Below are 144,179 nucleotides of genomic sequence, written 5' to 3'. Positions count from 1 at the left end.
GATTGGCCAAGAAGGACTTGGTAACCGGAACTTCAAGAGATGCTCACGGAGGATCCGTGGCCTCTACCTCTAAGAAGGGACCTGCTCCAACAAGGACCCTGTCTGTTCCAAGACTTACCGCGGCTGCGTTTGACGGCATGGCGGTTGAACGCCGGATCCTGAAGGAAAAAAGGCATTCCGGATGAAGTCATCCCTATCCTGATCAAAGCCAGGAAGGATGTAACCGCAAAACATTATCACCGCATTTGGCGAAAATATGTTGCGTGGTGCGAGGCCAGTAAGGCCCGACGGAGGAAATTCAACTGGGTCGATTCCTACATTTCCTGCAAACAGGAGTGTCTATGGGCCTGAAATTGGGGTCCATTAAGGTTCAAATTTCGGCCCTGTCAATTTTCTTCCAAAAAGAACTAGCTTCAGTCCCTGAAGTTCAGACGTTTGTAAAAGGGGTACTGCATATACAGCCTCCTTTTGTGCCTCCAGTGGCACTTTGGGATCTCAATGTAGTTTTTTGGGTTCCAAAAGTCACATTGGTTTGAACCACTTAAATCTGTGGAGTTAAAATATCTCACATGGAAAGTGGTCATGCTGTTGGCCCTGGCCTGGGCCAGGCGCGTGTCAGAATTGGCGGCTTTATCCTGTAAAAGCCCTTACCTAATTTTCCATTCGGACAGGGCGGAATTGAGGACTCGTCCTCAGTTTCTCCTTAAGGTGGTTTCAGCGTTTCACCTGAACCAACCTATTGTGGTGCCTGCGGCTACTAGGGACTTGGAGGACTCCAAGTTGCTAGACGTTGTCAGGGCCCTGAAAATATATGTTTCCAGGACGGCTGGAGTCAGAAAATCTGACTCGCTGTTTTTCCTGTATGCACCCAACAAGCTGGGTGCTCCTGCTTCTAAGCAGACTATTGCTCGTTGGATTTGTAGTACAATTCAGCTTGCACATTCTGTGGCAGGCCTGCCACAGCCAAAAATCTGTAAATGCCCACTCCACAAGGAGGGTGGGCTCATCTTGGGCGGCTGCCCGAGGGGTCTCGGCTTTACAACTTTGCCGAGCAGCTACTTGGTCAGGAGCAAATACGTTTGTAAAATTCTACAAAATTGATACCCTGGCTGAGGAGGACCTGGAGTTCTCTCAATTGGTGCTGCAGAGTCATCCGCACTCTCCCGCCCGTTTGGGAGCTTTGGTATAATCCCCATGGTCCTTACGGAGTCCCCAGCATCCACTTAGGACGTTAGAGAAAATAAGAATTTACTTACCGATAATTCTATTTCTCGTAGTCCGTAGTGGATGCTGGGCGCCCATCCCAAGTGCGGATTGTCTGCAATACTGGTACATAGTTATTGTTACCAAAAAATCGGGTTATTGCTGTAGTGAGCCATCTTTTCTAGAGGCTCCTCTGTTATCATGCTGTTAACTGGGTTCAGATCACAAGTTGTACAGTGTGATTGGTGTGGCTGGTATGAGTCTTACCCGGGATTCAAAATCCTTCATTATTGTGTACGCTCGTCCGGGCCCAGTATCCTAACTGAGGTCTGGAGGAGGGTCATATGGGGAGGAGCCAGTGCACACCAGATAGTCCTAAAGCTTTCTTTAGATGTGCCCAGTCTCCTGCGGAGCCGCTATCCCCCATGGTCCTTACGGAGTCCCCAGCATCCACTACGGACTACGAGAAATAGAATTATCGGTAAGTAAATTCTTATTATTACATATTGTTTTCAGAAGTATTACTGTGTGTCATTACCAGAGTTGCTACTACTACTAGATGTTGTTCAAGGAGATAATTCTGCTACTACTACTACTACTACTACTACTACTACCATCACTACATATTATTCCAGGAGATCCTACTACTACTAGTGCTGCTGATGATATTACTACTACTGCTGCTTCTGCTACTACCACTGCTGCTGCTGCTGCTTCTGCTACTACTACTACTACTACTACTACTGCTGCTACTACTACTACTACTTTTTTTTTTTTTTTTTGAAGCCCGAGGTGCGTGACTTCATCACCCAGTGTCTGTGACCAAACGTGCTGGGGGCATAGGTTCTTGGACCCTCTCCAAAAGGAGAAGGGCCCCGTTACTCACCTAACCCTCAGAGCCCGAAGGCCTACTGAGGGAAAAAAAGGGACTGTGGGTCCTCCTTTGCCGAAGCGCGGAGGGACCCTCGTGTGTCCCCAGGGTTGGCCGAAGCTTCCCCCTGGGGACCGAAATCAGCCTCTAGCCCTCCCCAAAAGGAGAGGGCCTCAGCAACTTTAGGAGAGAGGGTGGCCCATAAGGGTCTCACCTAAACCCCAAACGAAACCGTGACGTGACACACTACAAAAAACATAGTGGTAGTAGTAGTAGTAGTGGTAGTAGTAGTAGAAACTCCTGGAACAATATGTAACAGTAGTAGTAGTAACTCTGCGAACTATACACAGTTGTAGTTATGGGAACTATATATACTGTAGTAGTAGTAGTAGTAGAACCTCCTGGAACAATATGTAGCAGTAGTAGTAACTCATGGACTGATACACAGCAGTAATCCTAAGAACAGTATGTCGTAGTAACTCCAGGGGACAAAAAAAGCCACATATTCATCACTAGTCTTATCTCAGTCTGGAATAGGTAGTAATAAATCTAAATCTAAGTATTTTTGCTCATTTTCGGATCTAAGAAATCGATAGCCAAACACGCCCATAGCCTCTTTACAAATGTTTTGTATTCTTTGAACAGTTTCAAACTCCAGAGAGTTCCGCCATGCTTTGGAGACATTTTCTGCATCCCTGGAGGATATGATAAAATTAGCTCCATGACCTTTCCCATGAGTTAAATTGTGGATCCACTTCTTAAGTTCAGGGGTAAATGTAAGCTTGCCAAATCTATACATATGGCTAGCCTTTTCAATAGGCTGTCTGACGATGTCTTCATAACGCACCATCATGTAACGGTCAAGCAGTCTGCTGAAACTGCCATTGGTGGCAATTTGATACATCTGTACTTGACTTTCGCAAATCTTTTTTATTAATTCATAAGGTCCATCCTGTTTCTGGTTATTATAAAGACCTATAAGGATGTTATTGTCTTGCGTCAGCTGCCTAGATGTCTTACTCCGGGACTGAAACACAGCACGTGGATCCCGCACCAAATGGACGATTTTGAGATTTAGAGACGGATCTTGGAGCAGAGGATAGAGCACTTTCAAATCAAAGAATCTCACTTCTTTCTGCACAATGTGACTGTACGTTTTGCATGCCTTTTCAACAGAGTCGAATGCGTTTTCCTTACAAAACTTCTTGCAGGTCAGTTGTGGTATTATATCACTCCGGTTAAAGGCATTACAGGCAGGAGGGGAACATAAGGCCCGACTAGTCTCCCATTGAAACAAAGTTGATACTAGACGGTTTTGTGGCATATATGCATCAAATACTGACATGTCACATAAAAAGACACAACGAACCAGATCCCGCACTGTCATGTGCAAGACTTTAGCACTGTTCTCCTTCATTGTCCTCCACACATGCCAGGCTGGCTCCATCAAGTAGAAGACATTGGGGTGCTGGCTAAAGAATTGTCCTGTGAAGGAAGACCCTGATCTCCAGGTAGAAAGAATGAGTATGTGTGTCCGATTAGGTGTATTTGCAGGAAGGGGAGGCTTATGATGCCATTGCATTATTAAGCATATAAACCATATAGTCTGTGCTGTTACCAGGAATAATGCAGTAAACTTGACTTTACCAATCTTTAACATACTCTTTGGAAAACCTGGGAAAACCATAAAATAAAATATTAAATTACATATTAAAGTGTTTGGTCTCTTGTCATAAGTAAAATGTTCAAAGAGAGCAACAGCAACACTGACATCTTCTGGTTGAAAGAAGTAAATTACTATATACAGTATATAAGTAGAAGCTACAGAAAACACTGTGGATTCAAAGATGTTGTGTGCTGCAATAATAATAAAGAAAGCAGCCTATCAATACATTAGAAGACCTCATAGAAGGAGTTCCTAAAACTGTCTATTGCTTGTGCGCATGAAGACACAATAAGCTATTGTTGGAAATTATGTGTGTCCATGTGTCGATATTGCGGAGTTATGTAGGCACATATAGGGACAGAATGGGGATACACAAAAAGAAAACCAATAATAGCAGCGCTGAATTCAATTAATACTAAAAATTTAAAAATGAGATGGATTGAATGAAAACAGATAAAAAAATTTATTAATAACTCTGATTAATAACCAATTAAAAGTCAATGTGACCACCGGCAGAATAAGTGAACCAGAGATGTCCGTTCCTTTTAAATAACTGGACACCAGTTTAGGCAGAATATACAGGCTTAGGAGCTGATTGTACAGTCCCGAAAAGGGTTATTACCGCTTCTTAGGCCGCTGGAGGGAGAAATATCCCATAGATGATCCTTCAATTGGGAGTTGGTAGCATATTCTCAATCCTCACCAGTATGCGGAGCTTGACTTGCGGGATGGTCCTAAGTACGCCTGTTAAAATCTTTGAAAAAGCTGCAGGACCTGCAGCGAAACGCGTCAGATGCCACCCTGATCACCGTTGCTTTGTTGCTGAACCAGTGCCCGGACCATACTGGATGCCCAGAGTTTGCTATTTGGTGGATTTTAACAGGCGTACTTAGGACCATCCCGCAAGTCAAGCTCCGCATACTGGTGAGGATTGAGAATATGCTATCAACTCCCAATTGAAGGATCATCTATGGGATACTTCTCCCTCCAGCGGCCTAAGAAGCGGTAATAACCCTTTTCGGGACTGTACAATCAGCTCCTAAGCCTGTATATTCTGCCTAAACTGGTGTCCAGTTATTTAAAAGGAACGGACATTTCTGGTTCACTTATTCTGCCGGTGGTCACATTGACTTTTAATTGGTTATTAATCAGAGTTATTAATACATTTTTTAATCTGTTTTCATTCAATCCATCTCATTTTTTAATTTTTAGTATTAATTGAATTCAGCGCTGCTATTATTGGTTTTCTTTTTGTGTATGCTTAGGTATCAGGATTGACTAATCCTGTTATATAGCAGCAGCATTAGAACAACAGCCCATATTGCGCCCGAGCACCGTTCTTGGTATTTTCCAACAGAATGGGGATAGAATTCGACCCTGACATTCTCATGTGCGCACTCGGGCGGGCACGTGCACGACGGAGGGGCACACAGGCACGGCGCATGGGGGCGTGCCACGAGTCAGGGGGTGTGTACTGGCGGCATGCCCCCATTTTTGTTGAACTGCACAGTATGGAGAGGGGGCGGGGGCACGCGGACACGGCACACGGGGTGTTCTATGTCCATGCGTTACAAACAGGTACTTCAGGTAGCGGGGGACTGAAATAGGGAGCTGTGCTGTGACCGGACCGGCCCACCTGCCCATCGGCCCTTCTGGCATTTGCCTGAAGAGTCAGATGGGCAGTCCTGCCCTGGGCACAGACCAGCAGATGACTCAAACTATAAAGATTCCATTTACTTATCTAGTGGTAGTGGTTTATTGATAACAGCTACAGGCGTACTCACTGTCACATGTACACTGGTGATGGACTGGAGCTTGAGCGGAGGGGGGTATCATACAGCTCACCAACTGATGAGTGTATACTGCAAACAGGTAGCAGAGCACAGATGCTGGAACAGCTTTATATGCAGATATTAACCAGGTCCCTTATAGTAGCTAAGTGGGAGACTTCTGTCTCCAACCATGTCACTCTACACAGTAAAGACCAGATGACCCCTGCACATGCTCAGTAGAGATCTCGGTGGCCATCTTGGGACAGGGCATGAAGTTTCCCTGGAACACAGGAAGACTGGAGTTGGTACAGTAGTGCACTCCGCTTTCAACAGCTATCCAACATTAGAAGTTGGCAACCATACACGAAATGAGGTTTACCAAATGGGCAATGTTGGTTGGTTTAAGGACTTATTAGGACGTGAAGGTCACTTTTCTGTTGTGACAACAGGCATGTGATGTTATTGAGGCTGATGAATCATGCACAATAACTAGATAAACGCTATAAGCTGTCTCTAAACTGAGTGTTATTGTGCATGACACATGAGCCACAATATCAGTGCTGTTGTGCATGTGTCATGCACAATAACACTCAGTTAAGAGACAGCTTGATGAGTTTAACCATATAACTACATGTCAGCAGTAACAAGGTGTGTGACCTTGGCAAAGCCAAGAGGGTGGTACCAATGCTGCTTCGGTGGCACTTGTCTCCAGCTTCTGGGGTACCCGGAGAGGTGACCGATGTGTCATTAGGAATCTTGAGAAAGTGTATGAAGCTGCCTTTAGCTAGTACTTATGTACCTCTTGAATAGTGAAGATGATTTATTGGCGATTACTTTTTTGAGTGCACCTGTGTAATGCCAAACACCTGTGAGCATCCAGGAAGGGGTGCCGAGAGGGGGGTTGGTAGGCTTGTGATTACATGGGCCCAGGGTCACCTGGGATTCTGAAGCAGGCCCAGGCCAGGCATGGAGATGGTGGAATGCCCCCTTCTAGGCTCATGCCTCCGTGAAGCATAGTATTTTAAGTCAAAGTTTTAATGAGTGGGTGTAGCCACACCTCTGTGGTTGGCCTCCTCTAGCACCTGGGCCCACCGTATGTCTCGGTAGCCCTGCATACAGGTTGAAACAATGATGAGATGTAAAGCACATAATATTTTGTATTATGTGGCATTAATATTAGTAATACAGTATATGAGATACTGTAGTGTTATGGCATCTGTTACACTACGTGGGGTATTCCTGTTAGCATTAGCGCTTCCCATTTGTTTACTTTTGTCAAGAGGATAAATCTATGTATGTTCCAGACAAGTGGAAACCATACATAAATAATTAGATTTTCAGGTCAGGTAGACCTGACTATTGTTCTTGTGCAACAGAGCAGATCTTTTTTTACTTCCTATTGTCTAACAGTGAGTTATGCCAGACAGCCAGACATCAGACCCAGCAGGGTGTCATCTGAGAGATGACACTTGGGGGAGGTAGTGGGGACTGCATATTGCAAAGAGCCCACCAATCTGAACCTTTAGTAACTCCCCTGGGAAGGACGTTCCCACAGGGGGATTAGAAGTGTGATAATGGTGGGCTACTGTGAGTGCCGGAGAAATGAGTTGACCCTAGGCTAAAAGGTGTTGCTCTGCCAGGGATTCTTTGTGGGAACTGTCATGTGGAATTGTAATAATGAAGTGTGCGGTGCTTTTGTCATATCCCCTATACCTTCCCATTGGGTGGCAAGTAGGGGGATCACTCAAGTTACAAGCAAAGAAGTGAAAAAGGAAAGCAAGGATTACAGCAGAATAGAGATAGCAGCACAAACAGAATGCCCGCTGAAGGGGTTCTGAAAAGGCACAAGCAAGGTGCCGTGTTATTGACTGGAGCAGAGGTCACCTGCAAACGCAGCAGTACCAGGAGAAGTCTGGGAGCCACGTTGCCAGGGGTCAGCCTGTGAAACAAGCAGATTGCTGGTGCGTATTAGGCCCACGGCAAAGATGGCACCATGTAAGCGGAGAGGGCACCACAAACACCCTACGAAAATGGAGATAGTGGATGGAGGAACCCCAGTATGCCTCCAGCATGCTGAATGGGTCTAGGTGTATGAGGTGGAGTTGATCCCATACCCTTGGGAGTTTGTTGAGTCTGCTTGGAAAGATAAATTGAATAGAGGGCAGATAAGCAGGCGCAGATGATATAGCTAACGGACGCCTTCCTCGAATGTCTAAGGAAGGCTAGAGCTCAAGGTGTGGACCAATGACCAGCCTGGAAGTCAGTAGAAAGCTGCTACACTGAGAGATATTGCGATTGTACCAAGATGTCAATGAACAGATGGTCGTAGGCAAAGCAGCGATTGCAGAGATCATCCATCCATTAAGCCAGCCGGGGCCTGTGTATCTTTTTCCCTTTACTGATCTTCCAGACATGGAATTGGGTAGTTACTGCCAGTATGCAGAGGAGGACTCTGCCCACCAGGTGGATGCAAGGATGCACTGCCTGCAATCCCTTCTCTCATCCTTGGGGGAAGATGACATTGCAGACTTTTCTGGTCTGCCTGAACTGTGCTGCCATTGGCTATTTGCTGGCTTAGAGGATGAGGACGCACTGCTTTGAGCACCAGCAGTGACTTTCAGCAGAGTGAAATCTGGACTGTGGGGGTAATTCAGATCTGATCGCTGTGCTGCTAACTTTGCTGTCCCACGATCAGATAGTCGTAGCCTCCATGGGGAGTGTAAATTTGCTGTGCAAGTGTGCGATCGCATGTGTATGCCAAGCTGCGAAAATACAGTGTGTACAGTCTGTGTGCAGCCCAGGACTTACTCATCCAGTGCGATCTGAAGAGGCTGCTCGGGGCCGGAGCTGACGTCAAACACCCTCCCTGAAAACGCTTGGATACGCCTGCGTTTTTCCAGATATTCCCTATAAATGCTCAGTTACCACCCACAAATGGGCACTTTCTGTCAATCACCTTGAGAATGCCCGTGCGAACTGATTTTTCGCACCATCACGTCGCTGATCGGCGATGCCCGTTGTAGTTGCCTGATGCACGTGCGCATTGCGGTGCATGCGTAGTTAGTACCTGATCACCCCCTGTGTCCACTCGATGACTGGTCAGGTTTGACCTTTTAAACGGATTATAGGTCCCTGGACTGTTTCATAGCCATTTAGGCATAGCACATTTGTGCAAGACATGTATATCAATATTTGAAGATTAGAATTGCATTTTGAATGTTTTATATGTTGGTATAATGTACTGTGATATTTTAATTACCAGGCACCTGGCATTATTATCTATTATCTATTGATTTTATGCCGTAAAATAAATTGTGTTTAATACTTTTTGAAACTATGGATTATGTTGTGGGTATTGTCATGACATCCTTTTCTCACCATCACCTTTTCCTTCCGGGTCTGGGTTGTTGGGTCGACCACACTTAGGTCGACAGTCATTAGGTCGACCACTATTGGTCGACATGCAGTAGGTCTACAGGGTTGCTAGGTCGACATGAAAAAAGGTCGACATGAGCTCTTCACATGAGGTTCCTAGAGTTCAGTAGCCTCTAGAGCCTACACGAGAAACATGAAGAAGAAGGGAGAAGGGGGTTCATTAGAAACCATATCACAACTAGCACTCAGGAGCACACACAGTGATACTGACCCACGTAACTATCTAAGGCAGGGGATGAGAACTCCTCATCCCAGGATCCCAGAAAAGCATAAGTTGACTCCCACAATTTACACCAGATACGATCATACTTGGATTTTGCCTTCCTAGCTAAGTATACTTATTTCTCGTGTCTACTAGTAGTGTTAACCAAAAATATCCATTCATTGAAGCACAGGCTTTTAGGAACCAGACAGGATTGGGCAATGCATACTTTAGCCAATGTACAAACATTGAGAACATATTGCCTAGTATATTTGTCAAGAAGGCCCCCAGCCATGGTCCCCAGAGAACAAACTGTAGGAGTTAGTAGTAACAGAGGCAGAGACTCCTATTGATGAGATTGCTCAAGTTACCCTGTTCCAGAAAGCGGTAACACCAGGGCAGTCCCAAAATAAATGCTAGGATGTGCTCTGTGAGTCCCCACGCTTTGGCTCTCAGGTGTGGGACTGCCACTAAATCTGCATAGGCGTACTGGTGTTAAGTGACTTCTGTGCAGATAAACAATGCAATTTGCTGAAAGCATATTGAAGTTAATGAAACCTGGAGGCTTCCCAGAGCCATACTCCAGAGCTCATCTCCTATGGGGCAGGGAATCTCAAATCCTTCCCGGTCTTAGTCAAGACTATTATAAGGGTTTCAGACTGTAGCAAGAGTGTCCCCTCATTCAAACTGTTATATAACTCAAGGAGTTAAGGCACATAGAACAAGGTATTTTTCTTATACATTTCCATGGGTATGCCATCAAGGCGCCTTGCCCCCTGAGAAGGATCGAATGGTTATAGCGATCTCTTCCAACATCAAATCGGATCTGCCAATACCCTTTTGTGAAATATACTTAGCTAAACCTGACCAATCAAGGAGTGTCATGGACAAGGAATGTGCATGAAACTTTGAGACTGCTTTCAACTTTCTAAAATCCATGTAGCAACGATTACTCCAATCAGGCCTAGGGTCCAACACAATCGTTCTACACCATTTACTGTATGGTTTTTCTTTTTCCCTTCATTTTAACATTTCTTTTACTTCTTTAATGACTTGTTCGCTTGGCCAACCGGAACCCTATAAGGTCCTTGGGAAACAATCACCCCAAGAGGGGTCACAATGTTGTATTGTATCAAATTTGTTCTCCCCAGAGTATCCAGAAATATATTCAGAGAGTTCTAAAGTTAATGAAGAATCACCCATGTTCCAAATCATTCCTGGATACTTGAGGACTGAGATCACATCCATCAGCAACAGGATGAGCGAACAGTATGTCCTCTTTCCAAGCTTTAAATACATTCACATGATAAACCTCTTTAGCCTTTCAAGGATCTGTTTGGGCAATTTCAGAATTTATGTCTCTTACTCTACGTTTTACATTTTATTACCTGGAGTGGTCAATAGTAATAGTGCCTTCTCTCCTGGTGCAAAAACTTGGACCTTTGTACTACGATTATTAGAGATGAGCATTTCGGATTACCGTTGTACTATGATTATTAGAGATGAGCGGTTCGGATTACTTGGAAGCCCTGATAGAAAGATCCTGTATATGGACTATAAATGGGTACTTGGAATACCTATTGGGCATACACTATGAAGCAATTGCAGGCAAGAAGAGTTTAATGTGCACAGGGGCGAATTAGCATGGAAAAGCAGACTGGGAAATTGCTGGAAGCAGCAATAAAGAGGGAGGGTCTGTGGAGTGGGTGTGACACTCTGTCCTCCAAGGGCCTGATTCTGAGTCAGACGCAGTTGCGGCCTTCCTTGTATCTTTTGCAGAGGTTGCGTCTATGACTTTATGCTAATGCTGCAACAAAGCCATTCCCTGGTATACGTCCATGCATCTGAATGTGCAGGGACTGAGACACCCACTGTCAGAATCTGAAAAGGTATCAGCAAAAAATCTAAAAACACATTAGCCTGTATCCACAATAAGAAAAATAAGTTAAATTGAAATGGATATAGAAATAAAGAACCGTAATATCTGAAGAATGGGAAAAAGAGGGAGGGAGGAGAAAGGGAAATAAGAGTAGATAGAATATAGTGGGAGAGAAAGTGAGAGCCATAGAAGAGAGGGGAGGGTCAATCCGAGTGGTATGTCATGTTTTAGTGTCAACCAGAAGTGGGATCAGTATTACAGTAGTAGGGGTACCACCGGAGGTGTAACTAGGGTTTTTGAAGCCAAGGTCAAGATTAAGATTGGGTCCTTCCCCCTCCCTCCAAAAAAGAGAAGACTTACAAAGTAGATTGTGTGCACGTCTGAAAACGGGTGTGGCCACACACCAGAAGGAGCGTGGTCACACAACAGGGGGTGTGTGGCCACTGATGATTGGGCATGCCAACATGACACACCACCTGTTTCACGTCACACTGGGAACTTTCTTTTCAATTCAACATGCACCTTACCGGTATGATGGTTTCTCACAATGTGGAACCTCTGAAGAAATGTATCCTCTAAGGCAGACGGCGTCTTCAGTCGGTATTCACTATTCATGTAGGTGATCACATCATCCAGAAGAAGCCTGTTTGTGTAGGAATATTAACAAGGTCAGCATCATACAACATCAGTTCAACCAGACTCATATCCTGCCCCCTGTGTCACATCCTGCCCCTACATCTCTCAGCCACACCATCTTTCCCAAGCATCTCTAAGCCACACCATCTCTCCCCGTGTCTCTCAGCCACATCATCATCTCCCCCTCGTGTCTTCTCTCAATCACACCACCATATACCTGCTGCGACGTCCCTCAGCACACCATCCCCTTACCCCACCATCGTCTCTCGGCACACCATCACCTCCCCATGCAATGTTTCTCTGCACACCATCACCTACTCCCTGTGTCGTCTCTCAGCACACCATCACCTACCCCCTGGGTCGGCTCTCAGCACACCATCACCTACACTGTGTCGTCTCTCAGCACACCATCACCTACCCCTTGTGTTGTCACTCAGCACACCATCACCTACCCCGTGTCGTCTCTCAGCACACCATCACCTACCCCGTGTCATCACTCAGCACACCATCACCTATCCTCTGTCATCACTCAGCACACCATCACTTACCCTGTGTCGTCTCTCAGCACATCATCACATTCTTTGTCTCTCAGTGTGTGTGTCCCCCCTTCATTCTATGTATCTCAATTTCTCTCCACTCCTTTCTATTCCATTCAGTGTTTCTCTCTTCTTTCTATGTCTCTGAGTGTCTCCCACCCATACCCCTTCTATGTCTCCCAGAATCTCTCTCTTCCCCCTTCTTTTTTTGTATAATCTGTTTTTTATTGAAAAGAATACAGACTTGTACCAGCATGTAAACACGTATGAACATCAGTCAACGGCATAATAAAGCGTCGTGTTTAAACATAAACAAAATAGTAGCCGAGTGTTCAATATATCCAAAGTCTGCACTAAAATTTTTGAGATAAGAAACATTAAAGAACACAGATACAGAACGAGAAAAAGAAAATAACAGAGAAGAAAGGTGACCGAGCCGAGAATGCAGAGAAGAGGAGGGAAGAATATGTGAAATGAACGGATAGATTCAAACATGTTGGCCCGGGACATATGCCAAATAGCAAACAACAAATAGGCTCCCACCTCCCATCTCATTTCATAGAAGAAATATAAGTCTTGTACGACTCAGAGGTCTTATATTCTATCCAAGGCAACCACGTAGCAATAAACTCAGAGCGTCTATCCCCAGCACTCAATAATATATCTTCCATATTCATGTAATAGTCTAGTCTGGAGAACCAGGTATACCGTGTAGGAGGACTAGAGTGGGAATTACTGCCCGTGCGGCATTGCCAACGTGTCGTAGTAGAGATGACTTATAGGTAGAGAGTGGGGTAGTGGAATGGTTCAATAACCAAAAAGCCGGGTCAGATGGGACAGGAGCATGTAGGATATCACCGGAAATGGAAATGACATCATCCCAGAAAGTTTTAATAAGGGGACAGGTCCACCAGATGTGCAACAAAGAGCCTAGGTCCTTATGGCACCTCCAGCAGGCAGGAGAGATAGATGGGGAAATGGCGTGGAGGAGGGTAGGGTGCCTGTACCATCTCATCAGGATCTTATATTGTGTTTCTCTGACCTGTATGCATATGGAACTCTTATGGGCTTTAAGAAAAATAGAGTCCCAATCCCTGTCTGAGAGTGAGATGTTCAGATCTCTTTCCCATTTCTGGGTGAAAAGAGGAGGGGTCGAGGAGTCAGACGCACACAGGAGCTTATACAGGGTGGACACAGTATGTAGGGGGTTTAGGGGCGCAACACACATTTTTTCAAATGCGGTCAGCTCCCGGGACGCCCGACGGTACATATTATCCGTGTATAGAAAGTGTCGAACCTGCAAGAACTTCCAGAAGTCTGCCTGCGGGATCTCCCATTTCGCTCGAATCTCTGAGAATTGCTTAATCCCGGACGGGTGAACTAGCTGACCTACCCTAAAAAGTCCCTCCAACGCCCAGTTTTGGTAATACCCCAGAGAGAGGCCAGGTGGGAAAGTCGGGTTGCTCAAAAAGGAGGTAAGGGGGCCAAAGACAGAGGAGATGTACGATCGTCGTCGTATCCCTTTCCAAAAGGAGAGCGTAGGAGAAACAGTTGGGTGAGGGTGCGGGAGTTTGGGTAAGGTCGGGAGCCAAGGGAAAATTTCAGGGTACAGCTGAACACATAGGCCCTCCAAGACCACCCATTGTTTGACCTCCCGACTCCTGGTCCAATCCAAGACCCTGTTTAAGAGGATTGCATGGTAATAGGTTTTAATATCTGGGAGTTGGAACCCACCTTTTTTAGGCGGGCGAGTCAGAACGGATCTACCAATTCTGGGCCTCTTACGGCGCCAAATAAATTGTTGGATCAAGGATCTTACAGTCTGGAACCAGGAGTCCGGGATTCGAATCGGTAAGGTCTGGAGGAGATAGAGCAATTTGGGTAATGTGTTCATCTTTACAACATTAATTCTGCCTAGCCACGAAAGATTATGGTGTTGCCATCTGCAATAATCATTTCTAATGGCCTGGAGAATAGGGTGGAAATTCAGGGACAACAGACGTGATGAATCGCTGGAAAGCTGGACTCCCAGGTATGTAATGTGGGAGTCTCTCCATATAAATGGGAAAGTGGATTTCAAGCCAGTTAAGATCGTTTGGGGGGTTGAGATATGAAGGGCATAGGATTTAGATGTGTTGACTTTAAAACCTGAGAGTGAACTGAAGGTGTCCAATTCACCTATTAGGTAAGGAAGTGAGTGGGCAGGTTGTGTGACAGCCGTCAGCAGGTCATCTGCAAATAGAGCAAGTTTATATTCTATGTTACCTACTTGGAGCCCCTTAATATCGTCATTCGCTCTAATAGCCCTGGCCAAGGCTTCAATACAAAGAACGAAAATCAGGGGGGGACAAGGGGCAGCCCTGTCTCGTTCCATTACTTATAAAGAAGTTGTCAGAAAGGGTCCCATTAACCCGCACTTTAGCCGATGGCTGTGTATAGAGTGATAATATTCTATGGAGGGCCCGTGGGCCCAACCCAATGTGCTCCAGCACCGCCCTCATGAAGTCCCAATTTACTCTGTCGAAGGCCTTTTCGGCGTCAGTAGACAGCAACACAGTAGATGTCCTGCTGCTAGAGGCCAGATGTATAAGGTTGAGGATTTTTGTCGTATTATCTTTTGCTTCACGGCCAGGGACAAAGCCTACCTGGTCACTGTGAATGAGTGATGGGAGAAACTCGTTCAATCTAAGAGCCATCAATTTCGCAAAAAGTTTGAGATCCAAATTGAGCAGAGAAATGGGCCTGTAGCTGGAGCACACTGAGGGGTCCTTCCCCTGTTTAGGGATCACAGTAATGTGGGCCTCCAGTGACTGACGTGAGAAGTGTGTTTCAGCGGAGATGGAGTTGAAGGCCTGTAATAATCTGGGGGCGAGAGTCTCCTTAAATGTCTTATAATAGGTGGCGGTAAAACCGTCCGGGCCCGGGCTTTTACGTAGGGGTGCGGTGGAAATAACGTGTTCCACCTCAGTTAAGGTGAAAGGTGCTTCCAGGGAGTCACGATCGGAGATTGACAACTGAGGGAGCGCCACTTCAGCTAAGTATTTCCTGGATCTCAACATATTAGAAAGGGGATCATGGGCCGGAGAAGGGTCACCTAGGTTGTATAAAGTATTATAATAATTTTTAAAGCACGCTGCAATCTCCGGAGTCTTAAAGCATATGGAGCCCGCGCTATTTTTCATTGAGGGAATAAAAGAGGCCATTCTCTGGGATCTAAGAGCCTGTGCCAGCAGGCGTCCCGGCTTATTTCCCCACTTATAGTATTTGCTGTTACATTTTTGCAAAGAGGCTTGGGTTTTATTATTGAGGGTTGTCCGGAGGTGCGTCCGGGCTTCGGACAGCTCCACCAAATCGGAGGGGGACAGGGAGGATTTGTGGCGGGTCTCTAAGGAATGAATTTTATGCAGTAGTGCGGTGATTAAGGCCAGTCTATTTTTCTTCACAAAGGAGCCTAATTGAATCAATTTACCCCGTATAACACATTTGTGGGCCTCCCAGATCGTGATTATGGATAAATCCCCTGTATCGTTAATGTCAAAATAATCAGATAGCGCCTTATCTAGTTCTGATTTGCAACACTCATCATATAGGAGGGATTCATTAAAGCGCCAGGTCCAAGGACCAGGGGTTCGGGAGGAGGCTGAGAGAGACAAGAATACCGGGGCGTGGTCTGACCAAGTAATGGACCAATAGAGGCATCCATTATTAAGGGGAGGTGTTTATGGCTCAAAAACAAATAGTCTAGGCGTGAGTAAACCTGATGTGGGTGTGAGAAGAATGAGAAGTCTCTGTCAGCGGGATGTGTGACCCGCCAAGAGTCAGCTAGTTGGAATTCGTGGAAGACCTTCCTAACTTGTCTATGTTTTTGTTCAGAGAACTTAGGGGCTGGCGGGGAGGTATCAATGGAGGGGTCCATGGACCAGTTTAAGTCACCTCCCAAAACTACAATACCCGTCATGAGGGCTTCAAGTCGGGGAAGTTGGGACCGAAAAAAGGACAGTTGGCCCTGGTTTGGAGCATAGAGGGCTATGAGAGTGTACGCCTGAGAAAATATATTGCATTGGACCACCAGCAATCTCCCTGGAACTAGTTTATGGACAGAGACATTGGTTACTTGGAGGGCTTTAGAGAAAAGTATAGCGACTCCTTTAGATTTACTTTCAGGATTGTTGGAGTAGAAAGCAAGGGGGAATCTTTGATTTACTAAAGAGGGCCTGCGAGCAGAGATCTTAAAGTGTGTCTCCTGAATCAGAGCCACATCTACTCCGTCTGATCGCAGCGTCCGAAATAATTGGGACCGTTTCTCGGGGATGTTAAGCCCTTTGGCATTAATCGAGGTGAATTTAAGTATACCCGGGGCAGACATCAAATCTTATCATAACACAGGATAGCAGAACACTCGGACAGTTCACCAAAGAAAATAAAAAAACAGTAAGGGAGAGAAAGAGAAAAGAAAGCAAGTCACAGAAAATAGAAACATCATGAACAAAGAAACACCCGCAATGGGAGAGCAGGTAAGTATATATACCAGCATCCCCATAGGGCACAGCGGCCGTGTGCGGGACCGGGGCAAGGGAGTCACCCCTACAGGCACTACATCTGTCATAAACATTGTAAGGGAAAGATAAAAAACTAAAAGAAAAATCATAGTAAACATTAGTATTAACCGGCAGCAACAACTAACTATCTCCCAGTAAAGTCATAGTGCTAAACTCCAGGTCTGTAGAAGAAACCGGGGCGGATACAGTGAAACGAAGCAGTAGTGGCACGAGGCCACATAGGACGTGTCTCACCCGGCATGTCACAGTTGGAGTGTTCATCCCTCCTGAAGAAAATAAAAAGGATCAGTTGGCAGAGCAGTGATGAGCAGTATCTTCAGGTAGGGGAGGAATCCTGGCATGCGGGAAGGAGTTTTGAAGATTTCTTCTGAAAACCACCTACTACTTGCCATGGCGCTCCACTCCCCGCAGGTTGGGGAGGGTGCAGATCCGGGAGGATGAAGTCCTAGTCCGGGATCTTCAAGAGTGGGAGACCGAGACCGGAGCAGAAAGTGGGGAGGTCAGATGGGGTATGGAGGGTGTGTAACTTTCCCGAAGCTGATACCTGTAGGCTGAAAGGGAAACCCCATCGGTACTTCAGTTGTCGCTTGCGGAGTTCCTCCGTAAGGGGGCGGAGGATCTTGCTTTGTTGAAGCGTATACCAGGAGAGATCCTGAAAGATGGAAATTGGGTCTCCATCGAAGACCAAGTCATCCAGGCGACGCACTTTACTCATAATTTCCTCCTTCTGAGAGTAGTAATGCAATCGACATATGACGTCTCGGGGTCGGTCGGAAGGAAACCCTTTCGGTTTGAGGGCACGGTGGGCTCTGTCGAAGGTTATGACGTTAGCCGGGTCCTTACCCAGAATTGCGTTGAATATTTTCGTCAAGGCATCTACTATCTACTAGGCCTGTCTGGGGGACATCCTCAGGAATACCTCTCACCCGGACATTGTTCCTTCTACCTCTGTTGTCCAAATCCAACACACGGGTCTGCAGCGATCGGATTTCATCCGACTGAGCTTTAATAACATCCGTTAAGGACCCCATAAAGGCATCGGCAGAGTCACGATGGTCTTCCAGTGTGGTCACCCTATCTGAAAGCTGCGAGATATCATGTTTGATAGATGCCAGCTCTCTTCGCATGGTGTCTTGGAGGTCCTGCTTAGTTGGGAGCGTTTTCATAAACTGCAGGATGTCTTGAAGAGCGGTATCGCTGTGGGCCTGTAAGGCAGGTTGCTCCATCGCTGATGGGGAGGCAGAGGAGGCGGAATGACAGGAAGAGGGGCTTGAGGGGGAGAGGTCTCCAGAAAGCTTTGCGGGAGTAGGTTGTAGGAACGATCTCATTTCCGGTTGGGTCGCGGTCTCCTTAGATTGTGTAGTATTACATTTCTTTTTCCCGGATCTGACCATGCTTAGAAGAGGATAGGTGGGTAAATGATAGCAAGAGATGGCGTGACCATAAGCCCGGTGCTGCTCAGTACGCTGCGAAGTGCCTACAGCATGGTGACTCCCAGTGGAATGGCACTAACACGCCATTAATCAATTTCCGCCATTAAGATAACGAGCACACAGTAGGCATTGGATCCCGCCTCCCCAAGAGTGTGGGGGCAGGTGCTGGACATCCGTGTCACCGACTCCCAAAAGGCGGCCCAAGGTACTTTGCAAATTCTGTCAGACAGGTATAAGGGCACTCAGAGGCGTCACCAGGTGTGGTGACACCCGGTGCGCACCCCTGATGTACTGCCGCGATCGCGGCAAAAAAGGGGGCGTGGTCTTACAGCTAGGGGGCGTGGCTTCACGGGGAAACTGCTATCGTCACTCTGGGGGCGTGCCCAGCATCTCCGGAGATGCTGGGCTTCCCCCAGAGACGGTCTCAGTGTGCTGTCGGCTCCTCTGCTATGACAGGAGCCGGGTGCTGTAGCGGAATTTCGCACTGCAGCACCTGGCTCCTGTCACTGCGGAGGAGCTGACATTTGGTGTCACCCCCTCCAGGTGTCACACCCGGGTGCGGGCCGCACCCCCTGCACCCATCTTGTGACGCCACTGAGGGCACTAGAGTCACAGATATAGGACCATGTATATGGGTGAGCCACTAGGGAGAGCTCCAACCCTAGATATATACCTCATAAGGCACATCCACTGTAAAATGGGAGATGGACCAGCAGTAAATATTAAATGTAAAGAACCAGAACCAGAGTCAGTGATGTAGAATATTAGAAAGGTAAAGAGCCCTCCAATGGCCCCTCCACAAGCTGTGGGGCACAATGGTGTAGATGGGGCAATTCGTTTCAAGAGTGCACCTACACCAGTGAGCTATATAGGGTGTTTGATCATCGAGAAATAGCTGTAGAAAATACTCCCATCAGCCGATGGTATAATGAGAGGGCCCGCTGTTTTTCAGGCCTGCAGCAGCTGGGGGGCTCATATATGTGAGGCAGACATCTGCAAGTGTGTGTTCGGGGCCCGCCGTGTCCGTGTTCCGGTCCCGGAACTCACGGCCGGATCCCCACTCAACTTTAGCCCCCGGTCTCAGCGCAGGGCGAGCGGAGGCCGCAGCCGCCAATGCCGCACAGAAAGCGGCCGTGGATGTACTTCAGCGCGGGCAGAGGTGTCGTGTGCACCGCAGAGCCGCCGGGCGGCGAGGGTCAAGCAGGCGGGGGGAACTCACCAGCCGCCACCTCTGCCAGGCTCGCAGGCTCGCCTCCGCCGTCAGGTCCCAAGTGAGAAGACCGGAGGGTCTGCCCCAGCTCCCGTCTCGTGTATAGACGTCCCCGCTCCTGGCCTCTGCCGCTCGTCGCGGGCGTAGGTGCCCCCACGCCCGAGCTCCAGTGAAGGGATGCGACACTCAGCCGAGCGCCGAGTACGGGGGGAGACCCCTACTACAGTCCCCGGCTCCACAGGGAGGGGTAGGCCACAACCCGCAAGGACCCTTAAAAGGGTCCCACGGCTCCGCAGCCACAACCCCTCGAGCAGACAGGCTGAAAATCAATACCAGGAGACAGTGGGGTCAGTGGGAGCCCCCAGTTATATGCAATTTCTAATAATTTGTGGAAGGCTGGCAGGAGCTCCTGGAAAGCACGTCCACTCAGCTTGCTGGCCAGACCACGCCCCCTCCTCTTCCCCCTTCTAATTTTACCAAGGTCTCACCTCTCTCACCCCCTTCCCTTTACGTACTGGGAACCGGGTGCCGGCGGGTTGAGTTGACAAGCAGTAAGCTGATCAGATAGGAAGAGTGACACATCACGGTCACGCTCCCAGCGGCAGGAAAAGCTGGTGGAGGATGGTCAGAGGAGCCGGCGGCGGCATGACTGTGGAAGGTACGGAGGAATGGCAGAGCTCTGGCGGCGGGCGTATGGGGCGAGCGGGCCATGCAGGTGCCCCCAGGCAGCTGGGGCTGCCACGGCACCCAGGACACATGCCCTGCTCGCACCCCTCTAGTTACGCCTCTGGGTATCACATGCAATATATAACCAGGAGCCACATCACCTGCTAGTCAGAGCAAGCCTAATGAACCGGCAGTGGGTATGTTGGAAGAAAGGATATCCTTAAAAGTTGAAGAACCTAGTCTATTCATCAGAACCCGGTATCTTTAAAGGACATTGAAGTATCAGGCATTGCCACCAGATATGAAGTGGGTCCCTAGGCCGTTAGAACAACGGCAGCAAATATTAGGTACGCTAATCCCCATCTTAGAAAGGGTATCTGGGCGTCTATACTAACAGGATAGCAGCTTATATTGGGTCTCTACAGCACAAACACTAGGGGAACAGGCATCCCACGGTCTCAAACTTTAGTAAAAGGGAGAGTTAAGCTAGTGCCCACCAACAGAAAGTTGTAAATCAAAGAAATAGCATGTGATGGAGTGACTTAAACAGCACATAATCGTTCAAAAGGTTTAGGAGCCAAAAACTGTGTCCTCAAAGGGCCGTGAGAGTGACGGAAGCGACAGACCTGTAAATATCACCAATATTCTTCCTGCGGTAAGTTCCATTATAACGTAGATCAATGAAGGAGATAATCTTACCCCCACTCATCAGCTGTTCCACTCAAAAAAGTCCCACATCATACCATGATTGAAAACCCTTGACATCAGTACGGGGAAGAAATTGGTTATTAAATAGAAATGACATATAAGAGGAAGCTAATGAGGAAATAGAGGGGAACTTCCTGACAGCTTTCCAGCAAAATAGGGTGGGTTCTATAGTAGGGTGGGAGGTGACGGAGAGGGTGGGAAGCCATAGGGCAATAGCAATGGGGACCGACAATGCCTGATTCTCAATTTACACCCACTGCACCTAAAACATTTGTAAATTATTTCTTTGTGTGTGCATCTGAATCTGTACTGCACCTCTGAACGAACTGTTAGACGCGGAGCGCGCTACTGTGCAGTCCCTAACATGGCTCCTCAGGGCATAATGCATCATTTCTTTACCAAGATGCCCGCCAGTATTCTTACTGAACATATGCAGTGCCATCTTGTAACTGTGTATGAGTAATACAGTGAGAGACAGACATCTCCACCTTAGCTCCAGAGACCTGCAACTACTTACCTGCATTGACTGTTCCAGTGCTACTGCATATCTGAGTCACTGGATTTGTGCCTGGGATCAATTACAGCTCTGCTGTTGTGTACATAACTCTGTTAAACCACCAAACTGTACATACATTTTCAACAGGTTAAGGACCCAGGCACACTAGAGGGAGAAAGTACACAAAGCACACTGGAGTAAAATGCCCAGGCACCCTAATACACAAGTTGAAGACAGGGCAGCCAGAACGCTTTATGACAGAGAGGCACCCTAATACACAAGTGGTAGAAAACGCACCTAAAGCACACACAGTGTATAAAGAACTGTACCAAGTACATTGTGAAGTTTGTTACAAATGCCAGACCACTGATGAGGTGCCATCTTGGCCACATGTAAAAATACAGAAAACTGCAGCAGCACAGAGTGAAATAAACACTGCGTTTTAAGCTAAAGATTGGCACAGCAAACACATTTTACAGTACAAGAGCTGAAGAATAATGTCTGTAAGGAGCACACATACAGGAATAACACCTATAATGGGGTTTATTAAGCCTAAAGGTACTGAAACAACGCAATTTGATTGATTCAGAGCTGATCGTAGATGTACTAAAATTAACACACATACGTTCAGAATCTCTGACATGCGGGGGGACGCCCAGCACAGGGCTAGTCCACCCCGCATGTCAAGTCTTACCGCCCCCCTCCCCCCACACTGCTTTTGCATCTCACTGTGTGCGCACGTGCAGTGCGCCTTGCTGTGCGAGCACACTACACAAAGGGCTTCAGGCTGGGGTCTGAATTAAGCCCCAAAGCTGGATAGACTGAAAAGTAACAGTAGATCCTGGTGACAGTCCAAGCCCAGTTGAAGTAGAGAGAGCCATGGGAACCTTAGGCTTCAGTGTGGAGCAACATGTATACTCCATAATCAATGGAAAATGTCAGCTAGGCACTTGTGGACTGCATTGCAAGAGGCATATCAGGATGGAGGTCTCATGAGGATAATACATTTAGGACTTGCATTGTATAATAAAAATGTACATGAATGCAGAAGTAGTAATGATTACATAGACAGGATGATATTTGTATCTCAGCAGTTAACATCTGTTGGTGTACAAATTGATGATGAAAAATAGAACAGCCATGCATCTAAATGTAATACTAGAGTTTGACTACTTTGGTGTAGTGTTAGAGGCAAACACTGCAAGGTTAAAGGCATACACAGTAAGAGGAAAGCGATCACAGTTTCAGGACTGTGTACCCTATGAAACTAATGCTGAAACAACTGCATTGCAAGCAAAAAGTGAGAAGTTCAGAAAATTAAAATTCAAGTGTTGTAAATGTCACAAGGCAATCAACTACTGTATAAGTAGAGAAAAGTGAAACCTAGCCACAGAAGGGATTGTTGTTATATCGATTCATGTACAACAAGACATTTCAGCTGAAATAAGGAATGGATCACCAAGATAAGTGAGTGTGACCCTATCACAATCAAGGGAATTGGCAATCAAGCGTTGACAAAGGTTGGGACAATTAAAGAATGAGAATTGGATCAAGAACACAAGTCACAGTAATGCAGAATGTACTATTTTGTGCACCAGAGGAAGGGAACAAATGTTATTGCCATCAGTGTCCTAGAAATAAGAGGCCACAGAGTTTAGTTCCCGAAAGGAAAGCGCATTGTGAGAAACAGAAGTGGGAAAATGTATCAGTTCAGGCACAAGACCTCAACAATTGTATGTTCTTGATACACAGCACTAGTACGCAATGATAACAAGTAAGCCATTAAACTCTGGCACAGAAGCTATAAGGGTCTATTTACTAAGTCTTGGATAAAGATAAAGTAGACAGAGATAAAGTACCAGCCAACCAGCTCCTAACTGTCATTTTTCAAACATATATAGACTGTGACATGATAATTAAGAGCTGTTTGGCTGGTACTTTATCTCCATCCAAGGCTTAGTAAATAGACCCCCTTGGTCCGTTTGGATATGAGAGCATATAAAAAAAAAAGAAAAAAGAACAGGATGGTCAAAGCAATGTCAGTGACAAATACAGGGAAATTCATTCGAGAACATCATATTTTGAAAACAGTCATCAGTTGTTTCCAAAGTCAACAAGTAGAGATTCAGCACCACTTTAAATATTACATTTAAACGTGTGTGCACCAATGAAAGTGAAGCCTGTTAGTGTATACTGATACTTTGTGACATTTATAGATGACCTCACAAGAATGACACGTGTACTTCATACAGTAAAAATCTGATGTAGCAAAGAAAATTGTGGATTACAAAAGACTTGTAGAAACCAAATAGGTCTGAGATCTTATAATGGTGGAGAATATCTCGACAGAGAGATTAAACAATTCTGGAAAATATATGGAATAGAGCATCAGTTAACCATTGCTTATAGTCCTGAGCAAAATGGTGACCCAATACGCCCCTAAATGTGTATATACTGGTTTCAAGGAACAGGTGTAAATGGTGTTTAAACATGAGTGTCACTTTAGGTGATTCAGTACAGACTGTATTCATCAGGAACCTTACACTAACGCTGAGGGTGTGGCATTTATTTAGCTGTTCTTAGCTGCCATATGGTCTTTTATGGCTGAGCTAACAGAACACTGTCCGTATGATATATGGTAAATTGACTTGAATCCAGGCACAATAGATGAACAATAACTGGAACTTTGGGGGAAATGTATCAAACTTTCCAAAGAGTGAAGAAGTAGACAAGTATAAAAGTTACACATAGAAACCAAGTTACACATAGAAAAAATGGTAAGTAGAAGCTGTCCACTTCTTCACTCATCCGTAAGTTTGATACATCTCCCCCTTGGTTATGGTCCCTTGACCAGGCGTTTGGAATAATGGCTACTAAAGGATAATATCAAGTTGCAATATATCTTATACCCCTTTTCCACTTCCACTAAAACCCAGGTTATTGCCGTGAGGACCCAGGTCGCCTACCAGTGGAAAAGGGCCCTCAAAAAAAGAAAACCCCGGGTCCAGTGACCCGCCAATCTTTTCCTGGGTAACTACCAGTGTTGGTCCCGGGAAGGACCCAGGTAAGGCTCAGTGTAAACGGGTAACCCAGGTCATACAGCATGGGGAGAGATGGATTTCCTGGTGCTTGGAGATGATGTCATCTCCAAGCGCCAACAGAAGAGAATTACTGCACCCATGTGCAGTGTGAATGGGAACGGGATCTGTCCCACGTGTGACCCAGGGACGTGCAGTGAGGTAAATGGTTCAGGTGGCACTGGCTAGTTCCAGAGCAATATTTACACACAATTTATGAGCCAAAGGGTGCATGTGGGGACTATACACAGGTGCAGCAGTATATACTGCTGGACATTTGGCGAGTTTTGATCAGAGATGTGAGGAAAAGATAAGATGATAAGGCACTGCCTCACCTGCCATAGACTTTTTACTCCAGAGATTTGACTATAAAAATCAATACAATAATAAAAAAATATATATTTATAATATAGTCTTTGTATTTGTCATATACTTTATATAGTCAAACCTCTGGTTTAAACGTTAGTATGACAGGAAAGGCTCTGCCTCACCCCACCACACGCCACTGGACTGTGACCGTGTTCCAAATCTCAGGTCAGACCTGGGATTTTGGTGTAAAAGGGGTATTATATGCATGGCTTCGTCTTGGTTAGGCATCTTGTTCTTGACGATCTCATCCCAGGTTTTTACAGGCAGGATTGGCTGGACATGTCATAGATAGGGTCTTGTGTTGTTGGGGGAATATAGGTGATCATTCCGAGTTGTTCGCTAGCTGTATTCGGTCGCTGTGCAGCGATGATTCAAAAAAGCGTCACTTTTGCGCATGCATGTGCGGCGCAATGCGCACACACGACGTACTATTGCAACGAACTATGGCCCTCATTCCGAGTTGTTCGCTCGGTAAAAATCTTCGCATCGCATCGATTTTCCGCTTAATGCGCATGCGCAATGTCCGCACTGCGACTGCGCCAAGTAAATTTGCTATGCACTTAGTAATTTTACTCACGGCTTTTTCATCGGTCTGGCGATCGTAATGTGATTGACAGGAAATGGGTGTTACTGGGCGGAAATAGGCCGTTTTATGGGTGTGTGGGAAAAAACGCTACCGTTTCCGGAAAAAACGCAGGAGTGGCCGGAGAAACGGAGGAGTGTCTGGGCGAACGCTGGGAGTGTTTGTGACGTCAAACCAGGAACGACAAGCACTGAACTGATCGCAGATGCCGAGTAAGTCTGAAGCTACTCAGAAACTGCTACGAGGTGTGTAATCGCAATATTGCGAATACTTCGTTCGCAATTTTAAGATGCTAAGATTCACTCCCAGTAGGCGGCGGCTTAGCGTGAGCAACTCTGCTAAAATCGCCTTGCGAGCGAACAACTCGGAATGACCTCCTATGTAGTTTCACACAGGGTCTAGCAAAGCTTTTCAGTCGCACTGCTGACCGCAGAGTGATTGACATGAAGTGGGCGTTTCTGGGTGTCAACTGACCGTTTTCAGGGAGTGTTCGAAAAAACGCAGGCGTGCCAGGAAAAATGCAGGCGTGGCTGGGAGAACGCAGGGCGTGTTTGTGACGTCAAAACAGGAACTGAACAGTCTGAAGTGATCGCAAGCGCTGAGTAGGTTTTGAGCTACTCTAAAACTGCACAAAAAAACTTTCTAGCCGCTCTGCGATCCTTTCATTCGCACTTCTGCTAAGCTAAAATATAACTCCCAGTGGGAGGCGGCATAGCGTTTGCACGGCTGCAAAAAACTGCTAGCGAGCGAACAACTTGGAATGACCACCATAATGTGTTACATAGCCTCTTCATTGTTGATTTAGAAGGAGGGGCTTCCATGGTACATATAGGGGCTTTTGCACTTTACGTGAGTAGGTATAATTCACAGTAGTATGCAAATCCATTACCGCTCTATTTGTGACATAATTAGGAAAGTTGCGCACACAGGTAAATTACTAAATACATCTCTTTTCAGACATATTTTGTGCCCCAAGGATAGAGCTGGTGCAAGTGCACAATGATGATAAAAGCTATGAATCCATAGCGTACCCTTATGTCACTTATATATTATATTAGTAATCATGCTCTATGTGCACAGATTCATCTGCTTACATCTTTAAGAAATACCTACTATTAAGGCGTATTGATGCAGTAACATTATTATATCCTTATGTTTATGTATAGATCCAAAAATGTGTCAAAAAGAAACTTTACGATTATCTTTAGTCATGGGAACAAGAGAGTTCCTCTATTTATAATTCATATGACAAACTCTTCCACTAACCCGTACAAAGTGGGATAGACTTCTAGGGAATACACTTGTGTCATTCAACATTTTTAAAACTTCAAATATTGGGCTCAACGGACGGATGATCACAATTATTGTACGTTTTTGGTATTGGACAGCAGAAAAATGAAACAAAGAATTTCATCATCATAATCCCAATATTTGCTTCAGAGGGAGTCGGAATAGAGGGATCATTTATGGTGGTCTTGGCCCAACATTCAAACAATATGTAATAGGGCTACAACCTTGATTTACTAAATTTTGGAAGAATTTCAACCAATGCTTGAATTAGCAGAGAGAGCGTATGTACGTGGAGGCTTTAGTCCAGAAAACCTAAAAACAGTTAAATAAATTACCATTGAAATTTCTTACTATAATTATAATATATATGGCCATTAAACTCACAATTAAACTAAGCCTGGTACCCACAGATAGCGATTAACCAAAGTCTTTCTAAAAATATTCACACAAATTTATCAACCCCAAAAAAATAATTGTTAGAACTACGAATCAGCTCTGAATTGTTTAAGTGTAATTCTAATTATTTGCATTTTTAACAATTACACTCTATCTATCTATCTATCTATCTATCTATCTATCTATCTATCTATCTATCTATCTATCTATCTATCTATCTGTCCTACTGAATATTATCAACACTTGTAAAATAATATTTCATATGCTCTGTAAATAAATTAAAAACTACACATGATTATGTCACATCTTTTTTTAATCTACTTAGTACAGATAAAATGTACATTTTCCCAGCCAAAACACAACAATTGGTAATCAAAGCCTAAACGTACCAAATATTATGATCAAAGAAAAACCTATTGGGATCCCTTCCAAATAGGTTTCCCTATTACTGTATATCATTTCAATATACAAAGTCACATTTCTCTACTAATGCGGACAGTATTTACATTTACATGCTTAGCCATTTCATTACACCATCGGGGCTATAATAGTGTAAAAAGTAAAAGTACTTTTAAATGGCTGTTGTGTTTTTTTTATTTTTGTTTTTAAAAAAAACCAACACAGTGAATACAGATAAGTTTTGAAAAGTTTTGGAAGTCTTTCTAAACAGCCATTTGGTTGTGACAGTTTTATGTGAGTTTAGTGAAAGCTGTTCACTACTGCAATATGAAAATAAACTACCCCAACATGAAAATAAAGGTTAATATTAATATAGTCTTATAGTAGCGGATAGTGTAGTCTTACCTTTTAACAGTCAAAATCTTCTAGGACAAGGTCTTCAAATTCTTAAATGAATTATCTTTTCCTGTTTTTGTCTGTCTTCTGTTGTAACCTCTGTCTGCACCTTAATCTCTGTCTTCTGATAACGTTAGTAGCTGTACTTGTCTCACAGGTTCCGCCTTCTTATTGTACTTGTCATTTTATGGCTGGTATAATTTAGGAATCGAGCCTGTCCCTTCCTCTATTTCTGTAAAGAATCACAGGTAGCCGGTAACCTCAATTTATTCTCTGCAGCCCAGAAAGGTGGATATTGTTTTAAACTATGAACGAATTAAGGAATACATTCAGGATGGGTATCTGATATATATAACACCTGCAGTGTCGGACTGGGGCGAGTAGGGCCCACCGGGGGAATGAAGTGGTGGGGGCCCATGTTAGGGGTGTGGCCAGTCTGAAGAGGGGGTGTGGCCTGCCACCGCATTGGTTTGACTAACCATTAGAGAGTGCAATGTCTGGGCCACCTCAAAAATATATACAGTAAATGAAGCTGCTGCATGCATGATAATGGACCAGATTAATAACAGCAATGCACTGTAGAAAATACACCATAAGGTAACATATGTATAATGTATAATACAAGTGCACAGTCTGGAACCTGATCCTTAGAGCAGGAGGTGGGCCCAGAGGCAGTGGGGCCCACCGGTGGTTTCCTCTGTTCCCCTGTGGGCCAGTCCAAGCCTGAACACCTGTAATAAAGAACTACATATAGCTTGCTAAACAACAGTAGTGGTACATACAAAATATCTAACTGATAATTACAGGCAAAGTGAGACTGTGTACTTGAGCACGTATATTGAATAGCAGAATGAAAACAATATCCAACAAACAGCCAGATTTGTGCAGGGAAATGGTATTCAGCAATCAAGAAGTTTAATGGCCTAGTTATCAAACACTTATTCCCCGATATTCATGTGGAAAGGTTGTTTTTGTATGAATATCTCACATTTAAGTGACTTATTTAACACAGGGAATATTAGCGATAACTCCTGTGTTAAAGCCATGTGGCACTGAATACCGCTTATATTTATGTATGAGAACAGCAGTCTTCTCCGATTTAACGAGCTTCAAAACACTCTGCTTGTGTGAAAAAAGCTGGTGGGCAGTTGGGCATTTACAAGAGAAGCTGGTGGGCAGGGAGGGATGTGTGAAAAAGCTAGTGGGTAGGGAGGCATATATGAGAAAAGCTGACAGGCATAGGACAATTGTAAGAAAAGCTGGTGGGCAGAAGAACATGTGTGAGAGAAGCTTGTGGGCAGGGGGGCATGTGTGAGAAAATCTGGTGGACTTGAGGACATGTGGGAAAAGCTTGTGGGCAGGAAGGCATGTGTGAGAAAGCTGGTGGGCAGGGAGGCATGTGAGAAAAAAGATGGTGGGTAGAGGGACATGTGTGAGAAAAGCTAGTTGGCAAGGAGACATGTGAGAGAAAAGCTGAGGTTCAGGGGGAAGCTGGTGGACAGGGAGGCATGTAAAAAAAAAGCTGATGGGTAGGGGGCATAGATGAGAAAAGCTGATGGGTTGGGAGGCATGTGAGGAAAAATCTGATGGGCAGAAGGGCATGTGTGAGAAAAGATTGTTGGCAGAGGGGCATATGTGAGAAAAGCTGGTGGTCATGAGGCATGCAAAAGAAAATCTGGTGGGCAGAAGCACATATATGAGAAAAGCTTGTGGCAGGGAGGCATATGTGAGAAAATCTGGTGGGCAAGAGGACATGTGTGAGAAAGCTGGTGGGCAGGAGGCATTGTGTGAGAAGAATTGGTGGGCAGGGAGACGTGAGAGAATATCTGTTGAGCAAGGAGGCATGTGAGAAAAAGGATGGTGGGTAGAGGACAGGGCCAGCCTGATGCATATGCGGGCTATGCAGCCGCATTGAGCACCAGGCAGTAGAGGGCGCTCTACAGCAGCGGTGGCCAGCAAGCATCTCGATCCGCTTTCGGCCACTGCTGCCCGGCGCGCACAGATCTTAAATTCGGCGCCAGTGTGAGAAGATCTGGTGTACAGGGAGGACCGCTATTGTTTTAGGACTGCTATTGTTCAATATTTTCATTAACGACCTAACAGAAGGTCTAGAGAGCATGGTGTCAATTTTTGCAGATGATACCAAATTGTGTAAGGCTATAAATACAGAGGAGGATGCCGAGTCTCTTCAGAACGACTTAGTTAAATTAGAAGCATGGGCAGCCAAATGGAGAATGCGCTTCAACACAGACAAGTGTAAGGTAATGCACTGTGGTAACAAGAACAAAAATTACACCTACCTACTAAATGGGGTAAAATTAGGGGATTCTGTACTGGAAAAGGACTTAGGTGTCCTCATAGATAGCAAGCTAAGAAGTAGTATCCAAAGTAGGACTGCAGCAAAGAAGGCTAATAAGATATTAGCATGCATAAAACGGGGTATTGATGCTAGGGACGAGAGTATTATACTCCCGTTATATAAATCACTAGTGAGGCCACACCTTGAATACTGTGTACAGTTCTGGGCACCGTACTACAAAAAGGATATCCTGGAGCTTGAAAAGGTACAGAGGAGGGCGACCAAACTAATTAAGGGCATGGAGACGATGGAATACAAGGAAAGGCTTGAAAGACTAGGCATGTTTACATTGGAAAAGCGGAGACTAAGAGGGGATATGATCAACATCTACAAATATATAAGGGGACAATACACAGAGCTTGCGCGGGACCTGTTTTTGGTTAGATCAACACAGAGGACTCGTGGACACTCGCTCAGGTTAGAGGAGAGGAGATTCCACACAATACGGCGTAAAGGCTTTTTCACGGTAAGGACAATACGTGTTTGGAATTCCCTGCCCGAGGGAGTTGTAATGGCGGAATCTGTCAACACCTTTAAGAATGGGTTAGATAAATTCCTATTGGAAAAGGATATCCAGGGGTATGGTGCATAGTCATGCATTATAGTTACTAAAAATAGGGATAAAATGCAATGGCTGACAGCAGCATCAGTCAGAAATTTTAGTCAAATCATCATGCATAGGACACCACAAATAGGTTGAACTCGATGGACAATTGTCTTTTTTCAACCTCAGATACTATGTTACTATGTTACTATGTGAGAAAAAAGATGGTGGGCAAGGAGACATGTGAGAGAAAAGCTGGGGTTCAGGGGGAAGCTGGTGGGCAGGGAGGAACGTGAGAAAAAAGCTGATGGGTAGGGGGCATAGATGAGAAAAGCTGATAGGTAGGGAGGCATGTGAGAAAAGCTGGTGGTCATGAGCATGTGTAAGAAATTCGGGTGGGCAGAAGCACATGTGTGAGCAAAGCTTGTGGACAAGGAGGCATATGTGAGAAAATCTGGTGGTCAAGAGGACATATGTGAGAAAAGCCTGTGGGCTGGTAGGCATGTGTGAAAATGCTGGTGGGCAGGAGGCATTGTATGAGAAGATCTGGTGGGCAGGGAGGCCTGTGAGAGAATATTTGTTGAGCTGGGAGGCATGGGAGAAAAAAGATGGTAGGCAGAGGGACATGTGTGAGAAAAACTAGTGGACAAGGAGACATGTGAGAGAAAAGGTGGAGTTCAGAAGGGAAGCTGGTGGGCAGAGAGTCATGTGAGAAAAAACCTGGTGGGCGGGGAGGCATGTCAGTGAAAAGCTGGCGGGCAGGGGGCATGTGTGAGAAAAGCTGGTGGGCAGGGGAGCATTGTGAGAAAAGCTGGTGGGTAGGGGGCATTGTGAGAAAAGCTGGTGGACAGGGAGGCATTGTGAGAAAATCTGATGATTGTTGTAGATTTAGTAAATTATATAGCCATGAGATTATGGATAAGGTAGCTATACGGTAAGTGTTTATTTTTATATTGCTACTGATTGCTTCACCCTCTACTCTTGTGCATTCCATGCATTACAGCACTGTGGTATGTGGCAAAATGGAGGAGCTGAAAATCTCTTTGTTTACATCTGAATAAGACGTTATGTTTGTACCTTGGCCACCTCCCACGCCATGCACACCTCACTTTTTGGGACAGATAAGTTAATTCTCAAGTCCACACAAACTATGTTTATAAGGGATATAAAGTTGATGTTATAATGCTGAGATACATTATTAGTGATGGCCACCTCCAGACCTTCTAAATTTGGGGATAACCTTTAAAATGAAGACCTGCAAGAGGTGCGAAAAAGAGAGGACATGCAAATCAGGGTGTACAAGGGTACCTTTCTTATGGGGGCCCCTACCAATAGAATTGTCAATACGATATGCTGACAATGGGTTTTAAAAATATAATGTGTAATTTCTCCCAGCACTACAAATGTGTTAAGCACACTGTAGTGCCCCAAGTTCACATTATACCACACAGAAACCCAAGTTTACATATACTAAAGTCCACCCCACGCTGGTGGTGTATTTATGTGTGGGGTCCTTGGGTGACTGTCCTAGCTGCCCTGGTTGTTTATATCTGGGCGGTCAACCGCCCTAGCTGCCCTGTTGTTAATCTGACTCTGTCTCCAGTGCTTCAAGAAAGACATCTCCCCACAGTTGCTGTTCACTTAATGCCTCATAGTGCCCAGCTCACTTTATGCCACACTGTGCCCTAGTTCATATAATGCTACATTGTATTGCCTCCAATTCCTATTATACCACATTGTAGCACCCATATTGTCCCATTCCACATTATCCTACACGCTGCCCGCTCAGATTATGCAACATAATACCCCTACTTCCCATTATGCCACATAGTACCCCAGTTCACATTATTCTACATAGTGCCCCCAGCTCACATTATGCAACACAGTGCCCCCGGTTCCTAATATGCCATATAGTAGTGCCCCAATCCACATTGTTCCACCTTGTAGTGCCACATTGCTGTTCATATTATGCCACATTATTCCTGGGGGTATGCCATAAGTACCCCCGGGCCTCCCACTCTCAGGGCCCCCCCTCCAGCCGTTGCTTCTGTACAGTGACGATTCTCCCCGTCTCCAGGCTCCATGGCCAGCAGCAGCTGGGAGAGCTGCTGCTGCTGCTGCTGACGGTGACGCCTGAAGAGAAATAGAATCGTCCCTGAGGCCAGACCTGTATCTACTAGTGCTGCTTGCTTCCATCCTCTGGTGACAGTGGCGAATCTAGGGGGTAACACACAGCCCCAGCCTGCTTACCTACTGATCCAGTGGTCAGCTGTGCATCTCTGACCCTCGGGACACAGCAGTGGCTCGGGTGAGCTGCGGACATGCAGACACCGCATCACCAGTGATCGGGGCTTCGGCTCCTCTAACAGAAGGACTGGAAGGAGGCAGGAGATCCTCACCAGACAACTATGGGGAAAGAGCGGGCTCAGTGTCTCAGAGCTTAGTGAGGTGAGGGGGATACAGGGGGATATGTATAATGTTAAATAATTAGTGATAGATAGATAGATAGATAGATAGATAGATAGATAGATAGATAGATAGAACTGTGCAAATACTGCAAGTTAAGAATGCTTTAAAAAAAAAATAGAAGTGTTAATAGTTTATTTTTAGCAATTAACAAAATGTGAAGTGAATGAACAGAAGAAAAATTAAATCAAATCAATATTTGGTGTGACCACCCTTTGCCTTCAAAACAGCATCAATTCTTCTAGGTACACTTGCACAGTTTTCAAAGGCACTCAGCAGGGATGTTGTTCCAAACGGGATGTAGTTATGTGGTCACATTACCGACACCTACATCCCGCACTTCCCTAATCCCGACAGTCGGCATGCCGACTAACAGGGACTACACTGGTGGGCATCGGGATGCTGAACGCCGGGTTCCAGGCCGTAGGTAACCAATACCCAACCCAACAGCTTGGAGAACTAACTTCAGATCTGTGGATATAGACTTTCTCAAATCCTTCTGTCTCTCTATGTAATCCCAGACAGACTCGAAGTTGTTGAGATCAGGGCTCTGTGGGGGCCATATCATCACTTCCAGGACTCCTTGTTCTTCTTTACACTGAAGATAGTTCTTAATTATATTTGTTGCATGTGTGGGGTCTTTGTCCTGCTGCAGAATAAAAAATGTGGAGCCAATCAGACGCCTCCCTGATCCCTGATGGTATTGCATGGTGGATAAGTACCTGCCTGTATTTCTCAGCATTGAAGCACAAAGAAACTGGCAACGTTGAGGATCATAAAAGCAGTGGTCTGCCAAGGAAACTTAGTGCATCTGCTGAAAGACACATCATGCTAACTTCCCTTTGAAATCGGAAGCTGTCCAGCAGTGCCATCAGCTCAGAACTGGCAGAAACCAGTGGGATTCAGGTACACACATCTACTGTTTGGAGAGGTCTGTCCAGAAGTGGTCTCCATGGAAGAATTGCAGCCAAAAAGCCATACATATGAAGTGGAAACACGTCCAAGCACTCAACTATGCACGAAAACTTAGGACCTGGGGTTCAGAAAAATGGCAGCAGGTGCTCTGGACTGATGAGTCAAAATGTGAAATATTTGGCTGTAACAGAAGGCAGTTTGCTTGCCGAAGTGCTGGAGAGTGGTACAATAATGAGCATCTACAGGCAACAGCATGGTGGAGGTTCCTTGCAAGTTTGGGACTGCATTTCAGCAAATGGAGTTGGGGATTTGATGTGCTCAATTCTGAGAAATACAGGTAGGTACTTATCCATCATTCAATTATCGCAATGCAATTTTGGTCATATTTATCATGACCCTCTGCATCTGAGATGCAGATTGTGATAAATATGCCCCTAAGTACCATCATAGTGTGAGTGTTTTTTCACCCAACATAGCAACAAAAAAGAACAAAACAACAAGGACAAAAGAAGGGTGCCTAGTGGAAGGGATGAGGGTCGGGAAAAACATGTAAATGAATATAGAGCATTGCCTCACAGATTGCAGTACCATGGTGTAGGACAAATGCAACGTGTCTTCACTACCCCGATCTATCTTAGAGAATCTCTATCTTCTAAGCACAATGACAACAAAGTCACACCACCATGGGAAACCAGATTTAAAAGAATCAGCTAAGCCCCAGTTATCTGAAAAGCATTCCTGCCCTACATTCTTCTTTGAACAAGTTACCTAGGAGTTACTGCTCTTTTCAGCTTAGTCTAAGATCTTGCTCCAGGATTGGATTAGCTAAGCCTGAAGAGCATTGGGATTGGTTCTTGCCTTGTTAGTGGGGCTAAACTTTCAACCGCCCCAACTTTGGCAGGATATCACATTTGCAGGCCACAGTTTCCCACAGAGGGAATGGTTGGGAGGTTTCTCTCACACCCGCTGCTCCGCATAGCTTACATGATGAGAAATTGGGGCATGATGAGAAATGGGGGAATGAATTATGGCCACTCCCACATAATACAAGACCACACCCCATGCCATGAGACCAATCCTCCTTTTTCATTAAGTATCCCACTGTGGTAAGCTCTTTATGTGGTGATACCCTGTCTACTAGTCCTAGAACTCCTATACCTGTATGATTTGTACATATAGATCATATTTTCTATTTTTCCAGTTGCCTCTGCCTGTGTGAGACCAAATTTGCAGTGGCACTCATAGGCAAATGCAGGGGAGGTTTCCGGTTGCAAGGAAACCCCCCTCCTCTTGGCCAGCGGCACAATTTATGACAATAGCAATAGAATTTAATATGCGTACTATAGCTGCCACCACAAAAATGCAGTTTAAGGGATGGAGCTGCTGCACATGGCCCAGTGGTAGCAGATTCTGCCAAGTTTGTTGTGATTGTGGATCAGAGCATTCAATCAGTGCACTGGACCAGAGAGTAGCTACCAGGAAGAAGAGAGAGAAAGTGCATTTCTGTCTCCTACTGGTTCTTTTATGTTTGTGTATTTATCTATTATGGGATGTTTAACCTTTTCCTGACCATTTATGTTATATAAATTAGAGATGAGCGCCTGAAATTTTTCGGGTTTTGTGTTTTGGTTTTGGGTTCGGTTCCGCGGCCGTGTTTTGGGTTCGAACGCGTTTTGGCAAAACCTCACCGAATTTTTTTTGTCGGATTCGGGTGTGTTTTGGATTCGGGTGTTTTTTTCAAAAAACACTAAAAAACAGCTTAAATCATAGAATTTGGGGGTCATTTTGATCCCAAAGTATTATTAACCTCAAAAACCATAATTTACACTCATTTTCAGTCTATTCTGAATACCTCACACCTCACAATATTATTTTTAGTCCTAAAATTTGCACCGAGGTCGCTGTGTGAGTAAGATAAGCGACCCTAGTGGCCGACACAAACACCGGGCCCATCTAGGAGTGGCACTGCAGTGTCACGCAGGATGTCCCTTCCAAAAAACCCTCCCCAAACAGCACATGACGCAAAGAAAAAAAGAGGCGCAATGAGGTAGCTGTGTGAGTAAGATTAGCGACCCTAGTGGCCGACACAAACACCGGGCCCATCTAGGAGTGGCACTGCAGTGTCACGCAGGATGTCCCTTCCAAAAAACCCTCCCCAAACAGCACATGACGCAAAGAAAAAAAGAGGCGCAATGAGGTAGCTGACTGTGTGAGTAAGATTAGCGACCCTAGTGGCCGACACAAACACCGGGCCCATCTAGGAGTGGCACTGCAGTGTCACGCAGGATGTCCCTTCCAAAAAACCCTCCCCAATCAGCACATGATGCAAAGAAAAAGAAAAGAAAAAAGAGGTGCAAGATGGAATTGTCCTTGGGCCCTCCCACCCACCCTTATGTTGTATAAACAAAACAGGACATGCACACTTTAACCAACCCATCATTTCAGTGACAGGGTCTGCCACACGACTGTGACTGATATGACGGGTTGGTTTGGACCCCCCCCAAAAAAGAAGCAATTAATCTCTCCTTGCACAAACTGGCTCTACAGAGGCAAGATGTCCACCTCATCTTCACCCTCCGATATATCACCGTGTACATCCCCCTCCTCACAGATTATCAATTCGTCCCCACTGGAATCCACCATCTCAGCTCCCTGTGTACTTTGTGGAGGCAATTGCTGCTGGTCAATGTCTCCGCGGAGGAATTGATTATAATTCATTTTAATGAACATCATCTTCTCCTCCACATTTTCTGGATGTAACCTCGTACGCCGATTGCTGACAAGGTGAGCGGCGGCACTAAACACTCTTTCGGAGTACACACTTGTGGGAGGGCAACTTAGGTAGAATAAAGCCAGTTTGTGCAAGGGCCTCCAAATTGCCTCTTTTTCCTGCCAGTATAAGTACGGACTGTGTGACGTGCCTACTTGGATGCGGTCACTCATATAATCCTCCACCATTCTATCAATGTTGAGAGAATCATATGCAGTGACAGTAGACGACATGTCCGTAATCGTTGTCAGGTCCTTCAGTCCGGACCAGATGTCAGCATCAGCAGTCGCTCCAGACTGCCCTGCATCACCGCCAGCGGGTGGGCTCGGAATTCTGAGCCTTTTCCTCGCACCCCCAGTTGCGGGAGAATGTGAAGGAGGAGATGTTGACAGGTCGCGTTCCGCTTGACTTGACAATTTTGTCACCAGCAGGTCTTTCAACCCCAGCAGACCTGTGTCTGCCGGAAAGAGAGATCCAAGGTAGGCTTTAAATCTAGGATCGAGCACGGTGGCCAAAATGTAGTGCTCTGATTTCAACAGATTGACCACCCGTGAATCCTTGTTAAGCGAATTAAGGGCTGCATCCACAAGTCCCACATGCCTAGCGGAATCGCTCCCTTTTAGCTCCTTCTTCAATGCCTCCAGCTTCTTCTGCAAAAGCCTGATGAGGGGAATGACCTGACTCAGGCTGGCAGTGTCTGAACTGACTTCACGTGTGGCAAGTTCAAAGGGCATCAGAACCTTGCACAACGTTGAAATCATTCTCCACTGCACTTGAGACAGGTGCGTTCCACCTACTATATCGTGCTCAATTGTATAGGCTTGAATGGCCTTTTGCTGCTCCTCCAACCTCTGAAGCATATAGAGGGTTGAATTCCACCTCGTTACCACTTCTTGCTTCAGATGATGGCAGGGCAGGTTCAGTAGTTTTTGGTGGTGCTCCAGTCTTCTGTACGTGGTGCCTGTACGCCGAAAGTGTCCCGCAATTTTTCTGGCCACCGACAGCATCTCTTGCACGCCCCTGTCGTTTTTAAAAAAATTCTGCACCACCAAATTCAAGGTATGTGCAAAACATGGGACGTGCTGGAATTTGCCCATATTTAATGCACACACAATATTGCTGGCGTTGTCCGATGCCACAAATCCACAGGAGAGTCCAATTGGGGTAAGCCATTCCGCGATGATCTTCCTCAGTTGCCGTAAGAGGTTTTCAGCTGTGTGCGTATTCTGGAAAGCGGTGATACAAAGCGTAGCCTGCCTAGGAAAGAGTTGGCGTTTGCGAGATGCTGCTACTGGTGCCGCCGCTGCTGTTCTTGCGGCGGGAGTCCATACATCTACCCAGTGGGCTGTCACAGTCATATAGTCCTGACCCTGCCCTGCTCCACTTGTCCACATGTCCGTGGTTAAGTGGACATTGGGTACAACTGCATTTTTTAGGACACTGGTGAGTCTTTTTCTGACGTCCGTGTACATTCTCGGTATCGCCTGCCTAGAGAAGTGGAACCTAGATGGTATTTGGTAACGGGGGCACACTGCCTCAATAAATTGTCTAGTTCCCTGTGAACTAACGGCGGATACCGGACGCACGTCTAACACCAACATAGTTGTCAAGGACTCAGTTATCCGCTTTGCAGTAGGATGACTGCTGTGATATTTCATCTTCCTCGCAAAGGACTGTTGAACAGTCAATTGCTTACTGGAAGTAGTACAAGTGGGCTTACGACTTCCCCTCTGGGATGACCATCGACTCCCAGCGGCAACAACAGCAGCGCCAGCAGCAGTAGGCGTTACACGCAAGGATGCATCGGAGGAATCCCAGGCAGGAGAGGACTCGTCAGAATTGCCAGTGACATGGCCTGCAGGACTATTGGCATTCCTGGGGAAGGAGGAAATTGACACTGAGGGAGTTGGTGGGGTGGTTTGCGTGAGCTTGGTTACAAGAGGAAGGGATTTACTGGTCAGTGGACTGCTTCCGCTGTCACCCAAAGTTTTTGAACTTGTCACTGACTTATTATGAATGCGCTGCAGGTGACGTATAAGGGAGGATGTTCCGAGGTGGTTAACGTCCTTACCCCTACTTATTACAGCTTGACAAAGGGAACACACGGCTTGACACCTGTTGTCCGCATTTCTGGTGAAATACCTCCACACCGAAGAGCTGATTTTTTTGGTATTTTCACCTGGCATGTCAACGGCCATATTCCTCCCACGGACAACAGGTGTCTCCCCGGGTGCCTGACTTAAACAAACCACCTCACCATCAGAATCCTCCTGGTCAATTTCCTCCCCAGCGCCAGCAACACCCATATCCTCCTCATCCTGGTGTACTTCAACACTGACATCTTCAATCTGACTATCAGGAACTGGACTGCGGGTGCTCCTTCCAGCACTTGCAGGGGGCGTGCAAATGGTGGAAGGCGCATGCTCTTCACGTCCAGTGTTGGGAAGGTCAGGCATCGCAACCGACACAATTGGACTCTCCTTGTGGATTTGGGATTTCGAAGAATGCACAGTTCTTTGCTGTGCTGCTTTTGCCAGCTTGAGTCTTTTCATTTTTCTAGCGAGAGGCTGAGTGCTTCCATCCTCATGTGAAGCTGAACCACTAGCCATGAACATAGGCCAGGGCCTCAGCCGTTCCTTGCCACTCCGTGTGGTAAATGGCATATTGGCAAGTTTACGCTTCTCCTCCGACAATTTTATTTTAGGTTTTGGAGTCCTTTTTTTACTGATATTTGGTGTTTTGGATTTGACATGCTCTGTACTATGACATTGGGCATCGGCCTTGGCAGACGACGTTGCTGGCATTTCATCGTCTCGGCCATGACTAGTGGCAGCAGCTTCAGCACGAGGTGGAAGTGGATCTTGATCTTTCCCTAACTTTGGAACCTCAACATTTTTGTTCTCCATATTTTAATAGGCACAACTAAAAGGCACCTCAGGTAAACAATGGAGATGGATGGATTGGATACTAGTATACAATTATGGACGGGCTGCCGAGTGCCGACACAGAGGTAGCCACAGCCGTGAACTACCGCACTGTACTGTGTCTGCTGCTAATATAGACTGGTTGATAAAGAGATAGTATACTCGTAACTAGTATGTATGTATAAAGAAAGAAAAAAAAACCACGGTTAGGTGGTATATACAATTATGGACGGGCTGCCGAGTGCCGACACAGAGGTAGCCACAGCCGTGAACTACCGCACTGTACTGTGTCTGCTGCTAATATAGACTGGTTGATAAAGAGATAGTATACTCGTAACTAGTATGTATGTATAAAGAAAGAAAAAAAAACCACGGTTAGGTGGTATATACAATTATGGACGGGCTGCCGAGTGCCGACACAGAGGTAGCCACAGCCGTGAACTACCGCACTGTACTGTGTCTGCTGCTAATATATAGACTGGTTGATAAAGAGATAGTATACTCGTAACTAGTATGTATGTATAAAGAAAGAAAAAAAAAACACGGTTAGGTGGTATATACAATTATGGACGGGCTGCCGAGTGCCGACACAGAGGTAGCCACAGCCGTGAACTACCGCACTGTACTGTGTCTGCTGCTAATATAGACTGGTTGATAAAGAGATAGTATACTCGTAACTAGTATGTATGTATAAAGAAAGAAAAAAAAACCACGGTTAGGTGGTATATACAATTATGGACGGGCTGCCGAGTGCCGACACAGAGGTAGCCACAGCCGTGAACTACCGCACTGTACTGTGTCTGCTGCTAATATATAGACTGGTTGATAAAGAGATAGTATACTCGTAACTAGTATGTATGTATAAAGAAAGAAAAAAAAACCACGGTTAGGTGGTATATACAATTATGGACGGGCTGCCGAGTGCCGACACAGAGGTAGCCACAGCCGTGAACTACCGCACTGTACTGTGTCTGCTGCTAATATATAGACTGGTTGATAAAGAGATAGTATACTCGTAACTAGTATGTATGTATAAAGAAAGAAAAAAAAACCACGGTTAGGTGGTATATACAATTATGGACGGGCTGCCGAGTGCCGACACAGAGGTAGCCACAGCCGTGAACTACCGCACTGTACTGTGTCTGCTGCTAATATAGACTGGTTGATAAAGAGATAGTATACTCGTAACTAGTATGTATGTATAAAGAAAGAAAAAAAAACCACGGTTAGGTGGTATATACAATTATGGACGGGCTGCCGAGTGCCGACACAGAGGTAGCCACAGCCGTGAACTACCGCACTGTACTGTGTCTGCTGCTAATATAGACTGGTTGATAAAGAGATAGTATACTACTAATATTATATATACTGGTGGTCAGGTCACTGGTCACTAGTCACACTGGCAGTGGCACTCCTGCAGCAAAAGTGTGCACTGTTTAATTTTACTATAATATTATGTACTCCTGGCTCCTGCTATAACCTATAACTGGCACTGCAGTAGTGCTCCCCAGTCTCCCCCACAATTATAAGCTGTGTGAGCTGAGCAGTCAGACAGATATATAATATATATAGATGATGCAGCACACTGGCCTGAGCCTGAGCAGTGCACACAGATATGGTATGTGACTGACTGAGTCACTGTGTGTATCGCTTTTTTCAGGCAGAGAACGGATATATTAAATAAACTGCACTGTGTGTCTGGTGGTCACTCACTATATAATATATTATGTACTCCTGGCTCCTGCTATAACCTATAACTGGCATAAGCTGTGTGAGCTGAGCAGTCAGACAGATATATATAATATTATATATAGATAATAGATGATGCAGCACACTGGCCTGAGCCTGAGCAGTGCACACAGATATGGTATGTGACTGAGTCACTGTGTGCTGTGTATCGCTTTTTTCAGGCAGAGAACGGATTATAAATAAAACTGGTGGTCACTATCAGCAAAACTCTGCACTGTACTGAGTACTCCTAATGCTCCCCAAAATTAGTAAATCAAGTGTCTCTCTAATCTATTCTAAACGGAGAGGACGCCAGCCACGTCCTCTCCCTATCAATCTCAATGCACGTGTGAAAATGGCGGCGACGCGCGGCTCCTTATATAGAATCCGAGTCTCGCGATAGAATCCGAGCCTCGCGAGAATCCGACAGCGTCATGATGACGTTCGGGCGCGCTCGGGTTAACCGAGCAAGGCGGGAAGATCCGAGTCGCTCGGACCCGTGAAAAAAAACATGAAGTTCTGGCGGGTTCGGATTCAGAGAAACCGAACCCGCTCATCTCTAATATAAATTAGTTCAATATGTTTCCTAGACTATGGACCTTCTATAGTGTTAATTATTAATATTGTATTCCATACACTATCCAGTGTATAAAAAGACGAATGTGTACATTTATGTCTGGGGTCATTACCATGTTCTTCTACTGCTCCCCTAGACTCCTGAACTGCTGCAATGTCCCATAGAGTGGGAATTTGTGGATTGCACTTGGAAAACCCCCTCTAGAAATCCTGCGTTTGCCCCTGGCACTGGGCAGGCCAGCTAGGCTACGTGGATAAAAATAAAATACATACATTATAAGCTTGGCATCCCAATATTTATTTTACTCTAGGGTCCCCATTTGGTATACACAATTTGCGTGCCATGGCCAAGGGACAGGAGCACCTGGACTGTGGCCAGCTGGTAACCAATTATCAAGCCTGAATGACCATGGTGTTGACATGGAGGAGGTAGATAGGGTTGAGTCCAGGTAATCTCAATGGACAGACCTGTCCTAGACTTGGTAGTGCTGCCAACACATTGTAATGACCAGGGAGTGGTTATTGGTCGTGTGGGAGAATAGCCTACTGTACCAAATATATGTGGTACTCCAGGTGGCAGATGGCTGATTGTCATGACTACAGAGTGTGGGAAATAACCAGTTTATTAAAATGAATGGACTCCACTGTGACACGGCTCTATTTACAGAAAATATTACATTGTCTTATGAGGGTAAGGTTTATATTTTTTGATTAGCTCTTGGAAGACTACAATCTACTACTATCTGCACCTCAGTAAATAAAATTAATAAAGAGGGTTGAGTTTATTTGGAACAAGATAATTTTGTGGTTTTTTTATTTTTTTAGGATATTTTTCCAAGGTGCATTACATGTTGCAGCAGGCTCGGGATGCCAGGGCATGCTTGCACATGTAGTTCTACAAGTGCTGGCATGCCCTGGCAGCCTTGGGTATGCTGTCAGTCACTTTGGCAAAATATAAGAGCTAGCATAAGCAAAATTTGAGCTGGGAGCAGCATGTGCAAACATTACAATATGACCCTTTTTTTCAAGGAGTGTGGGAAAATTCTGCATTTTTTTGTTGCCCTGATACCCCAAGGGGATAGAAACATGTGCGGATGCTGTGAATCTCCCTGCTGCAGTGGCAACAGTCCTGGAATTTTCAGGTAGATACCACTTTTTCTGCACCCTCCCCCCCACCTCCCTCCCCCAATTTTACAGACGCAAGCTATGGGGTATATTTAATTATTTGGAGTAAATAATATACAGCACAGGACACCACCACTGGACTTATGGCAGCACAAGACAGCACCTCTGGACTGATGCAGCACAAGACAGCACCACTGGTCTGGACTTATACGGCAGTACCCCTGGACTTATACTGCCATACCCCTGGAGTTGTATGGCAGTGTCAGACAGGATGGCACTTTAAAAAAATAGTCCCCAAATAGCAGATGATGCAAAGAAGAAAAAGAGGTGCAAGATGGAATTGTCCTTGGGCCCTCCCACCCACCCTTATGTTGTATAAACAGGACATGCACACTTTAACAAACCAATCATTTCAACCACAGGATGTGCCACACGACTGTGGCTGAAATGACTGATTTGTTTGTGCCCCCACCAAAAAAGAAGCAATCAATCTCTCCTTGCATAAATTGGCTCTACAGAGGCAAGATGTCCACCTCATCCCCTGATTCCTCACCCTTTTCAGTGTGTACATCCTCCTCCTCACAGAGTATTAATTTGTCCCCACTGGAATCCACCATCACAGGTCCCTGTGTACTTTATGGAGGCAATTGCTGGTCAAGGTCTTCCCAAAGGAATTTATAACTCATTTTGATGAACATCATCTTCTCCACATTTTGTGGAAGTAACCTCCTACGCCAATCACTGACAAGGTTACCGGCTGCACTAAACACTCTTTCGGAGTACACACTGGAGGGGGGACAACTTAGGTAAAATAAAGCCAGTTTGTGCAAGGGCATCCAAATTGCCTCTTTTTCCTGCCAGTATACGTACGGACTGTCTGACATGCCTACTTGGATGCTGTCACTTATATAATCCTCCACAATTCTTTCAATGGTGACAGAATCATATGCAGTGACAGTAGACATGTCAGTAATCGTTGGCAGGTCCTTCAGTCCGGATCATATGTCAGCACTCGCTCCTAACTGCCCTGCATTACTGCCAGCGGGTGGGCTAGGAAATCTTATCCTTTTCCTCGCAGCCCCAGTTGTGGGAGAAAATGAAGGAGGAGCTGTTGACGGGTCACGTTCCGCTTGAGTTGACAATTTTCTCACCAGCAGGTCTTTGAACCTCTGCAGACTTGTGTCTGCCAGAAAGAGAGATACAATGTAGACTTTAAACCTAGGATCGAGCACAGTGGCCAAAATGTAGTGCTCTGATTTCAACAGATTGACCACCCTTGAATCCTGGCAAAGCGAATGAAGGGCTCCATCCACAAGTCCCACATACTTAGCGGAATTGCTCCATCTTAGCTCCTCCTTCAATTTCTTCAGCTGCTTCTGCAAAAGCCTGATGAGGGGATGACCTGACTCAAGCTGGCAGTGTCTACACTGACCTCACGTGTGGCAAGTTCAAAGGGTTGGAGAACCTTGCACAAGATGGAATCATTCTCCACTGCGCTTGAGTCAGGTGCATTCCCCCTCCTTTGCCTATATCATAGGTGGATGTATAGGCTTGAGTGGCCTTTTGCTGCTCCTCCATCCTCTGAAGCATATAGAGTGTTGAATTCCACCTCGTTACCACCTCTTGCTTCAGCTGATGGCAGGGCAGGTTCAGGAGTGTTTGCTGGCGCTCCAGTCTTCGGCACGCGGCGGCTGAATGTCAAAAGTGGCCCGCAATTTTTCGGGCCACCAACAGCATCTCCTGCACACCCCTGTCATTTAAAAAAAAATTCTGCACCACCAAATTAATTGTATGTGCTGGAATTTGCATAGATGTAATGCCAGCACAACATTGGTGGAGTTGTCCGATATCACAAATCCCCAGGAGAGTCTAAGTGGGGTAAGCCATTGTGCGATGATGTCCCTCAGTTTCCGTAAGAGGTTGTCAGTGATGTGCCTCTTACGGAAAGCGGTGATACATGGCATAGCCTGCCTAGGAACGAATTGGCGTTTGCGAGATGCTGCTACTGGTGCCGCTGCTGTTGTTGCTGCGGGAGGCCATACATCTACCCAGTGGGCTGTCACAGTCATATAGTCCTTAGTCTGCCCTGTTCCACTTGTCCACATGTCCGTGGTTAAGTGGACAGTGGGTACAACTTTTTTTTTAGGACACCTAGGACTTTTTCTGACGTCTCTGTACATTCTCGGTATCGCCTGCCTAGTGAAGTGGAACCTAGATGGGATTTGGTACCGGGGACACACTACCGCCATCAATTCTCTAAGTCCCACTGAACTAATGACGGATACCGGACGCACGTCTAACACCAACATAGCTGTCAAGGCCTCAGTTATCCATTTTGCAACAGGATGACTGCAGTCATAATTCATCTTTCTCACAAAGGACTGTTGGAAAGTCAATTGCTTACTTGAAGTAGTGCAAGTGGTCTTCCGACTTCCCCTCTGGGATGATGATCGACTCCCAGCAGTAACAACAGCAGCAGCAGTAGGCATACCACTCAAGGATCCTCCGGAGGAATCCCGGTTAGGAGAGGACTACTCAGTCTTGCCAGTGACATGGCCTGCAGGACTACTGACGTTCCTGACTGAGGAGGAAGTTGACGTTGAGGGAGTTGGTAGTGTGGCTTGCAGGAGCTTGGGTACAAGAGGAAGAAGGGATTTAGATGTCAGTGGACTGCTTATGCTCTTAAACAAAGTTTCACAACTTGACACTGACTTCTGGTGAATGCGCAGCAGGTGACGTATAAGGGAGGATGTTCCTAGGTGGTTAACGTCCTTACCACTACTTATTACGGATTGATAGAGGCAAGACACAGCTTGACACCTGTTGTTCGGATTCGTGGAGAAATAATTCCACACCAAATGGGTGGCTTTTTTGGTATTTTGCCCAGGCATCACAATGGGCTTACTCATCCCACGGACAACAAGTGTCTCCCCCGGTGCCTGATTTAAACAAACCACATCACCATCAGAATCCTCATCATCAACTTCCTCCTCAGCGCCAGTAACAACCATATCCTCATTCTGGTGTACTTTAACAGTGACATCTTCAATTTGAATATCAGAAACTGGACTGTGGGTGCTCCTTCCAGCACTTGCAGTGGGGGTTCAAATGGTGGAAGGAACCACCTCTTCCCGTCCAGTGTTGGGGAGGTCAGGCATCGCAACTGGCAACACACTTGGACTCTCCTTGGGGATTTGTGATACCATCTTAGAACGCACAGTTCTTTGATGTGCTTTTGCCAGCTTAACTCTTATAATTTTTCTAGCGGGAGGATGAGTGAAGCTGAACTACTAGTCATGAACATAGGCCAGGGCCATAGCCATTCCTTGCCACTCCGTGTCGTAAATGGCATATTGGCAAGTTTACGTTTCTCCTCAGACCATTTAAATTTATATTTTTATACTTTTTACTGAACTTTGCTTTTTGGATTTTACATGCCCTCTACTATCACATTGGGTATCGGCCTTGGCAGACGACGTTGATGGCATTTCATCATCTATGTCATGACTAGTGGCAGCAGCTTCAGCACTAGGAGGAAGTGGTTCTTAATCTTTCCGTTTTATCCTCCAAATTTTTGCTCTCCATTATTTTTTTGTAGTTATATAACACAATATGCGGCACAGGACAGTGTATCCCTACACCACACAGGGCAAACCCTGTAAAAAGTATTTGGATTAAATATTTATAACCCATTTAAATGGAGTAAATAATATACAGCACAGGTCAGTATCACTGGATTTATACGGCAGTACCACTGGACTAGATTTATATGGCAGTATCACTGGATTTATACGCCAGTACCACTGGAGTTATACAGCAGTATCATTAGAATTATACGGCAGTGCCACTGGATTTATTCTGCAGTACCACTAGACTGGATTTATATGGCAGTATCACTGGATTTATACGCCAGTACCATTGGACATATAAGGCAGTATCACTGAAATTATACGGCAGTGCCACTGGATTTATATGGCAGTAGCACTGGACTGGATTTATACGGCAGTATCACTGGACTTATACGCCAGTACCACTGGAATTATATGGCAGTATCACTGAAATTATACAGCAGTACTACTGGACTTATACAATAGTACCACTGGACTGGATTTATATGGCAGTACCACAGGACTTATACGCAAGTACAACTGGAATTATATGTCAGTATCACTGGAATTATACGGCAGTATCACTGGAATTATACAACAGTATCACTGGAATTATACAGCAGTACCACTGGACTAGATTTATACGGCAGTATCACTGGATTTATACGTCAGTACCACTGGAATTATACAGCAGTATCACTGGAATTATACGGCAGTACCACTGGATTTATATGACAGTACCACTGGACTGGATTTATATGGCAGTATCACAGGATTTATACGCAAGTACCACTGGAATTATACGGCAGTATCACTGGAATTATACGGCAGTATCACTGGAACTATACGACAGTACCACAGGACATATACGGCAGTATCACTGGACTAGATTTATACGCCAGTACCACTGTATTTATATGGCAGTACCACTGGAGATATACGGCAGTACCACTGTATTTATATGGCAGTACCACTGGAGATATACGGCAGTACCACTGGATTTATTCTGCAGTACCACTGGACTGGATTTATATGGCAGTATCACTGGATTTATACGCCAGTACCATTGGACATATAAGGCAGTATCACTGGAATTATACGGCAGTACCACTGGATTTATATGGCAGTAGCACTGGACTGGATTTATACGGCAGTATCACTGGATTTATATGCCAGTACCACTGGAATTATACGGTAGTATCACTGAAATTATACAGCAGTACCACTGGACTTATACGGCAGTACCACTGGACTGGATTTATATGGCAGTACCACTGGATTTATACGCAAGTACCACTGGAATTATACGTCAGTATCACTGGAATTATACGGCAGTATCACTGGAATTATACGACAGTATCACTGGAATTATACAGCAGTACCACTGGACTAGATTTATACGGCAGTATCACAGGATTTATACGCCAGTACCACTGGAATTATACAGCAGTATCACTGGAATTATATGGCAGTACCACTGGATTTATATGGCAGTACCACTGGACTGGATTTATATGGCAGTACCACTGGAATTATACACAAGTACCACTGGAATTATACGGCAGTATCACTGGAATTATAAGGCAGTATCACTGGAACTATACGGCAGTACACAGGACATATACGGCAGTATCACTGGACTAGATTTATACGCCAGTACCACTGTATTTATATGGCAGTACCACTGGAGATATACGGCAGTATCACTGGAATTATACGGCAGTACCACTGGACATATACGGCAGTATCACTGGACTGTTTCATACGCCAGTACAACTGGATTTATACGGCAGTACCACTGGACATATACGGCAGTATCACTGGAATTATATGGCAGTACAACTGGACATATGCGGCAGTGTCACTAGATTTATACAGCAGTAATGCTGGACATATACGGCAGCATCACTGGACAATTATACGACAGCCCCCCGAACTTCACTACCCGAGCCCGGTTCCGAGCCCGGCTCGGGTTTTCACGCCTGACTCGGAAACCAAAATGAGGCAAAACGTCATCACCCCACTGTCGGATTCTCGTGAGGTTTGTATTCCATATAAGGAGCCGCGCGTCGCTGCCATTTTCACTCCGGCATTGGATAGTGTAGCGAGAGGACGTGTCTCCATCCTCAGTGTCCTGCATCAGTACAGTGGTAGTGTCTTGTGCTGCATCAGTCCAGTCACAGTGGTGTTGTCCTCTTCTGCCATATGTGCAGTGCTGCTGTATAAGTCCAGTTCATTGCAGTGGTGCTGTGTTGTGCTGCATCAGTCCAGTGCTAGTGTCTTGTTCTGCATCAGTCCAGTCACAGTGGTGGCGTCCTCTGCTGCCATATGTCCAGTGCTGCTGTATAAGTCCAGTCCATTGCAGTGGTGCTGTGTTATCCTGCATCAGTCCAGTGGTGGTGTCCCTGTGCTGCTGTATATGTCCAGTGGTACTGCCGTATATGTCCAGTGATACTGCCGTATATGTCCAGTGATACTGCTGTATATGTTCAGCGGAACTGCCGTATAAATCCAGTGATACTGCCGTATATGTCCAATGGTACTGCCATATAATTCCAGTGATACTGCCGTATATGTCCAGTGGTACTGAGGTATAAATTCAGTGGTACTGGCGTATAAATCCAGTCCAGTGATACTTCTGTATATGTCCAGTGGTACTGCCATATAAATCCAGTGGTACTGGCATATAAATCCAGTCCAGTGATACTGCCGTATATATCCAGTGGTACTGCCGTATAAATCCAGTGATACCGAAATATATGTCCAGTGGTACTGCCGTAGAAATCCAGTGGTACTGGCGTAGAAATCCAGTCCAGTGATACTGCTGTATATGTCCAGTGATACTGCCATATATGCCCAGTGGTACTGCCGTATAATTCCAGTGGTACTGCCGTATAATTCCAGTGGTACTGCCATATAAGTCCAGTGGTACTGCCGTATAATTCCAGTGATACTGCCGTATAATTCCAGTGGTACTGGCGTATAAGTCCAGTGATACTGCCGTATAAGTCCAGTCCAGTGGTACTGGCGTATAAGTCTAGTGGTACTGCCGTATAATTCCAGTGATACTGCCGTATAATTCCAATGATACTGCTGTATAATTCCAGTGATACTGGCGTATACGTCCAGTGATACTGCTGTACGTCGGGGAACCAAACCCGCTCATCTTCCGACCTGAAACAGTCGAAAACTGACGTCTTTCTGACAGGACGGCAGTTTCCGACAGGAGTTGAATATACCCTTATGTCTGGACAGCACTTTTAGAGCATCTGATGGATTACTATTGGTTAGAGTGGAGTGCACTCCAGTGCTATCTCCTACTCCTACAATGAAGCCAGGCAGCCTCATTTAATAAGATAACCACTGCACCTTTGTGGAGCATGCATGACTGCAAGACCCTGCGTCATGGACAGACTGGGGCTTTCAAACAGCCCTGGCATTGTACATGAATAGGGAGCATGGTCACAATGGCTTGGCCTCATGGCACGCCCCTAAGTCTCTGTATGCCATGCGGCAAAGGTGGAGCTGCTTGGCCAGCCCCTGTCAATCTGAGGGTATCCGGTCTCTAGGTTGACCACACTTAGTTTGACAGTCGTCAGGTCGACCACTATTGGTCTACATGCATTATGTCGACATGTTCTATAGGTCAATGTGGTCACTAGGTCGACGTGTACTAAGTCGACATAGAAAAAGGTTGACATGAGTTTTTCACATTTTTTTTTTAACTTTTTCATACTTTACGATCCACGTGGACTCCGATTGGGAATAGTAACCTGTGCCAAGCGCAGCGGTAGTGGAACGAGGCAAGCCATGCGAGGGGACACAGTGCACTAATTGGGGTTCCCGTAGAGATGTGCACTTGAAATTTTTTGTGTTTTGGTTTTGGGTTCGGTTCCGCGGCCGTGTTTTGGGTTCGAACGCGTTTTGGCAAAACCTCACCGAATTTTTTTTGTCGGATTCGGGTGTGTTTTGGATTCGGGTGTTTTTTTCAAAAAAAACCTAAAAAACAGCTTAAATCATAGAATTTGGGGGTCATTTTGATCCCAAAGTATTATTAACCTCAAAAACCATAATTTCCACTCATTTTCAGTCTATTCTGAACACCTCACACCTCACAATATTATTTTTAGTCCTAAAATTTGCACCGAGGTCGCTGGATGACTAAGCTAAGCGACCCAAGTGGCCGACACAAACACCTGGCCCATCTAGGAGTGGCACTGCAGTGTCACGCAGGATGGCCCTTCCAAAAAACACTCCCCAAACAGCACATGACGCAAAGAAAAAAAGAGGCGCAATGAGGTAGCTGTGTGACTAAGCTCAACGACCCAAGTGGCCGACACAAACACCTGGCCCATCTAGGAGTGGCACTGCAGTGTCACGCAGGATGGCCCTTCCAAAAAACACTCCCCAAACAGCACATGACGCAAAGAAAAAAAGAGGCGCAATGAGGTAGCTGTGTGACTAAGCTCAACGACCCAAGTGGCCGACACAAACACCTGGCCCATCTAGGAGTGGCACTGCAGTGTCACGCAGGATGGCCCTTCAAAAAAATACTCCCCAAACAGCACATGACGCAAAGAAAAATGAAAGAAAAAAGAGGTGCAAGATGGAATTGTCCTTGGGCCCTCCCACCCACCCTTATGTTGTATAAACAGGACATGCACACTTTAACCAACCCATCATTTCAGTGACAGGGACTGCCACACGACTGTGACTGAAATGACGGGTTGGTTTGGACCCCCACCAAAAAAGAAGCAATTAATCTCTCCTTGCACAAACTGGCTCTACAGAGGCAAGATGTCCACCTCATCATCATCCTCCGATATATCACCGTGTACATCCTCCTCCTCACAGATTATCAATTCGTCCCCACTGGAATCCACCATCTCAGCTCCCTGTGTACTACTTTGTGGAGGCAATTGCTGCTGGTCAATGTCTCCACGGAGGAATTGATTATAATTCATTTTAATGAACATCATCTTCTCCACATTTTCTGGATGTAACCTCGTACGCCGATTGCTGACAAGGTGAGCGGCGGCACTAAACACTCTTTCGGAGTACACACTTGTGGGAGGGCAACTTAGGTAGAATAAAGCCAGTTTGTGCAAGGGCCTCCAAATTGCCTCTTTTTCCTGCCAGTATAAGTACGGACTGTCTGACGTGCCTACTTGGATGCGGTCACTCATATAATCCTCCACCATTCTTTCAATGGGGAGAGAATCATATGCAGTGACAGTAGACGACATGTCCGTAATCGTTGTCAGGTCCTTCAGTCCGGACCAGATGTCAGCATCAGCAGTCGCTCCAGACTGCCCTGCATCACCGCCAGCGGGTGGGCTCGGAATTCTGAGCCTTTTCCTCGCACCCCCAGTTGCGGGAGAATGTGAAGGAAGAGATGTTGACAGGTCGCGTTCCGCTTGACTTGACAATTTTGTCACCAGCAGTTCTTTGAACCCCAGTAGACTTGTGTCTGCCGGAAAGAGAGATCCAAGGTAGGTTTTAAATCTAGGATCGAGCACGGTGGCCAAAATGTAGTGCTCTGATTTCAACAGATTGACCACCCGTGAATCCTTGTTAAGCGAATTAAGGGCTCCATCCACAAGTCCCACATGCCTAGCGGAATCGCTCTGTGTTAGCTCCTCCTTCAATGTCTCCAGCTTCTTCTGCAAAAGCCTGATGAGGGGAATGACCTGACTCAGGCTGGCAGTGTCTGAACTGACTTCACGTGTGGCAAGTTCAAAAGGTTGCAGAACCTTGCACAACGTTGAAATCATTCTCCACTGCGCTTGAGACAGGTGCATTCCACCTCCTATATCGTGCTCAGTTGTATAGGCTTGAATGGCCTTTTGCTGCTCCTCCAACCTCTGAAGCATATAGAGGGTTGAATTCCACCTCGTTACCACTTCTTGCTTCAGATGATGGCAGGGCAGGTTCAGGCGTTTTTGGTGGTGCTCCAGTCTTCTGTACGTGGTGCCTGTACGCCGAAAGTGTCCCGCTGTCACAACTGAGGGCCTGAGCTGACGGAAGGCAGCATCAGTTGTAGGGGCTGAGATGTACCGGAACCTGGGAGGTTGTATCAGACCCCTGGACATGTAAGTAACATGAAGAGAAACCGCCCGAAGGCGTGACCACGACAACTTGAGTAAAAGTCAATGATATTTATTTATGACAAACTCCATGCATCACAGTAGCAGTAAAAAGTAACATAAAAATCAGCAGAGAAATAATAATACAGTTCCTGGGTACTACAGGGTGGCAGGGGCCACAGAGCTCTGGTGGTATGAGACAGTTCTTATTATCTGCAAGTTGGAAAGTCCTTACCAGGCTCAACTGTAGCAATGAGGAAAGCCCAGGGTCGTACCAGCTGGTGTTCCAGGGAAAGCTGGACTGCTGTAGATAAAATGCTGCTGTGGGTACTGGTTAGAACCAGACAGGTGTTGGCACGGAGTGGATACTGGCTGGAACCAGTTAAATAATAAATAAAGCTTGAGAGCGATGCAATGTAGATGAAATGTAGAATTTGAGAGCGGAGAAATAATAATACCGGTGGAGAGTGGTAAACTGCAGAAAGGACACCGGCCCTTTAAGGGAAGCTGTACACTGCTGGAAGCTGAGCTGGAAGCAGGTGATGTTGTAGCTGGAAACAGGTGAGTCCAGAATGGATCGGAGAGTCAGGCTACACCGCAGATGGAATGCTGGTGCGGGTCTCTATAGCAGAAGTCTGGAGACAGGAGCTAGAACCTGAAAGACATTCACAGAAGAGAGACAAACTGGAACTAGGTTTGACAACCAAAGCACTGACGCCTTCCTTGCTCAGGCACAACCTATTTATACCTGCAGCAAGGAAGGCATTGGCTAGGCAATTATGCAAATTAATAATACTGACAACGGATTGGTAGGAATGATCAGCTGACAGAATCCAAGATGGCTGCGCCCATGCAGACACTTGGAGGGAAGTTTGGATTGTAATCCATGTGGTCTGGAAAACAGTAATGGCGGCGCCGGCCACCGGAGACAGGAGACGCCAGGCTGACAGATGCACATCCGACCACCTGGACACAGCGGAGGCCGCGGCTGACGTAATCGCCACTCTGAATGCAGAAGCTCAGGGACGGCGGCGGAGGCCGCGGGAGACGCCATGCCAGATGTATAAGGCGTTACTGTGACTGCGTCCAGAGAGACAGGATGCGGGAATGTGCACATCAGGATAACAGATGGGATCCGGTCTGGAGCGCTGAGCCAGCCTTAGGAGGCATCTGATAGGTAAGAAATGGCGTCCAGATACCCAGATCGTGACAGCACCCCCCCCTTTAGGAGTGGCCCCAGGACACTTCTTTGGCTTTTGAGGAAACTTGGAATGGAATCTCCGGACCAAGGCAGGAGCATGGACATCAGAAGCATTGGTCCATGAACGTTCCTCAGGGCCGTAACCCTTCCAGTCAATAAGATACTGAAGTTGACCGTAACGGTGACGTGAGTCCAGGATCTTGGCTACTTCATACTCAACGCCTCGTTGAGTTTGGACTTTCGGAGTTGGAGGAAGTGAGGAATGAAACCGATTCAAGATTAGCGGTTTCAACAGGGAAACATGGAATGTCCTGGGTATCTTTAAGAAGGGAGGCAACTGGAGTCTGTAAGCAACAGGATTGATGACTTGATCAATTTTAAAAGGACCGATGTAGCGAGGTGCAAACTTCATACTGGGAACTCTTAACCTCAAATTCTTCGTGGATAACCATACCCGATCACCCACCTTGAGAGCAGGAACTGCTCGACGCTTCTTATCCGCAAACTTCTTGTACCTGAACGATGCCTTGAGCAGAGCTGATCGTACGCTCTTCCAGATATTGGCAAACTGATGCAAGGTGATATCCACTGCGGGAACAGAAGTTGCTGGAAGCGGTTGGAACTCAGGGACTTTAGGGTGGAATCCAAAGTTGGTGAAGAATGGTGTTGAAGAAGATAAAGAATGATACTGGTTGTTATGACAGAACTCGGCCCAGGGAAGTAATTGAACCCAGTCATCTTGAGAGGAGGACACATAGATGCGGAGGAAGGACTCCAAGTCCTGATTCACCCTCTCAGTTTGACCATTGGTCTGAGGATGGTAAGCCGTGGAAAACTTTAGCTTGACTTGGAGGGCTTGACATAAACTTCGCCAGAATTTGGCTGTGAATTGAACTCCTCGATCTGAGATAATTTCTTCTGGAAGACCGTGGAGTCGAAAGATCTCTTGTATGAATACTTGAGCCAACTTGGAAGCTGACGGAAGACCGGTGAGAGGAATGAAGTGTGCCATCTTGGTGAACCGGTCAACTACCACCCAGATGGTATTAAACTTGTTGCACATGGGCAAATCTGTAATAAAATCCATCGACAAATGGGTCCATGGTCGACGGGGAACAGATAGTGGAACCAGTTGCCCCGCAGGCGACTGGCGGGATACTTTATGTTGAGCACACTTTGGGCAAGATGCAATAAACTCCAAAACGTCCTTTTTCAGAGTTGGCCACCAATAGGACCTAGAGATAAACTCCAGGGTTTTTTGGATACCTGTATGTCCGGCAAAGCGGGAAGCATGGGCCCAATGCATGAGCTTCTTCCTTAGTGTCGGCTTCACAAAACTTTTCCCTGATGGGGGCGTAGAGTCCATCCCTACCGTGGAGAATGCCAACGGACTTATAATAGGATGCTTGTCTGAAGACTCTGACTCATTTTCTTGCTCCCATAAGCGGGAAAGGGCATCGGCCTTGCGATTCTGAGAGCCCGGACAGAACTGGAGTTTAAAGTCGAACCTGGAAAAGAAAAGTGCCCATCTGGCCTGACGAGGGTTGAGACATTGTGCGCCTTTCAGATATAGAAGGTTCTTGTGGTCTGTAAGGATGGTGATTGAATGAGAAGCTCCCTCCAACAGATATCTCCACTCCTCTAGAGCGAGCTTGATGGCTAGCAACTCCTGGTCGCCAATGGCATAGTTGCGCTCCGCTGGGGAGAACTTCCGTGAGAAGAAACTGCAAGGATGTAAATGGCCATCTTTAGCCCTCTGAGATAACACCGCTCCTACTCCAACGGAGGAGGCATCCACCTCTAGGATGAAAGGAGAGTCGATGTCAGGCTGTTTCAGGACAGGCGCAGAGATGAACCTCTGTTTTAAAAGATGAAAAGCTTGCATGGCTTCTTCAGACCACTTGGACGGGTTAGCACCCTTCTTGGTGAAAGCAGTAATAGGCGCCAGAATGGTGGAAAAGTCTCGTATAAACTTTCGGTAATAATTGGCGAACCCTAAGAACCTCTGGACCCCTTTGAGGGTTAAGGGTACCGGCCAATTCTGGATTGCTTGTAGTTTCTCAGGATCCATCTCTAGTCCGGAACCGGACACAATGTACCCTAGAAACGGAATGGACTTGACTTCAAAGACGCATTTCTCTAATTTGCAATAGAGATGATTGACACGGAGACGGGACAGAACCTCCTTTACCCAAAAACGATGTTCCTCTAAATTGTTGGCAAAAATGAGGATATCATCTAGATAGACCACGACATGACGGTATAGAATGTCTCTGAAGATCTCATTGACGAAATGCTGGAAGACAGCTGGAGCATTGCTCAATCCGAAGGGCATGACGAGGTACTCATAATGTCCGTCACGGGTGTTAAATGCGGTCTTCCACTCGTCACCCTCACGGATCCGGATGAGATTGTATGCACCTCTCAAGTCCAGCTTTGTAAAGATGGTAGCTCCGCTAACTCTGTCAAAGAGCTCAGTAATCAGGGGTAAAGGATAGCGGTTCTTGATGGTAATGTCGTTCAAACCTCTGTAGTCGATGCACGGCCGCAGACCACCATCTTTCTTTTTTACAAAAAAAAAGCCTGCGCCGGCTGGAGAAGAAGAAGGTCGAATGAACCCCTTTGCTAGGTTCTCTTTAATGTATTCCTCCATAGAATGCGTCTCGGGCAGAGACAACGGATAAGTTCGGCCTCGAGGTGGAACCTTCCCTGGAACGAGATCAATCGGGCAGTCCCATTCTCTATGAGGAGGAAGGATATCAGCAGAAGCTTTACTGAACACATCCGTGAAATCTTGATATGGAGGAGGTGGAACATCAGACGACCTGGGGGAGGAAGAACAGACAGGCAACACTTTAAACAAACATGTCTCAGCACAGGAGGGACCCCATGCCAGGATTTGCGTAGTCGTCCAATCAATTGTAGGATTGTGAAGACGGAGCCATGGAAGGCCCAGGACCACAGGATGTGTGGCTCTTGGAATCACTAAAAGTGAAATAAGTTCGTAATGAAGAACTCCCACTCTCAGACGAACTGGTAGAGTCCTTAGAGCAATAACTGTATCAAAAATTTTACTGCCATCCACGGCAGTTAAGGAAAAGGAGGAAGGAAGTCTCTCGGTGGGTAGGGACCACCGTTTAACATAGGCTTCGGTAATAAAGTTACCAGCTGCTCCGGAATCCAGGAGGGCAATGACGTTCTGATAACGTTGATCAACTTGAAGCGAGACTGGGAGATTACAATCTTGAGGAGATGGAGAGGAGATCATTACTCCTAGCCGGCCCTCTCCTTGGCGAGCTAGGATTTGAAGTTTCCCGGACGTTTGGGACAGGCATGAATAGTGTGAGACGGGGCTGCACAATACAGACAGAGAGACTCAGAGAGACGTCTTCGGCGCTCAGCAGGAGTTAAACGGGAACGGCCAATTTGCATGGGTTCATCTTTAGTTGGTGACAGTTGGCGAGGAGGAGGAGCAGAAGATTTTGGAGCAGATGATCTTCCACGCTCAGTTGCTCTCTCTCTGAAACGTAAGTCAACTTTTGTACAAAGTGAGATTAGCTCATCTAACTTGGAGGGTAAGTCTCTGGTAGCTAACTCATCTTTAATACGCTCGGATAAACCATGCCAGAATGCAGCATACAGGGCCTCGTCGTTCCATGCCAGTTCAGATGCCAGGATCTGGAACTGTATAAGATATTGTCCTACAGTATGTGATCCCTGGCGTAAACGGAGAATCTCAGACGAAGCTGAAGTTACCCGGCCTGGCTCGTCGAAGATGCGCCTGAATGTTGACACGAATGCAGTGTAAGAAGATAGCAGGGTGTCGGATCTCTCCCATAACGGTGATGCCCAGTCAAGGGCTGAGCCACTGAGAAGTGAGATGATGTAGGCAATTTTTGTACGGTCACTGGGAAAATTGCCAGGTTGTAGCTCAAACTGAATCTCACACTGGTTGAGAAATCCCCTGCAGAATCTTGGAGATCCGTCAAATTTTGCTGGCGTTGGAAGATGAAGACGTGGAGCAGAAACGGGTAAGGTGGGTGGGGTTATAGTTGGAGTCACTGTGGTTGACGCCCCAGATGCGCCTGATCCACGGAGAGTTGTCTGAATCCCATCCAGCCGAGTAGAGAAATCCTAGAGACAGCGGATGATGTGGCCCTGTGCAGCCTCCTGATGTTCAAGTCGGGCTGCCAGTTCTTGCATCGGCCTGGCCGCTTGATCCTGGTCTCCGGCTGGATTCATTTGGTCAGTGCTTACTGTCACAACTGAGGGCCTGAGCTGACGGAAGGCAGCCTCAGTTGTAGGGGCTGAGATGTACCGGAACCTGGGAGGTTGTATCAGACCCCTGGACATGTAAGTAACATGAAGAGAAACCGCCCGAAGGCGTGACCACGACAACTTGAGTAAAAGTCAATGATATTTATTTATGACAAACTCCATGCATCACAGTAGCAGTAAAAAGTAACATAAAAATCAGCAGAGAAATAATAATACAGTTCCTGGGTACTACAGGGTGGCAGGGGCCACAGAGCTCTGGTGGTATGAGACAGTTCTTATTATCTGCAAGTTGGAAAGTCCTTACCAGGCTCAACTGTAGCAATGAGGAAAGCCCAGGGTCGTACCAGCTGGTGTTCCAGGGAAAGCTGGACTGCTGTAGATAAAATGCTGCTGTGGGTACTGGTTAGAACCAGACAGGTGTTGGCACGGAGTGGATACTGGCTGGAACCAGTTAAATAATAAATAAAGCTTGAGAGCGATGCAATGTAGATGAAATGTAGAATTTGAGAGCGGAGAAATAATAATACCGGTGGAGAGTGGTAAACTGCAGAAAGGACACCGGCCCTTTAAGAGAAGCTGTACACTGCTGGAAGCTGAGCTGGAAGCAGGTGATGTTGTAGCTGGAAACAGGTGAGTCCAGAATGGATCGGAGAGTCAGGCTACACCGCAGATGGAATGCTGGTGCGGGTCTCTATAGCAGAAGTCTGGAGACAGGAGCTGGAACCTGAAAGACATTCACAGAAGAGAGACAAACTGGAACTAGGTTTGACAACCAAAGCACTGACGCCTTCCTTGCTCAGGCACAACCTATTTATACCTGCAGCAAGGAAGGCATTGGCTAGGCAATTATGCAAATTAATAATACTGACAACGGATTGGTAGGAATGATCAGCTGACAGAATCCAAGATGGCTGCGCCCATGCAGACACTTGGAGGGAAGTTTGGATTGTAATCCATGTGGTCTGGAAAACAATAATGGCGGCGCCGGCCACCGGAGACAGGAGACGCCAGGCTGACAGATGCACATCCGACCACGCGGACACAGCGGAGGCCGCGGCTGACGTAATCGCCACTCTGAATGCAGAAGCTCAGGGACGGCGGCGGAGGCCGCGGGAGACGCCATGCCAGATGTATAAGGCGTTACTGTGACTGCGTCCAGAGAGACAGGAGAGGATGCGGGAATGTGCACATCAGGATAACAGATGGGATCCGGTCCTGGAGCGCTGAGCCAGCCTTAGGAGGCATCTGATAGGTAAGAAATGGCGTCCAGATACCCGGATCGTGACACCCGCAATTCTTCTGCCCACCGACAGCATCTCTTGCACGCCCCTCACGTTTTTTAAATAATTCTGCACCACCAAATTCAAGGTATGTGCAAAACATGGGACGTGCTGGAATTTGCCCATATTTAATGCACACACAATATTGCTGGCGTTGTCCGATGCCACAAATCCACAGGAGAGTCCAATTGGGGTAAGCCATTCTGCGATGATCTTCCTCAGTTGCCGTAAGAGGTTTTTAGCTGTGTGCGTATTCTGGAAAGCGGTGATACAAAGCGTAGCCTGCCTAGGAAAGAGTTGGCGTTTGCGAGATGCTGCTACTGGTGCCGCCGCTGCTGTTCTTGTGGCGGGAGTCCATACATCTACCCAGTGGGCTGTCACAGTCATATAGTCCTGAGCCTTCCCTGCTCCACTTGTCCACATGTCCGTGGTTAAGTGGACATTGGGTACAACTGCATTTTTTAGGACACTGGTGAGTCTTTTTCTGAGATCTGTGTACATTTTCGGTATCGCCTGCCTAGAGAAATGGAACCTAGATGGTATTTGGTACCGGGGACACAGTACCTCCAACAAGTCTCTAGTTGCCTCTGCAGTAATGATGGATACCGGAACCACGTTTCTCACCGCCCAGGATGCCAAGGCCTCAGTTATCCGCTTTGCAGCAGGATGACTGCTGTGATATTTCATCTTCCTCGCAAAGGACTGTTGGACAGTCAATTGCTTGGTGGAAGTAGTAAAAGTGGTCTTACGAGTACGACTTCCCCTCTGGGATGACCATCGACTCCCAGCAGCAACAACAGCAGCACCAGCAGCAGTAGGCGTTACACGCAAGGATGCATCGGAGGAATCCCAGGCAGGAGAGGACTCGTCATAATTGCCAGTGACATGGCCTGCAGGACTATTGGCATTCCTGGGGATGGAGGAAATTGACACTGAGGGAGTTGGTGGGGTGGTTTGCGTGAGCTTGGTTACAAGAGGAAGGGATTTACTGGTCAGTGGACTGCTTCCGCTGTCGCCCAAAGTTTTTGAACTTGTCACTGACTTATGATGAATGCGCTGCAGGTGACGTATAAGGGAGGATGTTCCGAGGTGGTTAACGTCCTTACCCCTACTTATTACAGCTTGACAAAGGCAACACACGGCTTGACAAATGTTGTCCGCATTTCTGTTGAAATACTTCCACACCGAAGAGCTGATTTTTTTGGTATTTTCACCAGGCATGTCAATGGCCCTATTCCTCCCATGGACAACAGGTGTCTCCCCGGGTGCCTGACTTAAACAAACCACCTCACCATCAGAATCCTCCTGGTCAATTTCCTCCCCAGCGCCAGCAACACCCATATCCTCCTCATCCTGGTGTACTTCAACACTGACATCTTCAATCTGACTATCAGGAACTGGACTGCGGGTGCTCCTTCCAGCACTTGCAGGGGGCGTGCAAATGGTGGAAGGCGCATGCTCTTCACGTCCAGTGTTGGGAAGGTCAGGCATCGCAAACGACACAATTGGACTCTCCTTGTGGATTTGTGATTTCGAAGAACGCACAGTTCTTTGCTGTGCTTTTGCCAGCTTGAGTCTTTTCATTTTTCTAGCGAGAGGCTGAGTGCTTCCATCCTCATGTGAAGCTGAACCACTAGCCATGAACATAGGCCAGGGCCTCAGCCGTTCCTTGCCACTCCGTGTGGTAAATGGCATATTGGCAAGTTTACGCTTCTCCTCCGACAATTTTATTTTAGATTTTTGAGTCCTTTTTTTACTGATATTTGGTGTTTTGGATTTTACATGCTCTGTACTATGACATTGGGCATCGGCCTTGGCAGACGACGTTGATGGAATTTCATCGTCTCGGCCATGACTAGTGGCAGCAGCTTCAGCACGAGGTGGAAGTGGATCTTGATCTTTCCCTATTTTTGGAACCTCAACATTTTTGTTCTCCATATTTTAATAGGCACAACTAAAAGGCACCTCAGGTAAACAATGGAGATGGATGGATACTAGTATACTTATGGATGACGAGCGACTGCCGACACAGAGGTAGCTACAGCCGTGACCTACCGTACTGTGTCTGCTGCTAATATAGACTGGATGATAATGAGATAAAATTAAAATATATATATATATCACACTAGTACTGCAGCCGGACAGGTATATATTATGTAATGACGGACCTGCTGGACACTGTCTGTCAGCACTGCAGACTCCTAAAGTAAGCTACTAGTATCAAGAAGATAGAAAAAAAAAAAAACACGGGTAGGTGGTATACAATTATGGATGGACGAGCGACTGCCGACACAGAGGTAGCTACAGCCGTGGACTACCGTACTGTGTCTGCTGCTAATATAGACTGGATGATAATGAGATAAAATTAAAATATATATATATCACACTAGTACTGCAGCCGGACAGGTATATATTATGTAATGACGGACCTGCTGGACACTGTCTGTCAGCACTGCAGACTCCTAAAGTAAGCTACTAGTATCAAGAAGATAGAAAAAAAAAACACGGGTAGGTGGTATACAATTATGGATGGACGAGCGACTGCCGACACAGAGGTAGCTACAGCCGTGGACTACCGTACTGTGTCTGCTGCTAATATAGACTGGATGATAATGAGATAAAATTAAAATATATATATATATCACACTAGTACTGCAGCCGGACAGGTATATATTATGTAATGACGGACCTGCTGGACACTGTCTGTCAGCACTGCAGACTCCTAAAGTAAGCTACTAGTATCAAGAAGATAGAAGAAAAAAAAAAAAACACGGGTAGGTGGTATACAATTATGGATGGACGAGCGACTGCCGACACAGAGGTAGCTACAGCCGTGGACTACCGTACTGTGTCTGCTGCTAATATAGACTGGATGATAATGAGCTAAAATTAAAATATATATATATCACACTAGTACTGCAGCCGGACAGGTATATATTATGTAATGACGGACCTGCTGGACACTGTCTGTCAGCACTGCAGACTCCTAAAGTAAGCTACTAGTATCAAGAAGATAGAAAAAAAAAACCACGGGTAGGTGGTATACAATTATGGATGGACGAGCGACTGCCGACACAGAGGTAGCTACAGCCGTGGACTACCGTACTATGTCTGCTGCTAATATAGACTGGATGATAATGAGATAAAATTAAAATATATATATATCACACTAGTACTGCAGCCGGACAGGTATATATTATGTAATGACGGACCTGCTGGACACTGTCTGCAGAATGCGTTTATAAAAACACCACACGACGAGTGTTTAACTTTTTCAGGCAGACAATCACAATATACTGGTGGTCAGCAGACAATCACAATATACTGGTGGTCAGTGGTCACTGGTCAGTCACACTGGCAGTGGCACTCTGGCAGCAAAAGTGTGCACTGTACTTAAAATATGTACTCCTGCTATAACTGCTCCCCAGTCTCCCCCACAATTAAGCTGTGTGAGCAGTGAGCACTCAGCACAGTCAGATAATGATATACAGTATTACATATGATGCAGCACACTGGGCTGAGCACAGATATGGTATGTGACTGTGTCACACTGGGTATCGTTTTTTTTCAGGCAGAGAACGGATTAATTAAACTGGTGGTCAATGGTCACTGGTCACACTATCAGCAAGTAGTACTCCGTCCTAAGCAGACAATCACAATATACTGGTGGTCAGTGTGGTCACTGGTCAGTCACACTGGCAGTGTGGCACTCTGGCAGCAAAAGTGTGCACTGTACTTAAAATATATTATTTATGTACTCCTGCTCTAACTGCTCCCCAGTCTCCCCCACAATTAAGCTGTGTGAGCAGTGAGCACTCAGCACAGTCAGATATACAGTATTACATATGATGATGCAGCACACTGAGGCTGAGCACAGATATGGTATGTGACTGTGTCACACTGTGTATCGTTTTTTTTCAGGCAGAGAACGGATTAATTAAACTGGTGGTCAATGGTCACTGGTCACACTATCAGCAAGTAGTAGTACTCCAGTCCTAATATGCTCCCCAAAATTAGTAAATAGTGTCTCTAACTCTCTACTCTCTTCTCTATAAACGGAGAGGACGCCAGCCACGTCCTCTCCCTATCAATCTCAATGCACGTGTGAAAATGGCGGCGACGCGCGGCTCCTTATATAGAATCCGAGTCTCGCGTTAGAATCCGAGCCTCGCGAGAATCCGACAGCGGGATGATGACGTTCGGGCGCGCTCGGGTTAGCCGAGCAAGGCGGGAAGATCCGAGTCTGCCTCGGATCCGTGTAAAAAGGCTGAAGTTCGGGGGGGTTCGGATTCCGAGAAACCGAACCCGCTCATCACTAGGTTCCCGGTTACCTTATGAAGAGAAGGACACCAAAAAAAAAAAAAAGCCCAATGACGACCTTTTTCCATGTCGACCTAAAGACCACGCGACATATTTCAGGTGTCGAACTAGTCACTGTCGACCAATAGTGGTCGACCTAATGACTGTCGACCTAAGTGTGGTTGACCCTATGATCCACACGCCTATGTGAGCCGGGCAGCCAAGCAGAGTGCTCAGCCAGCCCCGGTCTATCTGCGAGGCATTTGCCAGAAGTGCCAGATGAGCAGTCCGGCCTGCCCTGTGCTATATTGGATGTGTGACTCCATGTCTGCAGAAACGTGCAGAACATGTCCATCAAGGGGAAGTCTTGTTACAGATAGCTATACCACAGCTACTGCTGTCTCTGGTAAACACTATGGGGGATATTCAATTATATGCAAATTCGCGGCAATTTTGCGCCCGAAAATTTTTCACGGCAATCGGCCGAAAATTGCCGCGAAAACGCTCCGTTTTTCGACCTATTCAATTCCGACTGGGTTTCACGTGAAAATTCTTGCAGTGAAAAGTGCAGGTGAAAATGGGGAAATCAGCCTGTACCCCAAAAAATGCTAAACTAACATAGGAAAACAGAAAAGAAGTGTGTTAGAGATCACATTAGAGCGTTTTTGGGGACTTAAATTGTGTGAAATGGCTGTTATATGCATTTTTTTAAAAATGCCAAAAAATGATAGAAAGCTATTTTTTTTTGAGCAAAATAAATGCTCTCATTAAATTTGGGGTACATGAAAATGGGTATAAGTATATATTTGGGTCATTTTAGGGTACTTAAAAAAAAAGTGGAAACAGACTGATTACTCCCATCTGCAAGCCTAAAAAACACCTGTCCCACTCATAAAGCACCCCAATATACCTGTCCCATACCTTGAACCCCAATTTCCATCACTTTTTACTTTTTCACCCCAAAAATGACATGTCATTATTGGCCAATTAAAAATAATTAAAAACTTCAACGTGCCTAATTAGTCATTAAGGGGGGTGTCCCAGGAGTTCTGTACCATGGCCCTCATTCCGAGTTGTTCGCTCGGTAAAAATCTTCGCATCGCAGCGATTTTCCGCTTAATGCGCATGCGCAATGTTCGCACTGCGACTGCGCCAAGTAAATTTGCTATGCAGTTAGGAATTTTACTCACGGCTTTTTCATCGTTCTGGCGATCGTAATGTGATTGACAGGAAATGGGTGTTACTGGGCGGAAACAGGCCGTTTTATGGGCGTGTGTGAAAAAACGCTACCGTTTCCGGAAAAAACGCAGGAGTGGCCGGAGAAACGGAGGAGTGTCTGGGCGAACGCTGGGTGTGTTTGTGACGTCAAACCAGGAACGACAAGCACTGAACTGATCGCAGATGCCGAGTAAGTCTGAAGCTACTCAGAAACTGCTACGAGGTGTGTAATCGCAATATTGCGAATATATCGTTCGCAATTTTAAGATGCTAAGATTCACTCCCAGTAGGCGGCGGCTTAGCGTGAGCAAATCTGCTAAAATCCGCTTGCGAGCGAACAACTCGGAATGAGGGCCTATATCCAAACATTTTTTCCTTAAAATAGTGACTTTTCCCAACTTTTCACCTACTTCAGAGAAGGTGAAGTGAAATTAGTGAAAAAATGATCACCGATAAATTTTCCAGGATAATTGAATAGCCTGTAATTGCGTTTCACGTGAAAAGTCAGTTTTTTCACCCGAAAACCGGACTTTTCACGTGAAAAGTCCGTTATCACTGCTAATTGAATATACCCCTATGGCTTGCTCTGTTCTAAATCCTGATACTGCTGTTACCGCTGACAATCGCTGTAATCCTGAATAAACCTCCAACCTGTTTACCTGTCTGGACTAACTCCTAACTCCTTTTCACATTCCGCTGTTGTCTATTGTTCTACATCAATAGGACAAATCAACAAATAGTACTACAAATGTTGTTCTCATAGAAATATTTTCAGCCAATACAAATCGTTCATACCATGTGCACAGACTATGCAAATTTAGCTGACGTGACAATGAAGCCGTTTTGCGACCCATAAAGTGGCTTGCATGTGCTATGTTTGTGTTGCCTTCTTCTGAATTATGGCCCTCATTCCGAGTTGTTCGCTCGGTATTTTTCATCGCATCGCAGTGAAAATCCGCTTAGTACGCATGCGCAATGTTCGCACTGCGACTGCGCCAAGTAACTTTACTATGATGAAAGTATTTTTACTCACGGCTTTTTCTTCGCTCCGGCGATCGTAATGTGATTGACAGGAAATGGGTGTTACTGGGCGGAAACACGGCGTTTCAGGGGCGTGTGGCTGAAAACGCTACCGTTTCCGGAAAAAACGCAGGAGTGGCCGGAGAAACGGTGGGAGTGCCTGGGCGAACGCTGGGTGTGTTTGTGACGTCAACCAGGAACGACAAGCACTGAAATGATCGCACAGGCAGAGTAAGTCTGGAGCTACTCTGAAACTGCTAACTCGTTTGTAATCGCAATATTGCGCGTACGTCGGTCGCAATTTTAAGAAGCTAAGATTCACTCCCAGTAGGCGGCGGCTTAGCGTGTGTAACTCTGCTACATTCGCCTTGCGAGCGAACAACTCGGAATGAGGGCCAATGAATCATAGCTGCAATACCATATTTTATTACTTAGTGAAATGTGAAGCCTGTTTGGGTTTCAGTGTAAGTCAGTAAAACCAGTGCTATTTTTCAGCCGGAACCAGCAGGAACTCCGTTCCTTAATCCCTCATTAAATATGACATAATCAGGAACCGGGTTCCTGAACCTGTCCTGGGCCAAAATGTATTTTCCATAACATAAATTTAATTTTAAAGTCCAATCTTAGTGCCTACTTTTCTAAAAATCTATAGTTTGGAGAACGAATTGACAGAATAGGAGAGGAGTGGGTTAAACCTCAGCTAGTCTTGGGGGCAATACGGTAAGGCATTATGGGAGTTTATTGTTAGCCAATAAGAGTGAACGTTGGGGGTAGGTGGAAAGGGTTTTTAAGCCTGGTAAAGGGGCTGGGTCAGCCTCTTCCACTGTAATCGTGGTAAGGGTGAGTGCTCTTCACCCCTTTCTCCTGTGTTTGTGCTGCTTGCCCCTTATTACTTTTACTCACTTGCCTGGCCTGGGTGCATTTTATATTGTGCCCACCTTGTGTCCCCCTTTCTGTTGCCCATTGCCTCCTGGTTATTTCGTGCTGGCCGCCATGTCCCGTCCCCGCCGCTCTGCTGGTGCCCCTGCACGTTATGCTGCTGCTCCCCCCCCCTCTCCGACTCGGGCCCCGGGCCTGAGCGCTGCGCTCACGGCCGGGGCTCAGTCTCCTGGCGCTGTGGCGTGTGCGTCCGCTCCCACGCTGGCTGAGCCGCGGGCGCCGGAGGTTTCTCCCGGCGCAGTGGCGGCTGGTGAGGGACGGGGCGCTGGGCGGCGGATGACGAGATTGGGCGGTCGGAGGGGGGAGCCAGAGGGGGAGCCTGCTGGCGGGAATCCCTCTCCGGCTGCGGCAGCTCGGGGACGCGCGCGCGCGCGCTTCGGGGGCCCCAGATGATGAGGGGGTTGTGTTTAGGGTTGCGGCCAGTGGCTCATCCACTGGCCGCCCCTTCCAGGCGGCTCCTGTTTCGCGCGCCCGCGTCCGCGGCTGGCGCTCGTGCTTCCTGGGAGCTCTCCCAGCTCCAGCGGGCGGGGCTCCCAGGATGCTTCTGTCATCACAGTGCGGGGCCAGAGAGGGGAGGTGCGATCTGGGAACGGTGGCCATCCGGCTCCCCAGGTGGGCGGGGCCAGTGGGGCCGGGGCAGTGAGGGGGCGGCTGGCGCATCGCAGGAGATTGCGGGTCTGCGGAGGCGACAAGAGGGCCGTCCCTGCTGCAGACCCGGGGAGCGGGGGGACCATTGGGGCTGCGGCTGCGGCTCCGGATCCCTCTGCCGTTGCGGCAGCAATGTCGGCAATGACGGCGGCGTTTGTGCCGTTTTTGTCGGCTTTGTCCCCGGGTGTTTCCGTGGCTCCCGCTTCGGTCGACGCGGCCGTTCTCCCTGGTGCTTCTGGCCCCGCCATGGCGCAGTTTCTCCAGGCGTGTCGCGCTATGGGCTCTGCCGCTGCGTTGCTGGGTGGCGCTGCCCTGTCGCCCGCAGGGGCGTCTGCTTTCATCCCCGCCGGGGGGGCTTCGGCACCCGTGGCAGCTTTCCCTTCTTTTTCAGATTCGGATGCGGGTGACGATCGGGAAGAGGAGCCGGTCGTGGCGGACGTTTCGCCTTCAGGAAGCGGGCCAACCGGTGAGTGGGACACCGATACAGTTACTGTCTCTCGTGGGTCTTCTTCCTCTTCCGGCAGTAGGTCCAGTAGGTCTTCTTCCTCGTTGCAGTCGGCAGCTAGTAGCTCCACAGAGGCTAAAAAGAGGGCTTGTAAGTACGCGCGGCGTGAGGCGCGGCACCGGGATAAGCGTTCTAGGAAGAGCGGTAGTAGTTCCCGTAGGGAAAGGAGGCGGCGTAATTTGCCGGGTGTAGTTCGCTGCGATTACACGGCGGTGTTGCGGGGGTTGCGTGAGAGTTGCAGGAAGAAGATTAGGCGGGGGGAATACGTCGACCTTTTCACATTGACGGAGGACACCAAGAGGGAAGGTAAGGAAGCGCTTGCGAAGGGCGGTATTGAGGCGGAGGCCTTTCGCTCGTACGACAATTTGTTGGCGGGTTTTTGCGTGTTCGCGGCATGCTACTTGGAGGATCGCCCTGATGAGCACATCAACGTCATCAGGTACATGCACCTCGTGCATGACATGCAGCGTCAGTCTAAGGACGATACGTGGCTGCATTATGACAAGCAGTTCCGTCAGAAGCACGATTGCCTGCACATCATTGACTTCGGGTGCAAAGATGTGGAGGTATGGCTTCGGGTCACACGGGCGCAGGATATGAAAATGGTGGCGAAAGGGGGGTCCGTGGCTCAGACCGCGGTGGCGAATCAGTCCCGGCCCGCCTTTGAGGCTGCGCCACACCGCCCTTGGAGCGCGGCCCGTTCTGCACAGCAGGCGCCGGCGAAGGGGAAGTGCTTCGCGTTCAACAATTCCGCGTGCCCCCTCGGTCAACGGTGTCGTTTTCGACACCTTTGCTTGTGATGTAATGGATCACACCTGGCTTCCAATTGATTTCATGCGGGGCGGCCTGGAGCTAAGGCAGCCGGGGGCGCGGCCGGAAAACCAGCTGGGGGGGTTGCCGCTAGTTAGGGCGCCGTCCCCGGTTCGTTTGGGGGCCATGCTCAAATGGTTGGGGTGGTACCCAAACAGAGACGCTAAATTTCTGCATGATGGTTTTGCGTCGGGTTGCCGCCTATCGAGGATTTGATCATTTCCCCAGTGGGGGTCGTGCCCAAAAAGGCCCCGGGTAAGTTCCGGCTCATTCAGCATTTGTCTTATCCATCGGGGTCCTCGGTTAATGATGCAATTCCACCGGAGTGTTGTTCGGTGGTTTATCAGTCTTTTGAGGATGCCCTGGGCATGGTACAGGGCTGCGGCCCTGGGGCCCTCATGGCTAAGCTTGATGTTGAATCGGCCTTTCGCTTGCTCCCTTTGCACCCGGAGTCGTTTCCATTCAAGGGTTTCCGCGTCGGGAAGGAATACTTTGTAGACAAGTGTCTGCCTATGGGGTGTTCCGTTTCGTGTGCCTTTTTTGAAAAGTTCAGCACCTTTTTACATTGGTGTGTGGAGTTTTCTTGCGGAGGTAGCGGTATCGCGCATTACCTTGACGACTTTTTGTGTATAGGGCCCGCGCATTCTCCTCGCTGTGGTTTCCTGTTGTTTTCGCTGCGTGCCTTGTTGGGGCATTTTGGCGTTCCTGTGGCCGAGGACAAGACGGAGGGGCCTCTCTCCTGTTTGTCCTTTTTGGGTATCGAGATTGATACTGTCGCAGGGGCTTGCCGGCTGCCTCGGGACAAGGGAGTCCATAGCGCGGTGCTTGGAGCGGCGTAAGGTGACGTTGCGGGAGGCTCAATCCCTCCTCGGGCTGTTGAACTTTGCCTGTCGGGTGATTCCCATGGGCAGGATTTTTTTGTCGGAAGTTGGAACGGTCCACGGCTGGGGTGTCCAGGCCACACCATTTTGTCCGTTTCTCGGCTGAGATTAGGAGAGACCTCGCTGTGTGGGTTTCGTTTCTGGCGGACTTCAATGGTGTGCTGATCTGGATGTCCCCGCTCGTTGACAATTTCGACCTGCAGTTATTCACGGACGCGGCGGGCTCGTCGGGGTTCGGTTGTTATCTCGACGGGGCTTGGTGCGCGGCTTCGTGGCCCGAGTCTTGGTCGCGGGAGGGGCTGACCAGCGACCTGTTGTTGCTGGAGCTCTTTCCCATCATGGTGGCCTTGGAGGTTTGGGGGGAGCGCCTTTGCGATCGCAGTATTCTTTTTCGCTGCGATAATTTAGGGGTCATGCACGCCGTTAACAACCAAAGGGCTAAGGCCCTGCGGGTCCTCCGGATGTCGTCGCGACTCGTGCTGACTTGTATGCGATGTAATATTCTGTTTCGGGCTCAGCACGTCCCCGGGGTTGATAATGGGATCGCCGATGCATTATCCAGGGAGCAGTGGGATAGGTTCCGTTTATTGGCCCCGGAGGCTGATTCAGCGGGTTTGCCCTGCTCTTCTTATGTTTGGCAGGTCATCATGGCAGATTGGAAGGGCTAGCCGAGCTATCTTTGGCTCCATCCACTCTCACGGGATACCGTCAGGCCTGGAAGGAATGGGAAGACTTTTCCCGTGACCAAGGGCCTAGAGGTAAGAGGGGTCAGGGATTGTTTCTGGACTTCGTTTGGCAACTCTTCGTGACGGGTAGATCGAGAGCCGTGGTGTCTCGATACCTCGCTGGAATATCCTTTTATTCAAAGTTGAAGGGTGTTCCGGATTTTACGAAGAGTTTCCTGCTGACGAATGGCGCTTAAAGGTTGGGCGCGCTCTGCGCCGGTGCCTCCTGATAGTCAGCGCCCTATCGATGCGTCCCTGTTTTCGTCCCTCATGGGGGCGGTTGCGGCTGTGGCGGACTCCCATTTTGAAACGCTTTTATTTCAGTTGGCTTTTTCCATGGCTTTCCATGGAGCGTTTAGGGTCTCTGAGTTGGTTGCGGCTTCTAAAAAGTCGGATGCCATTATGCGGCGCGTGGATGTTGTCAGGGGTGTGGGGTCTGTGCTGTTCAGGCTGCGCCGCTCCAAAACTGATCAGATGGGTAGAGGTCATTGGATCACTTTGGCACCTTTAGGTAATGGGGCCTGTTGTCCGGTGGCATTGGCTAATCGGTATGCGAAGGTCAGGCCCTTGTTGGAAGGGTCTTGGCTTCTGCACTATGATGCGTTGCCATTGACGAAATACCAATTTACTTGGATGATGCAGCGCTGCCTGTCCAGTTTGGGCATTTCCCCTCAGGATTTTGATTCGCATTCATTTAGAATTGGGGCTGCCACTTCTGCAGCAGCTACAGGGCGCTCAGTGGACGAAATTAAGGCTTTGGGCCGCTGGAAGTCATCGGCTTATAAGCGTTACATTCGGCCCGTTGTTGCATGAGCGAGTTGTTTGTTCTACTAACATTTTGTTCGTTTACTGTTTCTACGTTTCGGTTCAATTTGTTCGTTTGTATTGTTTGTCTCCCCTGTCCTCCCTACTCGGATGGCTAGCTACTCGGCGCTGCTGGCAGTGGGGGTCTGGAGTGCTTTGCAATTTTTTGCCTGAACTGACGAACTGATTTGGCTTAATTCATTCAATTCGGCTAATTGACTTCTAATTACGAGTTCCTCAGCAGGTTTTTACGTTTCACCTCCAGCCGAGTTATTCTGTGTTACCCCATCCCCCCCCCCCCCCTCCACTCCCTAACAACCCCCCCCAATTCCCCTTTTTCTTATTTTAAGTTTTCATTCCGTTTCTTTTTGTTGCTTCGATTGGCCTGAAGCTTGTCCGAGAGGAAATTCATAGTCCTCTATTCAATTTTTCTTTTTGGCAGATCCTCGTTCTTGTAGTTGTTCCTGTTCTGGTCTGGGGTTATTGCTTTCCTTTGTATATTCACGATTGTTTGTCTGTTTTTTCCCTTATAGGTTGGCGAGAGGATGAGTTTAGTGTTTGGGATTGGTCACTCCTATGTTTTTTGGGCAGCCGAGTTGGTGGCTTCGGAGGGGGCTCCTGGCTTTGTTGGGTCGGATAACGTGAGGTGGATAGGAGTTAGGGGGATGTTGTGGCAGGATCTGAAGGTTACCCTTTTGGAGCAGGTTAAGCGTTTTGGGCTGCCCAGATTGTTGGTGATACACTTAGGTGGCAACGACCTGGGTAAGAGGAAGACACTGAATCTTAGATTGGCCATTGTTCATGACTTACAGGTGATTGCGGGTGCTTGGCCAGGCTGTAGACTTGTCTGGTCCTGTATAGTGCCACGGTTGTGTTGTCGTGGAGTTGCGGACTGTAGGGCGATCGATGCCTCTCGGCGGAAGGTCAACTCCGCAGTTGCTAAGTTTGTGGTGGCTCTTGGCGGTGCTGTGGTGTGGCACCAGCGGATCAAGTTTCGGTTCTTCTACTTGTTTAGACCGGATGGGGTTCATTTGACTAGGCAGGGACTAGGTATTTTCCTTGAGGATCTGTTTTCGGTGGTTGGTTCTTTGGGTTAGGGGTATGGTGGCGGAGCGTAGTTGCTGTTGGGCAGAACTTCGCTGTTGGCGGGAAAGAACGGCAAGTTCACTTTTGTTGTATTAAAGGAGTTGATTGGAGGTCGTTTGGTAGTTGTTTTTTTAGGTGCGCTCTCCTTCGTTGACTGGTATTACATCTGCTGGACCACCTTCACGGGGGCAGCCTCATCACCTTCACGGGTGGGTAGTCAAGATGGAGGTTGAGCGGATACCTATTGTTTGTTGGAAGGTTTACGTCAGTTTTTTATAAGATAGGTTTTTTGTTCATGGGATAGGGTTGTTTTAGCCGTTCTTTCTGGCCACCATAGTTTAGTTTAATTATTCATCAGTTAATGGTTCATTTAAATAAATAGCTAACATTTTCTGCCAAATTCAAGTCTCCGTGTCTTTATTTATTATAGTTAAGTGTTAAGATGTTATGGTTTAAGTTTACGGACAATCCTCAGACTATATGAGGTTTAGGAGAACGAATTGACAGAATAGGAGAGGAGTGGGTTAAACCTCAGCTAGTCTGGGGGGCAGGACGGTAAGGCATTATGGGAGTTTATTGTTAGCCAATAGGAGTGAACGTTGGAGGTAGGTGGAAAGGGTTTTTAAGCCTGGTAAAGGGGCTGGGTCAGCCTCTTCTGCTGTAATCGTCCCACCCTCCCTCCCTACTGGTTGTGTTTGTTTTATTGTGTTGTGTGCGTTGGCTATTTCCGTGGTCTGGGTTGTCACGGTTTTGTTGTGGCGGGAAAGAACGGCAAGTTAACTTTTGTTGTATTAAAGGAGTTGATTGGAGGTCGTTTGGTGGTTGGTTTTTTAGGTGCGCTCTCCTTCGTTGACTGGTATTACATCTGCTGGACCACCTTCACGGGGGCAGCCTCATCACCTTCACGGGTGGGTAGTCAAGATGGAGGTTGAGCGGATACCTATTGTTTGTTGGAAGGTTTACGTCAGTTTTTTATAAGATAGGTTTTTTGTTCATGGGATAGGGTTGTTTTAGTCATTCTTTCTGGCCACCATAGTTTAGTTTAATTATTCATCAGTTAATGGTTCATTTAAATAAATAGCTAACATTTTCTGCCAAATTCAAGTCTCCGTGTCTTTATTTATTATAGTTAAGTGTTAAGATGTTATGGTTTAAGTTTACGTACAATCCTCAGACTATATGAGGTTTATATTTTAAAGCACATTTTGAGTGCTTTCTTTTCTAAAAACGATCTATTTATCACTTTTTTTTAATAGCTATACCCCCAGACCCATAGTTCCTGAACTTATTTTTCCAGTAAAATTATGTACATAATTTATAGTCACCCTGTGGCATACCACAGTTTTTGAAACAAAAACATTAGAGTCTCTAGGTTTTCTAAAACCTTGTAAAATATAGGCCCAGATTTATCAAGCCTTGGAGAGTGATAAATTGCACGGTGATAAATTACCACACTCTGGAGGAAATTCATTTCCCAGCCAAGTGCTGCAATGATGTTCGGGTGCTTACAGCCACGATAATTACAGTAGTCCAACACTGCAATGTTGGTGTCTTTGAGGTAGCGGCATTCTGATGGCATTATGCGGACAACCCCCGTGAATTGAATTTTCATCTCTAGTGCAATAGGAGAGATGGATCGGTGCACTATATTTCATTTAATATTTGTGCAAAAGATTTTATATAATGGGATAACAGACATGTTTATTTCTATTAAATTTTTGATCACACCTGTACCTTCAATCCAGGTGGCGATAGCCATTTTGTAGTACCACCAAAACATTCATGAGAAGGTTGAGACATGAATGGATTTACCAACTAACTGGACTAAATTGCATTTCATTTGATTCTGATTCATTTTGACTAGGTTAGCAGGATGATTTTTTTCCCTCACCTATGGGACAATGTTGGATGCACTATAAAATGGCTGACCAGTAAATTTTAGTATCATTAGCTTACTAATCATTTTCCTTTGATGACCTTAGACTTGATCACTCACATGAACAATATTGATAGATATATGGGGCCGGATGTAATGCTGTGGGAGACAAACGGAATCTCGGAGCCCCGGCCATGGCCATCCAATCAGTTGTCTTCAACCCCAGTCTTGCTCATTCACTTACTTTAAAAATGTCCAGCTTGCTATACCTGGAGATTTCAGCGAATCACTGGTGGTTGGCTATTAGTCACATCCCAGGTAAGGGGTCTCCATGATTCTACTAATTGGGAAGGTCAAGAAAACAAATGCAAGGACACATGACCCGTTTACAATGAAAACAATATTTATTCATACAAAACACACAATAACTTATTTAATTTAAAATAGATATATAGTATAGGAAGACTGCATGCACTTAGAGAATGTGATATAGCACATATATGTAAAAAGTGACACTGTATGGAAGATTATGTCCAATGTGCTATATTGCACTATGGATAATGAGCAGCCGGGACAGCCGGCAAAAATAACATAAAAGGATTTCTCTCATCCTGTAATAAATATACTGGTAATGAACCACCTGAAGGTATAACTGGTAGCGTAAAGGAAAGGCACGCAGACTATATAATGAGGTTGTATAAAGTGGCTGAATAAAACATGTGCTGTCCTGTGACCTCTTAATACTTCTGTACTGTAGCGTCAGACATGGGTGACGCTAAGACAATTTTTGGTCTAGGCAGAGGTAAACGTCCTGCGGCACCTTTTCTGCAACAACGGCATGCTGAAATTAGTAGTTCAACAGCAGCTGAAGCTTCACAGGTTGCTTACGTGTAATCTAGGGAGGTATAGCCTGCCTACCTAAGTCCTAAATCAGGAGCACAGTATGTATTTGTGTAGACTTCTGATTATCAGATTTGCAATACGCTCCATTGGAACTGCTTATCTTGGGGTACACATTTGGTGGTCCCCAAGGGTAGCACACTGACATTTGGGAGTCCCCGTACAATGCCAAACTGACACTTGGGGGTGCTACCATGACAGCATGCTGAGTCTTGGGGTCACAGAACAATGGCATACTGACACTTGGATGCCAGCTGAAGGAGGCCTGGCAAGTGGAGTCATTGAGGATTAGCTGGAAGGCTCATATAGAGAATGTCCCAGGTTTTCATCTATTTGTCACATTCCAGGTCCAGTGTGGCCTCTCCACCCTGATAATGCTCTTTACAGAATTCCCGGATGCGTCGGCAGGCCTCAACCATCATTTCCTCTGGAACCGTGAGAACGACCCGGAAGTAGTTGGGATATTCAAAACACTGTAATGAAGGAATAAAGAAGAGATGAGGGTTGTAGGAGTTAGCACTGAGGCAACATCAGCAGTGGGGCCAAAACAAGCATCTCCCTTTTTTATTTTAGTCTCCTATACAGTCAAGGGCATAGCTACCATAGGTGGAGAGAGTGAAGCTGCTATAGGGCCCAGAACTGAGAGGGGCCAGCTTCCCTGTCACAGTTACATGTGTTATATACATTTTTCACCATTGGCAGGTACATAGGGGCCCTTACAAGATTTTGCCTTGGGGCTTACAATATATTTGGTTATGGTTCTAGGACTGTTCATTGTAATGTGGTATAAAATGAACTGGAGGGCATTCTAATGTTATATAATATGAGCTGGGGCACTGTAATGTGGCACAATATGAAGTGGAGACACTAAAGTGTGGAATAAAGTTAACTGGGGGCACTGTAACCTGGCATAGGGTTTGATGCTTGAAAACGTTTTTAGAGGTCACACTGCATTTTCGGAGGTTTGGCTGCTTTTTGCGTATGCATCAAGCTCCAGAATTAATTAACCCGATGGCTAATGCCATCTTAAGATTGCATTACTCAGTAGAAGCCTATGTGTGTCTTATCATACTCTGCCGTGAGAGGGATCCAACCGGATCTCTCCTAGCACCCCTCGTGGCGCATGCGTCATACAAAACATGCGCAGATGGACTCAAACCCAGAGTCCCCACACCGGAAAGGACAGCTCTCATTGGGAGAGTTGTCCTTTGCTATAATCATGCCTACAGTGTTAATCAGGGCAGCCATCAGGGGGGGACTGTGGGGACTGGTGTCCCGGGCCCTTACAGAGAGAGGGACCCACCTATTGCTGCTACCGCCGATACCTGGAGAGCTGCAACAGGTGTGTATAACAGCGGGCTGAGGCGCAGGAAGGACTTCTTAAAGCAAACCTTCATGTGCATTAAATCATTCCTGCAGGTCTGTTACGCTCCACCCATATGTAACTTCACGATGTATGACATCACATAGTGGTGGAGCAGTGCAGCAAAAAATTTTGTTGGGGGGGAGGGCCCTGTCTATTTTGTCAGTCCTGGGCCCCACGATTTCTGATGGCAGCCATGGTGTTAATAAACGCTAATATGCATGCGATGAGTCGCAGGATGCATCACATGCAAAATGCGAAGCTTGATGCATTCGCCCCATAATATGAACTGGGGACACTGTATTTTATAATGTGAATTGGGTATACTGTGTTGCATGCTGTGTACTGGCAGCCCTACAATGTGACATAATGTAAACTAGGGCACTACTATGGTTCAGAAAATAAACTATGGCACTACTAGGGGGCAAAACAGTAACTAGGGCACTACTATGGGGCAAAACAGTAACTAGGGCACTACTATGGTTCACAAAACAAACTAGGGCACTATTATAGGGCAAAACAGTAACTAGTGCAGTACTATGGTTCAGAAAATGAACTAAGCACTAAAAAAAAACATCCATGTGTTCTTATTTCAGAGAATAGGAACATAAATAATAAAGTTGCAGATGTTTGCTGTATAACTGGTACTGTGCTTGGAAAACTGGAACATGTGAGAAGTTAGAACCTATTTATGCTATGAAGCCATCCATAACTGGGTCATATCGACTTTTGGAGAAATACCAACATTTCCTTTTATACTCCATCTAAGATCAGAATGTGTTCTGCTTCTGCACAATGAAGCTGGCACAGCGTTGGCAGTGGTTGTGCCCTCAAATAGCATGCAGAAAATATACTCACTTAAAATGTCTCTAATACAGCTGTTAAAACTCTATTCTCATGATGGCAATACAGCTGGACTGTATAATGGGGGCATGGGAGCTGGACTGTATAATAGGAGCATGGGAGCTGGACTTTATACTGGGAGCATGGGAGCTGGACTGTATAATAGGGGCATGGGATCTGGACTTTATACTGGGGGCATGGGAGCTGGACTGTATAATGGGGGCATGGGAGCTGGACTGTATAATAGGAGCATGGGAGCTGGACTTTATACTGGGGGCATAGGAGCTGGACTGTATAATAGGGGCATGGGAGCTGGACTTTATACTGGGGGCATGGGAGCTGGACAGTATACTGGCAGCATATGAACTGGACTGAACAGGGGTCATGGGAACTGGATTGTGTACTGGGGGCATGGGAGCTGGACTGAATGCTAGAGGCATGTGTAGGAGGACTACATGCCAGGGGGGGGGGGGGGGGGGCATGGGAGCTGGACTATACACTAGAGGTAATGGAAGCTGGAATGTATGCTGAGGGGATGGGAGCTGCAATGTATGCTGGGACATGAGAAGTAGAATATACACTGGGGGCATGGGAGCTGGAATGTATGTGGGAGCATGGGAGCTACACTGTATACTGGGGACCAGGGGTGTAGCGAGGGTGGCTCCAGTGGAGCGCGAGCTCCGGGCGCTAAAAAAGTTAGAGGGCGCAGATGGGACTCAGAGACTAGCTGGTGAACAGGTCAGGCCAGTGTTGACAGCAGAAGACACTGACATCCAGCACATGGCGGAGCTCTGCCCAACCTCTTTATATGTCAACTGTCTGCTTGTAGCTGTGCAGCTGGGTTACTTTTGTCCTGCAGCCCTTACTGCTGCAGCACCTCTCTCTGCCTTGGATGCTGTAGCGCCTCTTTCTGCCCCAGCTGCTGCAGCACCACTTTCTGCCTCTGCTGCTACCAGAGGCGGATTGGCCATAGGGTCTACAGGGAAGATTCCCGGTGGGCCGACGCAACCGTGGGGCCTGTTTTGTTTGAGGACATGTGGTCCTATGTATAGACATAATGAATAAGATGCCAAATAATTTGCATATATGAAAATGACTTTGCCACTTAGCCTGTGATTGCAGATGATCTAGTGTATGCTCTGTCTGCCTGCTTGGCTGACATATAAGATTGAGTGAATAGTGATTGGGATACGGTTGGTGTAATAAGCAAGAAAATATATCTTTCTAAAGAATGATATAGTTTCCTAAATTCTAAAGGTGTATCGTATAATGGGGGTAATTCCAAGTTGATCGCAGCATGACATTTTTTAGCAGTTGGGCAAAACCATGTGCACTGCAGGGGAGGCAGATATAACATGTGCAGAGAGAGTTAGATTTGGGTGGGTTATTTTGTTTCTGTGCAGGGTAAATACTGGCTGCTTTATTTTTACACTGCAATTTAGATTGCAGATTGAACTCACCACACCCAAATCTCTCTCTCTCTGCACATGTTATATCTGCCCCCCCCCCCCCTGCAGTGCACATGGTTTTGCCCAACTGCTAACAAATTTCCTGCTGCGATCAACTTGGAATTACCCCCAATGTGTCCATAATATGTAATTTTATTTCCTTTTAACTTCCCCCTTGATGCTGGACATGTCCACTATCTGGAAAGTATTGGGGGGAGGGTGCTGCTGCCATGGCCCATGGCTAGACCTTACACCTCTGGTGCTGCCCATGTGGGGCCACTAGTACAAATTTTTCCAGGGCCGTTTTTTGTTCCCAATCCGCCCCTGGCTGCTGCAGACTTCTCTCTGCCCCGACTGTTGTAGCACCCCTCTCTGCCCCGGCTGCTGCAGAATCTCTCTCTACATTGATGCTGCAGCACCTCTCTCTCTGCATTAGAAGCTGCAACATAACATATATAAGTGGCTCTTTTGTGGTGTAACGTGTATAATGGGCTCTGCTGTGGCATAACGTGTATAAGTGGCTCTACTGTGGCATAATGTGTATAAGGGGCTCTACTGTGGCATAACGTGTATAAATGGCTCTTCTGGGGTGTAACATGTATAAGCATCTCTACTGTGTGATGTAAAGTTATTAACGGAAACTACTGTGCGGTATAATGTGAATTGGTACTATTCTGTGGTCACACCCCTTCCCCATGAATCCACAACCCTGTTTTAAACTTGGTGAGGGGGAAGGGGGGGGGGGGGCAGTACCCAGAGGAAACTTTCACCCTGAGCTCTACAAGGTCCTGTCACCAATTTAGAATTTTTAAATATTTTTACTTTCAAATGTAACATGCCACCACATGTTGGCCAGGCCCCCAATTCAGTACAGGGGAGGGGGCGCCAAATCATAACCTTGCTCCAGGCACCATGGCGCCTAGCTACACCTCTGCTGGGGACATGGGGTAGCTGTATTGTATTCTGTGGGCATGGATGAGCTGGTCTATAGACAGAGCCGGCCATAGGCATAGGCAAACTAGGCAACTGCCTAGGGCATTTGATATGCCTAGGGGCATCAGCAGCTTCTGCTGATTAAAATGATATGCGGCATGCCTATATTCTGTATGTAGCATTTCATATGCAGATACAGCCACAGTCTCACACAGTATATAGGCATGCTGCATATCAGTTTAATCAGCAGAAGCTGCTTGTGCATCCTAGCCACATAGCAATGCAAATAAGATGCATTTTCATTAAAAAAAAGTGCCCGACGTTAGCATTGAGGCAAGATTTGTGAGGACACATCTGTATCCAAGCAGAGGCAGAGGTCACTGTGTTAGTGGAAGTGTGAGTGCTGTGTGCATGTGAGTGGGTTGGTTGTGCAGTAGTGTTCAGAATATGTGTAAGGAGCATTATGCAATTAATTATGCAAAAATGCATTAATAATGTGCAACATATGTGTAAAGGGCCACTATGTGTGTCATTATGTGTATAAGGGCATTAATAATGTGCAGCATATGTGTAACAGGGTACTACTGTATGTGTGTCATTATGTGTATAGGGGCACTAATAATTTGCAGCAAATGTGTAGGGGCACTATGTGTGTCACTCATTATGTGTATAAGGGCATTAATAATGTGCGGCATATGTGTAAGGGACATTATGTGTAAAATGGCATTAATAAAGGTTGTCATAATGTGTAAGGTGCATTATGTTTATAAGGACATTAATGTGTCTCATATGTGTAAGGGGCATTACTGTGTGGAATTGTGTATAAATGTATTACTAATGTGCGGCATTATGTGTATAAGGTGCTCTACTGTGTGGCGTTGCATATAGAAAGGGCACTACTGTGTCGTCTAATGTGAATAAAGAGCAATAAGGTGTGGTGTAATGTGAATAAGGAGCAATTCAGTGTGAGGTAATGTGAATAAGGGTCTCTACTGTGAGGAGTAACATTTATAAGGTAAAGTGATACTGCTGTGGGTTGCAATATGAATTATGGACACTATCACAAGATAAAATGTGAATAAAGTTGCAGTACTGGCGTAATTGGAATTGGGGTTACTATTGTGTGGCCATGCCCCTTCCCAGCAAGAAGATGCCCCTTTTTGGGCTGTGCGTCAAATGTGCGAACTGTTCCTATTTAAAATATAGGGGGTACAAGGACTGCTATGGGTGAGGGGTGATGGTGCTGGGAAATAGGTGCAAGGTCAGAGGCAGAACCAGCGGTGGTGCTAGGGGACACCAGCCAAAATCTTGCCTAGGGCATCATATTGGTTAGGGCCGGCTCTGTCTATAGACTGGGGGCAAAGGGAGAATGACTGTGCTCTGGGGGCATGGGAGCTGTAAAGTATGTTGGGGGCATGGGGAACTGGCCTGTACACTGGGGGCATGGGAGCTGCACTATATACTGGGGCATGGGAGCTGTAAGTATGATGGGAGCATGGGGAGCTGGACTGTACACTTGGGGCATGGAAGCTGGAAAGTGTAGGGGGCATGGGAGCTGGACTGTACACTGGGGGCATGGAAGCTGGAAAGTGTTGGGGGCATGGGAGCGGGACTGTACACTGGGGGAATGGAAGCTGTAAAGTATGTTGGGTTGGGTGCATGGGGTATCGGAGCTGTAAGTATGTTGGGGGCATGGGGAGCTGGACTGTACACTGGGGGCATGGAAGCTGTAAAGTATGTTGGGGGCATGGGGAGCTGGACTGTATACTGGGGGCATTGGAGCTGTAAAGTATGTTGGGGGCATGGAGAGTTGGACTGTATACTGGGGGCATGGGAGCTGGACTGTACACTGGGGGTATGGGGAGCTGGACTGTACACTGGGGGCATGGGGAGCTGGACTGTACACTGGGGCATGGGAGCTGTAAAGTATGTTGGGGGCATGGGAGCTGGACTGTATACTGGGGGCATGGGAGCTGCACTGTTTACTGGGGACATGGGAGCTGGACTGTACACTTGGGGGCATGGGGAGTTGGACTGTATACTGGGGGCACGGGAGTTGGACTGTACACTGGGGGCATGGGAGCTGTAAAGTATGTTGGGGGCATGGGAGCTGGACTGTACACTGGGGGCATGGAAGCTGGAAAGTGTTGGGGGCATGGAAGCTGAACTGTACACTGGGGGCATGGAAGCTGGAAAGTATGTTGGGTTGGTGCATGGGGGTATGGGAGCTGTAAAGTATGTTGGGGGCATGGGGAGCTGGACTGTACACTGGGGGCATGGGAGCTGGAAAGTATGTTGGGGGCATGGAGAGCTGGACTGTATACTGGGGGCATGGGAGCTGGACTGTATACTGGGGGCATGGGAGCGGGACTGTACACTGGGGGCATGGGGAGCTGGACTGTACACTGGGGGCATTGGGAGCTGGACTGTATACTGGGGGCATGGGAGCTGTAAAGTATGTTGGGGGCATGGGGAGCTGGACTGTACACTGGGGGCATGGGAGCTGGAAAGTATGTTGGGGTCATGGAGAGCTGGACTGTATACTGGGGGCATGGGAGCTGGACTGTATACTGGGGGCATGGGAGCGGGACTGTACACTGGGGGCATGGGGAGCTGGACTGTACACTGGGGGCATTGGGAGCTGGACTGTACACTGGGGGCATGGGGAGCTGGACTGTACACTGGGGGCATGGGAGCTGTAAAGTATGTTGGGGGCATGGGGAACTGGACTGTATACTGAGGGCATGGGAGCTGCACTGTATACTGGGGCCATGGGAGCTGGACTGTACACTTGGGGGCATGGGGAGCTGGACTGTATACTGGGGGTATGGGAGCTGTAAAGTATGTTGGGGGCATGGGGAGCTGGACTGTACACGGGGGGCATAGGAGCTGTAAAGTATGTTGGGGGCATGGGGAGCTGGACTGTGTACTGGGAGCATGGGAGCTGCACTGTATACCTGGGGCATGAGAGCTGGACTGTACACTGGGGGCATGGGGAGCTGGACTGTATACTGGGGTCATGGGAGTTGCACTGTATACTGGGGGCATGGGGAGCTGGACTATATACTGGGGGCATGGGAGTTGCACTGTATACTGGGGGTATGGGGAGCTGGACTGTACACTGGGGGCATGGGAGCTGGAAAGTATGTTGGGGGCATGGAGAGCTGGACTGTATACTGGGGGCATGGGAGCTGGACTGTATACTGGGGGCATGGGAGCGGGACTGTACACTGGGGGCATGGGGAGCTGGACTGTACACTGGGGGCATTGGGAGCTGGACTGTACACTGGGGGCATGAGGAGCTGGACTGTACACTGGGGGCATGGGAGCTGTAAAGTATGTTGGGGGCATGGGGAACTGGACTGTATACTGAGGGCATGGGAGCTGCACTGTATACTGGGGCCATGGGAGCTGGACTGTACACTTGGGGGCATGGGGAGCTGGACTGTATACTGGGGGTATGGGAGCTGTAAAGTATGTTGGGGGCATGGGGAGCTGGACTGTACACGGGGGGCATGGGAGCTGTAAAGTATGTTGGGGGCATGGGGAGATGGACTGTGTACTGGGAGCATGGGAGCTGCACTGTATACCGGGGGCATGGGAGCTGGACTGTACACTGGGGGCATGGGGAGCTGGACTGTATACTGGGGTCATGGGAGTTGCACTGTATACTGGGGGCATGGGGAGCTGGACTGTATACTGGGGGCATGGGAGTTGCACTGTATACTGGGGGTATGGGGAGCTGGACTGTACACTGGGGGCATGGGAGCATCACAGTATACTGGGGGCATGTGAGCTGGACTGTACACTGGGGGCATGGGGAGCTGGACTTTATACTGGGGGCATGGGAGCTGCACTGCATACTGGGGGCATGGGGAGCTGGACTGTACACTGGGGGCATGGGAGCTGGAAAGTATGTTGGGGGCATGGAGAGCTGGACTGTATACTGGGGGCATGGGAGCTGGACTGTACACTGGGGGCATGGGGAGCTGGACTGTACACTGGGGGCATGGGAGCATCACAGTATACTGGGGGCATGTGAGCTGGACTGTACACTGGGGGCATGGGGAGCTGGACTTTATACTGGGGGCATGGGAGCTGCACTGTATACTGGGGGCATGGGGAGCTGGACTGTACACTGGGGGCATGGGAGCTGGAAAGTATGTTGGGGGCATGGAGAGCTGGACTGTATACTGGGGGCATGGGAGCTGGACTGTACACTGGGGGCATGGGGAGCTGGACTGTACACTGGGGGCATGGGAGCTGTAAAGTATGTTGGGGGCATGGGGAACTGGACTGTATACTGGGGGCATGGGAGCTGCACTGTATACTGGGACATGGGGAGCTGGACTGTATACTGGGGGCACAGGAGTTGGACTGTACACTGGGGGCATGGGAGCTGGAAAGTATGTTGGGGGCATGGGGAGCTGGACTGTGTACTGGGAGCATGGGAGCTGCACTGTATACTGGGGGCATGGGAGCTGCACTGTATACTGGGGCCATGGGAGCTGGACTGTACACTTGGGGGCATGTGAGCTGCACTGTATACTGGGGGCATGGGGAGCTGGACTGTACACTGGGGGCATGGGAGCTGTAAAGTATGTTGGGGGCATGGGTAGCTGGACTGTACACTGGGGCATGGGAGCTGTAAAGTATGTTGGGGGCATGGGGAGCTGGACTGTACACTGGGGCATGGGAGCTGTAAAGTGTGTTGGGGGCATGGGTAGCTGGACTGTACACTGGGGCATGGGAGCTGTAAAGTATGTTGGGGGCATGGGTAGCTGGACTGTACACGGGGGGCATGGGAGCTGTAATGAATATTGAGATGTGTTTTTTAAGGATTATAATGACTTACAGTAGCAGGGAGGCAGAAGACAGACTGTTCAGAGATCATTCTTTCTGTAAAATCAACATCACTCTCAAATTCTGGAAAATGTTCCATGTCAATCCCAACCTACACAACAGAGCAGAAGAACACGGTTTATTTTGTGCGTGACAAATGTGATACTGATTATTATCCTTAATGTTACCTGTCACCTACTGTACAGCCAATTCAGCCATTTTGTGGGCTACATATGTGTTCATTAGCTTATCAATTAAAAATTGGGCCAGTAACATTACTGATGTACATGACATAAGGAATGCACAAAGTGGTAAATTTACTAAAGCTTCTAAACCAGAGAATTGGTGATGTTGCCTATAGAAACCAATCACATGATGTCTATCATTTTCTAAAAGGCAATAGAGAAATGACAGACAGCATCTGATTAGGTTCTAGCAAATTGATAGACTGCATTCTCTGTGATGTCACTAGACCCTCATGAATTAACAGGCTGTATTCTCAGGGACATCCCATTATAAGGAATACTTTTTGGCCCAATAAATAGCTGCATCCACTGTGTCCAGGCAATAGGCATTCTCTGGACCTGTAGGGTGCATTAACAGAACATGCAATGGCCTCCTGAGTGTAGGATCTGGTAGGAAAAACACAGAGCACGTACTGCCCTGACAGAAGCTCTGCACTCACCATATGTATTATAGATACTCCAGGCTGCATTCTTTATACTTTATAAACAGGCAATGGGGGTCATTCCGAGTTGATCGTAGCCGTGCCAAATTTAGCACAGCTAGAATCAGGCACTCAGCACATCACAGGGTTAGTCCGCCCGCATGTCAGTGTCGCCCCCCCCCCCCCCTGCAGAAATGCAAAAGCATCGCACAGTGGCGATACTTTTGCATTTCAGGAGTAACTCCCGGCCAGCGCAGCTGCTGCGGCTGGCCGGGAGAACCTCCTCGCTGCCCGGGCCCCAGCAGCTGCGTGTGATGTTATGCAGCCGCCGTGGCCCGCCCCCCCCGACAATGGTCCGGCCACGCCTGGGTTGGCCAGACCGCGCCCCCTAAACGGCGGCTTAATGCGCAGCCGTCCAGCCCCCTCCTGCCCAGCGACCGCCTCTGCCTGTCAATCAGGCAGAGGCGATCGCTACAATACAACAGCCTTCGGCCGCCCAGGATGCTGCGGCGCCGGCGCATGCGCAGATCCGACCCAATTGCTGCGCTGCGATAAACTGCAGCGAGCGATCGGGTCAGCATGACCCCCAATGTTAGTTTCTTTTGCTGCAGCATCTGTTAAGCTGACCAACTGCACCAAAGTCTTCCCCATCTGGTCAGTACTACTCTATCACATAGAATTATAAATAAACATGGCAATTGCTATCACATTCGTTTTAAAGTCCATGGGTCTTTAACCTGTGGTCCTCCAGATGTTGTGTAACTACACATCCCAGCATGCCCTGCTCAGTTTTAGCATGCCTTAATAGCAAAACTGTGGCAGGGCATGCTGGGATGTGCAGTTCCGCAGCAGCTGGAGGGCTGCAGGTTGAAGACCCACATAAGACATGCTGGTCTGAGGCTCACCTGCACATAGGCTTTTACAGGTGAGACTCCTGCCAAGCATATCAGCTAAACACATAGGAAACTACCTGACACAAATTGAATTAAATAAGCTAACACTGGGATGCATGAGAAGATGTGATCACAAAACCATCAATTAATTAATTAATTATAAATGAATCAAATAAACAAAAGACATTGATCCGCTGCCCTCACCACTCCTAGATCTTGGGTGCATGTGGTATGTGACTTGATTCCTGGATGTATTCTCACTCTAGTGCCCTAATACGTGTTATATATTTCTTCCAAACCAAACACTGGGGGTAATTCAGAGTTGATCGCAGCGCCAAAATTGTTATCAGTTGGGCAAAACCATGTGCACTGCAGGGGGGGCAGATATAACATTTGCAGAGAGAGTTAGATTTGGGTGGGTTATTTTGTTTCTGTGCAGGGTAAATAATGGCTGCTTTATTTTTACACTGCAATTTCGATTTCAGTTTGAACACACCCCACCCAAATCTAAAGGGCCCTATACACAGGAGACATCTGTGCTGAGCGGTGCGGGGGAGGATGGGGGCACTCATTTCACCCAGTGGGTGAAATGAGCGACGTGCTAGATTGAGCCTGCATGCAGGCCAATCTAGCACCGGCGAGAGCAATGCGCATGGCCGCGCCTCGCTATTGCTGTGGGGGGTACACACGAGTGATCTGTGCTTAAAATCTAAGCAATCTAGTCAGATTGCTTAGATTTTAAGCATGGATCTCTCGGTGAGTACCCCCCTTAACACTCTGCACATGTTATATCAGCCCCCCCTGCAGTGCACATGGTTTTGGCCAACTGCTAACAAATTTGCTGCTGCGATCAACTCTGAATTAGGCCACTGTCTTTAATATGACATTGCCAAGTCTGGCCAGTACACTGCTTACCATTAAGTACATGGCTCCAGCAGGACGGACAGGGCAGAGTCCAGGGACAGAGGAGAGTGTCCTGTAGCACAAGTTTGCATTAGACTGCAAAATTAAAGTACACAAAAAGAAAACAACAAATTTTAATGCCAGTTCCAGAAAATCATTGACATAGAATAATAAGAAGCCAAAGTACACAGTGAGTGAGGTAAGATTACATCAGATAGTACTAATGACGGAGGCAGTAGTCGATATAACAGGCTAACAAAGGACATATATTCTATGGGTACCTCCCATGGGATCTGGTCAGGATCCTAGCAAGTTGAAATACCGATGCCAAAACCCCCGACACGACTTTGAATGCTGACACCGCAATCCCAAATAGGGTCAGAAGCCCAGCGGCGTATTCTAGACCGACAGAATACCGATCAAGCGTGTGCCTAAGGTTTAGGCTGCTGGGGAGAGAGTTAGGCTGCGGGAGGGGGCTTAGGTTTAGGCTGCAGGGAGGGGGATGGTTAGGTTTAGGCACACCCGGGGAAGGCTGCGGGGGCAGAGGGGGGGGGGGGGGGGAGGGTCACTGGCGTTTCTATAATGGGTGCACCTGAGTCCAGAGGGGGCCCCCACCACACACGCTGCACCCATTTTCTAAATACTCACCCCTCCAGAGTCCCGCGGCGACGTTCACGGCGGTGTTAAAGCTCTGTGAAAATGGCCCAGCGGCCATTTTCACGGAGTTCTGCGCATGCGCAGTAGAGAAATCTCATGGAAAATGGCCGCCGTGCCATTTTCCCGGAGATCTGCACATGCGCAGTAGAGTCTGAGCGCTCTAGTGCTCAGACTCTCCCCGCTGCCGGCAGAGAGGAGGGGGCCCGAACGGAGGAGGCTGCACCCGGGCCTCCTCCTCTCTTAAAGCGCCCCTGGGGAGGGTGTTAGGTTTAGGCTGTGGGAAGGGGGAGTTTAGGCACCACCAGGGAGGGATAGGCGGCAGGGGAGGGTTAGATTTAGGCTGCTAGAAGGGAGGGTTAGGGGCCCATTGGGGGATACTTACCTTCTCCCTGTCGGGATTCTCAACATTAGGATGCTGCCTGCATTTCAATCCCAACGCCCTCCCACATAGCTGGCCAACAAGATTAATGAAGCCTCAATAACTAGTAAGCATTAATAACTAGACCATCAGGGGTTAAAGGGTTTTCTTTACGTTTGAAGATAACATCTGAACTATAAGAAATGATGTATTTGCGTAAGGGATTGTGCTTACTAATAATACATCAGTTTATGTTATGAAAGCAGAGAATAGGCCTTAATGATCTAGATGTTTAGTTCTGATATGCAAGACGTGTGTAATTACCGTAAGGAAAGCAATGTAAACTGAGAAGAGAATTCTGTAACACATACGTTTGTTTCTTTTTTCATTATTTAAACTTAGCAGAAAGGGTTGGGGCTGAAATGCCGGCGTTTGGGATGACGGCGGACAAAAGAACGACCACCACATCCCGGTGTTAAGAATCCCTACAGGGGTTGGGAAAGTATGCTAACCCTAACCCTAACCCTCCCTTATCATCGCCAGCATTCCGAGCAGTGTCAGGATTCCAGCGTAGGTATTTCGACTGCGGGGTCCCGAATGTCAGGATCCAGACTGGATCCCAGCAGAAACAGAGTAATTCCCCAGAAGGCAGGAGTAATGTCATAATTCGGCCCCTAATTAGGATCGAACCCATCACCCCAACGATGTGAGTCAGCAATGCTAAATAACCAGTTGATATGGAGGTGGGGTATAGGGGGGAAGGACCGGAGCATCTTGGGATACCTAAAAATGTAGCTGTTTGATGCCTGGTCCTTTACCACCACCTACACCCCATTGTCTCCCTGTGGGGCCCTATTGAACCCAAAGAAGAAATAACCAGTGTTTCACTATTCTGCCCAATAAACATGACTGGACAGTCTCACTTTATACTGTAGAAGCCTCCAGATTTTGCTTTCTTTAGAAGCAGCATGGCAAATCGTTATTTGATAATGTAATTGACGTTTTTTCTTTTGAATGTTCCTTGTTGCCACTTGATGATCTTAACCAGACACCTGTTTCACCCAGTAATGAGTAATGCAGGAGGAGCTTCTCTATAAAGGATCAGTGCACTAGTAATAAATTGTACTCGTGCAATGCTACACACACTTTCTCACCTGTTGCACATATAATAAACTTTATCAATGAGGGACATTTATGAACAATGGTGCAGACATACAGCAGCCTTGGAAAGTACCTTGATGAAGTTTATGGTGTTGTCATAGAAATGCTGTGGTGTCCTGCTTATGATGTGGTCTAGTGCTCCCTGGACAATGGTGCATGGCCCAAGGATCCTCTGACTTAGCCGCACAAGGCCTTCTCTGATCTACAGAGATAAACAAAAGCATTACATTATTAGGCGTATTTTACAGAAATTATATCCTTTATGATCTAAAGGCGCCTACACATGGAACGATACTAGCTAACCATAGGCACTATATAGTCTATATCGTTAGAAAAACGAGTGCATATTGTTCCGTGTGTATAGAACCAATGATGAACGATGCGCGCTCACGTGGATCGTCATTGTTGGAAAAAATAGACTGTGCATGCACATCCATTTTGGCTACACACTTGACTAGATAGTCATAGCCAAAATCACTCCGTGTGTATAGCCAATATCGTTGGTTCTGGACTCCGGGGAAGGGAAATCGTTAAGTCAAAATCATTCTTTGCCAGAATTGCACCGTGTGTATGCGGCTTTACTGTACAGATCTACTGCATGGTTTTAAAACTACTTAGACCTCTTCATCATATATAGTTTGCCTCAAAGACAGTATTTAAAATATTTTTGAGTGCTTGAACGTGGAAATACTAAATGGCCTCTATTATTGTGAAACAGTAATAGCTATAGAACATAATTTAAAAAATGGCTTCTGTAGTGGTGCAGTAATTCCAATACAATCTGTAATAGCTATGGGACATGATTCAAAATGTCCCGTTTGTTGTGTGACAGTAATTCCCATAGGCCTCCAACAGTTATGGAATATAATTCAAGATGGCCTCTGCTTGTGGGAGTACAAGACCTCCCATGGGCCTGCAAAAGTTATGTAGCATAATTCAAAATGGCCTCTGTTTGTTGTGGCTACACAAAATGGCTCTGGTTTGATGCGGTAATTCAACACGGTCACCCCACTAACACGATTCTCACCCTGCACTATTATTATCATCAGTGTACCCCAGCCTTCATCGCAACTAAAACTGGTAACCGACCCAGTGGCAGGGGGTCCCCTCCTCACAACTGTAACCGGGTAACTGGCCGGGGACCCTTTTCTGCCCCAATACATAGCAACGGGAGAATGCACTTCTGCCACCTACGCATGGCTTTGGCCCCGCCCCCCATATGGGTGGTAACTCGGCAGTTCTGAACATGTCTGTCTGCCTTCCCGGGACACTGAAGGGGAGATGTATTAAATCTTTGAGGGTGGTATGTACTAAAGGAAAAATGTGGTAAAACCCCTGTTTTCGGGGGTTTTGTTGCATTTTCAAATGTACTAACCCCCAGCCGCCCACGTATCGATGTGGAGGGTATTGCCTTATTTTTATGGCGATACCTTTTAGAAACCTATGGGCTTCTTACCGTATCTCACAACTCCACGCCGCTCCCACCAACCCCCCTCACCTGCATCCTGTCAGCCTCCCAGTGCGTTCCACAATCCCCCAACTCCTCCCCCTCAACACAGACATTTGTCCTTCTGGCTGCAGGAAGGAGGAGGAGCCCAGGGACTCCCTGCAGACATCACCTCCCGGGGCTGGGAGATGACGGACCAGACAAAGACCCCCTGCCAGCCCTCTCACAGGTATCACAGGAGGGCCTCTGTCATCGCATTACGATGCTAATCGCATATGTTAGTACATTTGCGATTAGCATCGCTGCGATGGGCGACGATGTATGTTAGTACATCCTTCCATGACAGAGATAAAGTTGTCCATAGTAACTAACAAATAAGCCTCAAAGATATGATTCATATAGCACAGTCTATAAAATAACAGAAGCTAATTGGTTGCTATGGACAACTTCACTATATGTCTCTCAAAGTTTTGATGCATCTTCCCCACACTGGTTGCTGTTATTATCTGACACTCAGTTCTATAGAAAACTCAGTTTGCTCTTTATTCTCCTGTACTCTCCTTTTGATGTTATTGTATTAATTGTGTGTTTTATTGTCATTTCCTTAATTACATTTTGTTATGCAGTCTAGACGATGGCATTGCTATTGGCTGCTGTAAACATGGATTATGTTTACATTTGTATTTGGTAATACAGTACTTTTTGTTTATATATTTCTTTCACCTCTTTGCCAAATATTTCTTTCCGATCATGAATTAGAATCCATCCCATTCTCCATCCTGGCACCAACCAGCGTTTAGCCAGACCGCCACACGACAAAACCGGCACATTCGTACTCAGGGGAGCAAGAGCTTGAAATGCTCCATACTCAAAGACCTGTGCGGATGAGAATATAAAATTTAAATTCAGATGACATTAACCGCCCAAACATAGCTTTTATTTTTGCATTTACCAGTGAGGGGGAATTCAATTAGCTCAGATAATTTCGGAGCTATTCAGCCCCCTGCATATTGAATTACAGGCCATTTTCATCTGTTTTAAGGCATTTTCGCCAATGCTTTTCACTTTTTTTTGTGGAAAAGGCACTGTTGAAAAATGGCTCAAAATCGGCACGCGCTTTCTCCAGCACATGTGCGAAAACACGTGGATCCGCTGATCCACATGTTTTTCGCTCCTGCTGATTTTTTCGCCTAGACGTCAAAACGGCCCTGATATTGAATAGCACGAATCCCCATTCACCCTAAAAAATAGCGAAGAGTGCCATTTTTTCACCTAGGTGAAAAAACGGCCCTAATTGAATACCCCCTTAGTATCTTTACTAGGTTTTTCAACTGAATCTTTTATAGTCACCACACAAAAAGACACTTAGATAATGTCAATTTTTTTTCCTTTAAATAATATTTTCTTTATACCAATGTTCTACTGCATTATATTTCACTGTATTAAACATTCACATAAGGGTTATCCAACAAAACTGCGCAAGACTGTAAGTAACTGAATTATGGACAAATATTAAAAGTAGTAAAATAATAAAATAAAAAAATTTAGTAAATTAAATAAAAGAAAAAAATGTAGTAAAACAATTTAAGAAAAAATACAGCTTAAACAATTGCTTTTGAAAGTTATTATTTTCTGGTGTTACTTTAAAAGTTTTTTTTTTAAATGGTTCTAAAATATTATCAATCCATTTTTTAAGATGAAAAATTGAGTTTAAACTGCTTTAATTAAGAAAAGTACTTAAAGGCCAGTACTGACGGGAGAGACGACGGGGGGCCTCTCACTTCACACAGCTGCATGCAGGCTCAATCTAGCACCGGCGATAGCGATGCACGGGGCTGGGGGGCATACACACGACAGATCCGTGCTTAAAATCAGATTGCTTAGATTTTAAGCACGGATCTCTCCAATAATACAATATGGATAATAAATATGAAAGTCCTGTTAAATACATAATAATACAATATGAAAACAATAATATATTCCCAGGAGGAGCAACATACCACATAAGTAATAATTATGCTCAAACTTGATTCAGTTATATTTAATTTAGAAAAACTTTAACCACGCGTTTTGATGAAAGTTATCCGTGTTTTGGGTCAGTGCACTGTGAGCCCTCTTGGTCATTGAGGAACCAGAGATAAATGAGAGAGCCTGCCACGTAATAAGCTCTATTATTGTACAGTATAAGGACATAAATTCCTCAGCTATTGCAGCATGACAAGGATAAATGCCAGAATACTTTGATGTACTAAAGGGACCACAGGGATTATACAGATCACTAGTTTTATTCACCTTCAGAAATCAATAGAATTTTGTGAAATGTTCTCTAAATAGTCATATAAACAGAGCTGTAGTACATTCAGCAAATGTTATATTGATAAATAAATCAAATAACGCTTTAGTGTCCCATTGCCTGGTGCTGTGATGTTTAACTGCAACTTTTTTCCAGGCATATCTGCAATGCTAGCACATTTTGTTGGTCCGTCTAAAGTCATTATTTGTGATGTGTGCCGAATGTGAGACTGGGGGCATACGAGTTAATAGAGTCTGGATAGTGTGTGAGTCACTCTGCTTGCAGGAACTATAAAGAGACATCTGAAAATGTTTAGAACAACAAATGAACATCGTGGCCTATGAAGAGAAAAAAAAATGACGCAAGTCTGCAATCTGCAAAGTCATCGTGACATATGGACAGTCTAAATAACAGGAAGGGGTGGAGCATACATCAGTTAGGGCCGACAATTTACCCATCATGCATAGGAGGAACGGGAGGGGGCACAGTGGAAGCTGCTGTTTGCTCTATAATACTATAGTGCAAAGCTCATGACAAAGATATATATTGCATGCAGGGGCATAGCCAGAGCTTTGTGGGCCCTGCAGCAACATTTTGAAGGGGCCCCTGTCCCAATGTTTCTAGAGAGACACCTCTTAAGTTCGCAGCAGTTGTTAATTTTATGCATCAACAAAATTCCACCACCTCTCCAGGACCACTTTAAGCACTGCCTAGTTCACATTATGTAATATTGTAGGGCTGCCAGTACACATTATGCCACACAATACCCTCTAATTCCCATTGTGACATTCACTGTCCACGGTTCATATTATGCCACATTACACAGCTGCCCAGTTCATATTATGCCACACTGGTGTGCCCCCACTCCATATTATGCCACATTACAGTGCCCCAGTTCATATTATGTAACAGTATTATGCCCTCCAGTTCATGTTATACCACATTACAATAAGCAGGTCCAGGGGCATAACAAGATATATTGTAGGCCCCAAGGCGAGAGTTTGTAAGGGCCCGTATGTATCAATGAAAAATATATATAACACACGTAACTGTGACAGGGAAGGTGGGCCCCTCTCAGCCGTGGGCCCTATAGCTGTAGATATGCCCATGCCTGCATGTAAACATATACCAGATGTAATCTAATGCAGACACCAGGCGTACATAGAGCCAGAGGAGTCAGCTCTATCCATGTCTTTGTGTGGCATATTTTAATCATATGTCGGAGTCGCATGTTTGACACACGAAAACGTGAAAATAACATTGATTTATTTCTATCTAGTCAAAAACAGATAACTAGGTATCTGTATTGTGCATATGTATTTTCACTGTGTGCAATATATGGTTCAGGTAAAAAAATGTAAGTCTCACACGGGGCTTTTTAAGTGGTTGGCTCCCTATTTATAAAGCAAAAGCAGCATATTTGCCTGCCAGATGTCCATAAAGAGCGCCTATTGTCTGTATGCTTCTTATACAGTGATTGCAGGATTACATGCACTGACATTGTGTATGAGGAGGAGAGATATGTTGTATATATAGAATAGGAGTGGGGAATCTCCGGCCCGCGGGCCGTATAAGGCCCATAAAGTTATTTCTCCTAGCCCGGCCAGGGTACCAGGGAAACCGCTGGAGGGACAAGGAGGGGAACGGACGGAGGAGGACTTGGGTTAGTGGGAAGGCAGCAAGTGGGACTAGGTGGGGGGTGGCAGCAGGCGGGACTAGGAGGAAGACAGCATCTGATGGAGGGGGGGGCATTGGTTACCCTGGCCAAGGCAACCAGGGGCGGGACTAGGAGGATGCGTGGCCTGGCACCCAAGGACAACGTGGGCTGCATGCATTACGTGATTCTCGGCGCGGTCTCTGTATGAGTGTGTCCCCCGCGTGTCTTCTGAGCTCCTGTTGTTCTGAGATACCTGTGCTTGGCTTCTAGAACACCTGGTCACTGGAGGCTGCTGCTGGTAAGAGGAGGTAGTGGTGAGATAGTGTGGACCTGGATCGGTGATGTGCAGGAGTCTGGATGGGTCCTCTCCTGCAGTGGTGATGAGTGCCCTGCTGGGGGCATTATATGTAACTGGCACTATACTGGGGTATTATGTGTAACTGCCACTGTACTGGGGACATTATGTGTAACTGGCAATGTACTGGGGCATTATGTGTAACTGGCACTATACTGGCCATTACTGGGGCAGTATGTGTAAGCAGCTATTACTGGGGTCATGATGTGTAATGAGCACTATAATGTGGGCATTATGTGTAAGGCCACACCTACTTTCCCTGGAGCAGGGCGCACGCTTTGGGGGGTGGGGCACGCTTCAAAAATGGCCTGCAAATGATGTTTAAAAACCCCAAAGGGCCCTTGACAGAAAAAAGGTTCCCCACCCCTGATATAGAAGGTGAGGGCAGTAAGGGACGGAGCAGCTGAAGGAAAAGATGGGTTAATAATGGAAAGCAGGACTATCCAGTGAATATGCATAAAGAGCCCGTGCAGTTGCAATTGGGCGTTCCTGGGCGGTGACTGGGAGGTAGCTAAGCAGATAGTCCATCTATAGGAGTGTTAGCACTCATCGCTCACACTTGTAGGCCAAACCCAGATGGAACAACAGCTCTGTGAATGGGGCTGTTGCATGTTTCGATGGGGCTGCTGCATGTTTCAATGGTGCAACTGATGTTTGCATCTGAAGATGCTCAAGTGGGGATCCCAGTCCTTGCACATGCAGATGCCTGGCTGTACACCAGGGAAGGGCTCATAATGTCATAATGGCATTTGCATAACGTCGCAGAATCAATACCGGCAACAGGCATAAACACGGATGCTGCAGTGTTCAAATCAGAATTGGACGCTTTATGCTTTTAATATATGTTGTTAATATTATTATTAGATTATGTCAGCATACAGTTTATAATTATGACATTTAAATAAATGTTATAATAACCAGACATTGCATGACATTACGACAATTGGGTGAATTACCGAATGCAAAGTAAACTCACCATGTCACCATAAATCTCATCCGCCAGGATGGGCACGCATTGCTTGGAGGCCACTGTGAAGACAGTTGTGCCAGATTAATAAAAGGACATTTCTTTACAGCGAGACGTGCAGTACATTCATAATAACCATCCGGTACAATGGTGGCTTGCCCAGGGTGGTTGCACTTTATCTTCGTTCTTGTCTATCAGATGTAAGCCTATCATTAAGGTCATTTTTTACCATCCTGCTATGCACATAAATCATAGCATCGGATTTCCTGGAAATTAATTCTACTTACTAAAAAAAGCTTTATTTTCTCCCTAAAATGTCCTATAGTTGCCTTCCCTTCTGTTGTGTACAATTGCATCCACGCATCAGACAGCCCAATGAGCATACCCGTAGGGTTAATTAACCATTACACATAACCATTTTTGATGCTAGGCAACCAGTAAAATGGTTTCACTACAAATCTGTCCTAATCAATCAAAAATAAACCAACAGATAATGTCATGTTCTAACGGGGAGATGTACTAATCAGTGATAAAAGTGGAGAGGTGAGCCAGTGGAGAAGTTGCCCATGGCAACCAATCAGCTGCTCTGTATACTTTTATAGTATGCAAATTATATATGTTAAGTCAATACTGATTGGTTGCCATGGGCAACTTCTCCACTGGCTCATTTCTCCACTTTTATCACTGCTTAGTACATCTCCCCCTAAGTATCTGGTGCTCTCTGTTATCAGATATCATGGAACTCACCGGCCACAATTTTTTGCAAGTGTTTCTTGCTGAAGACAGAGCCGCAGGGATTAGACGGGTTATTGATGATGATACAGGCTGTTTTGTCATCCACCAGAGACTCCATGTGTTTTAGATCGATCTCCCAGGATTTCTCCGGCTGAAAGTACAGCATAGTGACGTTAGTAATGCAGATGTTGGGTTCCTGCCTCCTGGAATGTTCCAGTTGCAGTATATATACAGAACCTTAGTATAATATAGAGGAATTGTAAGGTCACATCTTGGACCAAAATAAATAAAAATGTATCTCCTGTGTCTGAGGCAGATAAAAGATGCCGACATCATCCAATACTGGAGGTGTAATAGTTTTAAATATGTATCTGTCTATGGACAGGAGCTTTCTTTGTATTATAAGTGTAATCTCTGGTCCTGAAACTACTGGTCTGGCACTAGCTGGGGACATAATATACACATAGTAAAGGGTAGTTTGCGTTGCACTGCAACTTGTTTCATTTTCGAATGCTCCCACCTTTTTGCCACTGGCTTAGATTTAATAAAGCTTTGAAAAAGGACATGTGGAAGTGTTGCCTATAGCAACCAATCACATTCCAGCTATCATTTATCAAGTACATTCTAGAAATTGTATAAAAGAAATAGAGTGCGCTGTCAAGAAGCTGCTAGTGTAGGGGGTGGTAATTCCCCAAATAAATATATATGCAATACAAATAGTAGTCACCAGCGCTAAGTTGTAAAAATTAAAAATAATACTCTAATTTAAAACAAATTCAGGACGGTAGGTTATGTTGAAAAAGGTATGTAATAAATTTAATAAAAATAATATCATAAAATCACAGATGCCTATATAGCATAATTAGGAGTTTAAATGATCATATAGAATGGCACATCCACATATTTCCTCAACACGTTAATTAATACCCCGGCTAGGACTTCCTCTGGAATTATGTCCATGAACTTATTGGAGAGTTGATGAAAGCAATGGAGTAAAGAATGTCCCTTTTAAGCATACCAATGCAAGCGTTTCAAGCAGATAGGGAAACCTCCAATTTCTCAGCAGATGGAAATGTCCAGGGAAATGCTGTCCAATTGATGCCGTGTGGGTAATGATGATGAAAAGATCTAGCAATGTTGAGGGTAGTTTTGAGGATGTGACCAGCAGTCTCTAACTCGACGCGTTTCGCTGGTGTTGACACCCAGCTTCCTGGCTTAAAGCTCCCCTGCCAACTGACTACTGGCTTTCAAAAGCCAGTAGTCAGTTGGCAGGGGAGCTTTAAGCCAGGAAGCTGGGTGTCAACACCAGCGAAACGCGTCGAGTTAGAGACTGCTGGTCACATCCTCAAAACTACCCTCAACATTGCTGGATCTTTTCATCATCATTACCCACACGGCATCAATTGGACAGCATTTCCCTGGACATTTCCATCTGCGGAGAAATTGGAGGTTTCCCTATCTGCTTGAAACGCTTGCATTGGTATGCTTAAAAGGGACATTCTTTACTCCATTGCTTTCATCAACTCTCCAATAAGTTCATGGACATAATTCCAGAGGAAGTCCTAGCCGGGGTATTAATTAACGTGTTGAGGAAATATGTGGATGTGCCATTCTATATGATCATTTAAACTCCTAATTAAGCTATATAGGCATCTGTGATTTTATGATATTATTTTTATTAAATTTATTACATACCTTTTTCAACATAACCTACCGTCCTGAATTTGTTTTAAATTAGAGTATTATTTTTAATTTTTACAACTTAGCGCTGGTGACTACTATTTGTATTACATTCTAGAAATTGAAAGCTAGAGTCTGATTAGGTGCTATTTGCAATATTTCCCTTCTTACTTTTTAGCTTTAGGAAATGTATCCCTCTGTATTGGGTTTTTGCCAAAACACAAAAATTATAATAAGGTTATTTGCAATCTCACGAGCAGGGCCCTCTTTTCCCTCCTTCCCTTCTCATTTACCCTGTACGTCTTTGTATTATGTGTTACTTTTGTCTGTTTCCCCACTGTCCAGTACTGCAGACATTTTCTGGAGCCCTATAAACAAACTTTTAAACAAACTCACATTTAAATTGTAGAGCTTCACTTCCACCCCCAGAGACAAAGCCAATGTTTTGTAGAGGGAAAAACCAGGACATGGAACCAGGATGTTCTGACCAGGATTGGCCAGTACCGCCAAAGCAAGCTCAATGGCTTGGCTGCAACCGCTTGTCAGGATGACGTCCTAAACAGAGATTATTATCATCATTATAATAAAGGAAGCAGGATACTGGTTTATTGCAGATGAAATACAGTGCTTATCAGGCATATATTATAGACTTAAGAGCTGGTGTGGGTAATGAAAACATACTTCATGGGCTGACACCTAACTTATATATTGAGAAGTATGAGATAAACAGTCAAGATCTTCTCCATACTGGGTGCATATCCCTTCAGGGACGTGCGGTGAGCTAAATGGCTCATGAGGTACTGGCTAACCCCAGAGCCAGAATTCCATGCAATATATGAGCCAAAGGGTACATCTGGGCATTATACACAGGTGCAGCAGTATAAACTCCTGGAAATTTGGTAAGTTTTGATCAAAGATGTGCTGAAAAGATAAGCAGGTGAGGCACTGCCTCACCTGCCATAGACTTTTTACTCCAGTTTGGCTATAAAAATTATTAGAATAATGCAAAGAAGATATTTCAAACAAATTATTAGTATTTTTCATATACTTTATTCAGTCAAAACTCTGGTTTAAACATAAGTATGACAGGAAAGGCGCTGCCTCACCTGCCTCACCCCACCGCACGTCACTGTATCCCTTGTGCTTTGTAGGAACCTCTATCCTTCTATGTATAATGCTGGACAGAAATCTGGTAGCCAGCTTCTAGCAGGGACTGTCTGGCAAAATCAAGGATGAATTAAAAGGCCACAATGTACCAGTATCTTGTTTATGAGTTAGGTATTGGCAGTTACAAGACTGATTACTGATTTCCTCATGTAGAGAGCATTGTCGGGTAAGAATATAGACCCAGAGGAGACTCTTGGTCTGTTGGTCTGGCTCTTAGTTTCTAGAACACACTACTTTCTTCTCTCAACCAAACCATGCAGGTCTTTGTGAAAATGGATCATACACCAACTGCAAGATATGTTGGAGGGTACAGTCCTAAAATACATAAATCCAGTCTTCAAATAGACCCTGAGAAAGTATACATGGCATTGGTCTGGCCACAAATCATTGGCCTGGGTTATGAGAATGACTATCAATAATTTATCAAAGTCGATTCCTTGTTGCCGCTCTCCAGGAAAAGTATTTGCTAGAAAATTTGACACCCCCACCGCGGCTTGCACCAAAACAGGCTGACAACCACACATGCGCAGTCATAAACCTGGAAGTCCTCACACCTTAAAGGACAGCACTTATTAGAAGATCTGTCCTTTGCATTTATATTCCTAATAATTCATGCATACTGCATTAATAGATGCTGCTCTGCATGTGATAAGTGGTGGGATGTATTACACACAATATGCAATGAGTGATACATCCTGCCCAAGGTGACTTTCCTCAAACTTGATCCCTGCTTTGTTGGGTACCATGTTAAGCATGTTTCTTTTAGGACCACGTTACCCCCCTAGTCTACACATTCCAACAGTCTTTCATGTCTCACTATTTATACTGCTACTTAAGCTTGTGCTTTAGGAAATCTCTTATACCACTTCTGATGGACTGTTAAAAGCAACTGAAGTTAGTCAACTTTTGAGTTTGCCAGAGAAGACCCCAGTTAGGAGTCCAACAAAATGAGCTAGAGATAAACACTCCCATTCTCATCTAATGGTTCCATCTATGCACTGCAGCCATGTCCTATCTACCCTGCCCATAAGCTGTCCGTTGTTGCCCGTTTCAAAAGCTTGCTTGGTGCACAACACTGTGCCTGAACTACAGATTTTTTGGCTGTGGTATTCTAGTTTTATTTGTTGATTTGATCTTCCATTTCTGTCCATCTTATCTTCAGAAAGGAAGGGAGTGCTCTTGTGGCCAGGTTACTTGCTTATATACCACACAATAAATTTGGTACCAACCAATTAGCTCCTGTAATGTTACAGGCTGGGGGGTCTATTCATGAAGCAGTGATAAGAGTGGAGAAGTGAGCCAGTGGAGAAGTTGACCACGGCAACCAATCAGCATTGAAGTAACATTTATCATTTGCATACTATACAATTGTACAGAGCAGCTGATTGATTGCCATGGACAACCTCTCCACAGGTTCATTCTCCACTCTTTTCACTGCTTCATGAATAGACGCACATGTATTAAGAATGACAAGAGCTGATTGGTTGGTACTTTATATCTCTCTTAAGTTTTTATAAATCTCTTCCAAAATATCTATCAGACTTAAGATTACTTTTATTCTAGTCAGCAAACACAGGGGTCTATGTAATAAGCCGTGGAGAGAGATGAAGTGGACAGAAATAAAGTTCCAACCAACCAGCTCCTGTCATTTTTCAAACACAGCCTGTAACATGACAAGTAGTAGCGGATTGGCTGATACTTTATCTCTCTCCACTATACGTCTCTCCAAGGTTTGATACATCTTCCCCCCGAGTTTTACAATCCATGTGTTATTCTAATGAAGAGTAATGTTCCTTTTATGTCTTTCTAACGCCTACCTTAGCTTCCAGAGGCGCTTCCTGGCATGTGTAGTACTTAGCAATCACTTCCCGGCTTGACTGGTATCCTACAAAAATAAAACACAATCAGATTTTTTTAAAATGCGTAGGACAAAAATATTCTATCGGCAACATTTTATATCTCCTGTGATCAGTAACAGATGGGTGGAGGTTTAGTTTCTGATACTAGCATCATTAATGAAGGTGGATGCTATGTGATACTGGTGACTCGGTTCCTGTAGACATCGCTGGAATGGTGTCACACAGTGGTCAAGCTATCATGAACAGTTTTTAGCATAATCAAGCAAAAATGTACTCAATCATTTCCCGGACATGTAATGCACCGGGGTGGGCTATAATAAGGATAACATGGCCAACTGGTCAGAAAGCTTTGGACAGCAAGAGAGGGAAAGAAATTAAATGAAGTTATAATATGTCACACTTCTTCATGCAAAAGTTTAAATTAGAGATATTACCAAGTTATTCAATCTAAAAAAAAAAAAAAAAAGATTAAAATGTAAGCTATCTGGGATATAAAATGTCCATGTACAGATGTTTAGGGTAGTGTGTATAAGGGCCATTTCAGTTGCTGCCGTGGAGGAGCCTTATCACTTTGGAAAAGACAGAGGGTCTGATCCAGTTGCGGTTGGAGTAGTGGCGCGTGCTGCAAAGTTCTGATGTTCGGTACTTTGCGCAAGCGCCAGACCTGTGCCGGGCATGTGCAGTATGGGTCTGTGACGTCGGGCACACTACGACATCAGACTGTCAGTGATTGACAGTCTGATGCCGTTTGGGGATGGGGACGGCATCAGTTTTTCCAAATGGAGGTGTGTCGCCGCCATTACAGGGGGTGGACGATTTCAGAATCTCAGAGGACGGAGATTTCCTGGCCTCTAGGTAGGACTTGTAGCGGCCAGCTGGCGCTACCCCATGGGTCACGCAGCTGGCCAATGGTGCAGGGGGAGATCCGGTACTGCATCTGTGGACGCAGTTCGGACAGTAATGCAGCAGGAGACGTGACGCCCCCTGCTGCCTGACCCTATTAGTGCTATTGATGCTGCTTCTATGTAAGCAGCAGCGATAGTCCCACCAACCACGTTAGAATCAGGCCCACAGATTGGCTGATGGATGTTTTGCCTTACCTATGCTTGGAGCATAACCGTTATATTTCTGAGAGTCAATAGCGTCTTTCATAGCTTTAGTGACCTGATGATCAGTCGGCAGATTGCCAAATACTGTGGGGTCTCCTAGAATAAAGAATATAATCTGTTAACACATAGATTGTCATCATAGATACATGGTTCTTAACTAGATATCCTGCTCTCATCAGTCATACGTTGGTTACCAATAAGCACGCTGATAGGGCCTATACAAGGCTGATGACCCCGTACTTGAATGTATTTATGTACAATTCTTTCACACAGGTGCAGTGCCAAATTTGGCAGATTTAAAGGGGCCTTTACCACTTGTAGGTCAGCCAAGGTTCTCACACTTGAAGGAAGATGCTCATCTCAAGCCTTGGAGAGAGAAAGAGTGTAGTAGTTGCCAAAAGTAACCAATTAGCTTCTAAGTGTCATTTTGAAGACTACGCTAGATAAATTACTGAATCTGATCGGTTGATTTGGGCGACTTTTCCACTTTATCTCTCTCCATCTTTTTTTTTTGGACTGAGCTGGCCAGCTTGGTAATACCGAGCAGTAAATGAATTTAGATCTTGCATTATCCATGAGTGTTTTCTTGTATTATCCATAAGATCTTCCAAACAAATTGGTGTAGAGATTCTTCTTGGTCAGATGCTATTAAATGTTTTTGAAATGTAAGTTTTAACAGTCAGGAGTCCCCTGATACTGACCTATAGACAAGGAGATCATTGGCTTGTTGGGATTGGGTTTGGCCTTCATGGTATCCACAATGGCTCGGATAGGATTGAATGTTTTTTTCGACATCTCTGATGCCCGAACTCCCCATCTTGCTTTTCGGCTTTTGAGCTTCTCAATGCCATTGGGACTCTGAATATTGACGTGTACGTCGAGGACCTTAGGGTGGACTGAAGATCCATTTACCTGGATTATGTAGGAATCTGTCTGCATGTTTCCTAAAAGGACACAAAATATGATGGTAATGAAAGCAAGAGAGATGCCACAAAGAAATATTCTTAGTGCATAATAGGACTCAGCAGACAAAACATTAGGTTGACTAGCAATTGTCTATGGATGCAGCAAATACAAAGGGACAATAAAATCAACAACAGCATACATGCCAATGCATAGACATATTACAAGGAATCCAACATTGAAAAATCCTCCAAAATTTTTTTAAATCGTAAACACCATCACATTTTAGAAAATAATTTTTCAGTAATAAACATATTCCGTATAACTCATGTGTTCCTTGGTATTATCATATGGTAATTTAACAAATTTGCAGATTTTGCAAGTCCTATTTTATTGCAAATGTCAGTATGTTACAACATATATTAATAATAAAAATGAGAAATGGTCATAATATAACACAAACTAGCAATTTAAGAAGATAAATTGAGTATTTATATATATATATATATATATATATATATAGAAGTACTTTGTTTCTGGTTTATTTTATCCGTGAGTGCCGCCGACCTTCTCGCAACTTGTATTTTTTTTACTAGGAGGGCACCCAGTGATTACCATCCATAAAGGACAGCATTTAGCGCCGGACAACGCTCGTCTATATTGTTTGTTTCATTTTTTCACAGCATAGCACCTTGAAAAAAACGCCTGTGAGGCGTTGAAACGTTGGTGTTTCACTATGTCTGTATTTTTGTTTTGATTTGACTTGAATACACGGTTTCATGGCTGATTAAATCCGAGGAGTGCTGCCTGGTTCTTTAAGCATAGTGGAGTGGAGTTGCAATCCTTCCCAGAGAGCCGCTTTTTATATATATATATATATATATATATACACACACACACGCACAGTCAATCCTAATTGCATAAGAAGCCAGCACTCAAATATTAAAGAGTGAAAGCATTTTGTTAATTCCACGCATGTCATACATATAATAAACTATTTTGATTTTTTTTTTTTTTTTTTTACTGAATGATAGATTGCTATGTTGTTAGGATGTACAGCTAACTTAAAGTATAGCCATGCACCTGTTCTACTTGAGGAGTTTATACTGTAGTAGTTATATCAATCTAATATTTTATCATTACATTTTGCATACATATTACCTAATGCAGGCCTGGCCAACCTGTGGCTCTCCAGATGTTGTGAAACTACACATCCCAGCATGCCCTGCCATGGTTTTAGCATTCCTTAATAGCAAAACTGTGGCAAAGCATGATGGCACTTGTAGTTTTACAACAGCTGGAGAGCCACAGGTTGGCCAGGCCTGACCTAATGGAAGAGTTTTAAATCTGATATGTTCAAGAACTGATAATTTCCTCCCCACTATTTATATTTTTAACTTAAGATATACATACTAATGGGTCATTTATTTGAAAATTAGCAGTGATTTTGTTGTGCTAAAAATGATGTCAATTATGTAACAATGGGGGCAGATGTATTAAGCCTGGAGAAGTGATAAAGCAGTAATAAGTGCAAGGTGATAAAGTACCAGCCAATTATTCTGGGTTTGAAAAAATGACAGTTAGGAGCTGATTGGCTGGTGCGTTATCACCTTCCACTTATTACTGCTTTATCACTTCTCCAGGCTTAATATATCTCCCCCATATTTATTAACATATCAGTTCTAGTAAATAGATTAATTCATTAAATAATGAAACACAAAGTGAGACCAGTCGTTTCCATTCAAGCTACACTGATGTATGTTTCAGCTATCGCAAGCATAACTAATTTTATGTAGCTTAGAATAAACTTGATATTAAATCAATAACTCTGACAATAAAATAGAGTGGAAACAATAGAATAATGACAATTTCACTCCCCTTATGTGCTAAAAAAAGATATACAGTATACACTATAACATGCAAAAAATAAATTAGATATGTTCAATTATAGAAATATATTTAAAAAAAGGGAAAGATTTATATATAGTATTATATTATTTTAGTATTATATTATTATATTTTAGTTTATATATTAAATGCTCAAAAGGTATTTGCTTAATATAGAACATTGAACTCTCTTACCTTTGTTATTATAGGATTAGACAATCTGACCTCACTGGGAATCCTCCACACAGCTGATGAGATGAATCACAGGTCAGGCACCAACTGGCCATAAAATAGTCCCAAAAAAAGGGAGTTGGACCTGTTTCCGTGTTTCTATTGGTGGACAAGGGAGGGCTGTGTTCCTCATCTAGAACATGCCTCCTATTAGCTTATGCACCATATTGAACTGATTTTGAAGGCAGTTCAATTAACTATTTCAGGAATCCCATCTACAGTGAAAACATGAGCTTTGTATCTTGTCTCTGTGAGTAGTATGTATGCCTTTGATGCTCTGACGCTCCTAGCAGTAATAAACACATGCATAGGGTCTACAGAACAAAAAGAGGAGCAGACTTCTAAGAATTGCTACATTTCATACAAAATAAAAACCCAGCACTATTTTTACAATAAGAAATTCTGTACCGCCGTCATGTATTAATTATCACATGCAGGGACAAACGCGTCGAAAGGAGCCCATCCCTACGATGTGTAAGACATTAAATGAATGCTAATTTACATAGCTGGTACAGGTCAAGTATCCCATATCTGGAAATGCTCGGGACAAGGAGCATTCCGGATATAGGACTTTTCCGGATAACAGAATATCTGTTATCTGGACGCGTTCCAGGGGTCCACGGTGGTCCAGCGTGGGGGTGGGGGGTCCGGGGTATCGACAATGTCAACATTCCTCATCATGTCTACACTGATGTTAACATGATGAACTGTCAACAAATTGTCCCTGGTGGCCTAACAGTGTCTTATCTTCTCCTAATGGCAGTGGTGGCTCCAGTATCTTCTTTCAGTTCCTGGTGGTCACATGAGGACAGTTCCGGTGCCGCCGTCTGAGGCTTGGTGTTCCTGTGAGTATTTCTCCACCTATCGCCTAACCCTGACCTCCCGCCACAGCCGTCGGTAGCCTCAGAATGTCGACATTTCACATGGTGACTTTTCAGATATCAACACTGTGAACCTGTTGACAGTTTAAAGATGTTGACTTGGTGTCTGTCAACAGTTTGAAACCATGTTGATGTTCTGATGTCAACATTGTGGTGTAGACATTATGAATATTGACATGATTACTGTCGACCATTTGACCAGATACCATCTACTGTTCTTTAGATATCACTAGAACATGAGTGGGCAATAGCTTCTGCTGGGGGCCGTTTGGCAGGATTTGGTGAACGGTTAAGGGACGTATGCAAGTTTTTTGTATAGCAATAAATAGGCAATGTATAATTCTCCAGATGTAAGCCCCAGCATGTCCTGAATGGCTATTATAGTATGATGAACATGCAGTTATACCAAAGCCAATGAGATGCCCTCCTTCATTGCATCTCTCGTTCACTAAATTCCACTCCAATAACTCAGTGCTGACTCTGTAGGTTTTGGCCATGCCTATATACCACTGCACTGCTCTGGTGTAACAGCCACTTGCTTGTGTTTACCCGCCAACTCAAAAGCTGACATCTCTTCCCTGGTTCTATGTATATTAGATTCAGGGCCACATGAAAATGAGCAAGGGCCTACTGGTAGAAGCTGAAGAGCTACAAAAACATAGAATTTGATGGCAGATAAGAACCAAATGTCCCATCCAGTCTGCCCTTCATGGTTAGTGTATTAGTGATAAGGTAATAGGGTTGGTTTAGTGACTTGGGTTAGGGTATTAGGGTTAGTGTAGGGGAGGGTGTTAGGATTGGCTTAGGGGTTATGGTATTGGGGCTAGTTGGGAGGGTTGGGTTAGGTGTTAGGGTATTAGGGACAAGATATAGGGTTGTTTTTGTGGTTTTGGTTAAGATATTAGGGTTAGGGGTTATGGCAGGCGAGAGGTTTGGGGTTAGGGTTTTTAGGGTATTAGAGACAGGTATAGGGTATTAGGGTTCATGTTTAGCGTGGGGGTTAGGGTACTAGGGTGGGGGTTAGGGTAGGGATGCTCTATGTCCTGGATTTAGACTGGGAGCTTGATTTATGAAGCAGATATAGCTCTGCAGATTTGACATGTAAATTTAAAATGCCAATACTGTTAAGTACAAAGTGTAGTGTGTTTTATACTTGATTATTGCTGCTTTACATTTCCAAGTAAAATGGAAATCTAGACCTACAACTAAAAAAAACCATTTGCGCTCCATTCCATATGTAATGCCCAGTTATCTCTCCTGATCCCCCTTAATTTAACAACAAAATATGTTGCATTTCTATGTATACAGACACCTTGGAATACAAACGCTTACAGATGAAGTGCAATTTTGATACCGATATGATCAGTGCACTGAGTGCCGCTTGTACATGTTACTCTGCAGCTTCTAATGCAGAGAGAGGTGCTGCAGCAGCAGCTGGGACAGAGTGAGGTGCTGTAGCAGCCAGGGCAGAAAGAGGTGCTGCAGCAGCCGGGGCAGAGAGTGGTGTAGCAGGACAGAAGTAACCCTTCTGCACAGCTACAAGCAGACAGTGAGACATATAAAGAGGGTGGCAGGGCTCCGGCACGTGCTGGGTGTCATACTCTCCTGCTTCGCCTCTGGCCTGCCCTGTTTCCTACTTAGTCTCTAAGTCTGAGTCAGTGTGTTGCCCTCTGTTTCCTCTCCTCCTGCTCTGCGGCTGCCTGTACAGCGGACTGCGGTATAGCGGGCGGAGGGAGGGAGGGTAGACGGCGGGATGCCCTCTCATTTTTCTGGCACCCGGAGCTTGCGATCCACTGGAGCCACCCTCACTAAACCCCTGCCCCCACTGTTCTGCCAACTACCCCTGCATGTATAGCAATGCAGCCAAGCAGCACTCTGGGCAATGACAGATTGCAGCAGTCCCCTCTCACTGCCGATGAGCTGCACTGTTATAATGACACAGCCAGCGGTAGTGGGTAGAGAGGAAGGGTGTCCCCTGCAGTCACCCCCACTCCCCTTGAGCAGACCCCTAGATCTGAGCCTGCCTCGGCACAAAGCACTGCCACAAATTGTAGTTTATTCAGTGGCCACACCTTCTTGATTTGGCCACATCCCCCACCAGTGCCCAGGCCCAGTGGAGCTCCTGACTGCTCTGACTATAGGCATGTAGATCGCCCATCAGATACACTATCAGCCCCAATGTCTCCCTAAATACGTAAAAGTAGAAAAATTGCATCTTTTTCTGAGGAAAACAAAAATTTAATTTTAATACTTATGATTTATAGCCGACCGTGTGGCCATCTGGGTGGCTCGTCATCAGCATGTTGGGACTATTTTTATGTGGAGGCCTGCTGCTGTTGTCCCATCCATCCAAGTGTAAACTGGCCCTGACTAGAATACTATGACAGCTCACATTACGGACTTCAAAAAGCAGACGGACCCCAGATGCCGGGGTTTTTTTTACATTTGTATAATTATATCCTGCATATCAGTGTGTACTGTGAATGGGGACATCTTCTGATAGTTATGTATCTATAATTGTACGAGAAAGATTAGTCTAACATATGATGTGTCACAACGTATGGATTCAATGTTCCGAATCCAAATGCGTCTCCTTCATCACAGGAGCAGAAGATAATAATAATAGGGTCCAATGCCACATAAAATACCAATAGAAATAAAAACAATAGTGTAATACTGATATTGAAACAAGCATTACAGCCACGGTTAGATAATGGATGTGATGACAGATGAATCCCAGTGGGTATTCAGAGAACAGTAATAGACCGCACGTCACCCAAATGAGGGGATGTGTAGATATACCTCACAGGTGGAAGAGGACTTGGCAATTCTCCCATCTCTGGGGACTGGGCTTATGGGGATGGTGTTTCACTACTAAAACGTATCCCCTCCGTAAATGAAGGACAGATGCCGTGGGGGTAAGCTGCAGGTAATAATTATTATAAAGAATAATTAACTTCTCCACTCAGTGATGTCATTATCCATTTAACTGACAATTTTATTCCCCACAAAACCGCTCATAAATTGACGGGTATTTTATTACTTAAAAAAGTAGAAAAAGTATTTTTAATAATATATTTTAATATTTTATTTAAAAAAAATATGTCAAGGGGGTGTTTTGCACCCCCACCCCCACCACCGTGTCTTTCAGCCCGCTTTATAAAATAATTTCCCAACGCCTATTTGCAATAGACACACGATTTGCCGTAAACCCTCCTTAGAAATAAAAAAATCCATGTTTTATTTAACAACCTCCCCAATGTAAAAAGCCCCTTATTTGCATCCCCCTTTCCCTTCCGTACCCTGTGTCCAGTGGATTCTTATTATTTATTTATTTTTATTTTACTCCTCCCGTTCTGCACTTGTCTAATCTACAAGACAGGGTACACAGGTAACGTACTCCTGGCTCCATTCGCATCACATACGACTATGCCAGGCAAGTTGTTAATCACCTGACCTGTGCAACCCTAATGAGACCACTCAATAGTGACCACTTCTATTAATGGTAAGCCTGAATTGTATAATAGGATGGATGTGATGCCCAATATGGGAGTTCGGGATGGCGTTGGTCACATGACTGACACTGGCATGACGACTTTCAGAATGTCGACAGGGGACGAGGTAATTAATTTACTCCTCCCCTAACTCTAACCTGCCTTGGGTGGCAGCTAGGACTACTATAGTGGGGGTGGTACCTAGGGCTAATACTCAGGGTGGAGGAGGCTTTGGCAAACCCCCCCCCCCCCCCCTCTTGCGTCTAACCTCCTAACCCAGGCCCTACCCTTCACTCTGATACTTACCTCTGGGATATCTGCGGGGAGCAGCTGGTTTAAATAAAGACCCCAATGACCACAGAGAAGGGATGTAATACCTTTAATGTATCCGGTGGCTGCAGCAGAGAGAATCGAGGTTACATATTGTAGGTGGGGGTTTTCCAGTTGGACAGGGTAAATCCTGGCTGGACTATATATTAGGCAAACAAAGTGTGCAGTAATAGGAGACACACTAGTATGCATATTTAATAGTGTGTGATAATCTTGTTTAAACATCCTAACGGCTGATGAGTGACCTTGTGCATGAATCATAACACAAACACTTCACATTAAATTAAATAACGACATGGAGACTTAGGTTTGGCAGAGAAATATTAGTTGATTTATTTAAATAACTATAAACTTTAAGTAGCTGTAAAGAAAGGGATTAGATAATGGTGGCAAAGAAAGAATGGCTAAGACTCATTCCCCAATCCGCAAAACGGCAACATCCTAGCCAAACAAACTAACAACAGACCGGTATCTGCTCAACCTTCTACCATGACTACCCATCTGTTCGGGTGATGTCGCTGCCCCCGTTTAGGTGGTTCAGCCATTATACACAGTCAACGAAGGTGAGCACACCAAACTACTATGAATCAATCATCAAACAATCTATATATGATCTAAAACAGGTAACCTGTCATTCTTTCCTGACAAAACAGCTAACGCAAATAGCTACCCACATAACAAAAAAGGGGAGGGAGGGAGGGCGGGAATACAAGAAGAAAAAAAAAAAGAAAGAGAGGCTGACTCTGCCTCCAACTAGCCCTGATGAATGAAACTACCCCCTCCATCCCTGTATCCTTATTGGCTAGTCCTATCACCTGATACCCACAATGCCATTCCTAGCCTCAGGCGTATAACCCTCTTTATTCCTATTCAGTCACTATGCTCATCACTCATTAGTACTAATCTTAAATGGTACTCCAACCAAGCAGCTCCTAATTGTCATTTTTCAAACACATGACAGTTAGGGCTGATTGCTTGGAGCACAATTTAAAATGAGTAACAAGTGTTAAGAATATCACCGGGGAGGGAGGGGCGAGGGGGGTAATCCACTGTATAAATGCTTACAGTGGTACTCCTTGCGGTGCAAAATGGGTTTCTAGGCTGCAAATTCTGCTTCCAGGCAAAATCCCCATTGCTCCCAAGTTTACAGTACTTTTTTGGGACAGGGGGTGTGGCCATGTCCCAAAGGGGCATGCTCCTACATCCAAAACCATGCACTGCCACATGCAGCAGTGTGATGAGCATGCGGCACCCATTCACCGATGCTCTGCAGCAGTGGATGGGACATGCATATACTTGCTTAATGAATTTCAGGGAGTTCTCCCCCTTGAATCCTGCCCACTTCTCTAGTGAAAAGGGTGGGGGCTTGATGATGCAATTAAGGTACCTGTTGAGTGAGGATAATGCTGCATCACATACCATCAGTACTTGGAACTCCTCTCCAGGATGTCATGATGGTGATGTCCCAAAAAGTAGGCATGTACAGACAGGTTTGGGCTGGCCCACAGGGCAAACCCCCAGTGGGCCCCACTGCCCAAGGGCCCACCCCCTCTTCTAGGGATCAGGTTCCAGACTGTGCACTTGAATTATACATTATGCATATATTACATTATACTGCACAGGACGATGGTGCATTCTCTACAGTGCATTAATCTTGTATTTTATAATGTGTATATATATATATATATATATATACTGTATATATATATATATATATATATATATATATAATGGGGCCCAAACCATACACTCTCTAATGGCTAGGCAAGCCTCCGTGTTGGCTGGCCACACCCATATGCATGGGCCCCTACCACTGTATTTCCCCGGTGGGCCCTTCATGCCCACGTCTGACACTGAGTACAGGCATACCTCACAACTTTCTGACCCACAGGACAAAAACGTCCATGATTAGGATAGCGGGCATCAGCCCTCAAATCATGACTGCCTCATCGACGTCAGGACAGGTGAGAGTTAAATATAACAAAAATATAAATGCACATTCTACATCTGCTGAGAACGGACAACAGTGAACTGAAAATAAATAACTTACCTTTAGTAGAATACAAAGACTCGGGGGGGCGTGGCTTGACTCTGGAGGAGAGCAGTCGCAGCTCTGCACAGCTCCTGCTCCTATACCATCTTTTTACCCTCCCAGCCCGCTCAGACCCATTTTCCTACCCCACCCTTCCGCTATATATACCCTCCCAGCCTTCCTGCTATTAAACACCGTGGCTGCGGAATCGGGGAGCGCCGTGGAAGCTCCCGCGGATTGCGGCCCCCTGCTGGTCCCCACGCCGGGGCCTTGATTTTCGTGCAGCCCCGCCGGACTTCCAGACGCGCCACGGTGACGGCATCTGAACCTGGCTCACCTACCCCAGCAACTGTGGACCTGGCTGTAATCTGCGGTCGGCCTCATGAGTCCCGTGACTGCTCGGACCCGCCGGTGGATCTGGCTGTGAGGACGGTGTCTCCTCTCCTTGGCGCGGCAACGAGACCCGGCGGCCATCTACCTCCCTACTACCACTGCAGTCTGCGCCATTGAAGACAGTTGGGGTGAGGGCATTTCCACTGCATGCCCTATACCCCTGTTGTCTCTTCCTATTGCCGCCCGGGAGGTGTCCGGATCAGCCCACGCCCGCTGACACTACTCGGGCCTTCTGACGGGGGACAGCACTGGCGGCATGAAAGGCCCTGCAGAAGATCAGCCATTGTATCACCACTGGAGCACAGTGTTGCCTGCTGACCGCACTGGTAAGGTGCTGTAACCTGTCTGCCCTCCTCAACATTGCTCTATCGGGATAAGCCCTCCAGAAAGTCGCTGCAGACCATTGCACCGGAGGCCGCAGGCACCCTCCTCCCGCTTCAGCCGCTCACTGGTAAAGAGACCTGAGGTTACACTAGCTCCGGCTGGAGCGCTCCCTCCCAGCCATTTCTCCTGCAGCACCCCCCTTCTGCCTAGCTGTAGCAGACCTACTACCTCCTCCCTGAACCGCGCATATCTCCTACACCATGACCGTGGCCTAAACCTTGATCTTGAGGGACATGGCCTACTAATCACCTGAAAGCTGGGGCCTTGATTTCAGATCTGACCCGCCAGCCCCCCGATCGCCCCACACTGATACCGGAAGGGCCCACTTAGCTCATCCTGCAGTGCCCTGATATTGGGAGGCCCTGGATATCCTGTGATTGGAGACCTCACTAGAGGCACCTGGAAGATTGTACCCTTCTCTGCAAACCCCCCCACAGCTCACGGTGTCTGGCGACTGGAACAGAGAGAGACGGGAGATGCACTGATTTCACAGCTGCTCCACAGTGCGGTGAGGAACTCTCCCCAACCTCTCGCCGGCCAGATCATTACTCCTCCTTGCTCGCAGACCTATGCGGCCACCCGCGACGTAGTGGAGGCTTGGAACTCGCTTCTGTGCCTGATGCCCTGACTCCGACCTCACCATTGTTGTACACCAAAAGGCTCGCTAACACCTGGATGAGTTGCTCTTCACTAGTCTTCAATACATTATCTATCGTCCCCCCAGTATACCTATTGGGACCTAGCCCTTCTCCTCGCTCGCCTCTGTTGACTCTTCATCCGACTCTGATCACTCGACCACACGCTCACGTTCCCGCAAATCACGACCGCTTCTTAAACAGCCGAAGATGAAACATAAAGACCTGTTAGCGGTATTGGGGCCGCTCTTAGATGAAAAGTTGGCGGGCATTAAAGAAGCCATCGAATCCTCATCGACCCTGCTGAGTCAACATTCTACCCGTCTTGACGAAGCGGAACAAAAGATAATCTAGAGGAAGCCCAACGTTCTTTACAAGCTAAGCAGGTGGAAGTCCTTTCGGAGAAGCTTGATGACCTCGAGAATCACAGCAAGCATAACAATCTATGGGTCATAGGCAGCCCAGAGTCGGTGAAGGGTCACAAACTCTCGGACCTCCTCTCGCTGGGCATTCCGGAACAACTGTCTATGGATCTGAAAGGAGTTCCTCTCGTCATTGAGAGAGCCCATAGAGTGGGGCCTGAGAAAGAATTCTTCTGGGCGTCCCTGCCCAGTCATCATGCGTATCCTGAACTATGCAGACAAAACGAGACTCCTCGACCACTACCGCAAAGCTGGAAGCCTTTCTGTCAATGGTGATCGCCTCCTCATCTTTCAGGACTTTTCTGCATTGGTAGCCACAAAGTGCAGAGAGTTTACTCCCATCTGCAAACACCTCTTTGATGCAAAGATCAGGTTCTCATTGCTTTATCCTTCCCGCCTCATGGTTTTTGAAGATGAACGGCCACGTTTCTTTGAAGATCCTGAGGAGGCCAAGCTACACTTCGCTATAGCTGACACTTGACTCTTGTGTAACTTTACTTGCTAGTAGCTCACCGCTACCCGAGTCTGCACTCGGGTCTCACATAATGTTTCAGAGAAGTGTGATCAGATCACACTTTTGATTTATTGTCTGATCTTTTTGTTGTTTCTTGATGTTTTTGTTATTATTTGTTTATATTGTTAGTTTTACCTGCCTAGGCTGGGAACCCTCCACCCATTGGGGGATTCCCCCCCGCTCGCTGGGACAGGGTGGGACCCTATTTCATCTCTCATGCTCCTTTCTCATTCTTTTTCCCGGTACGGGTGGGTTGATATGTCTACCGACACCCACCCACACTCACATGTAGACGGAGATCCAAATACTACACTACTCCGCCTCATTTCATGGAATGTTGAGGGTCTTAATCACCCGGTTGAGAGGTAGAAGGTGATTTCTCACTTGAAACGCATATCCCCCCACATTGTATTCCTACAAGAGACCCACTGGTTGGACGACCCTAGAAATACCCTACGAGCCCCTTGGATAGGAGAATGTATTTCGTCTCCATACCACTCTAAGTCTAGGGGGGTAGCGATACTATTTCATGCCAGTCTCCAATATACTATACTCAGAAAGCCTTGTGACCACGGGGGTAGATTTCTGTTGTTAGACGTGTGTGTTAATAATGCGATCTATACCCTTCTCAACATCTATGCACCCAACGTCTCACCTGATTCTTTTTTCGCAGACCTTTTAACAAATCTCTTTACCTGGGGCAGCCAGAACTTGATTGTTGGCGGGGACTTCACTTTAGTAGTGGACCCATCCATGGACAGATCCAGGGTAAGTGCCACCACTGCTACGACTCTTGTTCAACTTCTATCCTCTTTCTGCTCCCAATTGGATCTCTTGGATCCCTGGCAGATATTTCATCCTACTCAAAAGGACTATTCTTTCTATTCTCATCCTCATTCTTCTCACTCTCGAATTGACTATATCTTTACTGTCACTCACCTCCTTCCCAAGGTTACCCATACTTCCATCGACAACATTATCATATCTGATCATGCCCCTATATCTCTCCATATTCAATTAGCCGCGTCCCCCCGTAGCCTGCCTCGTTGGCGTTTCCCTGCTTATTTACGCCATTCCACGGATTTCCTTCTTCATATGAAGCAGTCTTGGCTCAATTATACTTTGGATAACAATGATCAGAGCCTAGACTCACCAATCGTCTGGGGCGCGGCCAAGGCCATCCTCCGAGGACATGTCATGTCTTATACCCATTCTAGATGAAAGAAGTTTTCATCTCAAATACAGTCCTTGAGTACAACACTTACCTCTGCATACAGGAGATATATCCAACACGATACCCCCGCCCACAAAGTGGCTTATCTTTCAGCTAAACTTGTCTATGATACGTTTCTCACAAAACGAGCCCAATTGTCTTATGTAACAGATTCCATAGGTGGGACAATAAATCGGGCAAATTGTTGGCCAATCTGATAAGAGGTCCTAAATCCCGCACATGGGTAAATGCGATCAATTGCTCGGGTTCGCCGAGTACTGACCCCGAAATTATTTGCGCCAAATTTAGAGACTTTTATCAATCTCTGTACGCCAAAGGCCCTGATGACTTGACTGCCAACCACTCTCTTCTGGAGGAGGCTGCTCTCCGCGTTTTGACTCAGGAGGAGAGGGATTCTCTAGAGAATCCGATCACGGTTGAAGAGGTAGTTGACGTCATTGAGACTTTACCGAACAATAAAAGTCCCGGTCCTGATGGATATGGCACAGAGTTTTATAAAATTCTTCGAGATGAGCTGGTGCCCACCCTAACGTCACTGTACAATCATATTCTTACCTCTAAACAAGCTCCAATTAGATTTAATGAGGCCACGATCATAGTCATAGCGAAACCTGGAAAGGACCCTTCCCTACCCGGCTCTTACAGGCCAATTTCCTTTCACAATCAGGACTTTAAAATTCTTACAAAATTAATGGGCAATAGATTACAGCTATATAGGGTATTCAATTTGGATCGATAACGCCTTAAGACCCGTTAACTTCTGGTCAAGTGATCAGTTTTCCGGGTGAAATATTATCTGTATATTCATTTACGTGTTTATCGGGTGATATGTGTATTTTCGTTTTTGCTTTCACCCATAACCGATTTTAAAGGGTTAAAGATAGGGTTATCGTGGAATGGTATTCATTTTGTCCAAACCAATATTTTTCGGTCGTTTTGACGGGTATTTATCGCCGTATTACTTCACCTACTGCCGAGTAGGCGAAATATATTTTAATGTTATTTTATTCAGCAAAAAGTCAATAGTTTAGTTGTTTTTTTTCTTTAAAGTGTGCCCCATGTTTTTTTTTTTTTTTTGTAATTTGTCTTTTTTATAATTTTAAAAGCATTTTTAAATAATTTTTTGGGTTACTGTAATATTAATCCCCATGATGCAATGCAAAGTCCCCAGGATGCATTGCTCCTGTTTTGACAGGAATCTGTCACTCCTCTCTTGGGACTTCAAGGAGAAACACAGCAATTGTGCAGTCTGCTGTTGAATACGTTTTTTTGCGGTTAGTTTGCGGATTTATTACTTGACAACTTTTTAGCTCTGTCTACAATTATGGAGCCATTCACTTCATTTTGGATGTTCATGATCCAGGCTGCTGTTGTGACACAGGAGGACAGGACAGATGAGGAAGGTGATCAGTCAATTGCTCCATGTGGCGAAGTAGAGTGCGTTTCAATTCCACACCCATGCCTACATAACTATTGTAGTAGGCGTGTGCTGGCAGACTTCTCCGAGGTGGATGTGATTAAGAACTTTCGCTTATCCTCTCGTTCAATCCATATGCTGTATGACTTGATGGAGCCGGACCTTGAACCTCGGGTGACCACTAATCACGCAGTCAGTGGTATGTCGAAACTGCTGGCTGCGTTACATTTTTTTACGTCTGGCACTTTCCAGCCAGTTTTGTCCCAAACAGTCGGTTTTTCCCAGCCCACATTGTCGCGTATTTTAACTCAGGTCTGTACGGCTTTCCGTAAATTAACGACCCAGTTTATTTTCCAAGCACTGTCAGCGAATGGAGGGAAGTCAAATTGGATTGTTTTGAGAAATCACGCTTTCCCAATGTTCTGGGCGCGATAGATTGCACTCATGTGGCAATTGCACCACCAAGGCAAATGGAAGAGTGTTTTCGTAATCGAAAATCTTTCCATTCCTTGAATGTACAGATGGTGTGTGATGCCAATTTGAAAATCACCAATCTTTTTGTGGGCTTCCCTGGGTCGACCCACGACTCCTTTATTTTGAGCCACTCATCCGTGTTCCGTGATTTTGAAGACATCAACATGCCGGATTGGTGGCTGTTGGGTGAGTATTTTTTTAGCTTTCTGATTTTCAATTAATTTTTTAATTGTGGTTTATTATTTATGTTTTTTTTCCAACATTTATTTCTTTAAGGTGATGGGGGATATCCTAATAAGAGTTGGCTTCTTACCCCATTGTCCAATCCCGATAGTGATGCTGAGCATATGTACCAAAAAGCGCACATTACATCTAGGGATGTAATTGAAAGGACCTTAGGTGTGCTTAAATCCCCGTTTTGCTGTTTAGACAGGTCCGGGGGTACGCTGTTATATTCTCCAGATAAAGTTTGCAATATAGTTAATGCTTGTTGCATTTTACATAACATTTGTGTTGCAAACCGATATCCGGTGAATATAGATCCAGGTGTTTGGCGGGATTCGGACATTTGCTCAGCATCACTTGATGGTATGAATGAAGGAGGTGATACTCGTTGAACGCTAATTGATGGATTCTTCACTGGTGAGTTTTTTTATTGCCTTTCTATTTGTTTGTGCTTGTTAGATACTGATCATACTAATGTTTTTTGGGGGTTTTTTTTATTTGCAAGAGAATGTACTTGAGATTTTCTTCCGAGTTTGGCCCCTGTTGTTGAAAATATGGCCATTTGGTTTTTCTTGTTTGCTTTTTGAAGCGCTCTTGTTTATTTTTCAATTTACTTGTTGGAGGTTTTTTTTAATTTTTTTTACATCTTATCAGGTATGAAATTTGTCTATTAGTTATGATGTGAATGAGTTTGCTATTTCAAATGTGTTAAGTTTGTGTAATATTTATAAAAAAATAAACAGCCTTTCTGTTTTCGCAGCTACCTTGACTCCATGAGAGGCGTCTCCTTTGTGCCCACACTTACCTGTCCCTGGCTCCTGTGATCCATCCTTCCCTGCAGCGAGATTGCCTCTCCACTTCTTTCCTGGCAGAAGGTGGTTGATGCTGAGGGATCCTTCAGTCTCCTTTCCGGTGAGTATCCCCCAAATCCCCTCCCTGCCTCCTCTGTGTCCACGCTAGCTTTTATGTTGTAAGTGTGTACTAAGCCCAGTCCTCTTTATGTTTTTCCTAGGAACACTGATTTGGACTTTTCTTTGTTCCTTTCAACACAACCAAATCAACTTTGTTATCAAACGGAACAGAAGGTAGCAAAGTTTTAAGCTTCTTAAAGGTTACAATGTAAAAGAATATTCAAGGATGTTTTTATGAGTTTATTAAAGTGATGAATTTAATTTATTTTGTAAATATCAATGAACTGTAAACAAGATTTACTTGTGTTTCCATTTTTATTCAATTTTTGTTTAATAAACTTACATATTAAAAGTCATTTGGTCAGTAATTTTTTTTATAAATGACAATATAATTAGTATAGTATACCTATATATATATATATATATATATATATATATATATATATATATAGGTATAGTGTATATCCCTCCATGTAAAATTACACACACATAAGTATCCCAAAGCACAGAAGCAAATCATGTAGGTAGGAAAAATATTCTAAGGTAAGAAATACATAAATTTGTTTGATTATGGCCAGTGTGATTCATCTGGTTTTTGGTGTTGTGTGTATGGTCCTGGTGTGGTTGCACTATCAGGTGGTGCAGGACTAGGAGCTGTTGGCATTTGCGGATGGACATGACCAGAGTCCATTCCATGTAATTGTCCCTCTGGACCCAAACCTGGAAATGGTTCAGTTGATTCTTGAATGGCTGGGTGGTGTTGTCCCTGACTCAAAACAGCCAACATCTTCAACATGATAATATTCCTAGTTTGGAGTTGTGTAGCTATTAGAGATGTATTTGCTGCAGTTTGGCTATGGCTGGTCTGCATAATTTGTAGGCTGTTTCCCTGGCACGAAGTGTTGTCCACAAGTTTGTTTAAGGCAACAATCATGGTGCCTAGTTTGGACTCTATGCCCTGTAACACGGTAGAAGTGGAGGTTGTCACGTCTCTTACAGTGGGGATTGAAAGTTTGGGCACCCCAGGCAAAATTCATTTTAATGTGCAAAAAGAAGCCAAGGAAAGATGGAAACATTTCCAAAAGGCATCAAATTACAGATTAGACATTCTTATAACATGTCAAAAAAAGTTTGATTTTATTTCCATCATTTACACTTTCAATAGAACAGAAAACAAAAAATGGCGTCTTCAAAAGTTTGGCCACACTGCAGAGTTAATACCTTGCCCCCTTTGGCAAGTATCACAGCTTGTAAACGCTTTTTGTAACCAGCCAAGAGTCTTTCAATTCTTGTTTGAGGTATCTTCGCCCATTCTTCCTTACAAAAGTCTTCCAGTTCTTTGAGATTCCTGGGCTGTCTGTGACGCACTGCTCTTTTAAGGTCTATCCATAGATTTTCAATTATGTTGAGGTCAGGAGATTGTGAAGGCCATGGCAAAACCTTCAGTTTACGCCTCTTGATGTAATCCACCGTGGATTTTGAGGTGTGTTTAGGATCATTATCCATTTGTAGAAGCCAGCCTCTCTTTAACTTCAGCTTTTTCACAGATGGCATCAAGTTAGCGTCCAAAATTTGCTGGAATCTTATTGAATCCATTTTTCCTTCTACTCGTGAAATGTTCCCTGTGCCACTGGCTGCAATACAACCCCAAAGCATGATTGATCCACCCCCATACTTAACAGTTGGACAGAGGTTCTTTTCATTAAATTCTGTGCCCTTCCTTCTCCAAACGTACCTTTGCTCATTCCAGCCAAAAAGTTTGATTTTAACCTCATCGGTCCACAGTACTTTATTCCAAAATGCATCAGGCTTGTCTATATGTTCATTTGCAAACTTCAAACGCTGATATTTGTGGTGAGGACGTATAAGCGGTTTCTTCTGATGACTCTTCCATGAAGACCATATTTGTACAAGTATCTCTTTATAGTGGAATAGTGTAACACAACTCCAGTGTCTGCCAGATCTTCCTGGAGGGATCGTGCAGTCAAACGTGGATTTTGAATTGCTTTTCTCACAATCCTGCGAGCTGTTCTGTCTGATATTTTTCTTGGTCTTCCAGATTTTGTTTTAACTTCCACTGTTCCTGATGACTGCCATTTCTTAATTACATTCCGAACAGAGGATATGGGCATCTGATAACGCTTTGCTATCTTCTTATAGCCTTCTCCTGCTTTGTGAGCATCAACTATTCTCAGTTTCAGTGTTCTACACAACTGCTTAAAGGAACCCATGGTGCTGATTGTTGGAGCAAGGTGTTAGGGTCTCCTGCCCTGTGCTGCCACGTCGTCATGGCAACCGGGAGACAAGTGCTAGCGGAGTAACCTGAGCGCAGCTGATACTCCGGTTCGGGTCTTTTGCTGTGCAGTGGTTACAGGCTCTGTGCACGGCAGGGGATCCGGTGCTGGTTTTTGTGCTCACAGTCTGTGAGGTCTGAGTGGGGCGTGGACAGCACCTGCTTTATAAGGCCTCTTCTCAGGTTAAGCAGATGCTGCTGAATCTTTGTTGGTTAGTCAGTTCCTGAAAGTTAGCCAGTACTGTGTAGCTTTGTATTTGTTGTTGCTTACTGCAAATAGGCCTGGGGATTTGGTACTACACTCTGCCAATCCAGACCTAGCAGTAAGACTGGAGTCAGTCGTTTAACCTGCTGGGGTTCTTTTGCTACTCTGTGAACTTAGCAGGTTTGCGGCTGTATTCTCAGACTGCCTGCCTAAATCCTGTCTCACTGTGCAAGGTGTTCAGGTATTCAGTTTAGTGGCAGTAAGCTGAACCTGTGCACTGCAAGTGAGGATTAGGATTGTGGAGACTCTCCTTGTGTCTATCATTCCATCTCTGACCAAGGAGTTTACTGCCACACCCGTTGGTAACCCTTTAGGGTTTTGCTGTTGCCCTTAGCAACAGCATTTCGGGTTCTCTACGTATTAAAACACAACATCTTGCTTTTTTCATCTGAGCATTCCTAATAATAGGGATACACCCAGTTTCTTAGCCTCTGGGCTTCTCTGTTCACTTTGTGTTTATTTTGTTACCCTATCACCTTCTGTGTACGTAATGTCATAAATCTCCAGTCTGTCTGTGAGTTCATTTGTTTTGCATCCCTATCCGTTCAGACACCAGTACATTCCTGCAGGCACTGGTGTGCATAACAGTTCAGACACCAGTACATTCCTGCAGGCACTGGTGTGCATAACAGTTCAGACACCAGTACATTCCTGCAGGCACTGGTGTGCATAACACAAGGTCAGATGAGTCTGGGCTTTTAAAACCTTTGAGATTGACATCACCTGGTCTTTCCAGATGATGATTGAGAACAATCCATGACACTGACAGGTCTCAGCTGTCCAAAGGGGGCAGTACAAGGTATTAACTCTGCAGGGTGCCCAAACTTTTGCAGATGCCATTTTTTGTTTTCTGTTCTTTTGAAAGTGTAAATGATGGAAATAAAATCAAACTTTTTTTGACATAAGAATGTCTAATCTGTAATTTGATGCCTTTTGGAGATTTTTCCATCTTTCCTTGGCTTCTTTTTGCACATTAAAATGAATTTTTGCCTGGGGTGCCCAAACTTTCAATCCCCAATGTAAATATTCAGAGAAACATCCCAGTGTTTCGTCCATCTTTAGCAGACAGTGGTCTACGGTTACACGAAAGCTTTCTTGTCTGTTCTCCATTTGTTTTGCTATGTCATTCACACGTTTAGTAGTCCCTGTCGATAGGCCTGTCCGTATATCCTCCAACACTTAAAATGTATTTTCTAAAAAAAAATAGATTTAATAAAAATGTTAGTTAAATATTATTCAATCATACTTGCCTATAGTTTACATTTTAGAAAAAAATAAAAAATTGGAATACACTAGTTACACATTACTGTACCTGTAGGAGATGATACTTGTGTCATATCAGGCTCATTTAAAGGTTCTACATCTTCCTCAGGGGATAAAGCTGCAGTAATTGCTGTGGCAGATTCAATCAGCTCCTCCGATGTGTTGGTATGTACGTCAGATAATCACGTACTCTCTTGTTCTGGTTCCTGAAATGGCTCATTTATTTGGCTTGAAGGAGAAGTGGAAATTAAATCTACAGTTGAAGAAAAAGTAAAAAATATGAAACATATTGGTTTACAGTAAATATGTGTTTTGAGCGAGTGCATGAATACGTTCCAAATGTGGAGGTTCAATCTGCTGCTGACAATATACGTTGTTCTCAGTCACTCAAGTGTGCAACATAACTTGTGATGTTCCTTTACATTTTGCGAGGCAAGAGCAATTTTTGCCAGTGTAATCGTGATGCTGCTTGTCATGCAGAGAAATATAAGAGCTGATCTCAACCTACTTCAGGCAGAATGGTGTGTAATGTTACACAATGGTCATACACCTTCACACTTTTTTTTAACCATGGTTGCCACGAAGCATATAATATCATGAATTTTGTAATGTACTTTGAATATTGGCACATGATTATTTCCAATAATCATTGTGAAATTGGGGGCCTCATCTTGCATGTGCAAATTAAATAGTATTGCTGGTTGCATCACAATTGCAGGCTATGGGCCAATCTTGAATATTCTTTTCCCTTCTGCAGTGGGCTGTGGGTCCTGGGTTATCGTCAATATGGCAGCAGTGCTGCTTTCCAGAATATGTGAGGGTGTCAATTTTTCAGTCACTTTTGGATGAGTAAATTTTCCTGGAGTAGGATCAGCTTGGAAGGTTTTTACGGCTTTGTCATGTCTTCTTCCTACATCCTCACTCGTCAGTTGACTCATGGACAATCTACCTGCTTAATAAGAAAGTTTACTTAGAATAATTTTCAAAACAGTTTATTTAGTTTCCAAATTACTACAAATTAAGTCTAACTCAATTATTTATCATATAGATTACCATGAGTTTTACTTGTCTTTTTGGTAGATGTTCCAGCTGGTGATGCCAATTTTTCAGCAATATTTCTTAAAAGCTGTGATTCTCCTAATTTTGGAAATTAGGGCATTACAGGTGTACAAATTTTTTTAAAGAAAAAGAATACAATGTAAACCACTTTATTGCTGATATGAATATTGCTTGATATTATCTGGTAATTGTGTAATTACCTTGGCATTTTGAAGATTTTGAAGTTGTGGCTTGTCTACTCCCACTACCAGATAACCTGAACTTGTCTTGGTCGATGTGTTTCACTGGGATCTGTATTAAAGGGAGTGTTATGCATGAATGTAAATCTCCTTAATACAAATACAAGTCTGAAGTATTGAATATTTTATTTAAAAGTTTAAAAAAAAGAAACACGGGGCGTGGCTTGGAGACTGACCTGGGCAGACGTGCTTCCTGAGAGCTCCTTCCTTGGGCTTCTATTTCTGGCCGACGGAGCCGTTATTTGACAGCCCTACAACATTGGCCACCCTATTCCAGACCTACTTTCCGTGTGGGACAGGATTGTGGGACCGGCGGACTACCATCAGCAAGAAGCCGGGACCTAAATTTCCGACAGAGCTGGACCGGAAGTGTGTCTGGCCCGGCGCTATGCCCTCCCTGCACCCACTGATAGTGATCTGCTTTTGGAGCCACAGACCCGGCACACGAGTGGCAGACAGGCGCGATCGCAGACTGCGCCCTGTTTCTTTGTCTGCTTCTGCCGCCGGAGCTGGGACCTCGGGGTGGAGTGCGGGCCATGGCCGGAGGGGTCTCGCGCTCACCCGCGGGGAAGGGTGCATGGTTGCACGCCCCGCGACTGCCAAGTGTCCGAAGACCCCTCTCATGTGCCGGGAGCCTGCATTACACGGGAGGGCGCCGCGGGGAACAAAGGAGCCGGACAGCGGTTGCTAGGCAACCGACGAGACACAGGGGAGACAGCCGCTGGAGCTTTAGCCTGAGCCCGCAGCACACCCACTGGAAGGCCTCTCTCTCTAGGGCCTCATTTGCCTGTTAGCTGACGAGGCACCTGCTAGGGGACATTTAATTTAATAATAGTGGGGGTACATAAGCACCTGCAAAAGAGAAAAGGGGATAAAGTAATAAAAAGAAAAAAATTGTTATTTTTTATTATTATTATTTTTTTTCTTTTATATATTTTTTTTTTGCACTACCCCACCTGACCCCCCCTGCTCTTATAAGGAGAAATAAAGAGAAAAAAAAAGCACAAGCCTACCATCATCCACAATCTGCAGCCCAGACGTGCAGATTGGAGAAAGGGCCCGGGGAACGCTCTGTGGATACCGGCCCCCACGGCTCAGCTCAACTCAGTTGTTCCACCCAACGGCCCCCCGGCACTGGGCTTTAAGTGGCGCTTCGTTAGAGCCTTCTCTGTGTTTCCCCATGTGCTTTATTTATTTACACACTCAAGCTCCCTGAAGCCCCCCAATAGCGAATTGTCTCTACATTTCCACCCCTGCACGCCTCACCTGTCAACAATCTGGTTGTGGCGGGTCCAGACCAGGACACTTGCCCTACGGTACCATTCATCACAGTTCCGTTGACCACTTTCTGGATCTCCCCAGGTCTGTTAATATTATGGACAAATTCATGTCTAAATCATTACATAACCCACGGGGTGCTCAGCCGGGTAAAGGCAAAAATTGTGAAAATCCCGCTAACAGTGCTCCTGTTTCCCCATCGTATAGTCAAGGGTCCAGTCCTAGGGGACAATCCCAACCTGCGCCAACCATGGAATCATCCAAATCCTTCACCACGAGTGAAATCACGAATATACTCTCATCTCTGCTGGATCAAAAACTGGCACCCCTAAAGGATTCTTTGGATTCGGCGCTTGTGCAACTCACAGCCCATGATCAACGTATTTCCGAGGCTGAGCAAAGAATTTATGATCTAGAGGATGATTTGTCAGCAGCTAAATCAACCTTGGCGGAGCACGACAAGCTGGTAGTGTCTCTGCAAGACAAGTTAGAGGATTTGTAGACCTGCCAGAATCGGTGAAATCTTCCGAGTTCATGACCTTGGTCTCCCAGTGGTTGCCTAGAGAGCTGGGATGCGTCCCGGCCACGAGTTCCATTCTGGTTGAACGTGTCCATCGGATTGGTCCTGATCGTCAGTCCGGCAGAGATAGACCCAGGCCGGTCATTATGAGGATCCTCAACTACGCCGATAAGGTCCGTTTGCTGGAGGCCTATCGGAAATACACAGATCTTTGATACCAGGACTCCAAAATTTTACTATTTCAGGACTTTTCTTATCTGGTTGCTGCGAGAAGGCGTGAGTTCTCCCCTGTTTGTAAACGTCTATTTGAGCTCAGCAATAGGTTTGCGTTGTATCCGGCCAAGCTGAGAATCACCTATGTGGGTAAAACTTACTTCTTTGAAACCGCACAAGAGGCCAGAAACTTTGTGAACTCCTTGGATACAGCTCTTCTTTCTGGTGTGGATGATGCTGACTGACTCTATATACAATGAATGAAGACGTATGGTGCGCTAGTAGCTGCCCAAAGAATACCAAGTGACTCTATATATCCTTTTCCAGTTGGTTGATTGCCACCTCCGGTTGGCCCATTCATGATTAAGTCAAAAGATTCTATACTGTTTGATAAGTTGATTCGATTTTAATTCTGCACTGTGATGATGGTTTGCTGTCGTGGCTGGAGTTTGTTGCGGGCTGCAGTGCGACAGCACTGTATTGGTTATATTCTTCCACTCTTTTCTCTATGCTTCTTTTCCCCCCTCCCAATACCTCTCCTATTCATACTATGGCTACTTTCCATTTCCCTCTCCCCCCTCTCTCATCCTTTGTCATACTGGTTTGGATTATGGTGTCCTTGGTTACTATGTTTGAGGATACCCTCCTCATATGTTTTACTGTTCTCCATTTGGAGGTTAACGTCTCTTAATAGGGCGCTCACATGGGTTCTTAAAATGTTAAAATTGTTCTGTACCTTGGTTTATAATTTTAATATTGCACACACACATAATTCACGTATTGTGCTAGGAATATACTTGATGCTTTATCTTTATTGTTTTTCATCACTGATCCATTACGGCCCGCTAGCTGGGACGGACTGGGATCGACAGTTATGGCATATAGTATCCAAATGTTGGCCTAGGGTTGGTATCGGTTGAATGCCGTCGACCCATGATTCTACCACAGTAGTACAGTCATGATTTCGATTAGTATCATGGAATGTAGAAGGACTTAATACCCCCATCAAATGGAAAAAGGTCCTCACCTATTTGAAACGGCTGAAACCCGATATAGTGTTATTGCAGGAAACTCATTGGAAGATCTCGGATCCTAATGTATTACGAGATACGTGGGTGGGAGAGTATAGAGCAGCCTCTTTCACGTCCAAATGCAGAGGCGTCTTAACCATCCTCAATAGATCACTTCCTGCCACTATTTTAGATAGTTTGGTCAACCAAGAGGGTAGATTCTTTTTCCTGAAACTAAAAATGTTAAACACGATCTATACGGTAGCCAATATTTATGCCCCTAATGGCCCTAACGCAACTTTCTTCTCTGATATCTACTCGAACTTGCAGGGTTGGGCAGAAGGAGAAATAATCATGGGAGGAGACTTTAATTGTGTACAGTCAGCTGGTCTTGACAAGACATCCACGCCCGCTACGTCCGCTATTGTCACTCCACCCTCACTCACACTGCTCACCTCTTCTCTACGACTGTCTGACCAATGGAGAATTCATAACCCAGACGCTCGCGACTATACCTTCTATTCCCACCCTCACCACTCCTCCTCTATATTGGATTATTGGTTAATCACTGACTCTCTTCTGCATCATATAGTAGATACTAAAATTGAACCAATCTCACTCTCGGACCATGCTCTAATTTGGATATCGGTCACTTTGGATACCCCCTTGCCTAGATCCTATAATTGGCGTTTCCCAGCTTATTTGGAAACTTCCTCGGACTTCTAGTCAATTTCTTACTCAAGCCTTCCTTAACTATATTGATGATAATAAGATCCATGAGAATGACATCAATTTGTTTTGGTCGGCTTCTAAACCGGTTGTCCGTGGACAAATACTAGAATATGTTTCTAGAAAGCGCAAACACTTGAACGCCCAGTTGTGTGATCTGAGCAAGGCTTTAACGGCAGCGTATAACGCAATGTTATTAAATGATTCCCCAGACAACAGACGGGCGTACACTGATGCAAAACATCTCTATGACGCGCTTTACACTGAACGAGATAATTTCTCCTATGATGTTCGACGGAATAAATTCTTCCGAGGTGGTAATAAGTCGGGTAAATTGCTGGCCAACTTAGTGAGATCATCTACAGTCCCTTCTCGCATAACTAGCTTACACACTGACCCAACTTCCTCGACCATGGACACACAAACTATGTCAGAAACCTTCCTACAATATTATACAAATTTATATTCGGCACCTTTAGATAACCCCACCGAGGGTATATTGTTTCTGGAAAAAGCTGACTTACCCACATTAACAGAGGAGGAACGGGAGTAATTAACGAGCCCCGTAACAGACACAGAGTTGCTATTTTTGATTAAATCACTCCATAATGGGAAATCGCCGGGCCCGTATGGGTTCGGGGCAGTATATTATAAAATGCTAGCTCCCCACATAATGCCCTATTTGTTGACGTTATTTAATTCACTGTTCCAAGGATCCCCCCCCCCCCCCCCTGAGATTCACCGAAGCTAGAATAGTAGTATTCCCTAAACCGGGTAAAGACCCTTCATATGTCTAGTCTTATCGACCTATTTCCCTTCTCAATCAGGACCTGAAATTATTCACCAAACTATTGGCCACTCGCCTCCAACCGATACTACAATGCATTCTACATCCCGCCCAAACGGGGTTTGTGAAAACTAGAACATCAGTACATAATGTGCGTACCCTGATAGCAGCAATACATAGTGTCAAGGGTTCCACAACATCTAAAGCACTTGTGGTCAGTTGTGACACTGACAAAGCGTTTGACCAGGTATCATGGGCACACTTACTTAGAATTTTCCATACTCAACAATTTGGAGGAGAGTTCATTAAAGTCTTCCGTATGCTATATTCTAATCCACAAGCACACCTAACTACATATTAATGGATTGAATACATCCGCCTTCTCTTTACATATGGGTATGCGCCAGGGATGCCCCCTATCTCCCCTGCTTTTTAACTTAGCTCTTGACCCACTGATACGCACCTGCGTGCAAGATATTACTTGGGACGGGATAAAAATTGTCTCACAGCCAGTGTAGGTGTCGGCTTTTGCTGATGATCTATTACTTTATTTCAACGATCCCATAAAGGCGTTCCCTTCTTTACTGACCATGCTCAATGATTTCCACTTGATCAAGACTATTCTCTGGCTGCTAATTATAGATATGCCATTGACTGGGTTGGGGGCTCTTCTAATTATGCTAATGTGTCTCTAGAACAATCTATGCTGCCCCACTGTATCTTGTCTACCATATTACATTCTTCGGACTCCCCCACTTTGACGTCCCTCCGTTCGAACCCATTATTGATTTCTCCGTGCAAAGCATGGAAACACCTTTGAAAACGCATGGGGCTGACAACAACCTGCTCCTTATTCCAACCACTCCTGTATAATCCAGACTTTCAAGGCGGGGATGCCGGTGAGTTTATCAGGACTTGGTATTCTCACGGTTTACCTTGGATGTATCAACTCTTGAATGTCACCTGTACCGAAGTGCTTACCCTGTCCCAATTATAACTTAAATTTCCGGACCTCCATATACCACTGTTCGCATATTTTCAAGTCCGCAGTTTTGTAACGCAATTGATAACACGCCTATGGCCAAAGGACTTTAACTCTCCCCTAGATGTCCAACTGCGCTTAACTCCTCATTCTCCCTTTCCTACATTCTTTATTTATACACACACCAGACGTAAAATTAATTTAGAATGTCAAACCACTGGCCTAGCTAAGTGGTCGACCACCTTACCAGGTATTCCTCTGCAAACCATCATACATTGGCACCTATTACTCAATAAATATTTGGTTTCTTCTTCCTATGCAGAAATGCATTTAAACATTTTACATAGGGCATATTATACTCCTCGTCTCAGGTATCTCACGGGCATCTCCGATAACTCCCACTGCTTCAAATGCTCCTCACCTGATGCCGACATTATCCATTGCCTCTGGTCATGCCCTATAATACAATTGTTTTGGAAAGATGTCTGTAATTACATTACAACGACTTTAAATATTCCTCTCACACCTACTTTAATCTGGGCTTTCTGGAATCCGTATGATCATGATTGTTGTTCAGTATCTCCAGATAATAAATTATTATTAGCACGGATAGCGGCAGCTTCGAAAAAAGACCATACTGTCTCAGTGGATACACAGAACCCCTATACCCATAACTCTTCTGCTCTCTAGACTGACATATCTTTACCAAATGGACTGGATAGAATGCTCTCTTAGAGCAGAATCTGACTCTTCCAAATTCTTTGCAATATGGCTGCCCTATGTTGTAACCCTACCACAACCAATCCGGGATAGCATACGGAAAGTAGTCAAGCATACTACATGGTACAATACCGAGATACTTAGGAGGGGATCACCACCCTTTTAACCTCAACTTTCTCGTTCTCATGATCATCTGTTTTGGCTTGCTTATACCGTTACTGTCACCGAGAGGTTACTGGTTTCTACTATGTGTTTTCTGCTACCCTCTATATCCTTTTATCCTTTTATTGTTCTAAGTGATTGCTATTGAACAAATGCAATGATGTACATTCCTGCACAACCCTAGCTCTGTTATTGTCTGTGCTATGGTTATTGCTGTGCAATTGTGAAAAATTTGTGTGTTACACCTTTTTTCCTCAATAAATATATTATATAAAAAAAAAAAAAAAAAAACACTTCTACCTAGCCAAAAAGGTGCATGAATTAATGACAGATAAATAAACCTAAAGCCTACGTTATCTGCTAAACAGAATTTAACTTTTTTACACGAAATAATCAAATGGAAGTAAAAAAAAAAAAAAAAAAATATTCTTGAGGTGCATATCTTGTGTCACATTTAGTTATTACTGTTTTATTTGGGTGATTTGGTGGTGAATACATGGTGGTCTTATTTATTGAAAGTGAGGTGAAGTTTACTTATTGCCAGCTTTTTGAACAAAACTTTTTTTTTTACCCTTCAAAATAGTCTGAAATATTTTAATCCATAAGAAAAATGGCATACAGGAGCAGCACTTTTAAACACAGCTTGTAATGTGTGTTTGATTACTTGAGTTTATTATAAATGGACTTTTGAAATACCTTCTTCAGTGTGTATTCTGCTGACCATTGATGCCATCCTTGCTTGTTTAGGTTGATGGTATTTTGGCCTTTTTTCAACATCTGCAGTGCGTATTTTTTTACTCGGTCTGCCTTCTTGACTGTCTTTACGAGTTCTTTCTCGAATTCCACCTTCGAAAGTAGTATGTTCTATTAGAACATACTACATTAGTAAAAAACACATTTTTTAATTTTTATACAATTGTTTTATCAAAAACTTACTTTGTGCCTGACTTGAGACTGAAGGCCGAGAGTGTCTGTGAGCAGTACCACTTGTGGATGGACCTTGATGTTTTTCCATTGATTCTCTTATATCTGTATATTTTTGATAATAATGTAAAAAAAAATTGGTCAAATTAAAGACAATAAAAATGGGGGTGGGGGGTGGGGTTGTTGGAATGATTACCTGTGCTTATAGCAGGCCTGGAAATGCTGCTACCTATGCTTGCTGGCAAGCCCTGAACCATAGCCGGATTCATTCTCTGCATGATTTTTTCTTCCCAGGGCAGCCAAGTTATGTCCAATGCCGGTCCTCCGCCTGTACCTTTTTTATAATTATGCTGTTTGGCAATTTTTTTCTTGGTGCATCTCCTGCAATCACTGTATCTTTTTTTACATATATCTACTTCCCTGACTACACCAGAAACTGCAGTAACATTATCTGCAACTTTCCTCCATATTTTCATCTTTTCACTCGGATGAGTTTTAGCAGAGTGATTACCTAAAAGCTTGTCATAAAATTTGTCAACACCGTCGATTAATGCATCATTCTCTGCATTGTTAAATCTGGCAGATCGCATTGCCTTAGTTTTTTTAGTTTTGGACTGAGCAGGTACCTCAGCCTCAGAGGTGTCAGTATCCTCATTATTTCCCTGTAAAAAAAAAATTACAAAAGTTACAACAAAAACAAAAAAATGGATGGTGAGGTGGGTGCAGAGGTGTATCTAGGCTAGGGGACCGGGCGCCCCTGGCAAAGTAAGGGACTGCCCCCCCCCCTTCATATTTGAAATAGCGAAGATGCATGGGCAAAAAAGTGCATGATCTTGTGGGAAAGGGACATGACCACACAATAGTACTCCCAATTCAAATTACATTAGACAGTAGTACCCCTTATACACATTATGTCACACCATAGTGTCCCTTACACATCATGCCCACACAGTAATCCTTGTCACACTGTGGAGAAAACAGCAGTGCCTAACCAAGGAGGGGCGCTGCCCAGCGATTTCCTGCAGTCCGGGCATAATCAAATATTAATGGCAGTGAAAAGGTATCTCTGCGCACTATCTAGTAGTGGTGATGTAGTGATATATTAAGAATACTGTAGCATTCTAGTAGTGGTGATGTAGTGATATATTAAGAATAGCATTCTAGTAGTTTATTTTGAGTTTCTTCACTGTGGTGCATTGTGGTGCTGAACACCGGGGCCAGCTCTAGGCTGCTGTGCGAACCACCACCCCAGGCACTGCCATTACTAAGTGATTCCACTCCCTGGCCAAGGGTGGCACCACCAGGCAGCATCCCCTCCTCAGCCAGTGCACCTGGTGAGTGCCATCCTGGCCAATGAGTAGATAACCTCCTGTACCCAGCACATAGCCATAGTCTCCACCCCTTCCCAGCACATAGAAGTAGTCCCCATCACGCTCCCAGCACATAGATGTAGTCCCCCTCCTCCTCCCAGCACATAGCCGTAATCTCCATTCCCCTCCCAGCACATAGCCATAGCCCCCATATTCCTCCCAGCATAGCCATAGCCCCCATCTTCCTCCCAGCACAAAGCCATGGTCTCCCCCCTCCCAGCACATAGCCATGGTCTCCCCCCTCTCAGCACATAGCCATAATCTCCCCCCTCCCAGCACATAGCCATGGTCTCCCATCTCCCTGCACATAGCCATAGTCTCCCCCCTCCCTGCACATAGCCAAGGTCTCCCCCCTCCCTGCACATAGCCATGGTCTCCCCCCCTCCCTGCACATAGCCAAGGTCTCCCCCCTCCCTGCGTATAGTCTTCTCCCCTCCCAGCACAGAGTCTCCCCCCTACTTGCATATAGTCCTCTCCTCTCCCAGCACAGAGTGTCCCCCCTCCCTGTATAAGGTCCTCTCCCCTCCCAGTACATAGTCTCCCCCCTCCCTGCATATAGTCCTCTCCCCTCCCAGCACATAGTCTTCCCCCTCTATGCATATAGTTCTTTCCCCTCACTGCATATAGGCCCTCATTCCAAGTTGTTCGCTCGCAAGCTGCTTTTAGCAGCTTTACACACGCTAAGCCGCCGCCTACTGGGAGTGAATCTTAGCTTCTTAAAATTGCGAACGAAAGATTTGCAATATTGCGAAAAGACATCTCTGTGCAGTTTCTGAGTAGCTTCAGACTTACTCGGCATCTGCGATCAGTTCAGTGCTTGTCGTTCCTGGTTTGACGTCACAAACACACCCAGCGTTTGCGCAGACACACCTCCGTTTCTCCAGCCACTCCCGCGTTTTTCCCAGAAACGGTAGCGTTTTTCCGCACACACCCATAAAACGGTCAGTTTCCGCCCAGTAAAACCCACTTCCTGTCAATCAAACTCCGATCACCAGAACGATGAAAAAGCAGTGAGTAAAATTCCTAACTGCATAGCAAATTTACTTAGCGCAGTCACAGTGCGGACATTGCGCATGCGCACTAAGCGGAAAATCGCTGCGATGCAAAAAATTTTACCGAGCGAACAACTCGGAATGACCACCATAGTCCTCCCCCCTCAAATCACATATCAATTAATATGTTGCAGTACCTAGTGTGTGGGCATCGCCTGGGCTGGAGGATTGCACAGTAGGCAGGAACACCACACTTTGGCACAGCAACACACTTAGTGAAGAAAGTGAAAATAAACTACAGCTCCCAGCAACCCTTGCTGCCAGGAACTCCCGACAGCAAGGGCTGCTGGGAACTGTAGTTTACTTTCACGTTCTTCACTAGTGCATTGTGGTGCCGAACATCAGCGCCTGTTCCTGCCTACTGTGAAAGCCTCCAGCCCAGGCGATGCCAGTACTAAGTGATTACAATCATTGGTTGATGGTTGCACTGCCGGGCGGCGGCCCCTCCTCGGCTGGTGCCCCTGGCGAGTGCCATCCTGGCCAATGAGTCGATACACCCCTGGGTGGGTGCTTATGTGTGGAGGGATGGTGGGGTGGGTGCATGTGTGTGGAGGGATGGTGGGGTGTGTGCATGTGTGTGGAGGGATGGGTGTATGTGTATGGAGGGATGGGTGCATGTGTGTGGAGGGATGGTGGGGTGGGTGCATGTGTGTGGAGGGATGGGTGCATGTGTGTGGAGGGATGGTGGGGTGGGTGCATGTGTATGGAAGGGAAGGATGGATGCATGTGTGTGGAGGTATGGTGGGGTGTGTGCATGTGTGTGGAGGGATGGTGGGGTGGGTGCATGTGTGTGGAGGGATGGGTGCATGTGTGTGGAGGGATTGTGGGGTGGGTGCATGTGTATGGAAGGGAAGGATGGATGCATGTGTGTGGAGGTATGGTGGGGTGTGTGCATGCGCGTGGAGGGATGGTGGGGTGGGTGCATGTGTGTGGAGGGATGGTGGGGTGGGTGCATATGTGTGGAGGGATGGGTGCATGTGTATGGAGGGACGGTGGGGTGGGTGCATATGTGTGGAGGGATGGTGGGGTGTGTGCATGTGTGTGGAGGGATGGTGGGGTGTGTTCATGTGCGTGGAGGGATGGTGGGGTGTGTGCATGTGTGTGGAGGGATAGGTGCATGTGTGTGGAGGGATGGTGGGGTGGGTGCATGTGTATGGAAGGATGGGTGCATGTGTGTGGAGGGATGGTGGGGTGTGTGCATGTGTGTGGAGGGATGGTGGGGTGGGTGCATGTGTATGGAAGGATGGGTGCATGTGTGTGGAGGGATGGTGGGGTGTGTGCATGTGTGTGGAGGGATGGTGGGGTGGGTGCATGTGTTTGGAAGGATGGGTGCATGTGTGGAGGGATGGTGGGGTGTGTGCATGTGTGTGGAGGGATGGTGGGGTGGGTGCATGTATGTGGAGGGATGGGTGCATGTGTGTGGAGGGATGGGTGCATGTGTGTGGAGGGATGGGTGCATGTGTGTGGAGGGATGGGTGCATGTGTGTGGAGGGATGGTGGGGTGGGTGCATGTGTGTGGAGGGATGGTGGGGTGTGTGCATGTGTGTGGAGGGATGGGTGCATGTGTGTGGAGGGATGGTGGGGTGTGTGCATGTGTGTGGAGGGATGGGTGCATGTGTGTGGAGGGATGGTGGTGGTGGGTGCATGTGTGTGGAGGGATGGTGGTGGTGGGTGCATGTGTGGGGAGGAAGCATTCAGTGTCAGCCAGGGACGGGTGGGGAGGGGGGTAATGGATAGTGGAGTGGTATTGGAGATTGTTAAGAACTATTTTTAAAAAAAATAAAAAAAATACCTGTGTTGTCCTTGTCTGTTGATGATGCATAGACCCAGAACTCTGTCTTGGCTCAGGCTGCCACTCCTCATCACTATCAGGGTTAGGATTTGAAGACACTGGAGAAGGGATTGGCCTCGGTCTCTTCTCACGAGACATTCTGCTAACCACTGTTTTAAAAAAAACAGAAGTAAACATGCAGCAGAACATTGAACATAATAGAACATGCAGTTGAAACAGAAGAATAATTTCAGACAATTTTTTTAAAATTAGTTTTATTTAAAAAAAAAAGGCACATAAAAAAAATATATCACCCAACAACAAAAAAATAAGAATTTACTTACCGATAATTCTATTTCTCGTAGTCCGTAGTGGATGCTGGGACTCCGTAAGGACCATGGGGAATAGCGGCTCCGCAGGAGACTGGGCACAAAAGTAAAAGCTTTCTGACTAGCTGGTGTGCACTGGCTCCTCCCCCTATGACCCTCCTCCAAGCCTCAGTTAGGATACTGTGCCCGGACGAGCGTACACAATAAGGAAGGATCTTGAATCCCGGGTAAGACTCATACCAGCCACACCAATCACACCGTACAACTTGTGATCTGAACCCAGTTAACAGTATGATAAACGTAGGAGCCTCTGAACAGATGGCTCACAACAATAAACAACCCGATTTTTTTGTAACAATAATTATATACAAGTATTGCAGACAATCCGCACTTGGGATGGGCGCCCAGCATCCACTACGGACTACGAGAAATAGAATTATCGGTAAGTAAATTCTTATTTTCTCTGACGTCCTAGTGGATGCTGGGACTCCGTAAGGACCATGGGGATTATACCAAAGCTCCCAAACGGGCGGGAGAGTGCGGATGACTCTGCAGCACCGAATGAGAGAACTCCAGGTCCTCCTCAGCCAGGGTATCGAATTTGTAAAATTTTGCAAACGTGTTTGCCCCTGACCAAGTAGCTGCTCGGCAAAGTTGTAAAGCCGAGACCCCTCGGGCAGCCGCCCAAGATGAGCCCACTTTCCTTGTGGAATGGGCTTTAACAGATTTTGGCTGTGGCAGGCCTGCCACAGAATGTGCAAGCTGAATTGTACTACAAATCCAACGAGCAATCGTCTGCTTAGAAGCAAGAGCACCCAGCTTGTTGGGTGCATACAGTATAAACAGCGAGTCAGATTTTCTGACTCCAGCCGTCCTGGAAACATATATTTTCAGGGCCCTGACTACGTCCAGCAACTTGGAGTCCTCCAAGTCCCTAGTAGCCGCAGGTACCACAATGGGTTGGTTCATGTGAAACGCTGAAACCACCTTAGGGAGAAATTGAGGACGAGTCCTCAATTCTGCCCTGTCTGAATGAAAAATTAGGTAAGAGCTTTTATATGATAAAGCCGCCAATTCTGAGACACGCCTGGCTGACGCCAGGGCTAAGAGCATGACCACCTTCCATGTGAGATATCTTAATTCCACAGTGGTGAGTGGTTCAAACCAATGTGATTTTAGAAACCCTAAAACTACATTGAGATCCCAAGGTGCCACTGGAGGCACAAAAGGAGGCTGTATATGCAATACCCCCTTGACAAACGTCTAAACTTCAGGCACTGAAGCCAGTTCTTTCTGGAAGAAGATCGACAGGGCCGAAATTTGAACCTTAATGGATCCTAATTTTAGGCCCATAGACAATCCTGCTTGCAGGAAATGTAGGAAACGACCCAGTTGAAATTCCTCTGTAGGGGCCTTCTTGGCCTCACACCACGCAACATATTTTCGCCAAATGCGGTGATAATGTTCTGCGGTTACATCCTTCCTGGCTTTGATCAGGGTAGGGATGACTTCATCTGGAATGCCTTTTTCCTTCAGGATCCGGCGTTCAACCGCCATGCCGTCAAACGCAGCCGCGGTAAGTCTTGGAACAGACAATGTCCCTGCTGGAGCAGGTCCTTTCTTAGAGGTAGAGGCCACGGGTCCTCCGTGAGCATCTCTTGCAGTTCCGGGTACCAAGTTCTTCTTGGCCAATCCGGAGCCACGAGTATAGTTCTTACTCCTCTCCTTCTTATGATTCTCAGTACTTTGGGTATGAGAGGCAGAGGAGGGAACACATACACCGACTGGTACACCCACGGTGTTACCAGAGCGTCCACCGCTATTGCCTGAGGGTCCCTTGACCTGGCGCAATATCTGTCCAGTTTTTTGTTGAGACGGGACGCCATCATGTCCACCTTTGGTTTTTCCCAACGGTTTACAATCACTTGGAAGACTTCTGGGTGAAGTCCCCACTCCCCCGGGTGGAGGTCGTGTCTGCTGAGGAAGTCTGCTTCCCAGTTGTCCACTCCCGGAATGAACACTGCTGACAGTGCTATCACATGATTTTCCGCCCAGCAGAGAATCCTTGCAGCTTCTGCCATTGCCCTCCTGCTTCTTGTGCCGCCCTGTCTGTTTACGTGGGCGACAGCCGTGATGTTGTCCGACTGGATCAATACTGGTTGACCCTGAAGCAGAGGCCTTGCTTGACTTAGGGCATTGTAAATGGCCCTTAGTTCCAGGATATTTATGTGAAGAGACGTTTCCATGCTTGACCACAAGCCCTGGAAATTTCTTCCCTGTGTGACTGCTCCCCAGCCTCTCAGGCTGGCATCCGTGGTCACCAGCATCCAATCCTGAATGCCGAATCTGCGGCCCTCTAGAAGATGAGCACTCTGTAACCACCACAGGAGAGACACCCTTGTCCTTGGAGATAAGGTTATCCGCTGATGCATCTGAAGATGCGATCCGGACCATTTGTCCAGCAGATCCCACTGAAAAGTTCTTGCATGGAATCTTCCGAATGGAATCGCTTCGTAAGAAGCCACCATTTTTCCCAGGACTCTCGTGCATTGATGCACTGACACTTGGCCTGGTTTTAGGAGGTTCCTGACTAGCTCGGATAACTCCCTGGCCTTCTCCTCCGGGAGAAACACCTTTTTCTGGACTGTGTCCAGAATCATCCCCAGGAACAGTAGACGTGTTGTTGGAATCAGCTGCGATTTTGGGATATTTAGAATCCACCCGTGCTGACGTAGCACTACCTGAGACAGTGCTACTCCGAACTCTAACTGTTCCCTGGACCTTGCCCTTATCAGGAGATCGTCCAAGTAAGGGATAATTAAGACGCCTTTTCTTCGAAGAAGAATCATCATTTCGGCCATTACCTTGGTAAAGACCCGGGGTGCCGTGGACAATCCAAACGGCAGCGTCTGAAACTGATAATGACAGTTTTGTACCACAAACCTGAGGTACCCTTGGTGAGAAGGGAAGATTGGGACATGGAGATAAGCATCTTTGATGTCCAGAGATACCATATAGTCCCCTTCTTCCAGGTTCGCTATCACTGCTCTGAGTGATTCCATCTTGAATTTTAACCTTTTTATGTAAGTGTTCAAGGATTTTAGATTTAAAATTGGTCTCACCGAGCCGTCCGGCTTCGGTACCACAAACAGCGTGGAATAATACCCCTTTCCCTGTTGTAGGAGGGGTACCTTGATTATCACCTGCTGGGAATACAGCTTGTGAATAGCTTCCAATACTGCCTCCCTGTCGGAGGGAGACGTTGGTAGAGCAGACTTCAGGAACCGGCGAGGGGGAGACGTCTCGAATTCCAATTTGTACCCCTGTGATACTACCTGCAGGATCCAGGGGTCCACTTGCGAGTGAGCCCACTGCGCGTTGAAATTTTTGAGACGGGCCCCCACCGTGCCTGAGTCCACTTGTAAAGCCCCAGCGTCATGCTGAAGACTTGGCAGAAGCGGGGGAGGGCTTCTGTTCCTGGGAAGAGGCTGCCTGGTGCAGTCTTTTTCCTCTTCCCCTGCCCCGGGGCAGAAATGAGTGGCCTTTTGCCCGCTTGTTCTTATGGGAACGAAAGGACTGAGTTTGAAAAGACGGTGTCTTTTTCTGCTGAGAGGTGACCTGGGGTAAAAAGGTGGACTTTCCAGCCGTTGCCGTGGCCACCAGGTCCGATAGACCGACCCCAAATAACTCCTCCCCTTTATACGGCAATACTTCTATATGTCGTTTGGAATCCGCATCACCTGACCACTGTCGCGTCCATAACGCCCTTCTGGCAGAAATGGACATCGCACTCACTCTTGATGCCAGGGTACAAATATCCCTCTGTGCATCTCGCATATATAGTAATGCATCCTTTAAATGCTCTATAGTTAATAATATACTGTCCCTATCCAGGGTATCAATATTTTCAGTCAGGGAATCCGACCAAGCCACTCCAGCGCTGCACATCCAGGCTGAGGCGATTGCTGGTCGCAGTATAACACCAGTATGTGTGTATATACCTTTTAGGATATTTTCCAGCCTTCTATCAGCTGGTTCCTTGAGGGCGGCCGTATCAGGAGACGGTAACGCCACTTGTTTTGATAAGCGTGTGAGCGCCTTATCTACCCTAGGGGGTGTTTCCCAACGTGCCCTAACCTCTGGCGGGAAAGGGTATAGTGCCAATAATTTATTAGAAATCAGCAGTTTTTTATCGGGGGAAACCCACGCTTTATCACACACCTCATTTAATTCATCCGATTCAGGAAAAACTACTGGTAGTTTTTTCACACCCCACATAATACCCTTTTTTGTGGTACTTGTAGTGTCAGAAATGTTCAATGCCTCCTTCATTGCCGTGATCATGTAACGTGTGGCCCTACTGGACATTACGTTTGTCTCCTCACCGTCGACACTGGATTCAGTATCCGTGTCTGGGTCTGTGTCGACCATCTGAGGTAACGGGCGTTTTAGCGCCCCTGACGGTGTCTGAGACGCCTGAACAGGCACTAATTGATTTGCCGGCTGTCTCATGTCGTCAACAGTTTTTTGCAAAGTGCTGACATTGTCACGTAATTCTTTAAATAAGACCATCCAGTCAGGTGTCGACTCCCTAGGGGGTGACATCACTAACACAGGCAATTGCTCTGCTTCCACATCATTTTCCTCCTCATACATGTCGACACAATCGTACCGACACCCAGCACACACACAGGGAATGCTCTGATAGAGGACAGGACCCCACTAGCCCTTTGGGGAGACAGAGGGAGAGTTTGCCAGCACACACCAGAGCGCTATATATGTATAGGGATAACCTTATATAAGTGTTTCTCCCTTTTATAGCTGCTGTTATATATTAGCTGCCAATAGTGCCCCCCCTCTCTTGTTTTACCCTGTTTCTGTAGTGCAGGACTGCAGGGAAGAGTCAGGGAGCCGTCCTTCCAGCGGAGCTGTGAGGGAAAATGGCGCTTGTGTGCTGAGGAGATAGGCTCCGCCCCTTCACGGCGGCCTTTTCTCCCGCTTTTTTTTCGGAAAACTGGCAGGGGTTAAATGCATCCATATAGCCCAGGAGCTATATGTGATGCATTTCTTTAGCCATATAAGGTGTGTAAACAGTGTTTTATTGCGTCTCAGGGCGCTCCCCCCCAGCGCCCTGCACCCTCAGTGACCGGAGTGTGAAGTGTGCTGAGAGCAATGGCGCACAGCTGCGGTGCTGTGCGCTACCTTATTTGAAGACAGGAACGTCTTCTGCCGCCGCTTTCTCCGGACCTCTTCGCTCTTCTGGCTCTGTAAGGGGGCCGGCGGCGCGGCTCCGGGACCCATCCAGGCTGAACCTGTGATCGTCCCTCTGGAGCTAATGTCCAGTAGCCAAGAAGCCCAATCCACTCTGCATGCAGGTGAGTTCGCTTCTTCTCCCCTTAGTCCCACGATGCAGTGAGCCTGTTGCCAGCAGGTCTCACTGAAAATAAAAAACCTATTTAAAACTTTTACTCTAAGCAGCTCTGGAGAGCTACCTAGCATGCACCCTTCTCGGCCGGGCACAAAAATCTTAACTGAGGCTTGGAGGAGGGTCATGGGGGGAGGAGCCAGTGCACACCAGCTAGTCAGAAAGCTTTTACTTTTGTGCCCAGTCTCCTGCGGAGCCGCTATTCCCCATGATCCTTACGGAGTCCCAGCATCCACTAGGACGTCAGAGAAACAAAAACAAACCATTAGCATGATGCCCCTCCGCCCACCCATCTGAACTTGGCAAGCCCCTGCCAGCATATGCCCTTTGCCATTTGGCCCCCGGGGGCCCCATGGCACAGGGGTTAAACTACAGGGGAGCCCATGTGCCCACATGGCAAGTTCAGATGGGAGGGGGGTCAGGCCCCCGGGGGCCCCATGGCACAGGGGTTAAACTACAGGGGAGCCCATGTGCCCACATGGCAAGTTCAGATGGGAGGGGGATCAGGCCCCCGGGGACCCCATGGCACAGGGGTTAAACTACAGGGGAGCCCATGGCATAGGGGAAGGAAACAAGACAGATTGGGGTACTTACCAATCTATACTCCACAAAACAAGGGCCAATATGCAGGTAAAATATGCTGGCTTGTAGCTGGCTCCTGGCACTGCAGTACCTCTACATAGAACATACATGTATGTTATACACCGTGGAGGCTGAACCACCAAGCTTTGATATAGTGATATTTGGCACCTCCCCATATACGGCCGATTGGACAGTTAACGGTTGAAGTGGGCGTTAAGTCGTTGCTAATTGGATACCTGCGCAAAGTCGAAAACGAAAGTAATATTTTTCGACCGAATGCACCGAAAACGTGTGGCGCAGTTCGAATAATTGAATATGGCCCTATGTCTTTCTCGTCTTATATCGCCTGCGCAGCTGGGCTTCATTAAACATAGACAATCCGTACAGGGTATCAGGACAGTGATAGCGGCCATTACGTACTCACGCACTCACAATTTTATAGATAATGTTCTCATTAACCTTGATGCGGAAAAGGCTTTCGATAAGATTGCCTGGCCCCAGCTCGCTAGAGTTTTGGCATACCAGCAATTTGGCGATAACTTTCGTGGCCTAGTCGACTCCCTTTATGATTGCCCTACTGCGAAGGTGGTGGTCAATAACATCTTCTCCTCTTCCTTTACTCTTGAAAGAGGGACTAGACAGGGATGTCCCCTCTCCCCCCTCCTTTTTAACCTGGCTCTGGAGTCCTTTATACGTTATGTCCTCAACCTTTCTGATTTTCGAGGTATCGGGATTGGCAATCGAGAGGGTAAACTAATGGCGTTCGCAGATGACATTCTTCTCTTAACCTCCAATCCGAGACAATCCGTCATGACATTGCAGAACGCTATTTCTCGTTTTTCCTCTTTTGCAGGGTTCTCGATCAATTTTGACAAATCAGAAGCTTTGGCTATTTTTCCCCAGATTGTTACAGGATGGGACACTCCTTTTCCGTTTTGGTGGGCCCCCTCCCATATTACATATCTCAGAGTCCTTCTTCCTTCTGACCCTGCCCGTCTATACTCTGATAACGTTCACCCTATCCTCACTAAAATCCAAACAGAATTAGGGCTATGGCAAAATCTTCCCCTCAATCTCATGGGTCGCTGTAATCTGGTGAAAATGGCTTGCTTCCCCAAATTGCTCTATGTCCTTCAGATGGTACCTATCATGCTGTCTAAGTCTGACCTCCATCTCCTTAACTCATCTATATCTAAATTCATATGCAGTGGCGCACCCAGGGGGGGTTTCCGAGTACCCAGAAACCCCCCTCCACAAAAAAAAAAAAAATTTTTTTTTTTTTAGCTGCATGAGTATTATTAATGACTGTATAGCGTCCTCTGCAGCCTGCTGTCTTCCTGGTGGCACTTGCAAGTGCAATAAAAGTTTACTTTATTTTAATTATAGTACATATATATCCATGTGCCTACATATATATACATACATACATATAAACACACACACACACACATATGATATATATATACACGCAAGAGGTTGATTGAATTGGAGTTGCACGGTTTAACACTCTCCCAATATCATAAGGAGAACCTCATCCCGAGGGGGTTGAGGATTAGAAATCAACCAACACTTGGGCGTAATAATAAAGAATTTTGTAGACAGTGGTGCCAGATATTGAATCAGTGCAGCTTTGATCTGATGGTGTTAATTGTGCAACAAGTTAATTCAGACATTGACAATGTAAAAAAAGAAATAACCTTATGTGAAGCCCAGGGTCTTGCTATTTTGAAAGCTGACAGCACAGTGGACTGGTTGGCTCAACTTGATGAGAATTTGGTCTCGTTTAAAAATGAATTGCTAGCCTTTAAAAAAACTAAATATAAAAAGGTCAAGGATGACTACAAGGAGCTCAGGGTGTACCCCTGGGTTTTTGCCCCGTTAAATCGTAGACCATGGCGATCAGGACAGGGGTATAGGAAAAGGAATGATACACATTTCACTGATTTAGAATCTCAGACATCACACAGTGACTCCGATACCTCCACCCAAGGTAAAGGCTCAACGGCTTTTTTAGGCGGAAGGGCCAATACCAGGAGCTATGTGAGGGGCAACAGAAACCCAAAAAAACCTTGTAGACGGGGAGGGCAGAGACACAAAAGTCGTAGGAAAAGGTCAGAAGGGAGGCAGGAGATAACAGTATTGAATCTAT

At 46.0% G+C, this 144,179-nt stretch overlaps 1 protein-coding gene across 3 annotated transcripts; it reads right to left on the bottom strand.

Annotated features, from left to right (window-relative positions):
* Window positions 1-74,835: 74,835 nt before the first annotated feature.
* Window positions 74,836-132,146, bottom strand: TAT (tyrosine aminotransferase). Of its 3 annotated transcripts, none has more exons than XM_063945499.1 (14): window positions 131,698-132,146; window positions 131,514-131,606; window positions 131,274-131,441; window positions 103,392-103,634; window positions 102,682-102,786; window positions 101,540-101,607; window positions 98,952-99,110; window positions 96,888-97,026; window positions 96,150-96,202; window positions 91,592-91,744; window positions 89,495-89,623; window positions 87,258-87,341; window positions 84,796-84,894; window positions 74,836-75,826 (listed from the first exon to the last, which is right to left on the bottom strand). In XM_063945499.1, the coding sequence occupies exons 1-14, from the start codon at window positions 132,089-132,091 to the stop codon at window positions 75,683-75,685; spliced, it is 2,031 nt and encodes a 676-aa protein (XP_063801569.1). In that variant the 5' UTR covers window positions 132,092-132,146; the 3' UTR covers window positions 74,836-75,682. The 3 variants fall into 3 exon arrangements, with proteins under 3 accessions (XP_063801569.1, XP_063801570.1, XP_063801571.1); XM_063945500.1 differs by having other exon boundaries at window positions 131,274-131,423; window positions 131,698-132,145; XM_063945501.1 differs by lacking the exons at window positions 131,274-131,441; window positions 131,514-131,606; window positions 131,698-132,146 and adding an exon at window positions 105,676-105,766.
* Between the last annotated feature and the right edge of the window lie 12,033 nt (window positions 132,147-144,179).

Source organism: Pseudophryne corroboree, chromosome 11, assembly GCF_028390025.1.
Source record: "Pseudophryne corroboree isolate aPseCor3 chromosome 11, aPseCor3.hap2, whole genome shotgun sequence".
NCBI classification, from domain to species: Eukaryota; Metazoa; Chordata; class Amphibia; order Anura; family Myobatrachidae; genus Pseudophryne; species Pseudophryne corroboree.
The sequence above is the reverse complement of the archived record's forward strand: the minus strand, read 5'-3'. Positions and strand labels throughout refer to the sequence as shown.

What these genes read in the sequence shown, in the direction of transcription:
- TAT (XM_063945499.1), bottom strand. Translation starts at nt 132,091, where the DNA reads ATGCGATCTGCCAGATTTAACAATGCAGAGAATGATGCATTAATCGAC. An exon ending in CTTGCAAAAAATTGTGGCCG is followed by an intron (nt 96,203 to 96,887) that starts GTGAGTTCCATG and finishes CTGTCTTCACAG; the next exon opens with TGGCCTCCAAGCAATGCGTG. An exon ending in ATGAGATTTATGGTGACATG is followed by an intron (nt 91,745 to 96,149) that starts GTGAGTTTACTT and finishes TCATCCGCACAG; the next exon opens with GTCTTTGAGTATGGAGCATT.